The sequence below is a fragment of the Prunus mume genome, linkage group LG7, assembly GCF_029339155.1.
Source record: "Prunus mume cultivar Tortuosa linkage group LG7, ASM2933915v1, whole genome shotgun sequence".
Classification (NCBI taxonomy): domain Eukaryota; kingdom Viridiplantae; phylum Streptophyta; class Magnoliopsida; order Rosales; family Rosaceae; genus Prunus; species Prunus mume.
Genome location: NC_142704.1, coordinates 12,517,670 through 12,657,559, shown reverse-complemented (window position 1 = coordinate 12,657,559; position 139,890 = coordinate 12,517,670). Strand labels below are relative to the sequence as shown.

At 36.3% G+C, this 139,890-nt stretch overlaps 13 protein-coding genes, 2 long non-coding RNA genes, 1 other non-coding gene and 5 pseudogenes across 38 annotated transcripts; 13 read left to right on the top strand and 8 right to left on the bottom strand.

Moving 5' to 3' along the window:
* Positions 1 to 14,935: 14,935 nt before the first annotated feature.
* On the bottom strand, positions 14,936 to 15,006 carry TRNAG-CCC (transfer RNA glycine (anticodon CCC)). The gene has a single exon. It is a non-coding gene; the product is annotated as a tRNA-Gly (tRNA).
* A 46-nt stretch (positions 15,007 to 15,052) lies between these two features.
* On the top strand, positions 15,053 to 19,752 carry EMB3006 (embryo defective 3006). 2 transcript variants are annotated; one of them, XM_089041548.1, is made up of 10 exons: positions 15,053 to 15,240; positions 15,406 to 15,500; positions 15,674 to 15,742; positions 15,890 to 15,919; positions 16,132 to 16,164; positions 17,461 to 17,531; positions 18,110 to 18,191; positions 19,215 to 19,307; positions 19,401 to 19,486; positions 19,607 to 19,752. In XM_089041548.1, exons 2-9 carry the CDS (start codon positions 15,423 to 15,425, stop codon positions 19,458 to 19,460), a joined length of 516 nt encoding a protein of 171 aa, XP_088897674.1. In that variant the 5' UTR covers positions 15,053 to 15,240; positions 15,406 to 15,422; the 3' UTR covers positions 19,461 to 19,486; positions 19,607 to 19,752. The 2 variants fall into 2 exon arrangements, with proteins under 2 accessions (XP_088897674.1, XP_008245092.1); XM_008246870.2 differs by having other exon boundaries at positions 15,055 to 15,240; positions 19,401 to 19,752.
* Positions 19,753 to 21,179: 1,427 nt separating this feature from the next.
* LOC103343202 (uncharacterized) lies at positions 21,180 to 24,230 on the top strand (annotated as a pseudogene).
* An 8,738-nt stretch (positions 24,231 to 32,968) lies between these two features.
* Positions 32,969 to 36,170, bottom strand: LOC103343203 (abscisic acid 8'-hydroxylase CYP707A2). Its single transcript, XM_089055714.1, has 7 exons — positions 35,771 to 36,170; positions 35,319 to 35,637; positions 34,656 to 35,048; positions 34,373 to 34,562; positions 34,175 to 34,281; positions 33,747 to 33,865; positions 32,969 to 33,569 (listed from the first exon to the last, which is right to left on the bottom strand). Exons 1-7 carry the CDS (start codon positions 35,986 to 35,988, stop codon positions 33,476 to 33,478), a joined length of 1,440 nt encoding a protein of 479 aa, XP_088911840.1. The 5' UTR covers positions 35,989 to 36,170; the 3' UTR covers positions 32,969 to 33,475.
* A 10,824-nt stretch (positions 36,171 to 46,994) lies between these two features.
* On the bottom strand, positions 46,995 to 50,777 carry LOC103343209 (uncharacterized). Of its 8 annotated transcripts, XM_089042067.1 has the most exons (8): positions 50,284 to 50,777; positions 50,145 to 50,190; positions 48,971 to 49,827; positions 48,750 to 48,881; positions 48,470 to 48,670; positions 48,216 to 48,341; positions 48,064 to 48,126; positions 46,995 to 47,931 (listed from the first exon to the last, which is right to left on the bottom strand). In XM_089042067.1, the coding sequence occupies exons 3-8, from the start codon at positions 49,823 to 49,825 to the stop codon at positions 47,446 to 47,448; spliced, it is 1,863 nt and encodes a 620-aa protein (XP_088898193.1). In that variant the 5' UTR covers positions 49,826 to 49,827; positions 50,145 to 50,190; positions 50,284 to 50,777; the 3' UTR covers positions 46,995 to 47,445. The 8 variants fall into 8 exon arrangements, 7 of the variants coding, with proteins under 7 accessions (XP_088898193.1, XP_088898194.1, XP_088898197.1 ...); XR_016122356.1 differs by having other exon boundaries at positions 46,995 to 47,217; positions 47,395 to 47,931; positions 48,971 to 50,736; XM_089042068.1 differs by having other exon boundaries at positions 48,971 to 50,190.
* A 102-nt stretch (positions 50,778 to 50,879) lies between these two features.
* LOC103343206 (octanoyltransferase LIP2p, chloroplastic-like) lies at positions 50,880 to 56,240 on the bottom strand. 3 transcript variants are annotated; one of them, XM_089042075.1, is made up of 6 exons: positions 55,873 to 56,240; positions 54,555 to 54,622; positions 52,109 to 52,564; positions 51,766 to 52,030; positions 51,476 to 51,626; positions 50,880 to 51,263 (listed from the first exon to the last, which is right to left on the bottom strand). In XM_089042075.1, the coding sequence occupies exons 3-6, from the start codon at positions 52,276 to 52,278 to the stop codon at positions 50,908 to 50,910; spliced, it is 942 nt and encodes a 313-aa protein (XP_088898201.1). In that variant the 5' UTR covers positions 52,279 to 52,564; positions 54,555 to 54,622; positions 55,873 to 56,240; the 3' UTR covers positions 50,880 to 50,907. The 3 variants fall into 3 exon arrangements, with proteins under 3 accessions (XP_088898201.1, XP_008245095.2, XP_088898200.1); XM_008246873.3 differs by lacking the exon at positions 54,555 to 54,622; XM_089042074.1 differs by lacking the exons at positions 54,555 to 54,622; positions 55,873 to 56,240 and adding an exon at positions 53,550 to 53,865.
* Positions 56,241 to 56,315: 75 nt separating this feature from the next.
* On the top strand, positions 56,316 to 58,930 carry LOC148915514 (uncharacterized). Of its 3 annotated transcripts, none has more exons than XM_089042080.1 (3): positions 56,316 to 57,294; positions 57,662 to 57,692; positions 58,425 to 58,930. In XM_089042080.1, the coding sequence occupies exons 1-3, from the start codon at positions 56,816 to 56,818 to the stop codon at positions 58,740 to 58,742; spliced, it is 828 nt and encodes a 275-aa protein (XP_088898206.1). In that variant the 5' UTR covers positions 56,316 to 56,815; the 3' UTR covers positions 58,743 to 58,930. The 3 variants fall into 3 exon arrangements, with proteins under 3 accessions (XP_088898206.1, XP_088898205.1, XP_088898204.1); XM_089042079.1 differs by having other exon boundaries at positions 57,662 to 57,722; XM_089042078.1 differs by having other exon boundaries at positions 57,662 to 57,728.
* Positions 58,931 to 59,951: 1,021 nt separating this feature from the next.
* LOC148915513 (protein FAR1-RELATED SEQUENCE 5-like) lies at positions 59,952 to 61,317 on the bottom strand. The gene is made up of 2 exons (XM_089041932.1): positions 60,497 to 61,317; positions 59,952 to 60,303 (listed from the first exon to the last, which is right to left on the bottom strand). The coding sequence occupies exons 1-2, from the start codon at positions 61,315 to 61,317 to the stop codon at positions 59,952 to 59,954; spliced, it is 1,173 nt and encodes a 390-aa protein (XP_088898058.1).
* Positions 61,318 to 64,564: 3,247 nt separating this feature from the next.
* LOC148915512 (uncharacterized) lies at positions 64,565 to 67,151 on the top strand. The gene is made up of 2 exons (XM_089042081.1): positions 64,565 to 65,440; positions 65,847 to 67,151. Exons 1-2 carry the CDS (start codon positions 64,992 to 64,994, stop codon positions 65,938 to 65,940), a joined length of 543 nt encoding a protein of 180 aa, XP_088898207.1. The 5' UTR covers positions 64,565 to 64,991; the 3' UTR covers positions 65,941 to 67,151.
* Positions 67,152 to 72,393: 5,242 nt separating this feature from the next.
* On the top strand, positions 72,394 to 77,328 carry LOC103323472 (uncharacterized). The gene is made up of 6 exons (XM_089042073.1): positions 72,394 to 73,450; positions 73,623 to 73,699; positions 75,075 to 75,120; positions 75,227 to 75,380; positions 76,110 to 76,170; positions 76,908 to 77,328. Exons 1-6 carry the CDS (start codon positions 72,802 to 72,804, stop codon positions 77,190 to 77,192), a joined length of 1,272 nt encoding a protein of 423 aa, XP_088898199.1. The 5' UTR covers positions 72,394 to 72,801; the 3' UTR covers positions 77,193 to 77,328.
* Positions 77,329 to 82,712: 5,384 nt separating this feature from the next.
* On the bottom strand, positions 82,713 to 85,527 carry LOC148915511 (uncharacterized). Its single transcript, XM_089041931.1, has 3 exons — positions 85,438 to 85,527; positions 83,648 to 83,714; positions 82,713 to 83,590 (listed from the first exon to the last, which is right to left on the bottom strand). Exons 1-3 carry the CDS (start codon positions 85,525 to 85,527, stop codon positions 82,713 to 82,715), a joined length of 1,035 nt encoding a protein of 344 aa, XP_088898057.1.
* Positions 85,147 to 94,531, top strand: LOC103323468 (uncharacterized). 4 transcript variants are annotated; one of them, XM_089042077.1, is made up of 3 exons: positions 85,147 to 86,054; positions 93,616 to 93,691; positions 94,035 to 94,531. In XM_089042077.1, the coding sequence occupies exons 1-3, from the start codon at positions 85,576 to 85,578 to the stop codon at positions 94,362 to 94,364; spliced, it is 885 nt and encodes a 294-aa protein (XP_088898203.1). In that variant the 5' UTR covers positions 85,147 to 85,575; the 3' UTR covers positions 94,365 to 94,531. The 4 variants fall into 4 exon arrangements, with proteins under 4 accessions (XP_088898203.1, XP_088898202.1, XP_008223686.2 ...); XM_089042076.1 differs by having other exon boundaries at positions 85,149 to 86,054; positions 93,616 to 93,697; XM_008225464.3 differs by lacking the exon at positions 85,147 to 86,054 and adding an exon at positions 92,775 to 93,223.
* On the bottom strand, positions 86,190 to 87,276 carry LOC148915510 (uncharacterized). Its single transcript, XR_016122359.1, has 2 exons — positions 87,233 to 87,276; positions 86,190 to 86,862 (listed from the first exon to the last, which is right to left on the bottom strand). It is a non-coding gene; the product is annotated as an uncharacterized LOC148915510 (long non-coding RNA).
* On the top strand, positions 88,019 to 91,003 carry LOC103323470 (arabinosyltransferase XEG113-like; annotated as a pseudogene). The gene is made up of 6 exons (XR_016122357.1): positions 88,019 to 88,379; positions 89,271 to 89,567; positions 89,720 to 89,925; positions 90,041 to 90,146; positions 90,474 to 90,730; positions 90,926 to 91,003. The product of XR_016122357.1 is annotated as an arabinosyltransferase XEG113-like (transcript).
* LOC148915509 (uncharacterized) lies at positions 88,987 to 94,165 on the bottom strand. Its single transcript, XR_016122358.1, has 3 exons — positions 94,027 to 94,165; positions 91,980 to 93,659; positions 88,987 to 91,246 (listed from the first exon to the last, which is right to left on the bottom strand). It is a non-coding gene; the product is annotated as an uncharacterized LOC148915509 (long non-coding RNA).
* Positions 94,532 to 94,676: 145 nt separating the features above from the next.
* Positions 94,677 to 102,721, top strand: LOC103323467 (arabinosyltransferase XEG113-like). 5 transcript variants are annotated; one of them, XR_016122355.1, is made up of 13 exons: positions 94,677 to 95,202; positions 96,130 to 96,426; positions 96,578 to 96,783; positions 96,899 to 97,004; positions 97,332 to 97,588; positions 97,786 to 97,921; positions 98,490 to 98,584; positions 98,682 to 98,735; positions 99,664 to 99,777; positions 101,295 to 101,393; positions 101,505 to 101,647; positions 102,089 to 102,175; positions 102,279 to 102,334. XR_016122355.1 is itself a non-coding variant. In XM_089042063.1 (13 exons), the coding sequence occupies exons 1-13, from the start codon at positions 95,049 to 95,051 to the stop codon at positions 102,444 to 102,446; spliced, it is 1,896 nt and encodes a 631-aa protein (XP_088898189.1). In that variant the 5' UTR covers positions 94,758 to 95,048; the 3' UTR covers positions 102,447 to 102,721. The 5 variants fall into 5 exon arrangements, 3 of the variants coding, with proteins under 3 accessions (XP_088898190.1, XP_088898189.1, XP_016647893.2); XR_016122354.1 differs by having other exon boundaries at positions 97,329 to 97,588; XM_089042063.1 differs by having other exon boundaries at positions 94,758 to 95,202; positions 97,329 to 97,588; positions 101,505 to 101,624; positions 102,279 to 102,721.
* A 2,135-nt stretch (positions 102,722 to 104,856) lies between these two features.
* On the top strand, positions 104,857 to 106,403 carry LOC148915508 (uncharacterized; annotated as a pseudogene). Its single transcript, XR_016128424.1, has 3 exons — positions 104,857 to 105,569; positions 105,680 to 105,763; positions 105,892 to 106,403. The product of XR_016128424.1 is annotated as an uncharacterized LOC148915508 (transcript).
* Positions 106,404 to 109,347: 2,944 nt separating this feature from the next.
* LOC103336677 (catalase isozyme 1-like) lies at positions 109,348 to 114,478 on the top strand. Its single transcript, XM_008239767.2, has 8 exons — positions 109,348 to 109,569; positions 109,744 to 109,840; positions 111,729 to 112,006; positions 112,438 to 113,214; positions 113,369 to 113,458; positions 113,675 to 113,742; positions 113,825 to 113,918; positions 114,056 to 114,478. The coding sequence occupies exons 1-8, from the start codon at positions 109,555 to 109,557 to the stop codon at positions 114,113 to 114,115; spliced, it is 1,479 nt and encodes a 492-aa protein (XP_008237989.1). The 5' UTR covers positions 109,348 to 109,554; the 3' UTR covers positions 114,116 to 114,478.
* Positions 114,479 to 114,649: 171 nt separating this feature from the next.
* Positions 114,650 to 119,359, top strand: LOC148915506 (uncharacterized; annotated as a pseudogene). Its single transcript, XR_016122278.1, has 3 exons — positions 114,650 to 115,229; positions 115,341 to 115,424; positions 119,220 to 119,359. The product of XR_016122278.1 is annotated as an uncharacterized LOC148915506 (transcript).
* Positions 116,499 to 117,228, top strand: LOC148915507 (uncharacterized; annotated as a pseudogene).
* On the top strand, positions 119,199 to 123,146 carry LOC103336676 (catalase isozyme 1). The gene is made up of 8 exons (XM_008239765.3): positions 119,199 to 119,507; positions 119,683 to 119,779; positions 120,482 to 120,759; positions 121,181 to 121,957; positions 122,112 to 122,201; positions 122,436 to 122,503; positions 122,624 to 122,717; positions 122,857 to 123,146. The coding sequence occupies exons 1-8, from the start codon at positions 119,493 to 119,495 to the stop codon at positions 122,914 to 122,916; spliced, it is 1,479 nt and encodes a 492-aa protein (XP_008237987.1). The 5' UTR covers positions 119,199 to 119,492; the 3' UTR covers positions 122,917 to 123,146.
* The last annotated feature ends 16,744 nt before the right edge of the window (positions 123,147 to 139,890 follow it).

Below are 139,890 nucleotides of genomic sequence, written 5' to 3'. Positions count from 1 at the left end.
CAAAAACAAATGTAAAGAAACAAATTTTATATTTTTAAAGATAAAAAATAACAAAAGTATAGCCGTGCGGCTATACTATCTATATCCTTAAGAAGACGCTCCCAGGGCCCGTATGCCACGTTTCAAAAGAGAACAAATTTTTTTTTAAAGGAAAGGAGTACAGCCGTACGGCTATACCTTTTAAAATTCAAAAAACAGTATAGCCGGTTGGCTATACGACTATATATAAAGAACCGCCCATGGCCTAAGCCCACGTGTCAAAGAGGTAAAGCCGGCAGGCTATACGATTTAATGCAAAATAGTATAGCCGAACGGCCGTACTATTTTGGGAAAAATTCAGGAAAACGTAATACAGCCGTGCGGCTATACCTTTTTAAAAATGTATATCATTTTTTTCAGTAATACATGTATAATACGTGAAGTTTGTGCGTCTTACTGAAAATTTTGAAAAAAATACGTGTATTAAACATGAAAAACAAGTGCGACGTGTCTAGTACATTATTAAATGTGAAAGCGCTAAAATCTTTATAACGGTAGTAACTTTGAAACTGTAAAAAATTAAAAAGGACGATAGATACTGAATGGCATAATTGTAATGGATAGGGCTCTTGGGCTGTGGAGAAAATGACTCAAGACACCCAAACCATTTCACAAAAGACTTAATAAATAGAAATTAATTACTTTGTGTTCTTTTTCTTCAATCCTTTTATATTAAATAATAATTAAACTATAATTACTAAGCCAAGTGATTAAAAAAGGGTAGATATTACTTGATTACGTATGGTAAATAAAAAAGTAGGCCAAAAAACAAAAGTAAAGAAACAAATTTTATATTTTTTAAAGATAAAAAATAACAAAGAGTATAGCCGTGCGGCTATACTATCTATATCTTTTAAAAGACGCTCGCCGGGCCCATATGCCACGTTTCAAAAGAGGTAAAGCCGGCAGGCTATACGATTTTAATGCAAAATAGTATAGCCGAACGGCTGTACTATTTTTGGGAAAACAATTCAGAAAACGTAATACAGCCGTGCGGCTATACCTTCTTTAAAAAAAATGTATATCATTTTTTTCAGTAATACATGTATAATACGTGAAGTTTGTGCGTCTTACTGAAAATTTTGAAAAAATACGTGTATTAAACATGAAAAACAAGTGCGTACGTGTCTAGTACATTATTAAATGTGAAAGCGCTAAAATCTTTATACGGGTAGTAACTTTGAAAAAAAAATAAAAAGGACGATAGATACTCGATTAATGGCATAATTGTAATGGATAGGGCTCTTGGGCTGAGGAGAAAATGACTCAAGACACCCAAACCATTTCACAAAAGACTTAATAAATAGAAATTAATGACTTTGTGTTCTTTTTCTTCAATCCTTTTATATTAAATAATAATTAAACTATAATTACTAAGCAAAGTGATTGAAAAAGGGTAGATATTACTTATTAGGTATGGTAAATAAAAGAAGTAGGCCAAAAAACAAATGTAAAGAAACAAATTTTATATTTTTTAAAGATAAAAAATAACAAAGAGTATAGCCGTGCGGCTATACTATCTATATCCTTAAAAGAAGACGCTCCCAGGCCCGTATGCCATCAAAAGAGAACAGAATTTTTTTTTAAAGGGAAAAGGAGTACAGCCGTACGGCTATACCTTTTTTAAAATTCAAAAAACATATAGCCGGTTGGCTATACGACTATATATATAAAGAACCGCCCATGGCCTAAGCCCACGTGTCAAAGAGGTAAAGCCGGCAGGCTATGCGATTTTTTAATGCAAAATAGTATAGCCGAACGGCCTGTACTATTTTGGGAAAACAATTCAGAAAACGTAATACAGCCGTGCGGCTATACCTTTAAAAAAAATGTATATCATTTTTTCAGTAATACATGTATAATACGTGAAGTTTGTGCGTCTTACTGAAAATTTTGAAAAAATACGTGTATTAAACATGAAAACAAGTGCGTCGTGTCTAGTACATTATTAAATGTGAAAGCTAAAATCTTTATCGGGTAGTAACTTTGAAACTGTAAAAAATTAAAGGACGATAGATACTGATTAATGGCATAATTGTAATGGATAGGGCTCTTGGGCTGTGAGAAAATGACTCAAGACACCCAAACCATTTCACAAAAGACTTAATAAATAGAAATTAATTACTTTGTGTTCTTTTTCTTCAATCCTTTTATATTAAATAATAATTAAACTATAATTACTAAGCAAAGTGATTAAAAAAGGGTAGATATTACTTATTAGGTATGGTAAATAAAAGAAGTAGGCCAAAAACAAAAGTAAAGAAACAAATTTTATATTTTTTAAAGATAAAAAATAACAAAGAGTATAGCCGTGCGGCTATACTATCTATATCTTTTAAAAAAGACGCTCGCCGGGCCCATATGCCACGTTTCAAAAGAGGTAAAGCCGGCAGGCTATACGATTTTTTAATGCAAAAATAGTATAGCCGAACGGCTGTACTATTTTGGGAAAACAATTAAGGAAAACGTAATACAGCCGTGCGGCTATACCTCTTTAAAAAAATGTATATCATTTTTTCAGTAATACATGTATAATACGTGAAGTTTGTGCGTCTTACTGAAAATTTTGAAAAAAATACGTGTATTAAACATGAAAAACAAGTGCGTACGTGTCTAGTACATTATTAAATGTGAAAGCGCTAAAATCTTTATACGGGTAGTAACTTTGAAACTGTAAAAATAAAAAGGACGATAGATACTCGATTAATGGCATAATTGTAATGGATAGGGCTCTTGGGCTGAGGAGAAAATGACTCAAGACACCCAAACCATTTCACAAAAGACTTAATAAATAGAAATTAATGACTTTGTGTTCTTTTTCTTCAATCCTTTTATATTAAATAATAATTAAACTATAATTACTAAGCAAAGTGATTGAAAAAGGGTAGATATTACTTATTAGGTATGGTAAATAAAAGAAGTAGGCCAAAAAACAAAAGTAAAGAAACAAATTTTATATTTTTTAAAGATAAAAAATAACAAGAGTATAGCCGTGCGGCTATACTATCTATATCTTTTAAAAAGACATATGGCCTCGTTCAAAAGAGGTAAAGCCGGCAGGCTATATATTTTAATGCAAAATAGTATAGCCGAACGGCTGTACTATTTTTGGGAAAACAATTCAGGAAAACTTAATACAGCCGTGCGGCTATACCTTTTTAAAAAATGTATATCATTTTTTTCAGTAATACATGTATAATACGTGAAGTTTGTGCGTCTTACTGAAAATTTTGAAAATACGTGTATTAAACATGAAAACAAGTGCGTGTCTAGTACATTATTAAATGTGAAAGCGCTAAAATCTTTATACGGGTAGTAACTTTGAAACTGTAAAAATAAAAAAGGACGATAGATACTCGATTAATGGCATAATTGTAATGGATAGGGCTCTTGGGCTGAGGAGAAAATGACTCAAGACACCCAAACCATTTCACAAAAGACTTAATAAATAGAAATTAATGACTTTGTGTTCTTTTTCTTCAATCCTTTTATATTAAATAATAATTAAACTATAATTACTAAGCAAAGTGATTAAAAAGGGTAGATATTACTTATTAGGTATGGTAAATAAAAGAAGTAGGCCAAAAAACAAAAGTAAAGAAACAAATTTTATATTTTTTAAAGATAAAAAATAACAAAGAGTATAGCCGTGCGGCTATACTATCTATATCTTTTAAAAGACGCTCGCCGGGCCCATATGCCACGTTTCAAAAGAGGTAAAGCCGGCAGGCTATACGATTTTTTAATGCAAAAATAGTATAGCCGAACGGCTGTACTATTTTTGGGAAAAAATTCAGGAAAACGTAATACAGCCGTGCGGCTATACCTTTTTAAAAAAAATGTATATCATTTTTTTCAGTAATACATGTATAATACGTGAAGTTTGTGCGTCTTACTGAAAATTTTGAAAAAAATACGTGTATTAAACATGAAAAACAAGTGCGTACGTGTCTAGTACATTATTAAATGTGAAAGCGCTAAAATCTTTATACGGGTAGTAACTTTGAAACTGTAAAAAAATAAAAAAGGACGATAGATACTCGATTAATGGCATAATTGTAATGGATAGGGCTCTTGGGCTGAGGAGAAAATGACTCAAGACACCCAAACCATTTCACAAAAGACTTAATAAATAGAAATTAATGACTTTGTGTTCTTTTTCTTCAATCCTTTTATATTAAATAATAATTAAACTATAATTACTAAGCAAAGTGATTGAAAAAGGGTAGATATTACTTATTAGGTATGGTAAATAAAAGAAGTAGGCCAAAAAACAAAAGTAAAGAAACAAATTTTATATTTTTTAAAGATAAAAAATAACAAAGAGTATAGCCGTGCGGCTATACTATCTATATCTTTTAAAAAAGACGCTCGCCGGGCCCATATGCCCGTTTCAAAAGAGGTAAAGCCGGCAGGCTATGCGATTTTTTAATGCAAAAATAGTATAGCCGAACGGCTGTACTATTTTTGGGAAAACAATTCAGGAAAACTTAATACAGCCGTGCGGCTATACCTTTTTAAAAAAAATGTATATCATTTTTTTCAGTAATACATGTATAATACGTGAAGTTTGTGCGTCTTACTGAAAATTTTGAAAAAAATACGTGTATTAAACATGAAAAACAAGTGCGTACGTGTCTAGTACATTATTAAATGTGAAAGCGCTAAAATCTTTATACGGGTAGTAACTTTGAAACTGTAAAAAAATAAAAAAGGACGATAGATACTCGATTAATGGCATAATTGTAATGGATAGGGCTCTTGGGCTGAGGAGAAAATGACTCAAGACACCCAAACCATTTCACAAAAGACTTAATAAATAGAAATTAATGACTTTGTGTTCTTTTTCTTCAATCCTTTTATATTAAATAATAATTAAACTATAATTACTAAGCAAAGTGATTGAAAAAGGGTAGATATTACTTATTAGGTATGGTAAATAAAAGAAGTAGGCCAAAAAACAAAAGTAAAGAAACAAATTTTATATTTTTTAAAAATAAAAAATAACACAGAGGATAGCCGTGCGGCTATACTATCTATATCTTTTAAAAAGACGCTCGCCGGGCCCATATGCCACGTTTCAAAAGAGGTAAAGCCGGCAGGCTATACGATTTTTTAATGCAAAAATAGTATAGCCGAACGGCTGTACTATTTTTGGGAAAACAATTCAGGAAAACTTAATACAGCCGTGCGGCTATACCTTTTTAAAAAAAATGTGTATCATTTTTTTCAGTAATACATGTATAATACGTGAAGTTTGTGCGTCTTACTGAAAATTTTGAAAAAATACGTGTATTAAACATGAAAAACAAGTGCGTACGTGTCTAGTACATTATTAAATGTGAAAGCGCTAAAATCTTTATACGGGTAGTAACTTTGAAACTGTAAAAAATTAAAAAAGGACGATAGATACTCGATTAATGGCATAATTGTAATGGATAGGGCTCTTGGGCTGTGGAGAAAATGACTCAAGACACCCAAACCATTTCACAAAAGACTTAATAAATAGAAATTAATTACTTTGTGTTCTTTTTCTTCAATCCTTTTATATTAAATAATAATTAAACTATAATTACTAAGCCAAGTGATTAAAAAAGGGTAGATATTACTTGATTAGGTATGGTAAATAAAAGAAGTAGGCCAAAAAACAAAAGTAAAGAAACAAATTTTATATTTTTAAAAATAAAAAATAACAGAGTATAGCCGTGCGGCTATACTATCTATATCTTTAAAAAAACGCTCGCCGGGCCCATATGCCACGTTTCAAAAGAGGTAAAGCCGGCAGGCTATACGATTTTTTAATGCAAAAATAGTATAGCCGAACGGCTGTACTATTTTTGGGAAAACAATTCAGGAAAACTTAATACAGCCGTGCGGCTATACCTTTTTAAAAAAAATGTGTATTATTTTTTTCAGTAATACATGTATAATACGTGAAGTTTGTGCGTCTTACTGAAAATTTTGAAAAAAATACGTGTATTAAACATGAAAAACAAGTGCGTACTTTGTGTTCTTTTTCTTCAATCCTTTTATATTAAATAATAATTAAATACAAATTTATAAATAAACCCAATCCTAGACATGTATTTATAAAAAAACTCAAGCACTATTTAAACATAGAAACACACCCAAAATCAACTCCAAAGTCAACTTTTTGGATGTGTTTATAAATGAGTTTTGAGTGTGTGTAATGATGAGTTTTGGGTGTGTTTATAAAGTGTTTTGGGTGTTGGGTTTTTTTATAATTTCAACCTCCATTTTGGGTGTTTTAGTGAAACTCCCATAATTAAACTATAATTACTAAGCGAAGTGATTAAAAAAGGCTAGATATTACTTATTAGGTATGGTAAATAAAAGAAGTAGGCCAAAAAACAAATGTAAAGAAACAAATTTTATATTTTTAAAAAATAAAAAATAACGAAGCGTATAGCCTTCCGGCTATACTATATATATCTTTAAAAAAAGACGCTCCCAGGGCCCATGTCCCACATTTCAAAAGAGAACATAATTTTTTTTTTGAAAGGGAAAACGAGTACAGCCGGACGGCTATACCTTTTTTAAAATTCAAAAAAAGAGTATAGCCGGTTGGCTATACGACTATATATACAAAGACCTGCCCATGGCCTAAGCCCACGTGTCAAAGAGGTAAAGCCGGCAGGCTATACGATTTTTTAATGCAAAAATAGTATAGCCGAACGGCTGTACTATTTTTGGGAAAACAATTAAGGAAAACTCAGTACAGCCGTCCGGCTATACCTTTTTAAAAAAAAATGTATATTATTTTTTTCAGTTATCCATGTATAATACGTGAAGTTTGTGCGTCTTACGAAAATTTTTGAAAAAAATACGTGTATTAAACATGAAAAACAAGTGCTACGTGTATAGTACATTATTAAATGTGAAAACGCTAAAATCTTTATACGGATCGTAGCTTTGGAAAATTTAAAAATAAAAAGAGGACGATAGATACTCGAGTAATGGCATAATTGTAATGGATAGGGCTCTTGGGCTGAGGAGAAAATGACTTAAGACACCCAAACCATTTCACAAAAGACTTAATAAATAGAAATTAATTACTTTGTGTTCTTTTTCTTCAATCCTTTTATATTAAATAATAATTAAACTATAATCACTAAGCAAAGTGATTAAAAAAGGCTAGACATTACTTATTAGGTATGGTAAATAAAAGAAGTAAGCCAAAAAACAAATGTAAAGAAACAAATTTTATATTTTTAAAAATAAAAAATAACAAATAGTATAGCCGTCCGGCTATACTATATATATCTTTAAAAAAAGACGCTCCCAGGGCCCTTGTGCCACGTTTCAAAAGAGAACAGATTTTTTTTTTAAAGGAAAAACGAGTACAGCCGAACGGCTATACCTTTTTTAAAATTCAAAAAAAGTATAGCCGGTTGGCTATACGACTACATATGTAATGACCCGCCCATGGCCTAAGCCCACGTGTCAAAGAGGTAAAGCCGGCAGGCTATACGATTTTTTAATGCAAAAATAGTATAGCCGAACGGCTGTACTATTTTTGGGAAAACAATTCAGGAAAACTTAATACAGCCGTGCGGCTATACCTTTTTAAAAAAAATGTATATCATTTTTTTCAGTAATACATGTATAATACATCAAAACCATTTCACAAAAGACTTAATAAATAGAAATTAATTACTTTGTGTTCTTTTTCTTCAATCCTTTTATATTAAATAATAATTAAACTATAATTACTAAGCAAAGTGATTAAAAAAGGGTAGATATTACTTATTAGGTATGGTAAATAAAAGAAGTAGGCCAAAAAACAAATGTAAAGAAACAAATTTTATATTTTTTAAAGAGGTGCAGCCGGCCGGCTATACTATTTTTAAATGCAGAAAGAGTATAGCCGCACGGCAGTACCTTTAAAAAAAAAGTATATATCATTTTTATTCAATAATACATGTATAAGACATCAAGTTTTTGTGTCTTACTGAAATTTTTGCAAACAATACGTGTATTAAACATGAAAAATTCGTGCGTACGTGTATAGTACATTATTAAATGTGAAAGTACTAAAATCTTTATACGAGTAGTAACTTTGGAAAAGTAAAAAATCAAAAAATGACGATAGATACTCGAGTAATGACATAATTGTAATGGATAGGGCTCTTGGGCTATGAAGAAATTGAATTAAGACACCCAAACGATTTCACAAAAGACTTAATAAATAGAAATTAATTACTTTGTTTTCTTTTTCTTCAATCTTTTTATATTAAATAATAATTAAAATATAATTACTAAGCAAAGTGATTGTAAAAGGCTAAGATATTACTTGATTATGTATAGTAAAATAAAGAATTAGGCCAAAAAACAAAAGTAAAGAAACAAAATAGCCGTGCGGCTAGACTATATCTTAAAATCCCCAGCCCTAGGTGCCACGTGTCAAAAGAGAACAGAATATTATTTTTTTTAAATGGTAAAACACGTACAGCCACACGGCTAAACTGTTTTTAAAATTAAAAAAAGGGTATAGCCGATTTGGTATACTACTCTATATATATATATATATATATATACACATGGCCTTAGCCCACGCGTCAAAGAGGTGAATGGCTATACTATTTTTAAATGCAGAAAGAGTATAGCTGCACGGCAGTACCTTTAAAAAAAAGTATATATCATTTTTATTCAATAATACATGTATAAGACATCAAGTTTTTGTGTCTTACTGAAATTTTTGCAAACAATACGTGTATTAAACATGAGAAATACGTGCGTACGTGTATAGTACATTATTAAATGTGAAAGTGCTAAAATCTTTATACGAGTAGTAACTTTGGAAAAGTAAAAAATCAAAAAATGACGATAGATACTCGAGTAATGGCATAATTGTAATGGATAGGGCTCTTGGGCTGTGGAGAAATTGAATTAAGACACCCAAACGATTTCACAAAAGACTTAATCAATAGAAATTAATTACTTTGTGTTCTTTTTCTTCAATCTTTTTATATTAAATAATAATTAAAATATAATTACTAAGCAAAGTGATTGTAAAAGGCTAAGATATTACTTGATTACGTATAGTAAATTAAAGAAGTAGGCCAAAAAACAAAAGTAAAGAAACAAATTTTATATTTTAAAAAAAAAAATAACAAAGAGTATAGCCGTCGGCTGTACTATGTATATCTTAAAAAAGACGCTCCCAGGCCTTAGGTGCCACGCTTCAAAAGAGAACAGAATATTATTATTTTTTGAAAAAAGGAAAACGCAGTACAGCCGCACGGCTATACCTTTTTAAAATTCAAAAATAGTATAGTCGGTTGGCTATACGACTATATATATAAAGACCCGCCCATGGCCTAAGCCCACGTGTCAAAGAGGTAAAGCCGGCCGGCTATACGATTTTTTAATGCAAAAATAGTATAGCCGCGCGGCTGTACTTTGTTGGAAAACTAGAGGAAATTGAGTACAGCCGTGCGGCTATACCTTTTTTAAAAAATATATATTATTTTTATTCGGTAATACATGTATAATACGTTAAGTTTGTGTGTCTTACTGAAATTTTTGAAAAACATACGTGTATTAAACATGAGAAATACGTGCGTGCGTGCGTGTATTGCAACTGAGGCAATCATTCCTTCGCACATCATTGTCCCCTCCATGAGCATTGAGGTGGTTAATATTGGTAAGAACTTATAACAAGTGAAGCTCAACCTTGACTTGCTCGAGGGAGAACGCAAGAAAACCATTGTCCAAGTTACCTCTTACCAGCAGCAGTTGAAGTCTTACTATGACAAAAGGGCCAAGGTCAAACAGTTGCAACCTGACAACCTTGTAGTTAGAAAGAATTTCATTTCTTTACAAAAACAAGGATCAATGAAGATGAAACCCAATTGGGAAAGCCTTTATGTGATCAACCAATCTAGGGCAGAGGAAGTTATACACTTGACACCATGAAGGAGATTCCAAGACAACAGAATGCATGCCACCTTCAAAGATATTCCTCGTGAAGCTTTTGCCTGCCAGTTTGTTTCCTTATAGATGACTGAGCCCTGCCTACTTCTAAAAAAGAAAAGCAGCTATTGGAAATTCCAGGTTATTTATCCAATTATTTTCATTTCAAATAAAGCAATGTAATCATATAAACATCAATGCAAGTTCAGTTTCCAATTCAAAAAAAGGTGTCAAAGAGAAGCAACTATTTATAAGTGTCCTAAGGGAGATGCAGCCCACAAAACGTCCTTAGGGAGACCCAAGATGCGCCAGAGTATCCTAAAGGAGATCCAGGTTCCTGTCAGTTTCCTAAGGGAGGCATGACAATCATTTATAATTGTCCTAAGGGAGACGTAAGTCCATAAAACTTCTATAAGAAGATGGATGATACGCCAGGAGTATCCTAAGGGAGACCCAATTTCTTGTTAGTTTCCTAAGTTAGACATGACAGTCATTTATAAGTGTCCTAAAGGAGACGAAGTCCTCAAAGAGTCCTTAGGGGGAAGCAGGACGCTCCAGGAGTATCCTAAGGGAGACCCAGGTTTCATTTAGTTTTCTAAAGGAGGCATGACAATAATTTATAAGTGTCTTAAGGGAGACAGAGTCCACAAAGAGTCCTTTCCTGTTAGTTTCCTAAGAGAGGCATGTTAATAATTTATAAGCATCATATTCTCTTCAACAATCTTTACCAACTTCTCGTTTGCTTGGGCCATCTAAACAAGTTGTTCTTCAAGGGAAGTGACCTCTACCATCATGACTTGCAAAATCATGGAGCATGAAGAGCTAGAGGAGTTTGAGTACATCATCGAAGCCTTCCTCCGAAGCATTAAATTTGATCAGTAGTATTCGTCCATCCTTGAGTCAGCATCAGGAACATGTGAGAATGGCTACTCCATTGAATCCTTTAGTCTTGATGAGCACCTTTCCTTCTTCGAAAGACGTCCTTTTTTGCCCTCAATAAGGTAAGGGTGATGATTGACTTTTGTTTCTCATGGACTCCATTAGACTTAGACGGAGAGACATGGAAGCAGTGTGCTGGCCTGGAAGGTAGGTCTTCGTCTTTCTTCAACTTACAACGCTAGTAGAGTCTTTGCTTATGGTATAAGCGCTCGAGCTCTTCTTTTTACTCGCGGGAAAGACTTGAAGCCATCAACTTTAGTGGATTGATTGAGTTTGGAACTGGAGAAAGAGATGAGAGGCAGAGAGGTCCCACTGGGTGTGCCAAATTTATAAACACAAAAATCTTGCGACAAATGAGACAAGAACACATGTACAAAATAAATATTTATATTGATTTATCAAGTGTGTAGGTTACAATCTCTATGGGTATTCTTGTACAAAATAAAAGAATTTCCTCTGATTTGATCTCCCAGTGTGTACTGTTCAAGGGTGCCAAGCACTGGATCATGAAACAGAATTTGAGACTTCGAGGATGACCATCACAACTTGATCTCGAGCATGTCAAGACCACGAGTAGTGTCACGTGGTGGATAGTTTTCGGCTTTGGTGGTGAAGGAATGGACACGTGTTTGTTGTGCTTGGTGATTCTCTACAAGCTTGATGAAGAACTTGAGAGTCTAGGTGTTGCTTTGGGAATAGAGATTTGGAACCCCCAATCTGCATCCTTTAATTTAACTTTTAATTAAGTCAAAATCATGATTTGAGGAAATTAACTTATGATTTAGGAATATGATTTAATTTATTCCTTTTTGGCATATGATTTAATTTGATTGATGGATCTCTTAGATGTTGGCATGTGTGATCTCCAACGTCCATCTTCATCTTGATAAGTCATGTGCCACATGTATTTGTGTGGGACCCACGACTGTTCGAGCTAGCTTTGACTACTCAAATTTTGAATTTTGGCTGATGAAATTTTGGTTTCTACACCTACATTCTATTTAACAATGTGATATTATGGTTGTGGGAACACATATTTCAGATGGGTGACACATAGTGGCAGATCCAGGATTGTTACTCTACGGGGTCATAGTGTTAAAGTTCTGATTTTCTTTTTAAGATGAAACAATGCAAAAATAAAAAACACACCAAACTTATTCCAAACATCATTCAATAAATAAAGCTGATATATGTATTATGCAACCCAAATAACAAAATACCTTGAATATTACAAAAATAAGGGAACACAATGGGTGTTGAACCATTGACCTTAAAGTCCTTTTCAATTCACAGACCACTGTGGTATATGATATCTTTATGTTATTGATGTGTATTTTTAATATTTACAGGTGTAACCAATATAATTAAAAAATATTAAAAAAAACCCTAAAAAAATATCTTCCTTTTTATTAAAATTTGTGTCGGCTTCTTCCTACCCCTCTCTCTCTCTTTTCTTCTCCCTCTGGTTTTCTTCTTCCTTCCTCTCTCTCTCTCTCTTTCTCTCTCTTTCTTTCTTATTCCTCCCTAGCAACTTGCATCTTCTTCTCCATGGGGTCGTCTCCCATGGCTGTCAAGAGAAACCAAAGACCTCCAAGCCATTTCCAAGGCTGCCATGGGGTCGTCTGACCCCATTGACCCCATGGTGGATCCGCCATTGGTGACACGTGGAAAATGAATATTCCTTAGGTCAGTTGATGGGAAATCCTTGATTAATTACAATCTCCTATTTATGTGTAAGAATAATCCTAACCAAATATGGATTATTCTTCAAACCCTAGCCTACAAGGAGTCTATAAATACATGGCTACACAACACACAAAAGGTAATTCTAAAACCCTAGCCAAAGCTCTCTTTCTCTCACCCACTCTTGGCTCTCTCTCCCCCTCACGGCTCCTACCACCCGGCTCTCCCCGTGAGAGAAGACATCCATCATTTATGTTATCTCAGTATCTTTCTCAAGAACATTTAACTGACTTATGCATTAGAGGCCCTTTGGCCAACATCCCCTGTGTGTGGTCTATTAACTCCAACCTTTTTTTGCAAGGATCTAGGAAGAAGAAATAAAAGGAAGCTTAAAGGGCGAAGAATCTACACACGAATATTCCTCGTGCGGAAATTTGCTCAAACAATGGTGTATCATTTAAACATTATAATATTACATTGTGAATGGAGCTTAGTACTATTACGTTTTAATTTGGAAGTCCAAATCCAGTTAGTGAAACAACTTGGGGTCCAAATTGGGGCATGACATTCAATAAAATTCCTCAAAAGATACCAAAGATTAATTGTGTGTTTGGATGATGAAAAGTACTAAGGAATTTATAAATGACGGAATTTAATAAAAGGTAAATTTAGGTTTTAGCCAAAAAAAATTTTCACTTTTGGAAAAAGCCAAAGCTTTTTCCAAAAAAGATAGAAAAACCTCTCAACTTTCAAATCAAAGACATGCAAATGTAAAGGATTCCTTAGGAAATCCAAAAATAAATAAGGGCAATTTTGTCCATTTTGGCTTCTTTTACAAATTTTCTCTCTCCTTTGTGTTTTTCCAAATTCTCCCAATTTAAAATGATGTAAATTAATGTTCTAGAATTTATAAATTTTCTTATTTGGCTAATGGATTTAAACATGAAATTTAATATTTTAAAACTTTCACTCTCTTGGAATTTTGGGAATAACAATTTTTTAGATAGAATTTAATGTTGGAATTCATGATCTCCAAATTTCATGTTTTTTTCATGTGGAATTTCTAAATTTCAATTTGTTTTTTCATCCAAACACGGGAATTGTTGTATTTCAAATTTAGAAGTTTTGACTTTTGTCCAAATCCCAAGTTTATTTCCCCCATCCAAATGCACTGTAAAAGAAAAAGAATAATATGGAAAATAAATGAGAAGAAGATTATGAATCCAATACAAAAAACACAAGAAGAAGATAAACAAGAAAATTGAGATAATCTTTCCTTTGTATGAAGTCTCCTTTTAGCAATTACCAAGTGAAGATTTTAATTTTAGGATGTAATTTTATGGTCCGTTTAATAACCATTTCAATTTTAGCTTTTAGTTTTCATTTTTTGTGCTAGAGTATAGAGGAAAAAGAGGGAGAATGGAAGTGAGAATAAGAGTGGAGACGAGATTGAGAGTGAAGACGAGATGAGAGGATGAGAGGGAGGAGTAAAATCTCATCCTCCCTCTAATTCTCACTCTCATTTTCCTCTATACTCTAGTACCCAAAAAAACATAAAATAAATAAATTAAAATTGAAATGATTATCAAAAGTGCTCACGCTTTATATGGGATTTGATACCACCACAATTTTTACGTGGCAATATTGGTAGCTTGTCCTTTGTATGATTCAACCGACATCTTTTGGTTCATTGATATTCCATTCAATAAGAGCAACTCCACCCACCACCCATTTGCCCTTTGCCATGGCAAGGGGGGAACTAGGGCAGCTACTATTCATGTGAATAGTAGCTGCCCTTGTAAAAAGCAATGTGCGGTTCCACCCGTTGCCATGGCAAAGGGCAAATACTATTAATTTTTTGTTTTTGTTTTTTCACAAATTTGTTTATCTAAACAATTAATTTGGATAATATTTTCGAATAAGATTTTTAGGTTCGTACGTGTCAATATTTATTATAAAACTCATATCTCAATAAGATAAATTTTTTGGATAAGATGATAAATAAAAATACAATTTAAAAGTGAATAAAATATTGAGTAAAAAGTGAATAATAGTAGAAGTAGAAGAAAACGTATGAGGATTTGGTGTTGAAAGTGAAGAGTATTGGTAGGTATTTATAGAAAAAAATTCCAAAATTTTTGGCCATCCCCACCCCTTCGAGCTAGAGCGCCTTGGGCGGCCCGTCTTCGTGAGTCCCACTCCCCACCCGAGCTTGGACTCCTCGCTGGAACTTGAAATTTTTTTTTTTCTTCCCCCAGAGAGGCTGGGCTTCTCGCTGAAGTTGCTCTAAGGAGTGGGTGTTAAATCATAAAATTGAAAAATGGTAAAAGAGTTGAAATGCGCATCCAGGGAATCGAACCCTGGTCAGTACCGTGGGAGGGTACTATGATACCACTACACCAGATGCGCTTGTTCATTCAAGATTTACTTATTCCATTATATAATACTTATTCTTGACTTAGCCTCATATTTTTAGCATTTCTTATTGTTCATTCCAAACCCCCAAAAATAGCTAGCATTCAAATTTCCCTCTCTTTCTATTTTCCTTTTGTTTGTTCTCAAATTTCACTCACAATCTTTGGGAGTCTTCACGACATCTGCATCTACTAGAAGAAGATACCGTAGGCACTTCAATTTCTGCTGGTATACATTTCCCTCTTTATTTTCTTTAGATTTCACTTCAATTTCTGGAGTCTAGTAAACCCTAATTTCATGATGCACGGTTTACTTAATTTTGAATGTTGTGTTGAATCACTCTGGTCTTGTGTGGATCTTAAATCGTTCTGTACTATCTCTATAAAAAATCAGAATCTTTTGTGTCTGCGATGGGGACGAGGCATATGGAGATGAAGAAATCCTTCAAGTTCTGCATTCGTTCCCTGCTCACTCCCTGTTCTAAGCAGGTTTCTTTACTTACAATATCATCTTCTTTAGAAATGTGTTTGCTCAATTGCCATTTCAAAGTCGAAAGATACCCATTGCATTGTGTCTGGAAATTTTATTTTATTCTTTCGAATTTATGCATTTCTTCCCCCAGATTCAATTGATTGACTTTGTTTTATGATGAACACAAAAGGAATTTTGCCAAGCATTTCCGAATTTTACAACTGCGGAGCAAGAGCGTCTTCATAGGATGTTTATTCAGGTACAGATAATGTCATTTAATAATCGATGTAGACATTTTGTTTATTTCTCTGCACTTTGTAAGCAGAGATTTGGATAGAGGGTCTCTTTTTTGAGTTCAAATTCAGAACAAATGCTCATTTCATTGATATCGTCTACAAATTTTCAGGTCATCACTTCTTTGCATGGAAATGTAGAGGTAATTCATTTCATACCAATTGCCAATATTAACAATGCATTTCTTCACTTGATTTCTTAAGTGTTCTTATCAGAGGTTCTAATGATATCTTGAATGGTGGTGTGCATTTGGGGATCTCATCAGGAGTATTTATTTGTGTATTTATACGTGATAATGTATTTTATAATGCTTTTTGCTGAATTCTGAAGAATTTTTCCTTTTTAATTTTACAGGATGAGTTTCAGTCAGTATGCCTTGAAACACAGGTATACATATCAATATTTTGTGATGACATTAATGTACAGTTATTTCATTTAGCAACTTATGTAGATTCTTCTGTGTAATTAGCTTACAAGTTATTTCTGAAATTAGAGAGAGTGAGTTTTAAGTGAGGGAGGTCACTTTAATGCACCGAGCATATTTTCTTGTGTAAATAGCCTTCTGGTTGTTATAAAAGAGTTCTAGTTGGGTCTGATAGTTGCTTTATTTGAGTCTTAATTTATACCTTCGTAATGAATTTCTTTTACATGGAGTTTGTGTTAATGTAATTTCAGCTTTATTGTAGAGTTACTTAACAAGAAATGTTCATTCCACCGGCTGAATTACTGCCACCAATTAATGCTATTTTAGCAAAGAAAATATGGTTATGTGTTAGATGGTCGTTTAGTTAGACCTATTTTGGAAATGAATACATTAAGAAATGTTTAGACATCTAGCTGACCCGTGATATTCTTGATATATTTATACAAAACTATTATGGCTTAAAACAAAGGAAAAAGATGATGAACTGGTTTTAGAGCAAGTCATTAAAATTCAGACAAATTCTGATACCAGAAGGCACTGCAGGTGAAACTTTTAGTAAAAAGAGGAATACCGAGGACTGAAAGGATGGAAGTAGGATTTACCATGATTAGGAAAAACATGGGATAAGTTTTAGAATTTTATTAGTTTTCAAAGAAACATTTAGTAATTTGTGTCAACATGCATACACTGGGCCCTTGTGTTGTGTAATTTGAAGCCTCATGTATAAATAGGCTCATACCCATGTCCAGTGAAATGATGACATTTTTTTGAACATTTATGTTTCTAAGTAATTTCCGAAAATGGAGTAATAGTTGATTCAATGAGAGGTTCCATGACGAGAGGGAACTAGTGGTGGCTAATGATAATTCCTAAGACCCAACTCATTTATGTTTTATGCAGGCAACAAGAAGTATCTCTGATTCTTACTGATTTAGACATTATTACAATCCCAAAGGAATCACATGTCTAACAGATGGAATCTTCAGATGATTACCGTTGACTGAAAACAATCGCATTTATGGCTGTATGATGTGCCTTACATGCTTGTATACAATTTACAGATAGAATTAATAAGCAAACTAACCCTGCTCTGATGTTTTTTTTTTTTTTTTTGCCTTTTTAACCTAACTATTAGTTCAAGATCCTCTTGGTTCTAATTTCTAATTTCTAATATACGTTATATATTATACATCACAGTATTCTTTATTCTTAGCATCCAATATATTTTCTTGTTATGTATAGTCTCTCTCTGCTTGCAGGTGGGAACTGCTCTTGATACTGTTGAACAACTTGTGGAAGAACAAGCTCTGGATCGTTTGTTTTCAGATAAGTAAGTATTTTCTTGATTTCTTGACAAATTGAATATATGGCCTTTTAGTAACTACTTTCCCGGACCAAAAAAAAAGAAAAAAAAAGAAGAAGAAACTGTGTGTTGGTTGACTGTTAAAATTGCCAAGAATTGTATGTGTATTCGTGCTTTTTTCCATTTTGCTTTCTAAATTCATAACTCATCCTAAATGTAATGCAACACATGCCATCATGTTTCAATAGAATGGTAAGTACAAGATAAAGGAGGAAGACAAGAGTGTATAATAAAGGCCCTTTTGTTTAGGCTAGTGTTCATTTGCTTTGGTAACTAATGAAGCTTACAAGAGTATAATAAAGGCCCTTGTGTTTACTTCCATTGTTGAAGTTGTAGAGGTTCTGTATATACGTCCCCCCACCTCCCCAATTGCCCCCACTACTCTAACAGTGCATGAAAACTGTCCAAGAGGTGGTCTTATCCATTTTTCTTTTGGTACTATGGCAGACAGGGAGCCTTATCTTGATAGTATCCATCTTAATCTATATAGTTACATTTCATATTAGTGTAAACTAGATTGTATAAACATGTACTGATTCATGCAGGACTAATGTAATGGATGTTGCTCATGATCTGTCCACAATGAAGAAGGATCAAATCCAGTACTTGACAAAGATGCTGGAAACGGTAGATATATTCAAACTTAAACTCCAATTAAAAGCTGCTTGGTAGAGATGATATCATCTAGTTTTTAGGGAATTGTCCAACATTTATACACACACAGAATATATATATTGTGTTCTAGAATTCAAGAGTACTAGGTTCTCACATCTGTCTGGTTCATTGAGATCAATTGGAGTTCCACTGGGCCTATCAGCCTACACAAAGAGTAAAACCCCAAATCCTATAAAGGCGAGATTAAATCCCAAGTAATAGGATATGCCCTGTGGAACAGTTACCAAGCACTTTTACTAGTCAAGGGTTTTCACCCTATCATTTATGCATAAAACTGGTATGTAGCTGGGATACGGACTTATGGAAGGAATTCTTACTGGGAAAAAGTGTTCTGGTAAGTTGATAAACAATATGTACTGGGTACTCAAAGCTGTGGGCAGTCTGAAATTAAAAAGGAGCCAGCCAATACAAGGTCGACCCTTTTAAGCTATATTGTTTCAATGATATTAGCCTAAGATGTTAACTTGTTTACACGAGTGTATGCATGCATATCCTCAGATGATGTAGTACTTGGCCACTTAGGTCAAAGATGCTGTTACGTTGGTACCTGTGTTGTATTTCCCCTAACTTTCCGACATTGTTAACTTCTGTGGTTAGACCATCCTTAAAGGTCTGCCAATTAATGCATTTTTAATTGAAGAGCATTGATTCACTGATGTTTTCCCCTTAGCTTGTAGTATGGTAACTTTTCCTAGTTCTACTCGTTTGGCTGTCCAGAAACTTTTTATGGGGTTGATGGTTAATCAAATTTGAACCTCTCTCTCTCTCTCTCTCACAACTGCGCACACATCTGGTTTCTTGTTGATATGAAATCTTCTCCAGACAAATTCCTTCACTTCCAAAACATGCATGATCTAATTGAATTTATTCTCTCACATTTTAAAAGGAACGTCTATTTAATCGTAACATAATACAAGTGTTTGCTTCCTTTTTTTTATTTTTTATTTTTTATATTTTTTTCCTCCCCAAATATAGGCTGAAGAACAGAATCAGTGTCTTCGGGATCAAGTAGAGCTTTTAAAGAAAGAAAGGCTAGATGTGTCAGGCATGGCAAATGCTGTTGAGCGGGTACACTTTTTATTTCTTCATCATCTCTTTTTGCCAACCTCTACCCTCAATAACAATCCTGCAGCTGTTTGAATGGTATAAATTTTTTTGCAGTTGAGAAGTGGGAGTGTAATGTATGGAATGTACGACAGCAACAGCCTCCATAATCCGTGATCCATGACAGCTATTAGTGTATTGAGGTAAATTCCTCTGGTGGATTAAGCCTATTGATTCCATGTGTCTTTGGCTTGAGGATTGAATCTTCATTTGGCTTGTACTCATCGCGTAATCAGAATCATCAGGTGCTACTTGTAATGCAGGTCTCAAGTGTGTATATAGAAGCGAATGTAGCTCTCAAAGTTTTTGAAATTGGATAATTGTTTTCTGTGTTTTTTCTGCAAAATGAATTGCTGTTAAATATGCCCAATTGTTCTTTATGGTATTGTTATAGTAACTATTTTCACAAGATGGCTTTAAGATTTGGGTGATTGACATACCATCTGACCGTTTTTATTTTTTTATTTGTATAGTTATACTAGTTGTGGTCAATTGTACTCGATCTTGCCTAGTCCTAAAGAAAACATGCCTTTTGGGATGTCTGCAAGCATTCTGGGAACCTTAACCAAACCAAAGCCTTCTGCATCTCAAAGCAATGTTCATAAATAGAGCAAAATATTAAAAAATGAACAAGGAAAAAAATAGGTAATTAGAAACTATTGAATTAAATTCTAATATTTTCTGGAGGTTTTAAATGGTAGAGAGCATATATATGCCACCAGGCTCCCTTTCCCTTCCTACCTCATTAGTAACCAAAAGAAAAATAATAATAATAAACCCTAATATCCATTCTACATATTAGTAGATAGGCAATGGCAACTCTAATTTTTACTCTGTACTTTCGAATGTGGATTGGTTTTTAAATATACTATTTGCCCATAACTGACTTTGAGCTCAGAAAAAGAGGCCATACATTTGAAAATGAGTATGCCGAAGGAAAACTAGTTTATGTTTTATGTACATCTCAACCAAAAAGACTAAACAGAGTAAACCAATAGTTGACATCAATCATGATTGAGAGTAGGTCACCTTAGTTTATTTCCCTGTCCTTTAGGATCATCATATTTTAAATTTCTTAAAAAAATTAAAAATTGGAAGCAAGCATCCGATAAAATTAGAACGATACAAACAAATAATTTACATTAAAGATGCTGGTTGCAAAAGCAAAACTTGTCTGCTAGTACCTAGTTGATTGTCTAGATGAGATTTGATCCATTTGATGATGTACTTCAAGGTGGCTCTTCCTATGATCATCTTCTTGGGTACTCATATTATATGTATAAACTGTTTTAACTGTCATTGTGCACCCTATAGTGAAAATTAGACTCTATATAGTTGAAATCATATCTTTCAAATTAGTTGAGAAAACAAATGCAGCCTCAAGAGCTATGCTCATGTCTGGGTTAATGTACAAGTTTCACATTAGTTCAAATTTATTTTTAAAAATTACATATATATGTATTTCAAATTGACTAAAAGTACCACTTATTTGAATAAATAAACAAATAAATTCACATCCTAACTTGCTTATTCCGGGTCTCTTAATCACTTACAAGTGCAACGTATATTTTCCAATTAGGACGAGTCTTACAGACAAGTTGAGCATTAGGTACATCTATGCACCAACTTGAAGAGGGTGTTTGGCGTGAGTTGACCCTACTTCTCCAAATTGACTGTAATTTATCCATCTATTTTTAATTTCCTACTATAAATAGAATTAGAAATTATATTTCAACTTGGCCTAGGAGGAGTGTATTATATATATGGCCTCCGAATACATAGAAAATTCCCACATTTTACTATCCTATATTTCTATCATCCTCGTATGTATTCCCGATTATTCAACTTCATATGTCGATCTCTCAAGAGCTTTACCCATCCCAAGACGACCTTCTTTACGAAGAAGAGCTTCTCTGAAACCACTTTAGCCTGAAGGTATGGTGGCGTTACCTAATCGCTCAATCCGAATCTCCATTCAAGAAGCGTTTTATAATCTACGAGCGAGCACTCAAGGCCCTCTCTGGGAGCTACAAGCTTTGGTCCGCTTACCTTCACGAACGCCTCGAGCTCGTTCGCAATTTACCCATCACTCACTTCCAGTATGAAACCCTCAACAACACTTTTGAAAGAGCCCTGGTTACTATGCACAAAATGCCCAAAATTTGGATTCTGTACTTGCAAACTTTGACGGAGCAGAAGTTGGTCACTCGGACTCGCCGGACCTTAGACAGAGCGCTGTGTGCTCTTCCAGTGACGCAGCACGACGGCATTTGGGACCCGTAAGCCAAAAGGGTATCCCAATTGAGACCTCGCTTCGGCTTTATCGCAGGTATTTGAAATATGACCCTACCCATATTGAAAAATTCATTGAGTTCTTGATAAATTCTAGTCTTTGGCAAGAGGCCGCCGAGAGGCTGGCTTCAGTGTTGAATGATGACCAGTTCTATTCGATAAAGGGGAAAACGAAACATAGGCTGTGGTTGAAATTGTGTGATTTGCTTGCTAAGCACGCTAAGGAGGTGTCAGGCCTCAATGTAGATGCTATTATTAGAGGCGGGATTAGGAAATTTACAGACGAGGTGGGACGGTTGTGGACCTCACTTGCTGACTATTACATTAGGAGGAATTTGCACGAGGAAGCTAGGGATATATTTGAGGAGGGTATGACTACTGTGGTAACGGTAAGAGATTTTAGTGTAATTTTTGATTCGTATGTTGGGTTTGAAGATAGCATGCTTGTCCATAAGATGGAGACTGCGGATTTGAGTGATGAAGAGGAGGAAGAAGAAAATGGGGTAGAAGAGGATGGAAATGAGGAGGAAGTTGATCTTTGATTGGATGTTAACTTGTCTGTGACTGAGCTTGAGAAGCAAATGCTTAATGGTTTTTGGTTACATGATGATAAGGATGTAGATTTGAGGTTGGCTCGATTGGAGCATCTTATGGATAGAAGTCCTATACTGGCTAATAGTGTTCTTTTACGTCAAAATCCCCATAATGTAGAGCAGTGGCACCAAAGAGCGTTGAGGGCAATCCCACAAAGCAGATACTTACTTACACAGAGGCTGTGAGGACAGTTGATCCAATGAAAGCAGTGGGAAAGCCTCATACGTTGTGGGTTGCATTTGCTAAGTTGTACGAGAATCACGAAGATATTGCGAACGCAAGAGTGATTTTTGATAAAGCAGTTCAGGTGAACTACAAGACAGTGGATAATTTGGCTAGTCTTTGGTGTGAGTGGGCAGAAATGGAATTGAGGCATAAGAATTTCAAAGGAGCACTGGAACTAATGAGGCTGGCCACCGCAGAGCCATCCGTTGAGGTGAAATGCAGAGTGGCGGCTGATGGGAACCAACCAGTTCAGATGAAGCTGCACAAGTCCTTGAGAATGTGGACTTTTTACGTGGATTTAGAGGAGAGCCTTGGTAAATTGGAGTCCACCCGGGCTGTTTATGAGAGGATAATGGATTTGAAGATAGCCACGCCACAAATCATAATCAATTATGCATTGCTTCTGGAGAAGCATAAATACTTTGAAGATGCGTTCAAGGTGTATGAAAAAGGTACCAAAATATTTAAGTACCCGCATGTCAAAGACATATGGGTTACATATCTCTCTAAATTTGTAAAGAGATATGGGAAGAAAGAACTGGAACATGCAAGACAGCTATTTGAGGATGCTGTTCAAGCAGCGCCTGCTGATGCAAAGAAACCTTTGTATCTTCAATTTGCAAATCTGGAGGAGGATTATGGTCTAGCAAAGCGCGCTATGAAGATCTATGATGAAGCAACTAAGGCTGTTCCAAACCATGAGAAATTGAGTATGTATGAAATCTACATTGCCCGTGCTGCGGAGATATTTGGCATCCCCAAAACAAGGGAAATATATGAGCAAGCAATAAAATCCGGTCTTCCAGACAAAGATGTGAAGACAATGTGTTTGAAGTGTGCTGAGCTTGAGAAGAGCTTGGGAGAAATTGATTGTGCTCGGGGAGTATATGTATTTGCATCACAGTTTTCGGATCCACGATCTGATATTGATTTCTGGAACAAATGGCATGAGTTTGAGGTGCAACATGGAAATGAAGATACCTTCCAAGAGATGCTTCGAATTAAGCGAAGTGTTTCTGCAAGCTATAGCCAGACACACTTTATTCTACCCGAGTATATGATGCAAAAGGATCAGAGGTTGAACATTGACGAGGCAAAACACAAGTTGAAACAGGCTGGAGTCCCTGAAGATGAAATGGCTGCTTTAGAGAGGCAGTTAGCACCTGTGGCTAAAGACACTACCACCAAAGATAGTAACAGAAAAGTGGGCTTTGTGAGTGCTGGAGTAGAATCACAGATGGACGAAGAGATCAAAGTTACTGCAATTCATGAAGAAATTGAGCTACTGGAAGAAAGTGATTCAGAAGACGATGAAATGGTTGAAATTGCACTAAAGGAGGTCCCAGCTGCTGTTTTTGGAGAGTTGGCTGACAAGAGAAAGGAGGCTGAAAAAGATGAGGGTGGAGATGTTGCTGCTGCGACCAAGGACGGTGACAACCACCTTGGCGCCCTTGAGAGAATAAAGAGGCTAAAACGAGGCGGTTGATTTAAGAACATTTTGATGCATATGTCACTAACTCCAAGTTGCATAATATTTATATTAAAAGTGTTTAAAAAAAATTTCATTTCAACGATTTGCGCACAATTTCTACCAAAGATATCTTAGAAAATCTTAGATAAAAAGTCCTGCTTTCTGTAAGAAAATCTTAGAAACTTCAGAAGCACTCCTAGCTATAAGCAGCTGGTACAATGTTACTACAAAGTGTGAATGATACAACACTATTGTAAAGGTAAATATGAATATGAGTTACTAAATTTTTTGGTTTTGATAGCAAATTAGCAATGAATTTCCATGTAGTAAGCCATTTTACTATGTCCATAACTATGACCAATTATCCAGGTCTACAGTGAAGGTTAGATGTGTAGAACTTTTAAAGAAAGAAAGGCTAGATGTGTCAGGCGTTTTACAATGTCCATAACAATCTTGCAGCTGTTTAAATGGTATAAAATCTTTTGCAGTTGAGGAGTGTGAGTGTAAGGTATGGAATGTATAACAGCAATGGCCTCCATAATCCATGATCCATGACAGTGGTTAGTATATTGAGGTAAATTCCTCTGGTGGGTTAAGCCTATTGATTCCATGTGTTTTTGGCTTGAGGATTGAATCTTCATTTGGCTTGTACTCGTCGCGTAATCAGAATCCTCAGGTGCTACTTGTAATATAGGTCTCAAGTATGTGTATAGAAGCTATTGTAGCTCTCAAGGTTTTTGAAATTGGATCAATATTTTCTGTTCTTTTTCTGCAAAATGAATTGCTGTTAAATATGCCCTATTGTTTTTATGTTATTGTTAGTAATTATTTTGAAATATCTGCATAAGAGTGTTCAGGACATATTTACAAGACCAAGATGAAGCTCCTGTCAAACTGAACTCAAAAGTCTTGGCTACCTTGTCTGCTAAGCGAGAAACAAGTCTATCTGCATCCCTCACTAACTCATCTCTAACCACTGCGTTCCGGATCATCGGTCAACTGTGCCAGCTCATGACACACAACTTTCATTCCTTGAACTGACTGGAACACAGGCATATTTCCTCAGAGCATGTTCTTCAATGGAAAGAAATTACAAAGTAGAAAGAAAGATGCAAACACTGAACACCCCACAAACAGATCAAGTGAAAGTTGGCAACGATGAAATGTGCCCACAAGCAACCAAATTAAGATAGAACAACGTTGCCAACGGGGTCTAGCCCAGTGAAAAAAGGCCTTTGACTTACAGATCAGAGGTTGTGCGTGTGTGTGTGTGTGAAATCTTCATCTCTGTAGTTTAGACTATTGCTTGTACTTAAAAAAAAATGAAAACAAGATTGAACAACATTGACCACAGCATACGCCCCTTTGATTATAAGAAATAAATTGTTACCACATCCAAAAATAACAACTAAACAAGCTAAGTTCAACTAAAATAAGATGGCTTTAAGCTTTGGATGAATGACATACCATCCTACAATGTTTTTTTTGTTTGAGAGCTAATAATGGTGTACAATTTTACTCAATCTTACCTGGTCCTAAAGCAAATACCTGCAAGCATTCTCTAAACCTTAAAGCCCAAATATGTGCACAAATAGAGCAAAATATACAAGATGTCATTTGGCTATTTGATTAAATTCTGGAAAGCATATATAACAAGGCTATCTCCTTAGTAACCAAAGTCTATATCCTATACCTTACTAGAGGCCGAACCCAGGATCTTAATTGCCTTAAAGTCCCCTAAATATTTTGTGAACAATCTGGCCTAAGGCATTCATCATTAGGTAGCGTACTAAATGCCAACTGTATTATTTTTAGGTCTTTAACAAACCTCTTGCAGGTTTGCCATCAGAACAACATCTAGTATGTGCCCATAACTGACTTTGAGCTCAGAAAAAGAGGCCAAGTTCATGGTCTCAAACATTTAAAAATGAGTATGCCAAAGGAAAACCAGGGTCATCACCATTGGAACTATAAATCAATAGTTGGCATCAATCATGATTGAGAGTAGGTCACCTTTGTTTTCCCCCCTGTCCTTTACGATCATTATTTTGAATTTTTGTTTTTATAAAAAATTGAAGCATCTTTAAACATCCGATAAAATTAGAACGAAATAAATAAATAAGTCACTTTAAAGATGTTGGTAGCAGAACAAAAATTGTCTGCTAGTACCTCACTGTCGCTTGGTTGATTGTCTAAAGCTAAGTTTGGATGAGTTTCGATCCATTTTATGATGTACTTCAAGGTGGCTCTTCCTATGATCATCTTCTTAGGTACTGCATAAACTGTCTGCTAAAATATCTCACATTGAATAAATGACTACGCAATGTCAAATATTTGCATTCTAAAATAAACTTAATGACCCTATTCATTTAATTTCTCTGAAGTAGATTAGGAGGTTTCGTTCTCTCCTTGTCTCCATCCTATTCGTCGGATTCGGAATCACCTGTATTCAATGAATGCTCATTTCAACAATTCCCACTTTCCTCACTCCAAAATCTCTGTCTTCTTTTCTTAATATCTTCCCCTAAATTCAAACTCACCAAAAACCTAGCCTTCCAAAGTTGAACATTTCGCGGTCTGGTATTCATTTTTTTTTCTACTTCAGCGCTCTAGAGAGAAGGACAGAGAGCAAAAACAAATATTCATCAAGTCAAGTCACAACTCAACCAAGAATTTGAAGAGAGTGGGAAACGAAAAGCAAGAGGGTTCCCTTTCCTAGCTAGAATTTTCCAACATGCATGTATTTTCAATTTTGGAACAACAAATTTTCAGACGTCATTAGGAAACTAGACTACAACCGTATCCATAAAAACGGACGTATCATTTTCCCAGTTCCATCATCCACGACATCAGAAGCGACACGACGGACACACGTCCACTGGTTACTTATTCAAAGTCAACATTTTCGCAAAGTTTTGAACGTATTGAAAGTCAGAGATATTTATGACGTGAGATTTTTGAACTGTGGGAAAGTCAATAGAGGCTTATGGTTAGTTGTCAAATACATGTTATTGTAATGTACTTATGATGCGATGAGATAGGGAGATGGTGGACAGAGATGTTTCAAGTAATTCACCAACTCACACAATCAAGGTGGCAAGGCAACGTGTTCATTTCTCATTAATTTCTTGACTACTCTACTCTGAAAAATTCTTGCATATGAGGTGAGGTGTGCATGCAACACCTCTCTCCCATTCATCCTTTTATGTACTTGTCACAAGATTAATTATCACGAAAAAAATATTTGTATGATTCTATAAAGTTCAAGATCTTCGAGATCTTTTTAATTAATATTTGTATGATTCCATAAAGTTCAAGATCTTTTAAATTAATTAGATAATTTCGGAGAATTTAAATGTAAGGATAATACTTTGAATAGTTAGTATACGCCAGTTGTATGTAAGAATTTCATCATACTATAGTTTGAAAAATAAACTAATTAACCAAATTCTTTGGTGTGCCAAGTTATTAAAAGTTGTCTTCTTTTGACCTATTGACATGCATGACTCTGTTGTGTTGTGGTTTGAAATGAAGGGACAAAAGTTAATAAACTGGTTGGGAGGAAACTGGTTATTGATGAATTTGCATTTTTGTTCTTGCTGCCAGATTTTCAAAATGTGTTGTTCATTTCCTCTCGACCTCTTCAGATGAAGAAAGGTAGAGTCTAAAATAGCACAGCCATGCATGGTAAATGACAGGTGGGTTATAGGTGAGTGCATGGATGACAAAGAATTTAAAGCTCTTGTTTTAATATACACAGCACATTTAATTTTATCCATGGCGGGCATGCCGTGTGTGTTTGCGTGGCTTGAGAACCGCTTCCAGATCATGGTTGTCAAAACACGTAGCATACATACTCTAGATACATAATAAGCGGTTCTTTTCATCCTCAACAACCAAACCAAAAAGAAAAACAACTTGAATTTCTTTGCATCTTCAACGGCCAAAGCATAACATATAATCTCTACAATGCACAAACAAAAACCGTAATTCAAAGGGATTCTCGAAGCTACAAACAAGAATAGGCTTAGATGAGAAGAAGAATAAGAAAGATTTATTATAGAAAAAATCTAAACTTGGAGTGGAAGGTAGGAGTGGGCACAATTTTGGGTCAACTTGACCGAATCATTCAACCCAATTATAATGGATTGGGTAAACCATTCAACCCGAACAATTTGGTACACAAATTTAGTATCCCTAGTATTATTGGTCCAAGGCGAAGTGGTTGGGGAAGATGAAGGAGAATTGGCTGAAAAGATCATTGGTTATTCAACAATTGATGTTGGTACTAAAACATGCGGAACCGGCCGAGTGACACAAAATTTTCAAGGCGTGGTAACCGAAGTTTGTCCTATTATTTGATCAAATTGGAAACATTATGTTGATAAAGAAAGTAGGGAGTTTCACTAAAACACTCAAAATGGGGGCTGAAATTATAAAAAAAATCCAACACCCAAAACACTTTATAAACATACCTAAAACCCATCATTACACACACTCAAAACCCGTTTATAAACACACCCAAAAAATATACAAATTGTTGATTTTGGGTGTGTTTCTATGTTTAAATAGTGTTTGAATTTTTTTATAAATACATGTCTAGGATTGGGTTTATTTATAAATTTGTAAAGAAAGTTCGCAATATGATATTGATGTGATCATAGAGGGTGAGACAGCGTACATATAGTTTTATGAAGGGAGAAGTGAAAATCGTGTTGGGAAGAATGAAAAGAGAGAAAATCCAGCAAACTAGGAAAGTCAATGTTTCTAGTGAACAATAATGAAGAATTTTGGAATGGTAGGATAAGTGATCCATAGAATGTAAGATATCCAACGGAAAAAGCTTATGTTGTGTTACTAGCTCAAGTGGGTATTTCTTCTCCATTTATTGTAGAATATTTGTTTAAACTTTAAATATCATCCTCTAGGCTCTAGATGCCTTTGATATTTCTAGCAATCGGGGCTGATTTTTCTCAAACGTGGGATAATGATGCTGCACCATAATTAAGTATATTTTTATCTTATATGTATGATATTAAACCATCTTATTCAAACTATAATTATCGGTTTCGTTTGGTTTTGATCAAGAAAAAATTTAACGGTTTAAAAAACGATATTTCTCTTAGTTCACCCTATATTCTAAGTTCACCCCAACTTTTAATTTAAATTTTTATAATTTCTAAGAAAGTCCCACTATCTTCTCAAACTACCCTTAAATACACCCCAAGCTGATAAAAAAAAAAAAATAAAAAAAGAAATTTTCTATTTAAACCCTACAAGCTACCCTTAGAAGAGGAAGTACATTATGCCCATGAGAAATAGTAAGTAACTAAATTAGTTTTTTGTAAACACACATGGGATTAAGAGGTTGCAAAGGGAAGTTTCATATTTCATGAACTATGAAACATGCAATGGTTTAAGTAGCCGCTAAGTTTGATCAAGTCTCCTGACCAAATGGGTCAAATTGTTAAACGAATTTGACAAACACTTGATTTGTTGACAATGTTAATTTATAGATTGGAATTTTTTGTGTGCATAATATGTGATTCTTATTTGATTTCTACCTCCAAATGCCATCTAGAATTTTCAAACATTGAAACACTATGTACTGAAGCTTTAGGCACTTTGGGTTGATTCATTGTTTCACTTCCTCTAGCTCCATTGTACCTAAAAACCGGATATATATACCATAGGACATAAACATGGAAGAAGGTGTAACTTGATAAAACTTTATAAAAGTTTACAAAACCCAATAGGTCGGATGAAAATGTTAAGTATTAAGTTAGATGATCTTTTTTTGTCTTTTTACACAATAATAAAACTTGCAACTTAATGATTTAAGTATTGGGGTGAACAAAGAGAAGTGGGGGGTGTAAATAGAAAATCTCAAAAACAAAACGAATTATAAATGTTTTGGTTTTGAACTTTTACAAACCGGCCTAAACGGAACCCGACTGCCTCCTTGTATATTTATTTATTTTTATTTTATTATACATGGGCCATGTTTGGTACTCACCGAACTAAATTGAGTTAAATAATACTTGAAACCCATGTTTGATAAGGGAGGGAATTATCTTAAATGAGATTATATAATCCAATAATTAAAAAAAGCTCGTACTCGCACATCTAATATAGTGAGCCCGAAATTGGGTTTGCAAAATAGCACGCTCGCTATTTTGAACACGTGAGTCCGGCTAGATTTCCTTATAGCTTGAATCAAAACCACCACAGATCCAATCGACGGAACCCAGCGCCCAGCGCTCCACCTTGGATTTCTTTTCAGAACCATATCTCTTCGCACACTACTAGCGAACTTAGAACCATCTCTCTTTGCCATTTGAGTCCAATTTGTAACAGTTCCGAAGAAAAAAAAAAAAAAGCAGAAAATAATGAAACCAGAAACAGAGAGAAGAAAGAAGAAAAAATCTTGGTCGGTGTACTTATGATACTGCTCCTATTTGGGTAGTTCCTTACTTGCTGATGACATTTTAGGGGTGTCTAGAAACCGCTCGATCTGTGTTGAATCGGCTTAGTTTGTTTTCCTAGTGTTAACCCCATTTTCCACTGAAAAAATAAATAAATAAATAAAAGAAGAAAACCAGAACAGAAAGAAAAAGATAAAGAAGAGGAGAACAAATAAAAAGAGAGAGAAAGAAGTAAACAACAGAGAGAAAAATAAGGAAAATAAGAATAAAGTACTAGAAAAAAAAAATAGAGACAGAGAGAAAAAGAGATCTAGCAGGGTGATAGGGGTGGGGTGTTGGCTTGTATAAGTATTTATTTATTTTTAATTTTTAATTAAATTTAGATATTAAAATTTATTTTTTAGTTGACACATCACTAAAAATAGGTCTTCATTATTTTTATAATCCAGTTTCTTAGTCCAACGCAGCACCAAACATAGGTCAATACTTAGTCCAGCTTAATCGAATCTGAGATAATCGAAGACAGTCCTAGATGTAGTCATGTCCATAATAGTCTGCCGTACCAAACAACCCCGTGAAGTCCTCTAATTGGATAATATTTACATATGGATATTGAATTTGAAGTTATTAATTTTTTTCAGATAAAGACGATAGATTGCATTTATAATGAAGACACAAAGGCCAGCTATAAGAGCCAGTACAAATACAAATAACCACTTAAGGTTATTACAAATATGGAAGCTCAATAACCACAAAGGGTTAATTCAAATACGGAGGACTCCACCGGAAACATCATGCAGGCAAGTGTACCTCCACAAAGCGATAAAGGGCCAAAGAAATTCCGACATGAAAGTCCAAGCCTGCAAGAGTCGGGCATAGACCACAACGCACAAAACTACAACTACAAACTACAATCTTTAAACTCTCACAAGTAAAAAATTATAAGTAGAGACTACGAACACGCAACAAACTCAAAAAGAGTTGATGCACTTATTACAGATAAAAACTTAAAAAACACGAAGTAAATCAAGAGCTGGAACCCAAGATCTGCAAAACAACCCAACAAAATCAACAAAGGCAACCATGTCATCCCCAAGAAATTCAAAAGCTCGAACCCTAAATCTGCAAAATAAATAAATAAATAATAAAGAGAGAGAGAGAGAGAGAGAGAGAGAGAGAGAGAGAGAGAGAGAGAGAGAGAGAGAGAGAGGATAAGGAAGGTGAGGGGAGGGGCGAGTAAAAAGGCAAGGAGGTGAGGGGAGGAGGTTGGTAAGGAGATGAGAGGATAAGAGAGGGAAAAGCAGAGGAGGGGAGGGTGATTTGTGTGTCAAAGCAGAGAGGAGATGGGAGGAGGAGGATCAATGACCTCCTCCCCCCTCAAGGTCTATGCGGCTAGAGAGATTTTTTTTTTTTTTTTTTTCAGGAGGGGACAAGGGTTTCACATTGATTAGTTATTAAATGGTAGCTATATTAGTTATTGAACTTTGAAGTTTTATGAAATTTTCAATTTAGGATGGTTTGACACACTAGAAAATGAAAAAGAAACAGGTAGCAAGTTGCGAATTTTTTTTTAGGTACTAATTGGGGTAACACAATGTTGAAAAAATGTACAAGGAAAAAAATTGCGTATAGGCCAAAACCAACTGAGCCAAACCAAATCAAATGGTTTGGTTTGGTTCAGTTTGATTTATTCTATGATTTTTGTCAAAATCGACTCGAACCAAACTGTTATATTGTATTTGATTCGATCACAATTTTGAGGTGAAACTTATCCAATCCAAATTTCGCCTACTCATAATTTGACTACTTCTATCTAAAATAATGTGTTTGTCTCTATATTTAATTACCACTAAATGACTAATAAAGTACCTATTAGGATTTTATTTATTTATTTAATTTATATTTATTTTTTGTGGCACGGTATTTCCAACAAAAGCTCGGTTGTAAATGTAAGCTTTCTTCATGCTTTGTTTTGGTACATTCATTCGGAAGTTTCTTATATGATCCACCATGTAGGAGATGATGATACGCAAAACTTTTCCCTTATTTTATGTAGATCGTGTTTGCCGTGCCATTCCCTGGCTCCTGGCTGCTAACTGCTAGCCCTACTGGTAATAGTGGTGGAGCAAAGTTCTTGAGTTGTTTACAATTTGATTAATACTGTTGTTTACGCAACTATACAGCTGTCTAAATCTAGTGAGACATTTTAATGATTGATGGTTTCTGTCTTCATCTAATTGAGATATTTGCTCCAAGTCAAAAAATTGTGTTTGGGAAAATAAAATCATGTATAATAGATATGGAGAAAAACTTATCATATATTTCATACAATTTTTATTATTATTATCATATCATGTTATGAGAGAAAAAGAAAAAAAGGTGTGAAACATGTTACATGAAAGTTTTATTTGATAGCTATTTCATATTTCATCGCAGACTTTAAGAGTGCCGTAAACAGTAGGGCATTTCTGCGTCATCTCTCTCTATTTCTCTCTCTCTTGTTAGGATGATTCTTATTATAAAAGCAAGCATCACACCTACTATTATTTCAAACAAAAAAAGTAAACAAATATGCTGGGCGTTTGGAACGTGGTTGGAAATCACATAAAGACATCACGTTTGAACTCAGACAAAACCAAAATTCAGTTTCATTCATTGAATTGCATCTTCATTCTGCCTTGCGGCTCTTTACATTTATTTAAGAAAGAAGAAAAATATTTTAAAATTAGTTAAATACAATTAGTTCATCCTTCCTACCTGCTTAGATACAATTATCACATTCGGTGAGGAGTTTTCCTCTTCATGATCTCTTGCCAAAAAAGAACAAAAAAGGAGAAAACATGACATGGCTTGCATTTCATGTTTTGGTATGAAGCCTCTGTTCTCTGTACACTTTGGCTTCCTCTGTTGCAGCAGCATGTGTTCCTATCTTCAACTTTCTTAATACTTTTTCGGTATCATCTTTTCTCTTGGCCAAAAAGAAAAGGGACTTTGGGTAGCTTTCCTCATGCTAAAGGTTCGTGTCTGGCTCACATCAATATTTCTTCATTTCTTTAAGAAACTAGAAAGAAACCAATTCTCTAGCAAATTGCAATGGAAAAGGAAGTGTCTGGAGTGTTATGGGCTTATGTTTTAGGTGACAATCTGATGGGCAGACCATTTTGGGGAAGAGCAAAAGGGCCATACTGGATGCCATTTTGTGCACCAACCATAGACCACCTGCAGAATGCAACAAACAAGGCCATGTCAGCTCCAACGGATCATAAAATCATTGACATTCTATTTTAAGAAAGTATGGCCTTTTTATTACTGTGCTCTCTGTCTCTGATGCTCTGCCAGAGCCCACCCCCTCAAAACTCAAAAGGTTCAACAACTCAAGGGGAATCAAGTACCTACCTGTACTTTGTTGTCAGATGGTGTAAAAGGACCAAAATCTCCAGCTTGGCTAATTCATTCCCAGGACATGAGTGGGTCCCGCTGCCAAATGGCATGTATGTGTTGGGCTTTGGAGCAACCTGTCACACAACATGTTTAATTGATGAGTATCCACCGCATCCAATTCCAATTCCAATGAATAATGTGATCATGATGATGCTGTGGTGGTTCAGTTTTAGGAGAGACTTTCATGCAAGGGAAAATCACTTTAGTTATTCCTGAATAATAGCACAATAACACGTGGAATAACTTTTTCACTGGTCTTTGTATTATTGGCCGGAGATAGCAAAACAGTACTATTCTCGTTACAAGAAAGTTTTTCTGCAGTTTTAGAGGAACAGAACACAGATATATGAAATTATATGCACATAGTATCAAGCTATATTCACCTCAAATCTTGAGGGATCAAACGTTTCAGGTTCAGGAAAGATTTCTGGGCTGTGGTGAATGTTTCTGAAAAGTGGTAAAACTTTCCACCCTTTTGGTATAAGATAACCTGAAAAATAATTTTCAATTTTAATTAGGCTAGAACAGATTTTAACTTTCAAGTAAAAACTACATCATTGACTTCAATTTTTTTAACTGACCTTCATATTCAACATCTTCCACGGCTTCCCTGAAAGTAAAAGATAAGATTGAAGCAACTCTAAGTGTCTCCTGAATAACCCTTGAAGTCATTGGCATCTTCTTGGTATCTGCCCAACTCAGAGCCTTCTGGTTCCCTTCATCATCACCCTCCTCTTCTTCTTTTGTCCTCATTATAGCCTCTTGCTCTTCCTGTAAAATCACAGCCAGTAGGAATAAGAACCCACCAAGAACAAAAAAACAAAAAAATGACACAACATAATTGAATTGAATTAGTAAGCTTACAGTGACAGCTTGAAGAACACTTGGGTTTTCGCCAAGGTACTTGACAATCCAAGTCAAAACGCTGGCCGTTGTGTCACGAGCAGCGAAAATGACACCGATGACGTTGTCAGCAATCTGTTGGTCTGTGAGGCCTTCTTTGTCACCCATAAATGATCCAAGAAGGTCCTTATGGTCCTCCACCTGCTTCCTCTGCCTCCTTGTGGAGATAATTTTAGCTAAGATCTGAGCAAGCTCCTTCCTGGCTTTCATTGATTTGTGAAAGAGTGTGCCTGGAAGATTAATTGGCATTGAATTGTAACCCTTCTCAAGAATGTAGTAGCACCTCTTCAGATCCTCTCTGTACAGAATTTCATCCTTTCCAAAAATAGAAAGGAGTGCAACATTGAATGTGAACTGCAACAACAGCAACAATTGATTGATCAGCACAAATTAAATATAATATCATCCCAAAATAGCTGGTACCCATTTTAAATATTTGATTGCTAGTTGCATAAATATGAATATTATAGCAAGTAGAGGAAATGTTCTCTTGCCAGAAATATATTTATATACTTCTGTTTGCCCAGTTTTTTTAGTTTTATTTTATGTTCTCTGTTCTGCTCTGTTCTGCTCTGTTCTGTTCTGTTGAGAGAGAGTGGCTCTGGTCTGGTCTGGCTAACTCACCGTTTTCATTTCTTGGAAGGTGTTGACCAAGCGGCCTTCCCAGGACTGAAGAGAGTCTTTGGCTATGGATTCAATGTCAGGGACTATGCTCCTGATGGCTTCAGGCATGAAGGCACGGAGGACAAGCTTCCTCAATTTGGCATGGTAATCTCCTTGGTGGAAAAAGATGGCTTGTTTCCCCAACATCCTCTCTTTGCTTGCTGGGAAGGTTGGTTTGAACAGATGGGATCGAGTTACAAGCACAAATTTTGCAGCTTCTGGGCTTGAAATCATGACACAGGGACAACCCAAGATGTGGGTTTTGAAGATAGACCCAAACCTATATAATATATATCAACACAGCACGCATATTAATTCACATGGGCATAAAATCAAGTAGCAAGTAGGCAATTAAGCAAAACCCCAAGATGTGGTTTTCCATTTGGTAACCAGAACAATGGATGAATTGTTACCTCTTTTGTTTTGAGGCAAAGAAGACATTTGGGTTTTGAGAGTAGAGTTGGAAGGTCTCTCCAACATAGGGCCAACCTAAGGAACCAGGTGGAAGTGGGAGTTTGGGGCTACTGGGAGTGAAGAAGAGCTTGGAGATGAGGGAATGGATGAGAAAGAGGAAGAAAACAACAAAAGCAAGCATGCAAAGCATGGAGTATAAAATACTGCTGATTTCCATGTCTCTAGATATGAATATAGCTTGCGCTTCTGCTTCTTGTAATTTTGGGTTGGTTTAATGGCTGATAGTTTTGTGAGCTACTAAATTGATTGTCGCAGTAAAAAACAATAACTAGAGCAATCGAATGAAATGGGGTTGAACCAAAAGAAACAACGAAACTGCTTGTGTTGTGTTATGTGATGAAAACAAGCGAAATGGAGGACTATTTATAGGCTATGATGTGGGCTTTGAGACGAAGATGCGAGGAAAGAAAAGGTGCTTTCAATTACAGCTCGAATCCCACACACGGAATCTGCCTCCAGCTCATTCCTATGCTTTCCATTTCTCTATTTACTCGTTTCTGTGTGTGTGTGTGTGTGTGAGAGAGAGAGAGAGAGCACGTGTCGAAGAGAAGCAATGCATAAAGAACGTGTACTAGTGTGCGAGGGTCCTGGCAGGAGTTTGACCGTACAACAGTGTGACGGCCGTTAGTGAATCACGAAATAAGTATATTTTCTAGTAGCACGGTTTTTATTAGCAGAAAACAAACACCCATCAAACTTTAGAAGGATGCAAAAACACCTCTTGTCTCTTCAGCAATACAAAAAGGCAAACCTTTTATCTCATCATCCTCCATCCGTACTCTTTCCCCATTTCTCTTTTACATATTTTACTCTCTTGCAATTTCATTTCTACACTCACTCTACTTTACACCAACCCCACGTACGAATAATCTCTCTAATCTACTATGTATTTACTCAACTATCTTGCGATCTTTGTATGAAATTGCACAATAACTAAATATGATGTAGAATAGTTAACCAAATATCTTGTGATTATTGTTTTGAAGAGACAAGTGCAACTCATTATTGTACTGTGACATATGTGCTTTTCGGCCAAATAACGACATTTGTTAGGTCAAAACAATGATTAATTTGAGGGTAATTTTGGAATTTTTGTAGTATGTTTCCAATTAGGATTACTAGAGTTTCTAGAGCTCGAGGTAGTACTAATATCAATATTAGCTAAGGGACTAGTTGTTATACCTATTTTGTTATCAATAAAACTTTTTAATGGATATTCTAGGTTTTCTTGTGTGTTAGGCTATCATGTGATTGCAAATTACTATCACTGTCAAATCTCATGCAGAACTCCATCTTGAACATTGATTGGTTCCTTGACTATCCCAAGTTATTGTGTTATTGGATGGGGAGAGTAAAACAGTGATATCCCCTTTACAAGTAAGTTTTTCTGCTTTCGACAAGACCTGAAGAAGCAGTCATCCCCTTCCACATTGCAAAAGAGCTTATTGCGTAGTTGAAGAAGTTTGTTTTGTGATTGCGATGCATAACATGATCTAAGGACACCCAAACACACGCCGCATGTACAAGCATGCTTGTATGGCAAGCAACCAAAGGTTCTACCCTTCACCAAAGTGGACCTCCTTCATCCCAACTTTGGACCCACATGTTCATGGGCATGTACCGTCCCCACTAAGGGCGAAGCCAAGCTCGAGTGGGCTCCAGCCCAGTGCAATGTTTTTAAGAGCATAAATTTAGTTCTAAATTTGAAAAAGTTCATCTTATTCCCATTCCCAAAAAATATATATATATACATTTTACCCTAGTAGCTCTTTAAATAAATAACATATGTTAAATTCAGAAAGACGGGACAACGGCCCACTAATAACAACACCAATTTTGTCCTCAACTTAACTACCTACAAAGCCCAATAGGTGTGGAGTTTTATCACAAAAGGCCTCGGTATTATTAGTAGTAGAACCATTCATTATATTGTGTATTTTATTTAGTCAAGTTTCCGATGTGGAACTCATATTCTTCAACAACATAACCCTATGAAAGTTCTTGACTCCCCCTTTGGCACCACACCATATCTTCAGAGAGATTCTGGTAAAATTATGAGAGACTGATTTGTGGGAATTTTCTGTATATTCATCTCCTTGTAGGAGGCCATATTTATAATACAACGAAGCCTTCGAAGCAAAGTAAAGTAATAAATTCCTAATTCTATTTATAGTAGGAAATCAGGAATAAAGGGAAATAAATTACAATTAATATAGGAATCATTGGTGTGCAAGGGAAGTCAACGGGTCTACAAGTCACGCCAACACTCCTCATCAAGTTGCTGCATAGCTATCGCCGATGGCCAACTTGTCCAAATGGAAATTCAAATTATGTGGCCTCGAGCTTCTGCTTGATAAAATGTCGATACACTTCAACATGTTTAGTGTGATCATGTTAAACTGGATTATGTGCAATGGATATTGCAGTTTTGTTGTCACGAAACAGATTCATCACATATGTAAGTGCATATCCAAGCTCAGTAGGGAATTTTTTTAACCATAGGAGTTGGCAAATTCCTTTTGTCATACTTCTGAACTCAGCTTTTGCACTAGATAAGGCAATCACCTTATGTTTCTTGCTTCTTCAAGTAACCAAACTAACCCCCACAAATGTGAAGTAACCTGATAAAGGTAAAGGCACGACAAAGTTTGGGGTCAGAAGAGGGGGCCATGTGTCTTCAACATACAAGCCAGGCTACTCCTAATTCTCAACCCAACTCAACTAATGTGCCTAACTTATCCAATGCACCTAACTCATCCAATGCAACTAACTCAAGTTTTCAACCTCACCAAGCTTCTCAATGCACCTAACTTATTGTTTTGGTTTGACAAGGAACTTGTTTTGATTAAGCGGAACTTTGAACCTATGTTAATATGTGGAACTTTGAACCTATGTTGGTGGAACTTTTGATATCTGGTTTGTATTAGGTCTAGAGATCATAGGAATGTTAATCATTTTGGAACTTGTTGTTTTGATTAGGTGGAAGTTTGAACCTATAATGTGTATTTTGAATAAGAGGAAAGTTTGGATGTTGTGTCTTTTGATAGGTAGAAAGTTTATTTAGGTTGTTCATTTTGTATTTCCATGGATATTATAATGGATATGGTTAATTGGTAATGTATTTCCATGGTCTTGCTTATGATAGAGGCTTGATTTCTAATTGAAAATGTTTGCATACCTTCTCAGACTATCAATGAAGTATATCAATTGCTTCCTTTTTGCCAGTTACAAACACATTTGTCAAACACAAAAAGTTTTACATTCCAATTGAAAGTTTTACATTTCAAACATAGCTATTAAAAACTCATCTTCCAAAGTTCTACATTTCCACTCCCCTTCCTTTCTACACCACATTACAGGGGCAATTGCAAATACACATTACTGCCTTCGTGTTTGGCACACATCAACCACAATACAATCACAAACAGTAAAATACACAGCCCAAACTAGGTCTTTCCCACCTTCGATTTTTCCTTTGCATAACCAGGTCTTTCCCGCCTTCGATTTTTCCTTTGCATACTTTTTTTCATCTTCCAACCTGTTTATTTTCCTTAGCAGCCCAGGTATGATTTGCTTTAATCTCTCACACATTTCAGGGTCACCCTATTTCCATAATGTACATCTATTTTGCACAATTTTCATAGCCAATTCAAACAAATTTTAGGGTATAATTTCCCTAATCAAAGCAAACAAATCAAAACCCTAAATTTTGATTTGCAAACTTATGCTCCCATGGACATAAAACCTCCTCCTTGGATGTGAAGCAGTCCAAGATGTCTGCACTTTTGCAGTCTTCCTATAGTAGCAGACCATTGAAGCCAACATCCTTGCATTGCTCTCCTCAACGTGTGCATTCCACCTCTGCAAACCATGCCGTCCCTCAGGTAAGTTCCTCCTCATTTTCACTGATTAGGTTTTCAAAATACAGTATATCCCTTTTATTCAAGGGTTTAGGGTTCGACAATCGCGAGCATCTAGATTTGGTGGAGTTGAATGCGAAATGACTAAAGAATCCTCATAAAGCAAGCACGTGACAGAAGTTGACGAAAAACTGAATGGAAAGTGTCAAATTTTGTTGTCAGGGATACATTGGCGAAATAAAAAAAATTAATATTCTTAATTTTCTAAAAACAAAGGATAGAGGGTCGATTGAAAGTTAGGGACAAGTTCAGGGGGCATTTCACTAGTTTATCCTAAAATTAATCTCATGTGAATAGTAATTGCTCTTGGGTTGCCATGGCAATGGGTGTCAAAGTGAAAAAAATATTTCTAGGGCCACAATATTCACGTGAATAGTAACCCGGCTTTACTTACCCTTATCTTTTACCATGACAAATAGGTGAAAAACTCTTATAAATTGTAGCGGTGTAAATAATGAATAGTGAAGAACATCATACTACTATAGTTTATTCAGGATGGCTACTTCTCATGTTAATATTTTAATTTTGTACATTGATTCTTGTATGAGACTTACATCACTTCCATTGGAGCAAAGAATGGCATAGGGCGGCCGTCCGAAATCACTCACATCCACACAACTGATAACCAATTTAAAACTGAATGCCAGGTTTCTGTTTCTTGGTGAATCGAAGTCAAATGCCAAGTTGGGAGAATCGGGAACCTGCATGCATATATAAACAAATCATAAGAAAGAGTTAGTTGGTTAATATCAATCAGCCTTTTGACATCATCCCAAGGCAAGAGGGGCTTTTAATGCCCCAAAATTGAGTTCTGATCTATCTATCCGTTTGTGATATCAGTCAAGAACATTAAAACATGGACCTGCATGCGTAACGGTCAGTTAGTTGCACATAAATGATATGTGACACTGCAAATTAAAGTCTTAGACGATAGGGGAAGACCACTGGCCAGGTGTCCGTTGTATCCATCCATGATCCATACAGTAGCACAAATGTCCACAAACATGTGAGCTAAGGAAAGAAGAATTGGAAGAGAAAAGTCAAGGTGATGCCAACTTTGGACATTAACGAAGGGAAAAGTAGAAGAATGACCACGATATCCACTCCATGCATCCAAAAAGTTTGCAATGTTGAAACACAGAGAGAGGGGGAGAAAACTCATGCCTGCATATCTACTTCATGCATCCACGTGTCCCGAGCAAACTCATGCCACATGTACTACTTTTTGTTTTTATATATTTTGCTTTTTTGTTATTACATTGCCATTGGTGAGATCCAGATTCATTTGTGGTATTACTTTAGGCCTCTTTGGTGACATTTTTCCTTTTGGTATTTAGTTTTTATTTTTAGAGATTAATACAGAGAAGAAAGGGAGGGATGGAAAATGATGCATGAAGGGTGAATGGAGGAGGAAGAGATGAATTACATGAAATGAAAATTGAAAATTAAAAGACGTATCGAATTTTAGTTGTTTTTCATGTTCAAGTTTTTGTTTTATTCATTATTCTTCATCTTTTACTCATCTCTCTCACCACCTCTTAGATCTCTTTTTGTCTCCATTTATTTTCTCTGTATCTCTACTAAAAACATAAAAACTAAAACTCAATCATGAAAAGGGTACCAAACAGATACTCAATAGAAAATAGAGCAATTTACTTATGAGTATCTCGTATTATTTGTTACATCGAGCTCAAACGATCATCTTATGCATCTCAATCCATTTCTATTAAAGAGATTATATAGAAGATGATCAATTGAGATGGTACAAAATAGTTTTATTATTTTCTTCTCAATACAAAAACAAATCTTTTTCATTTTCACCCAGAAGGGACATTTAAAAGAATTAGGGCTTTGGTTTTGTTCTAAAACGAAAATAATCATCAGTAGATAATTATACGATTAAATAATAAATAAACTTAAGGCTAATTTTATAAGAAGCATTTCTGCTCATAAACACTCTTTGTTAGAAACAACAGGCTGGTACATAGCACAAAAGTTTTTACCTAATCCAAGGCAAAACAATATAGGAAGCGAAAAAGTAAGCTAGACTTATTAATCAAGAGACAATGAGATGAGATCATGATAGTGACCTTCTAAGGAAGATGAATCAAACCTAGGCAGCTGTAAACTAAATATTGTGGTTATATCAGATGAAAAGAAAAAAAGATCATATCTTGTGTTCGTTCTATTTATTTAACTCTCATATTTTTTTTTATGGTAAAGCATAGATTCCATAATTTCTTGGCAGCATATATAGTTTTAATTTTCTGACCTAGTCATGGAGTAGCACTATACTTAACCTATTTGATAAAATCCATACCTGTGGTATACCACATCATCACTTTCAAATCTTAAAGTTTTAAAATAAACTTAAGTTGGAAGAGGGAAGTCAATTTTGGATCATCTGAATTGGATTTTTTGGCTATTTTTCTTGTTCTTGAGAGTGCCTGGTTCCAGCTATCATTCTTATTATTTTCTATATGAGAGAGAGTGAGAGAGAGAGCCCACTAGGTCGACTAATGTGACACTTGAAGTGGACATTCACCTTTGATAATTGATAGTGTATATAGCTCCACTCCAAGTCCGAAATAAAAATAAAAAAATTTGTTGGATTTTACTCTTGAGGACGAGACACTACCATATTATTATATATATACATGCACGATATATATACTTTGTACAAATTGGGAATGTGTATAATGACAAGATTCTCCTCTCTCTCTCTCTCTCTCTCTCTCTCTCTCTCCCTTGAAAGAAGAGTTTGCGATCCACCACATACCAAAAAGGTCTCAAATCTTTTTGAAGAGATTGACATCAGCTTTCCTTTTTAGGTTTTTTAGGTTTTAGATATAAAAAAATTTTCACTTTTAAAAAGCCAAAGCTTTTTCAAAAAAGACAAAAAAACCACTCAACTTTCAAATCAAAGACATACAAATGTATTGGATTCCTTAAGAAATCTAAAAATAAATAAGGGCATTTTTGTCCATTTTTGCTTCTTTTAAAATTTTTCTCTCTCCTTTTGCTTTTTCCAAAATGTTCCTTCCTTTTTCTGTCAAACTAAATCACTCCCTAATCAATCTCTTGCTAACTAGCAGCCCTAGCAACCATACATATGCGCAAGTGAACCCCACAACCCCTCAACCAAAATTGCACAACCCATCAACTATCATCATATCCTTTTACTTTCGTGTCACCTAAAAAAAAATCAACAAAAAGACTATAACCAGATCAGATTGCGATCTTCAGCTTCCGAAAAAGTTATATCGTATCAATTCCCACCGCTATTATCATTTACTAGAATGTGCATATTGACCAGATGCCAAACTAGTTATAAGTGTTCGTAAGCAATTTGACTAGAATTAATCATTTTGTGCTATCATTCTCCCTCTTATTATTGGATGTGTATGGCCGTTGATTGAGAAAAACTTTCTTATCATTGATTGTATACAATTATATTATATCTTAAGATTTTTTCTTGTTGATAATTAATTTTAAAGATCCGAGCGTCACCCCACTCAAAACCAACGTCTCAAATTTTTTTACTGTTGTCATACAAGATTTGACAGACTTAGCTCAACAAGTTTACAACTTAAAAGAAAGCAGCTTTTAACAATCACGCACTCATTGTGTTCCCAACCTGGAGTGGGGTCATTACCCCTGCTTCAAGTTGATCTTGAACACTCTGATCATTGAACCTTGCTTGTTAATTGAACCTAGGAAAGAGCAGGGAGACCACAAGTTAAAAAATCATATTGATTTTTTGACTGATTTTTTATCTTGTGCTTTCTATATATGTAACTTGAATGTGAAACTTTCATGTATCCTAGAGAACATGTACAATATTTCTATATATATCAAGACAAGGAAGATGTTGCAGATTTAAGAACCAAACCCATGATCTATCATTAATGCATGTCAACGCATGACGTGTCTCAAAGATGAACGTCTGTACGTATATGTATGTATGTATGTTTGTATGTCAAAAGTCGTAAGTCTGTGGGCCCAAATCAAAACCAGACGACTCCTAGTTTGTGAGAAAACCACCTAGAAGGGCAGCCCCAGTTTGCTGCAATTTGCATGGACTTTAAATAACTTGTTTTTGTTTTGGATTCAGATAAGTTCAACTTTTTGAGGGGTGGGATGGGGTCATCGGTCATCCACTATATAGTATCATAACCCCCCCTTGCTCAAAACAAGTCAATTTTGCTGTATTATTATTATGCATTCCTGGATTCAAACTTAATTAATGATTATGATGTATCTCTCCTGTTTGTTGCATATTTGTTTATTCTTGAATGAGACAGAAGGGTATGGGATGAGATAGGATGAGAGACAAAAACAGTACCACTTGTTCCTCCCCCATGCATGTTTCATTTGGTATTTTGCACCTTTAGGGGTGGAAACCACTCCTAAATAATAACAACCTTCTCATGATGTTTTCAAATACAAACTATAAATTATATGGCTAATTACACAAAATCACTCAAATTTTAGGGTCCATTTTTAATTTGTGCCCGATTATTTGAAGATCCTACGAACTCCTATACTTTAACTCACGATCGAAAATCTACTTATGTGGGATATGAGTTTGGGTACATAATTTAGGGGTTTTATGAATGTGAGCTCATATGTAAGTTTTTCTTGAGTTTATGTATGAGTTGGTGAATCTTTACCCAACATTTCAAATTTTAGGGTCATCTATATTTCATGACTTTTCTCAAAGATCATCACTTGAAAAAATATTTATAAAAACCATATATAAAATTATTAGGTGATCTAAAGGGTGAAAATGAATACAATCTAGAAGATAAAAATAAAATTGTTAATGAATGTGCGATTTGGCTGATTTTTCACATGGATAATACTTGAAGGAAATTGTGATCATTGGAAGATAATTGTGCATAGTCCCCTTTGCACGAAATCTCATAAACAATTCTTTGTCATTTTATTTTTTATTTATTTATTTATAAAGTGATAATCTAAATTATGTTAAATTAAGTGAAAGGCATTTGAATATGGGGTAAACGCATTGCTCTACCCAACTGACCTAACTCATTTATACAATTTTTGAAATGTTTACGACTTCGATTTTAAGATTTTAGCTTTAGGTTTTGAGTTGTTGCCCTAAATCCTATTCTACACCCTAGACCTAGAGTAATTTTCCAGACCAAAAAAAGCACCCTAGAGAAAAGAGTACATGTACATAATCTAGAAAGTAAAAGGAAATCGATGTTCGAACAGCTGGAGACTCCGCCAAGCCGATTTCAGTCTAGGAAACTTTTGTACAAATATTCATATTATAATAATATAAATTCACATAATCGCTTTCTGTAGAAGTCGTTCTCTGCTTTACAGATAAGGTGCGGCTAGCTGTTTTCAAAGTGTTCTTTGTCACAATTCAATTAAACTAAGTATTAAAATTCATTAATCAGAATGGTAAACAGAGTAAAAGCATCAACTGTCAACTCTAATAATTTATTCTTAAATATTTATATAATTAAATCAAACTAATTTATATATATAAACATGTTTTGACCTATGATCTTTAATTGGCGTGCGGACCCATGCATGCCACTGTAGACACGTGGTTGCATTTTATTCGAAGTACACATGCACGTACGTAATATGTACATGCGTAGAATAAAACATTAAACTAAACAAATTTTTTGCATAAACCCATGATGGATTGTACAAAAATACAAGTGGCATTAATTCAAGGAAGCTTGGACAAAGCCAGTTGTAATTTTGGAGTTTTGATCGATTCTCCTATTAAAAAATTATATCTTGCAATAATTTATCATCTTGACATTCTATATATTTATAAGTAATTTACTTAACAATTATTAATTATGGACTAACCAGTTTATTTAATTATTTGGTAGCCGCAGTTGACTTAATAATAAAATGGACACGTGGGTCAGGCTTGGCCAGGGGTATAGACCACAACTTGTAAAATGTAAGCTTATATTCTAACATTTTAGTTAATTTATTGAGCTTCCAGTGATGTTTGCTTGTGATTTACAAAGTTGTTATAATTAAATTAAAAAAATATATTAATGGCATCAACGAGAGTCTAGTTCAATGAAGAAATGGTTTTCATTTGTAGGTTAGTAGTCCTAAGTTCGAATTCAAATTACGCTTTAATAATACGTATGAAAAAATACCCCTTCCCTTCCTAACATATGCTGACAAAAAATAGCCCAGAAGAAGGGTCCAACATGGATTCAAATACTACATATTATAAAAAATTATGTGGAAAATTTGGAATGTGAGCCTAGGATCGAGTGCACAATATTGGATCCCAGTAAATTGTCTTGAGTCTAAAAAATAGTATGCTAAATTAAGTTTAAAAAATTCAATGTCAAATTTTAATAAAAATGGTGGAAGTATAGTTTATGCTAGCATATGATTAAGCAACTAAGGACATGCACTTCCTGTATTTAGTAAAGACTTCGACTTTAGATATATAATATATACACACACAAACAATACAGAAAAGAGAGTAAGAGATCACTTGAATTTTGACTTTAATACTGTCAACTGATAAATATGTATCAAATGTTTTGACAGAATTGAATATCTATTGCTAGATCTCCAAGACTAAAATTTTCAAAACTCTTCAAGTTTTTTTTTTTCTCTTTACAATTTATAACAGTTGAACTTGGGTCTAACTTAGTCTTAACTCATTTTCGAACCTTTATTCTAATCTAATCCTAACTCAACCCCCGCTTTTTGTGACCAAAGTGACAAAAACTGGAGGTTCTGTTTGAAAAAAAATAAAAAAAATAAAGGTGTGATCCAAGTAATTTACTTCCGTTTATTAGACATTGTAATACTTTTGATTCCAATACAAATTCAGGCATATATATATAAGCAAGCACATTATCAAACTTCAACATATTCTTTTAATGACATTGGTTTAGTAAGCCTGTCACATTAGTTCTATTCACTATCAACCACTTGAAACTTAGGCCCCGTTTGTTTGACCGGAATAATATAGTTGGAATAGGAATGCACTTCATTTCCTCACTCTCTTGGAGTTATTTTCCTTTCTAATTTTAATACAGCCAATTAATGAAAGGGCATTTGCAGTGATTTTACATTCCAAGTAGTTCCATGGCATAGAAATACCACCCTCTGTATTTCCATTCCGGCTCTTAAGTGGAATTGACTCCGGTCAACTTAGGTAAATTCCTTAGTTATGTTTCATTCCAAATCATTCCAAAACTAGACAAACATCATATATGGATGGAATGGGACAAAATTGCTATTCTTGATCTAAAACTTTGAACTCCAAAGGATAGGATTGTTGGGTTCCATTAAAATCACCACATGCATTTTGATGTGTTACAGGGTTGGTCTTCCCCTCAACTTGAAGTAACTCTTTATAGGCATCTATTAGATATTGATGTATCCTATATCAACCCTTGTACAATGACTCTCTTTTTCCATTCCAAAATGCACTCCTGCAGTAGCAGTGTTGTCACATTACATGGTCAGTGTAATAACAGTTTTGTCATAGTATGATCAATGTAATAACAGTAATATTTTATATGTACCAATGTGCGAATTAGTGTACCATGTTGTTTCAGTTTATTAGTGTGCCTTGTTGTTTCAGTTTGAACATAATAAACATTTCTTACCCATCAAGTGAAAATCTCCAGTATGCTTCCAGTCTTTGCTTGCAGATGGCATCAAGAATGTTGTAAACCCCATAGTGCCAAAGATGCAATATCAAAGTCATTTTGTTTCATGGTCTCAATGCATAACATTTTCTCTCTTTCAAGCAGTTCATAGTTATTCTGCAGGTGCCTCCTCTTCAATTTCTCTTCCTCTAGTTGTGCTTGTAGCTTTTTGTTTTGTTCTTCTTGTTGTTCAAGCTTCTTCTTTAGTTTCTTTGTTCTTTTCTGTGCAGCTTCCTTTTCACTACAGATTTTTTCAATAAATGCATTTTTTTCCATGCAGGATTGAATTGCAACCTGCATCTTATACTTGAGATCATCTGCTTTGTCTATCCAATAATCAACTGCTTCTTTGAGCTCATGGATGCGTTCATAGGTAGGCTTCATTTCATCCTTGTAGTACTCTGGTATTGACCCCACCATCTCTGCAAAAATGTTTTGATACATTTTTTCTTGGCTGTCGGGTTGGGATTCAAGTTTTTGATGATGCTTCCCTAGCTGGACATTAACAGTGGTGTCAATTGTGGTCATCAATATTGTTTTAAAAGGAAAAAAAAATATATAGTTTTTTTATTTTCTTTCATAAAATAAGGGGAAAGTAGTTTGAATTTGTTTTTTGAGTTTTTATACCACTTGTTCATTCTGGTCAGTTGCAATGTCTTCATCCATGTTGTGTTCATTCATTTTTTCCTGCTGAAATAAGAAAGAAAGAATTATTGAATTAAGGTTGTTGTACTTGGATATTTGAATGTTTTATCTTGTCTAATTGCTGAAAAGTATACCTTTTGCGCATGGATTTGAGATACTGTTTCCTCTGCATCTTTTTTCGCAGTTTCACCACTGGTAAACAGTTGTTGCTGAGCAATATCATTTTCCCCTTTGCAAGTATTCTGTTTTTTACCCTTGCACTGTACAAGCATTAACAATAGAATCAAGTTAGTCAATAAGATACCTTATTCAGATTAGTAGTAATCCAGCTATAAAACTCAAATCTATGTATCAAATCTAAATATTTGTGGAGTCTAGGTTAGCGTACCCAATCATACGAAGTTAATTTGGATTCTTGATCGTGAGCCGCTTGTTTATACCTTTTATGCAGTTGTTTAAGCAATTGGTCTTGATTCTCTTCATTATCTTCGTCATCTCCACCATCATTATGCTCGATATCACTCTCTTTGTCTTCATTGTCGTCTTCATTTTCAGCAATGGTTATCTGTTTTTGTAATGGAGTCAGTAGCTACGATTGTGAATTAGTAGTGCCATAGTATATAAATATATATATATATATATATATATATATATTGGATGATGAGTACCTTAATGTGCTCATTTTTCAAATGAGTTAGCTTCACGTTCATCTCTGGAAGGCTCCATCTCACAGCTGCCGGAGTCATGTCTTCTCTTCCAACAATAGGACTTATCAAATTACCTCTTTGACACAACCAATACTACAAACATGGTTTTCAATGTGACATGTTAATACATAAGAAGAGAAAGCGATCATAGTATTAAGAACCAATGAGATGTAGTTTCTTACCAGTATTAGAACAAGGCATCCACTGACACTTGGCTGTTTTTTCTTGTCTTTCTTGTTCTTGATTGCTTGGTCCAAACCAAAGTGCATGTAGTCCAGCACTCCCTTTGCCCAATTATATTGCTTCATATCTTTCACGGTATTTATTGTTGTCACATATGTCCAAGCTAGTGTACATCCTGAGTTGCAGAATAAGTTGCTGATGAATAACTCTAGAATTATGAACCTTGTGACATCCATTGGCCCTTGAGGTGTCTCATCCTCCATTGCTTTGTCCAGAAACCTATCAATTTCAGTCTTGGTGATCTTTTCGACTTCCATGAAGTATTTGTTCACAAAATCCAGTTTCGGTCTAGTTGATGTTGTTGTGTTTGGAAGCTGCTTGCCATGGTTCGGCAACCCAAAGATGTCAGCCACATCTTGGCTTGTAATTGCGTACTCATTGCCAGCTCCAAAGTTGAATTTTTTGGTCTCAGGGTTGTAGGTATTGATTAGTCTAAGAATGTCATAGTTAGACTTTTTGCAGTTTGTGTTTGTTAGGTAGCCCTCTCTGTAAGCACTGATTAGGTTCCAAAATGGTGTCTTGGCTAGGTGTCTGAGGGCCTGTTTGTTTGCATTAAGTCTGTCTTTTATGTTGCTCAATGTGGTCTGAAAAGTGAGCATATTGCTTTTGATTTGAACATAGTTTGGATCGTCTAGTCTTTTTGATCTTGGCTTTGGTGTTTTGGATTTTGCTTTTGTGTTGGTTGTTTTCTTAGGTTTTATGCTGGCTTTGTTTGTGGTTTTGGTTGGTGATGATGCGGCTGTTTTTGTTTCCTTGGGCCTTTTTGCGGTTGTCAAAGGTTCTTTGTCTGACATATCTGTAATTCAATGACACACATTATTTTAAATAAACAAAGTTCTCTGCTATTGCAGTGCAACAGAAGTGCAATCTCATCCCAAAGCCTAATAAGCAAAATAGGCACATCTCATGTCATCATCTAATCTAACAGAGCAGTCTCGCAGTCTCAAACTCTCAGTCTGAGAGTGGCTTCGAGGCCTTGGAGGGAAGAAACTAACTAACTAACCAGAGAGAAGAGAGCTTCCTCCTCACTCTGGTTTTAGGCCTTTGAGCTTCAGATAATATAGTCATACTGATAAATAAATAAAAATATAAAAATATAGAAAGTGGACATACCTTGAATCCTGAGGCTGTGGTGAATCTTTCTTGCAGATTCGGGTTTCTTTTACAAAACCCAAGTGTTATTGCATGTTAATAACTTGAATGGAAAAGAAACTTCAGAAAATAAGTAAATGGGTTTGAGTTCTGCTTTTACCTTTGTTTTCGAACAAGATTGTAATCTTTTTTCAAGAAATGTTGTTTGTTTTTGTGATGCTTTTGCAGTTTCCTTTCGATTTTTTGGTGTTTATGTATGTAGGTTTTCGGGTGGTTATGGAGGATATCGATGGTTAAAGAGGTGAGAGACAGAGTCTGGCAGGGTGCCTTGGGTAGCGTGTTTTTATTTATTTTGGGTTTGTTTTTTTGTAAAAGTGGGCTGGGCTTTTTAGAGTCTTTGTTTGGATTTTTCTTCGTGAAAATTGGGTTTGGCTCTATGAATTCAGTGGCAGTGTTGTAATGTATAGGTGTTTTGAGTGTTCTTTTGTTTTTGAGAATGGGAATCGATGACTGCATCCTTGATGCACTTGCTAATACATCTGAGAATTCTTAATTGTATAGTTATAAATCGCCCCAGAACAAAGGATTATCCCAAGTTTCCATATAGGATTTAGGGGCCTGAATCTCAAGCTCCCTTTATAATACTTAGGTTATTATTAGCGCGTTTTTGGACCTCGTAGACTAGGCTTATTTAATGAATAAGCCCAACATATTTTTCTAATCCATGGGCTAATATGTGTTTCACATCAACAATGATTCAGAGATGTAAGGCTCAAGCCCTCAATTAATTAGTTTCCTCTTCCAAATGGTTTACAGGTTTCCTTTCTAATAGCTCCAACCTTGAGGTGGTTTCATGATTGATTCTAACCTGGAAAACTTCTGAAAACTCTTTGATCAAAGATTTACAAGTAATATCAAGTAGCTGGCCATCATCAGGATCAGGTAGACGTGCTCTTTCGCAGTCGGCAGATGACTGAAATTCCTTCAGCAAGCCTTTAACACTTCCAACCTGATAGTCTCGTAAACCACAGGGCACTATTGAACAAAAAGGGGTTAAGTCAGTGGTGACATTCAACGCTAAGCCATGATACGTTATCCACTGTGATACTCGTATTCCAATGGCTGCCAGTTTCTGGTTTCCTGAAGAAAAGTTTGATACAAACATCAAAGGAAAATCCCAGTTTTATTTCCTCTACCAATATTCTTTTATCTTTATAAGACAACAGAATTAGGGAAATAAGAAATCACTGCTTTTAATGGAAGGTACGAGAGCAACCAAATGGCATGGCTATGAAAATATGCTAAGCTATTATTTTCAAAGGCGAATATCATCTTTCATATAGGAAGCATACCATGCCAAACACCAGTGAGGCCCTCAAACCGTGATGCCTTGATACAAAATGTCTCTGAAAGAGCACGGATGATCACCTCCTCAAGTGACCTGAGGTACCAATGAAGATCCATCTTGTGATTTCGGAGATTCATAATGGGGTACATAACTATCTACAGTGCAACACACACACAAGTTAGAGAAATTGAGCCTCCAAACAATTAAGTAATATGTTCAAATTGTGATTCATTCTTCACCACCAAGGACAAACATAAAAAGTTCAAATGATGAATTCATCCATTGACATAGTACCTGACCAGGACCATGATACGTAACCTCACCGCCACGTTCGGTTCGATAAATGTCGAAAGGTGAGTCCTTGACGTCAAAATTAAGGAACTGCTCTGAACTAGCAGTCCCCAAGGTATACACAGGATGATGCTGAAGAACAAACAGCGAGTCCGAGCAATCCTCATTCCTCTGAATCAAAGTTTTTTTCTCGTTAACTATGCTCTTCTGCCAAGCCCACGCCTGACCATATGGAACCTGCTGCTCGTACAGATTGAAGCACTCACACCTGCACAATTCTAAGTTGATCCTGTAACGTTGCACGGGACAATATGTGCATGTAAAAATACTTGACTAGGAAACTTACTCGTTTCTTGGCTCGAAGGTTAAAGAGGTCGACTGCGGAATTTTAACATTTGAGACTCTATTTGATCTTGATAAGATCCGCTGGGAGATAGATCGAGGAGGTTTATGTTGATGCTTGCAGATTGGGTATGTTGGGATTGAGGCGACACAATGAGTTGCCGTGAGAGTCATATTTTATGATCCTTGTAATTTGGTGATAGCCCTTACTTCATGTTTGGTGAGCTGGCCTAGACTGGCATGGATTCGGCTTCGAGTATTGGACTGGGCTGGCTTGGACTGGCCTGGGTTTGAGTCTTCTCAGTTGTTTGGTACAGCACTGAGCTGGCCTGGACTTAAATCTTTTACCTTTTTATTAATGTTTAGTATATTTTATCACCAGCTTCAATGACTCAATGAGAAGATCAGCTCTTGATTTGCTTGCCTTTCAAATGACAGGTCTCACACCAGGAAGCTTAGGCTTCCATAAAGAAAGATATGTACATCAATGGAAAGTAACAAAAAAAAACCCAGAGATTATTCATTCATATGTTGCTGTATTGCATCCAAGAACACAAATTTTTCAAAAGTAATAAAAATAAAGAAACATGAATGTTTAAAATGGTGATCATGATTCATGACAACAAATTAACTTAAAGAGTGAAAGGTTCAATACCATTAACATATTGGGTAAAATTTTATCAGGTAACTCAGATGAAGCATGGACATTCACATTATTAAGGCTAGATAATAGAAATTAGCAATTATCTGACTGAACTCAATGGAGCTACTAGCACATTCCCAACAATCAGATGCATTCCTTCCCAAAATTAAATCTATACAGCACTGGTTTACTACAAGCCATTAAAAACAGTTTAATTGGTACACAGAAGGTGATATTGTCAAACACACTTGATGCACATTATATGAGCAAAAGACCCAATTGCACAAGACTTGGAAAGAGCCTCAAATGCACAAGACCAAGACTCAGCCTCAGCCTATACAATCATACTCTCCCAGAAGACACAAATGCCCAAAACCATGAAATTTCCCCAAAACCGTTCAACCTTCCAATGCATACCCAATAGAGAAAAAACTACCCAAAACAGAAACTACAACTTAACCCAATATTTTTGCCAATTATATTGACAAATTCCAAGTCAAAAAGGAAGAAAATTTCAGATCAGAGGAGGAAAAAGAACAGAGAACTGAAGAAGGCGATAATAAGAAAACACAGTTGTCTTGTGCTGTTTTTGAATTGTGAGAACTTAGTAGAATCAAACATGGAATTCTCAAAACTTAAATCAAACAGGCCCACAACAACCAACGAGTTAGATTCAGAAAAAAGTTTTAGAAAGTAAACTGAGAAGCAGCCAAATCAACGGGAGTTCAAATGTTAGAATTAAACATGGAAATCGAGAAAAAGCAAATTCGAATGGATAAGAAAATGGAGAAAAAGAAGCTACCTTGCAACAATGGCTAAAATCACAGCAGACACGGAGGGGCGTTGAAACCATGGTGGAGAAAGCAAATAAGACAGAGATTCAGACAAGAGAAGCTCGCTCAAACTAGAGACGAAAGCAAAGGAGGCTGAGGGAGAGAAAAGCCCACGTCGATGCCAGCCCACCAAACAGGCCTCAAGGGATTGAGAATGGGAGTAGGAAAGGCAATGAAATGGAATTAAACAAAGAATAGAATCGAGTACATAGTTTGGTTGGGAATTAGGATGGAATGGAATTAGTTCCATTGTTTGCTTTTGCATTTGTAATGGGATGTAATAAACTGCAAAATAAAAGTAAATAGGAAGAAGTACAAAACAAAATCATACAATTATAAAAAGAATTGAAAGAGTTTAAAAACAAGGAAAAATCAATAAGTTATAAGCAAGTAATTGTGGATGTGGATCATAGTTTAAAAATAAAAAAAGTAAATCCTATCAAATATGCTTGTTAAGTTAAGAGGGACGGATCCTTGGCCCACTACTAGCAGCATAGATATTGTCTCCAACTTAACCACCTGCTTAGCAGGCAGGTTTTATACTGAAGGCCTCGATGTTATTAGGAATCATTTATTATATGAGACTTTTTATTTTGTTAAGTTTCCGATGTGAGACTTGTGTATTCTTCAACAGCTTGTACAATTTATTACTGACTCCAACTTCCAACAAAGATGAAGAAACAATGTATGGGAAATTAAATAATGGCATAATATTCAACAAATTAAACGAGGTCAAATTTATAGCATAAACCACCAAACAGTATTTGAGCTTCCACTGCCTAGTCTTTTTGAGAATATTTAAGTTTCCACAACTGTTAAATTTTTGTTTTCTTCTAGAAACAGTTCCTGGGAAATATCTTCTGTTATGTACATTGTACTTCAAATAAATTGTCATCTAGAACTAATTTGCAAGAAAAACAAGAATCTAGTGAGGTTGAACCAACTACAATATAACCAAGAAACATAATACATACTCAATTGTAGGGACGGAGCCAGGATTTGAAAATACAATGGGCTGAATCTCTAAGCTTTTCTTTTTACCCTGAATGAAAAGATTTGTGTTTGTTTTTGTGGGCGGGGGATTGATATTTTCCAGATTTACAGAACATATTGAAAGCATACAAATGAACCAAATTCAGAGGATTCTAAGCAAATGGAAGCACTTAAAACTTGCAAGACACAAAATGAAATGAAAAAACAAAAAGAGAGAGAAGTAAAGCAAATCTTAGTGTCTCTGATTGAGCTACTCAGTAATAAACATGCCAAAGGAACATCATCTCAATTTAAATTCAAGTTCAAGACTCTCTTGTGCATTTCTAGATCGTTTTGTTTATCCTTTTAATTGTTGAAAATTTGCCAATTTGTTGCCTGTTTCTATGTACTTCTTGCTTTCAAATTAGGTTGCCATAGTACATGTAACGGTGAATCACAATCTTCTAATAGTTGTTTCTACCCAATTAGTGTTTTTATTCAGTTATTTTTAGGTGAGATACAGCCGCTTTAGAACATCAATTTTTTCTCACTAACCACCAATTCGTGTTTGTAAAGCAGCTCTAATTATCCCATAAGCTAAAATCTTAATTGCATAAATTCCATGTCCATAGAGGCATAAATTCCAATAAACCGCAATGAAAACTTGAGGAGCTGATGGACAAAATAATAATAATAATACTAATCAAACAACACCTTAAATTATACCCCAAAATAAAACCGGAGAAATAAAATGTTGATTTAAAAAATCTGCAACTAAAAGAAGATTAGACAATTACCCTCCTATGTTTTTGTGGGGTCAGTGAAGCTCTGAGGCTTATAAGAAGCATAATTGAAATTAGAAAATGAGAAGAACTAGGAGAGTGAACGGCACACGGGACAGAGAAGGTTGGCAGAGCTGAAAGGCTATAGGCTCTAGGCTATAGGCCACCCAGTCTTGTGATTTCCGTCCCAGACAGACAAGTCAGTGAACACTCAACAGGGAGATGAACCAAGAAAAACAAACCCTCCTATGTTTGCACATCAAAAGTAAATGCAAAATAGAAACTTAAACAAGCACACAAGTGAGCAATGGAGACACGAGAGAGCCTGAGACTGGTTTCTAAACCAACAAATATTAAGACGATAAATTTGGGTGCTTGAAAATTGATGGGGAGACTCAGAAAATGGAAGAATCAAATCAAATCAATAGACCCAGGACATAAAATGCAACCAAATCATTGCAATGTAAGAGTATCTATTCAATACCAAAACAAAGACCATATGCTGGAATAAACACAGAAACAAAATACATTTATTCACCTTTTCCGTTTGGAGTGATCGATGGTGGAGGATGTTGGGAATCGGGGAATCGGAGAATGGGAATGATGAGAGAGAGTTGGTCTCGATTTGTGCTCGCTCTGCGATTCTGCGAATGGGTTGGCGAAGAGAGCTGGAGGTCGTGGACTGTGGAGGCGTCGGCCGAGAGAAAGAGAGACCAAGCGAGCGACTGAGAGACGGGGGGAAATACGTATTTATCCTTGCTGGGGCAATTACTGTTTGTGAAAATTCCAAACACACTAACACGCACGTCGCTTTCAAAGAAAGTGATTTTCCCATAAATAATCAATGCCAAAATGGCACGAAAAGCCGGTCAGCCATGGCTGCACGGCACCACATATTGAACCAGTTCGTCAAAACACTCTCTTCTTCTGCTATTGTGTCTCTCTAAACTGGGCTCCACAAAGATGAATTGCAGCTCTCAGAATTTTAATATGGGACTACAAGCTTTGCTTTCTTCAAGTCTCCACCTTTACCTTCGCCATACGTTCTTTGATTCTTTTCCTTCAAGTCTCCACCTTTACTTTGCGGTATTTGACAGCTCATCGTTGTATTAATATTAATTACAAGTAGGTAGCTGGTGCGGGTTTGTGTTCCTAAGGCCTGGAACTTGTAGCTGCAGTCTCCACAAGTCAAGCTAATATTTCCGGCTTTTACACTTCCAACATTAATTGTTAACAGAGGATCCGTCTCAGAAAGTTCCTTTCTTTTTCTATATAAATTCCTTTCTCCACAAGGCTAACGTTCAGTAACCAAACAGAGGTATTTATGTCTCAAAGAAAAGCACTTGCTTATTAGCTATGGAAATTGAGAGAGCAACAACTGGATTACTGGTTTGCAAATACTCGTCGTGGAGATCAGTCTTCTTCTGAGCCATCTTTAGCACCTAGTAGTAATCTTTACAAACCCTCCTTGAGTTTCAGGGATGAGGGCTACTTCAGAATCAGCAGAGTGGATATTTTTAGCCACTAGCCTTGGCCTAGAGATCTTGTCAGCTGCTTGTGATCAGGCTTCCTCCCCAAGAACACCCCACTATGCCCTATCTGGGATGCTGTTATCTATTGCAGCTCTGCTCATTTCCATCTGGGAGCTAATTTACAGAGGTAAAAAGGAAAGAGTTGTGTTGAGGAGATGGGGAATGCTCTGGTGGTTTTATCATACACCACCTCCTCCACATACGCCTTTTGGTACTCTTCCTGACATTTATGGACTAGTTGCTGGCATCTCACAGTGCATTTGCTCTATAGTTCAGTATGTTTACTGCCTTCGACATGCTAATAGTCCTTTCAAAGCATCCCTTTTGCCTGCCATATTTCTTATGTGTTTAGGTGGTTCAAAACTATGTAATAACCGACTGAACGCGAATACCACTGATAACAAGAACTCGTGGGAAAATTCTTCAAGGTAAGCACGAATTAAACTGCTTATCGGCTGCTTAATTAATTTGCATAATCTTTTTGCAGCTTTTTAGTCTTATTTATTTAGTTTTGAAAGGAGACGAGATGGAAATTTTAAGAAATAATTCAGGGGAATTTTAATGGATGGGAATCATATCACATGAGAATTCTACTTTATTTCAATCAGCACAAAATGTAAAGACTAAAGTGTGAGGGGATGGAGAGAGAGAGAGTGGCTAATTAAGCTAGCTCTCTATCTCTAAAAAACAAGAGAGTCATAAAAGATTGCTTTCTTTTCTCTGTTTGCTTTTTCATCTATATGCATGGCTTCCATCCACTAATAGAAAATATTCTCTCAATCTGTTGGTTTGTAGCACGGAAGAAACTTCGTGGCATGCAATCAAGGTAGATCTACCATTTCTTTATGATCAGGAGGTAGAGGTACCAATTTAATTATGATTTAAAGTAAATTATTTCCAAAACATACATATATATATATATATATGCACATATATAACCTTGAAAGATTAATTCAAAAGTTGTCATTTGTATATATATCATTTGGGAATACACTGAACAAAATAAAGGAAATTATATTTCCATCTTTCTCTGGATAGTAAAGTGAAATTTATCCTTTTATTTATTTATCGTATTTGTATGTATTTCATATATATATATATATATATATCTCTCTCTCTCTTTTGTTTCGGGAGGACATGATGTATCCAAAAGGCTTAAGTTATGAAGTCCCATATGAAGATGATGAAGTCCCATATGTATCACAGAATGTCAATTTGGAGCTCACTTTGGGAGGCCACATTGGGATTGAATACAATAAAGAAAAATTAGGTATTAGACATAATGACTAATTAGGATTTGAGACATAATATTTTTTGTTTGGTTTTAATATCTATGAATGAAATTTTGTTTTGAATTAGGCTAAAGAGGAGGCCCATATATGAAATTTTTTATATATATATATATATATATAAAATCATTGACTGTTAATATATATATTGTGTAACTGACAAAATACACAAAAATAAGATTGGTGATGTGGTTTGTGAACAAGGCTTTCCTCCTTTGAGGGTCAAGGTTTAAGTCTTTTCATGCACACTAAATTTCTTACCTTTTTAGGTTGAAGGCAACATAGAGCAGCATCAGCTGCAAGAGCAGCGGAGGCAACCGCAGGAGCAGCAGCAGCTGCTGGAGATGTGGCTGCAGGAGCAGCATGAGCAGTATGAGCAGTATGAGCAGCAAAAGCAGCGGCGGCGGCGAGAGCTGCAGCAACTGCAGGAGCAGCAGGAGCGGCTGCAGGAGCTGCAACGGCGGCTGGAGCTGGAGCAGGAGCAGGAGCAGCAGAAGTTCCTGCAACATCGGCGAGTAGCAGAGCAGGAGCAGGGGCAGGAGCAGCATAAGTTCCTGCGACATCGGCAAGTAGTGAAGGCGGATTGAAGGAGGTGGACATGCCTCCAAGAAAAGCGAACTCAAACTTGTGTAGATTTTGTCTCTTACTAACTTACTATATTTCTAAAAATATAATGCTATGAATGCTATAAAAACTACTATTGGATGACAATTGGATGAATGAAATGTTATAGGATCTTCTCTATTTATAGGCAACAAGACCTCTGTTTAGAAAAGATGTGACTGAAAAATATCAACAAATGTGTCTTTTCATGTTGCAACCATAAGCTAAGAAGTGCAATGTTTCATTTATTATGAAACAATGCAACTTAAGCCAAGAAGTGTAATGTTTCAATTTCTATGAAATAATGCAACTTTTCATATATGAAACAATGCAACTCAAGCCAAGATGCAATGTTTTAATTTCTATGAAATGATACAACTTTTCATATATGAAACAATGCAACTTATCACATAAATTATTATTATTTTACAAACAAAATAAATAATACTTTATTTTTCCTCGGTTAAGAACATGACTATTCCCAATAGATACATACCAATTCATAAAAGTCATGTACTTAAAATCACAAGTCCCACAATTTAATTTTCATTCAATTATTAAAAAATTAAATATAAATATTATAATTTTCTAACAGCATGACTTCGAAGTAGTGGCATCTACTTCCTATTATTAATTGAATCTATTAATTACTTTTAATTCATTATTATATTATGTCTATGAATGGAATAAATTGAAATAAAAAATTCAACTTAGTTTCTTACTGAATAATGTGAGTTGTACAAGTTCTTCTGTCATGTCATGTTTGTCCACACCCATGGCGATGACATTTACTCCTATTCATTGCTTTCTCTTTTGCTCTCTTCAATCTTTTACCACAGCCCTTCGCCCTTACTTGAAGCGGGTCATTCAAATGTGGTGAAAGATAACTACTAGTTGCATTTTCATTATTGCCTCCACATATATTGTTACTACGACACACCACAAAATTTATCTTTTCTCGCATACCTTCAAAACTTTCTAGTAGAACTTTACTTGCCTCTTGAGATACCAAGGCACCATCAATAAGTTCAAAAGCAAGTTTAGACAATCTTGTTTGCCTCATTAATAATGAATTATCACCACTTTCAGTAGTAATTTGCCTTCCACCCTCTTCCACAACTATATCAAATTTTGGGCACTTGTCCACCTCTTTAATATATATTTATTTGACAAATACCCAATTTGTCTCATTTTCATGTATGCCAACACATGCCTGCATAAGATCCTTCAAATTCAAATTTCATACATATACATGAAGCATAGTTTGCAACTTTCTCAACCATGACTTCTCGCACCTTCAACTTGAAGCTACCATCTTTTTTCCTCTCCATTACCTTATAAAAGCATAAATTGTCATCCTCTCTTGCAAGTTGAAGTACACATGCCAAACATTTCCACAACTCTTTTTGAAACTTGTAGAAAATTTTACAAGTATAAATGACAGCCATTTGCTTCTCCATTATCAATGGAGATTTCAACATAGGCTGCTCATTGACATCAACATAATCAATAATTATCTCTTCATGACGTTGCTGGGCAAGCGCTCTATTAAACCGTAGTATGAAATCCATTAAAGAATTTCTTTTTTGAAATATAGAGCTTGAAAAATGTATGAACACCCTCTACTCGTTGGCTACTTGACATTCTTATTGAAAAAGAATATCTTTCACATATGTTGGCACCCATCTTGAACGTATTCTATAGATTGAAGATAGCCACTCATCATCATTTGGTTTACCTTGTGGACCACATCCATCCACTTTGACTCAAATTCTTCCTTCGTGTATGATTCCCACAACCAAAAAGAATAGTTTGACCATGGTTATTAACCCCTACCAATGGGGCAAATACCATACCATATCGATTAGTATTGTAAGTGGTATCAAATACAACCACATCACCATAAAACTTATAAGCTCCTCTAGATATTGGATCAGCCCAAAAACAATGTTTAAGCCTATCATCATCGTTAGCCTCTATCATGAAAAAGAATGATTCATTTTTTGCTTGCTCACCAATAAAATGCTCACTCAACATTTGTGCATCATGCCCCTTCATCTTTCTCTGCAATTGTCTTTTGTAGTTATATAAATCTTTCTTTGTATATCCAATGTTTTGCATCCCTCCTGCTTGCACTTCAAGAAGACTAAATTGTTGATGTGTTGGGATATTAACATCACCAAATTGTTGATTTGTTCCTTCTTTTACCTTCAAAAACGCAATCTTAGCCTTACACCCACTTCGTACTACACCTCGCCGCCTTTCACTTCCATTAGAAACTTCTTTGGAATATACTCCCTCTTTGTAGCACACATATTCTTTTCTCAAGATCTCATCAGAAGTTTTACTCCTTTGCTGACAATAACTTCGAACACTGAATCCCGCTTGTTTTGCATAGTTGTTATAGAAGTTATAGGCATCCTCAAGTGATTCAAACTCTTGACCAATTTTTGGTACATGCTGATCTTCTACTTGAGGATTGAAAAATAAATCTGAATTATTTTCATTAGTATCTTCCATAAATTCATATGTCCCGAGTCCTTCTTGTGGGCTTCCCATCTCTAAAGTTTCATCTATTAAAGCAAAAAATAACAAAAATATTGGTCAATGGGACATTGGTAAACAATAGCAAAGAATAATGTAGCAATGCTTAAACCAAAAGCCAAACTCATAAGTGCATATGAAACCTGAATTAGATAAACTTTCAACCAGAAAATGAAATAGAATAACTTAGCCAAAACCATACAAAAAACAAAGACCAATTAGTAGCCAAATCCATATAACCCATACATCAGTGCTTTCTGTTTTTCCAATTCCAACCTTCGTGATTTCCAACGAAACCCAAATCTTATTAGTAAACAATCCCATGCCATAAGAAAATCAGAAAACTTTGTATAAGCAAAATGGAAAATACCCATATATCATTAAGCAAAATAAATAAATAAATAAATAAATAAAAATATTCTAACCTGGAGGAGCATCTATGATATTGCCAGGGATGAGAGCACACTGAAGAGAAGGTGTTGAAAAGAAGAAATAAAAATATTATAACCCATAGGAGCAGCCGTGATATTGGCAGGGATGAAAGCACAGAGAAGAGAAGGTGTTGTGGTGGAAGAAGGAAACAGAGGTTAGTAGATTGGAGGTGTAAGCGCGGGAAATTTTGGCTATTGCCAAAAGACTGAAAAGCTCTGATAGAAATAGATGTTCTCAATGAAGTTTTAAATCTACAACGTACAAGGAATCTAATGGTCACAAATAGAAGTCCGCATCCACTCCGCACACTTGGACTTTGCAATAGAGAAAGTCATAGTATACAATATTATAATGTAAATATCATGGCAGGAATAGATTTATTCTCTCTTTAGCGGGCACATGGGTAAAGCTGAGTCCAGCTCCCCTCATAATAGTTTTAAAATGATACATATTCCAACTGTGGGGAGCCATATATATCTTGGATTTTATAACTGGCTTGGTGCGGTTCATGTTATTGACTCAGAGTATTTGTAGACCCAAACATGGTTTGCCAAATTATCACATGATGGATTTTATTAGATAATTTGATAACATCATAACATGGCAATGAGATACGATATTTTATTGTGAAATAACAAAAGTTGGAAAAAAGAGATTCTTATCTCTTTCGTTAGTCTGCGTCTCAGGAAGACGATGGGGGCGCACACAGCCCGTGTCCTTGCCGCCAGTGTATGAACCTGGCAGCGGCATGCGTCTTATGAGCCGATGTGGACTGCGAGAGCGTTGGAGCCCATGGAGTGACGCCCTCACTTCAAAATGGTGACAACAGCGAAGTGGTGCATGTATACATAGTGGCAAGTTCTCTGGCGTGCCAAAGTTTAAGCGGTGATGGAGGTACCTCGCTGACTTTACTGGCTCAAGTGACTTCGCCATGGAGATGTGGTAACGAAAGATGCAAGTCAACGAGCTCGGATGGCAGCCACCAGGAGTTTTTCAGGAGCAACTCTCCATAGCTCCATCCCTAGTGTGGCACGACCACTCCCCAGAGCCGATCTAATTTTCGCCTGCTGTTCTTAATTTTCAGAGGAGAGACACATAGGTGTCTTGAGCACACTTCGCCAAGGGGCTGGGCCAATGAATATAGCTCAGTATGATAAAGGAAAACGAGACCTTTTGTCTACTTTTCCTGTAGACGGCGCCAACTATTAACAGGTGATTTAGCACGGGCCCTAGAGGATATATGGAACAATCACACACATTATACAGATTTGGAGCGTGGTTCACCCATGAATCGGGCTACATCCACTGTAGAGCTTGGCATTTATATTTCACTACGAAGGACTATTACAATATACATGGAGAAGCCTGTAGGAGGTCTCTCATAAGCCCCTGTCAATGGGAGTTGGGCCTCTTACATTATACAGGAAGAAGAGGGGAGCCATGCGTGCCCCTTGTTTAATGGGCAGCTTGGGTTGGTCACCTGAGGCACAGGAAAGAGGCCAATCTTGGTACTTGCGGCATGTGGGTGACCAACTTAAGTGGTCCACTTGCTTAGGCATGTTAGGCCAGCTAGAAGGAGGCTTTAAGTGCATGGGTTTCTTGCCTTGTCAGATGATAGGGACTATGATACTTAACCCGCGTGGGAGGCCAGTATATTGGAGAAAGCACGCGAGGCCAATGATGGTATCAACAGAATTAATGCATGTTATAAAAGCAAAAGACCCAATTGCACAAGACTTGGAAAGAGCCTCGAATGCACAAGACAGCCTCAGCCTATACAATCAAACTCTCCCAGAATGCCCAATTGTCCAAAGCCATGAAATTTCCTCAAAACCATTTAACCTTCCAGTGCATACCCAATAAGAGAAGAAACAACCCAAAACAGAAACTTCAACGAAACCCAATATTTGTGACTAATTATATTGACAAATTCCACGTAAAAAAGGAAGAAAACTTCAGATCAGAGGATAAAAAAGAAGAACAGAGAACTGAAGAAAGCGAGAATAAGAAAACGCAGTCGTCTTGTGCGGTTTTTGAATTGTGAAAACTTAATAGAATCAAATATGGAAACCCCAAAAGTGAAATCAAACATGGAAATCGAGAAAAATCAAATTCGAATGGATAAGAAAATGGAGAAAAAGAAGCTACCTTGCAACAAGAGAGAGATTCAAGACGAAAGCGAAGGAGGCTGAGGGAGAGAAAAGCCCACCAAACAGGCCTTAAGGGATTGAGAATGGGAGTAGGAAAGGCAATGAAATGGAATTAAACAAAGAATAGAATCCAGCACATAGTTTGGTTGGGAATTAGGATGGAATGGAATTAGTTCCACTGTTTGCTTTTGCATTTGTAATCGGATGTAATAAACTGTAAAATAAAAGTAAATAGGAAAAAGCAGTTCTCTTTTAGAATATTTAAGTTTCCACAACTGTTAAATTTTTGTTTTCTTCTAAAAACAGTTTCTGGAAAATATATTCTGTTATGTAGATTGTACTTTAAAAAAATTGTCATCTAGAACTAATTTGCAAGATAGATGGACGCGTTCGCGGCTTCCGTTTGGCCCGGCGTCTTTCGCGAGTGGAAAGCGTAGTTTGAGTCAACAGTTCTCATATGAACATGGGGCGGGTCCCATATGGGGTTGCTGCTTGAAGGGGCCCACTCCAAGCGTTTGTTTGTTAGTTTGTTATACTAAATCGTTTGTTTCTTAGTCTTAGTTAACTCTCTATAACTTCTCTTATGCAGCTGTATTTGACAGCTCACCGTTGCATTTTATTTTAATATAAAGCTTGTACAAACCGTGTGGAAGATATCATTATAAAGTACATGAATATAAAAAAAATTGAGAGAGTGAAGACAACATATTGAAGTTCATAGCACCACACTGCGATTTTCCAAGAAACTCTCTCCTTTCCATTATTGCCTTTACTAGAACCTCTTCTGCAATAATCCCATAACACTATAGCAGCTTCTTCTCATTGTTTTGAGTTCAGGTGGGATGGAAATCAGATAATTGAAGAAAGAAAGCATAGGATCCATCTTGGAAAGTTCCTTTCTTTTTCTATGTAAATTCCTCCGTTTTCTCAGTAACCAGACAGAGGTATTTATGTCTCAAAGAAAAGCACTTGCTTATTAGCTGTGGAAATTGAGAGAGCAACAACTGGTTTCCTGGTTTGCAAATACTCGTCGTGGAGATCAGTCTTCTTCTGACCCATCTTTAACACCTAGTAGTAATCTTTACAGACCCTCCTTGAGTTCCAGGGATGACGGCTACTTCAAAATCAGCAGAGTGGATATTTTTAGCCACTAACCTTGGCCTAGAGATCTTGTCAGCTGCTTGTGATCAGGCTTCCTCCCCAAGAAGACCCCACTATGCACTATTTGGGATGCTGTTGGCTATTGCAGCTCTGCTCATTTCCATTGGGGAGCTAATTTACAGAGGTAAAAAGGAAAGAGTTGTGTTCAGGAGCCGGGGAATGCTCATGTGGTTTTATCATCCACCAATTCCTCCATATACGCCTTTTGGTACTCTTCCTGACATTTATGGACTCGTTGCTGGCATGTCACAGTGCATTTGCTCTATAGTTCAGTATGTTTACTGCCTTCGGCATGCTGATAGTCCTTTCAAAGCATCCCTTTTGCCTGCCATATTTCTTATCTGTTTAGTTGGTTCAAGACTAAGTAATAACCGTATGAACGCCAATACTTCAAGGTAAACACGAATTACACTGCTCATCTGCTGCTTAATTAATTTGCATATTAAATCGTTTTGCAGCTTTTTAGTATGAGATAAGACAAAAGGAAAGCTTCTTCTTATTTATTTATTTATTTATTTATTTATTTTTGGAAGGAGACAAGATGGAAATTTTAAGAAATAATTAAGGGAGATTTTATTGGATATCATATCACATGGGAATTCTACTTTATTTCTTTAAGCACAAAATGTAAAGACTAAAGTGCGAGTGGACAGACAAAGAGTCACTAATTAAGGTAGCTCTCTATCTTTAAGAAACAAGAGAGTCGTAAAAGATTGCTTTCTTTTCTCTGCTTGCTTTTTCATATGTATGTGGCTTCCATTCCACTGATAGAAAATATTCTCTCAATCTGTTGGTTTGTAGCATGGAAGAAACTTCGTTGCATCCAATCCCAGAGCATTATGCACCTGCAAATATACCATTTCTCGATAATCAGGAGGTAAAAGTACTAATTTAATTACGATTTAAAGTAAATTATTTCCAAAACATTCATACATACATATATATATATATATAAACACATATATAATCTTGAAATATTAATTTAAAAGTTGTCATTTGTATATATATCATGGGAATAACTGAACAAAATAAAGGAAATTATGCTTCCATCTTTCTTTGGATAGTAAAGTGAAATTTACCCTTTTATTTATTCATCGTATTTGTATGCATATCATACATATATATATATATGTGTGTGTGTGTGTGTGTGTGTGTGTGTTTGTCTGTGTGTATGTGTACATATCTTTTGTTTCGGGAGGACATGATGTATCCAAAAGGCTTAAGTTATGAAGTCCCATATGAAGCCCTACGTGATGAAGATGATGAAGTCTCATATGTATCACATAATGTCAATTTGGAGCTCACTTTGGGAAGGCCACATTTGAATTGAATACAATAAAGAAAATTTAGGTATTAGACATAACAACTAATTAAGATTTGAGATAGAGTATATACTGTTTGGATTTTAATATCTAGGAATGAAATTTTGTTTTGAATTAGGCCGAAGAGGAGGCCCATATGTGAAATAATTTCTTTAAATAAAAAAAACCGTTGACTGTTAATATAAATATTGTGTAACTGACAAATTACCACGAAGAGAAGGTTGGTGAAGTCGTTTGTGAACGAGGTTTTCCTCCTTTGAGGGTCAAGGTTTGAGGCTCTTCATGCACACTAAATTTCTTATGCAGCGGACGGGAGCGAGAGCGGGAACAGCAGCAGCGGGAGCGGGGGATGGAGCTGGACCAGCTACCAGAGCTGCTGCTGTGGGAGCAGATACCAGAGCACCGAGCTGCAGCCGAAGCAGCTGCAGCTATCGAAGGCGCCCTAAGGCTCCAGCGGCTTTCGCGGGTAGTGACGGCGGATTGATGGAGGTGAACATGTGGCGTGTGGCATGACTTCGAAGTAGTTACATTGTGTGTAATTTTGATATTTTTCAATGGGTAATGATTTCCCCACTCCTATTTTATCCACTTACACTCCTTTTTTAGTTATAAAAAAGGAGTGTAAGTGGATAAAATAGAAGAAATAGGAGTGGGGAAATCACCACTCTTTTCAATTACATTAATTTTATGTACTAGAATCTACTTGACTTTCACTCCTCAAAAGGAAAACTCAAATTTTTCCATAATTAAAAAACAAAATAGATTTCCTAGTTAAAACATCAAATTTGTGTAAATATTGTCAGAGATAAGAACTACATTTGTCACATAGTGGCATGTAACGAAGAAATTGACGTGGAATGTAACAAATTTAATATTTCCAGAAGGGTTAAAAAATGGAAACTTTTAAAAGATTGAGACAAAGCTAAAATAGAATAATTTATGGGTTTTATGATCCATAATCTATCATAAATGATTTTTCATCAGTTGATTTTATTATCTTCTTACCAATCAGACAAAAGAAGGGTTAAATTTTTGAAAGTTCTTTAATGCCCCTGAGAAATAAATGTACTAAAACAGATGATTCTTTAATATACGAGGGCAAAATGGTAAATACAAAATAATGAAATAAAATTTGAAGGAAATTTTTTGTATTTTCATTGCCCCTTATTCTTGTGGAGCCGCAAAGCCATGAAATTTCCTCAAAACCATTTAACGTTCCAGTGCGTAACCAATACGAGAAAAAACAACCCAAAGCAAACGAGGCGGAAGCAACCAAATCAACGGAGTTCAAATGTTAGAATTAAACATGGAAATCGAGAAAAATCAAACTCGAATGGATAAGAAAATGGAGAAAAAGAAGCTACCTCGCAACAGCAGACAGAGGGGCGTTGAAACCATGGTGGAGAAAGCAAATAAGAGAGAGATTTAGAAAAGAGAAGCTCGCTCAAACTGGAGACGAAAGCAAAGGAGGCGGAGGGAGAGATATTAAATTTGGGTACTTGAAAATTGATGCGGGAGAAATCAGAAACATGCAAGAATCAAATCAAAATGTAATACTTTTGATTTCCAAATCGCGAGAACGGATTCTCCAGAGGTTGAGCTTTCAAAGCGGGATCGTTTCCAACGCGTTCCGCGCAAAGTCCTTCTTCTTCTATTAAGCGAATGAACAATCTATCAAACTTCAACAATTTTTTTTGCGCGACAATGATTTCCCCACGTCCGTATTGTCTTTATTCGTATAAACGGATTGTGCGCGACACTCCTTTTTTAGTTATAAAAAAGGAGTGTAAGTATAAAATAGGAGAAAAAAAAGTGGGGAAATCACCACTCTTTTTTTTATATATATTTTTTTAACGACATTGCTTTGGTAAACCTGTCACATTAGTCCTATTCACTATCAACCACTTGAAACTTAGGCCCTGTTTGTTTGACCGGAATAAAACAGTTGGAATAGGAATGTACTCCATTTCCTCACTATCTTGGAGTTATTTTCTTTTCTAATTTTAGTACGGCCAATTAATGAAAGGGCATTTGCAGTGATTTTACATTCCAAGTAGTTCCATGGCATAGAAATACCACCCTCTCTGTATTTCCAGTCCGGCTCTTAAGTGGAATTGACTCCAGTCAACTTAGGTAAATTCTTCCTTAGTTAGGTTTCATTCCAAAACTAGACAAACATCATATATGGATGGAATGGAGATGCTGGTTTTAATGAATTAAATTACAATATTAACCTGATCATCGAGAATTAATTTAATAGGCATGCATGTTCCCCTCTCAATTTTATTTTGATGCTCATAGAGCTAGAGTCAGTCAAAGGCAGGCATGGTTTTTGTATGATTGATTGCTTCTATAGTAAGACCAATAAAACTCTAAGGACTACCTTTCTAGTCTTATTGATTGGCTCCTCAACGTTTTACCTCTTTAAAAGAGAAGAGTAATTTGGCAATAAGATGTAGAGGAGTTTGTGTTTTTCTAAAATCTAATATGAAGAGTGGTGGTTGTGTGTATAGATGTATTAGGGTTAAATATTAAGTTGGATGACTTTTTTTGTCTTTTTCACAATAATAAAACTTAACAACTTAAAGATTTAAGTATTAGATGAACAAAGAAAAGTGCAGAGTTTAAATAGAAAAACTATTCTACCTTTTCGTATGCACGACGACTGTAAACAAGAACTCAAAATATTTCAACTATTGAATCTTAGACATTTCCAATTGAAGGGGAAGGAAGGAACATCGGAAAAAAAAAAAACAAGTGGAGTGAGACCTTGGTCAAACTAAATGAGGAACGTATAATTGTAGATGGCATGTATAGATCCAAACATTTAGAAAGGCAGAGTGGGTTCACTGGGAATAATCTATTGTAGTCAAGGAAGAAATTGATTATTGTGAAGGATACACCGTATTGGTATTGCTCTGTTTCTCATGTGTTTTTCTGGATTTGTAAATATTTGTGGGTTTATAGGGAGAGATAAGAACTACTTCAGACGAAAACTTACATGTAATCCAACTAATAACACAATAACATGTGGAAAAGTTATTCTACGTGTCATTGCGTTATTGATCGAGAATAGCAAAAAATGATATCCTTGTTACATGAGTTTCACATGGTTTTCAAAGTGAACTTCTCAGATAAAGGGTGTTCTCAGAGTCAGAGGGTGGAGTGAGAACTTGACTCATACCTTGGAATGCGTTTTACTTGGGAAAACTTCATGGACAAATTTTTAAAATGGGTAATTGCAACCCGGTTTTAGTATAAATTGAAAGTTGATGTAAACCATTCGATTAGCTATTAAAGGAGCCCCCACACTTGAAAAAAAAAAAAAAAAAGTTTAGGAGGAGAGTGGCTACTCTCACCACCAATGCTAGGGCTGACCTGTAACTTGAGCCGGAAGGACTTACGCGTGGCACTCAACTACCAACTGCCACTAGCATGAATTTATATAGGAAATTACCTATCGAGCACCAATGAGGACTGCTGGCCTGGCAATGTGACCCGAACACTAATGGGGCTACAGGCAACTGGTTTCTATCTTACTTTCTAAAAAACAAAGGCCACAAATCAATATAAACATCCAATTTGGAGATTTTTTTTATCCCTCATTTCTCATTCTCAATATATACATCCAATTTGGAGCTAGCCCAGATACATGTGTATTCATGTTTTGATTGTAGGTTTGCAGGTTTTGGATAGGGATATGAATTCATCTTCTTCTTCTTCTTCTCTTCCTTTTGCTGCCTCCTTCAAGAAAGGTATGATGTGTTTCTTAGTTTCAGAGGTGAGGACACACTAAATACTTTTAGCCTATATACCGTTTTGCTTATTGGTTTGGTCATAAGGATAAGGCTCTAGAATCTGTCCGCTAAAATAATCAGTCCGTTTGGCCCGGCGTCTTTCGCTTGTGGAAAGCGTAGTCTGAGTCAACAGTTCTCATATGAACCTGGGGCGGGTCCCATATAGGGGTTGCTGCTTGGAGAGGCCCACTCGGTCTTAGGACACGTACAACCATATGGTTCTCTTCGGACCGGGGCTGACCGGTTGACCCCGTCCACTGGAATGGACCAAATCTTGTGTTTTTTATATATTATATAGATACTAGATCCAAGAATAAAATGCTACGCAAGAAAACAAAAATTATAATTAATATAAATACTAAAATTGAAATAATGGTCCATGCATCAGTCTTGCCCCTTGACTTTGCTTTGTTCCTTTTGTCATTTTTCCCTTATTAAAAGAGACAGTGTTATAATGGTTTTATGTGGTGAAAATCATGGGCATCGCTTTAGAATTTGAAAATCAAATGAGTGAAGATTATTGCAAAAGATTTCTTTCATGTAAAATAGGCAAGTGTATGTTTGGCTTCTTTTATAGCGTGTAAACTGCTAAAATCGACGTCTAGAAAAATACCAACAATAAAGAAAAACTTTTAAGACGACAATTTATCACACTCGCGTGCTTAAAATATAAAACTGTTGAAATAAATACAATTGTGAAAAAATATTTACAACACTTTGTAAGTCACGCATACGCGCGTGATTAAAAAAAGGGCTTCTTAGATATAGGTCCATTTTCATTTAGATACAATGCATGCAGGACACTAATTGGACTCTCTTCAATTGCAGTCCTCCCAATCAATTGTATGGCCACATAAGCAAACCTTGTAGCCACCATATTCGAGACATTTACAATAATGACATTGGTCGAAAATGGCAAGTACATGCAAATACCACTTTTAAATATCAGTTTTCTCCTACAATCAAGCTTATGACATTCAATTTAAATGATGATTTCATGGCTCACAAATTAAAAACCTATTTAATTCAAATTTCAGCTATATACATATGGAAACTATATTTTTTAGAATTCTATATTCGTAGGTTTATTAAATTGGTAGCATATACCTACTTTTTAGCTATAAATTTATATATTGAGTTTTTCAAAATTCTTGGATGGAATTTTTTTGTCAAAATGTTAATTTTTTAATATACCTAATATGGAGGTATAACTTTTTATTATTTTATTTTTTTTAAACATATGTGTTTTACCTGGCATTGAGGTGCATCCAATATGTGTTTTACCTAGTACTGAGGTGCATCAAATATGTACCATACCTATTAGATAGGTATATCAAGTTCAATGGTTAGTAGGGTATTGTACCTGTAGCATAGGAATTTGCACAAATCAAGCACAAGAAAAAAGTGATGGTTTGACATTTACATTCAAAATGTAATTATTCCTTTAATTTCATGATCAAATCTAATCATTAATGGCCTATAAATCCTCATCTTACCTGTTAGACAATAGGGATATAATAGGAACAAAAAATTTAAATACAAATCATAGAGTTAGATGTCAAAAATAGAATGTAATCTACATGGCAAACTAGTCAAATGACTTGTACCAACAAACAATAATTCGAGGACTAGACCCAACTATTGGTTGGATTTTTGCACCTCTACCAACTTTTCTATTAAAAAAATAATGATCATAATATTAACTTGGTAATCCTCGCTATAGGCTCCATTAGAAATTTAGCCAGTCAAGTAAACCTTTTCCCTTCTCTACTAATTAGATCTAATGGAGTCTGTTGACCAGTGTTTGTGCTGATTATTTAGATGTCACTACCTGATTGAAAACCTATAAGGATTACTAGAAATGTCATTTAAATTTTCTGAAAATGGGTGCTGAATTAGATGATATGACCCTTATTTCTTTCATTCTTAATCTCAGGTGCAACCAAACCGTGTGTAAACTTTATGTTCCATTTTAGGAAACTTCCTTGATGGGTCACAGATCCTTTTTCTTTTGTTTTGAAAATGGTAGTGATAGACAAAGATTATATTAAAAGCAGTAAATAATTAGTTTGTCACACTAAATCGTTTGTTTGTCAGTCTTAGTTAACTCTCTGTAACTAATCTTATGCAGCTTTATTTGACAGCTTATCGTTGCATTTTTAATATAAAGCTTGTATAAACCGTGTGGAAGATATCATTATAAAGTAAATGAAAATAAACCGTGTGGGCCACCTGGGAAGAGCTTTTCCACCACACTGCGATTTTCCAAGAAGCTCTCTCCTTTCCATTAATTGCCTTTACTAGAACCTCTTCTCCACTAATCCCATAACACTATAGCATCTTCTTCTCATTGTTTTCAGTTTAGGAGGGATGGAAATCAGATAATTAAAGAAAGAAAGCAGAGGATCCATCTTGGAAAGTTCCTTTCTTTTTCTATTGAAATTCCTCTGTTTTCTCAGTAACCACAGAGAGGTATTTATGTCTCTCAAAGACAAGCACTTGCTTATTAGCTGTGGAAATTGAGAGAGCAACAACTGGTTTCCTGGTTTGCAAATACTCGTCGTGGAGATCAGTCTTCTTTTGAGCCATCTTTAACACCTAGTAGTAATCTTTACAGACCCTCCTTGAGTTTCAGGGATGAGGACTACTTCAGAATCAGCAGAGTGGATATTTTTAGCTACCATCCTTGGCCTAGAGATGTTGTCAGCTGCTTGTGATCAGGCTTCCTCCCCGAGAAAACCCCACTATGCCCTATCTGGTATGCTGTTGGCTATTGCAGCTGTGCTCATTTCCATCTGGGAGCTAATTTACAAAGGTAAAAGGGAAGGAGTTGTGTTGAGGAGATGGGGAATGCTCTGGTGGTTTTATCATCCACCACCTCCTCGACATACGCCTTTTGGTACTCTTCCTGACATTTATGGACTAGTTGCTGGCATCTCACAGTGCATTTGCTCTATAATTCAGTATGTTTACTGCCTTCGGCATGCTGATAATCCTATCAAAGCATCCATTTTGCCTGCCATATTTCTCATATGTTTAGGTGGTTCAAAACTAGGTAAGAACCAAAGGAACGCCAATACCACTGATAACAACATCTTGAGAAAGCCTTCGGATAGTAATTCCTCTACCCCTACCTCTACCATTACTAGCACTTCAAGTTCAAGCCCGCTATTTCAGGCTCAAGGGGGTCTTCTTCGATCCAGGTTGAGAGCCCCTCGGATGCGCTGGACTACCTCTCTACACAATCGCTTTGTTCATGCTGTTGAGCTTTTGGGTGGCCATGAAAGTGAGAACTAGTCCTTGCTTTCATCTTTAATTATCCTTTGTGTATACGTTGTGTTCAACAACTTACAGTTAAAAACAAGAAGAAAATGGTAAAGTACTTGTTATGATTTTTTATCCTGTTAAATCCTTTTCTTTTTCTGTTAAATTAATAATGTTATGGGTTTATACATTAGGGGCTACACCAAAGTCAGTTCTTGAGCTTATGGATGTCAAAGATCTCACCTTGGCCCATGTCAGATCTCATTTACAGGTGATCTAATCAATCAATTAACACTAACTAGTTTTCCTAACCACATCATCATTTCTTTAATTAAATGTGTGTTCTTCTTGTACCTTTGACTATTATACGCTTGTTTGGCTTTTCATCTTAATGCGGCTGTTGAAGTTGAAACACTAATATTACGTACTAATGAAGCTTAAGTACAGATGCAGTGTACAAAATTTGCAATTTTTACAGCCTACATTAGTTAACATTGTATAGGTGTTTAAATGGTATAGCGTTTGACTGGCTCCTGTCCTTTGTCCCAAACCACCATCCTCCCCAGCGCAACCACACCCCGCCCTTCTCTCTCTCTCTCTCTCTCTCGGTCAAAAGGACATTGCTTCGGGTTAAAATAAGATAAAATTCTTATGCAGTTAAAGTTAATTGACGGAAGGGTGTGACTGTCTGTTACAAATGAAACCTGTTCAGTTTGACTAGAATTCTCCCTAGAATATTGCACATCATTCATACTAGCCCCTTGGCACATGCTTGCCAATTGGTTTTCTTTTTTATTATTTTATTTTATTTTTAGAATTAAGAAAAAATAACATGGGTAGTTATGTTCTATAAAAGTATGACATATTATTTGATTTTGTTTTTAATTTTAATTTTTTTAAATATAAAAATGTGAATTTACCATATTATCCACATTTAATTAATAATTTCAATTATTAATGTTTGAATTAATCAAGGGCATTTTTTGGTATTTTGAATGTTTTCACCATTTTCTGTCTTTTGCTTTATATATAGATAAAGGTTTGAACTATTTATTTATATACCAACTCTTAGCATTCCTATATAATTTAATCTTTATAAACAAACCCATAAAATGACAATTGACACTATTGAACTTAGTTTTGATTATTAAATTACTTTAATGTCCTGTTGAGTGTTTTGAGGTTAGACTTATTTTAAAAAATCGATGGTAGTTTTATAATTTATAGGAAGTTCAAAGCCTCTTTATTATGTTGTAAATGAGCTTTGTGTGTGTTTCTAAAGTCCATTTAATGTAGATTTTTTATATATATAATTTAGGCCCATATATTGGGTATAATAGTGAATCTTCCAAAATATTTATGTACTTGCACTGTATTTTGACAAGTCTAGAACCAAAAGAAATCATAAATTTTTTGTAATCTCTCGCTCTCTCGCTCTCTCACTCTATTTTTTTTATTTTTTATTTAATTTAATTTTTTATTTTTATGAACTGGGGGAGAGGGTGTAAAACCCCAAGAAACAACTGGTCAAATTATGATTGTAATGCCAATGCTCTATTATCCATTCTAATATGCATAAATTATGATTGTAATGCCAATGCTCTATTATCCATTCTAATATGCATCAAAATTATTAATGTGTGCAGATGTATCGGACGGTGAAAACCGCCGATAGAGCAGCGGCCTTTTCAGGTTAATAATGCCCTCTACTTTTTCCAGTTTTTTATTTCTTAATTTATTTCAAAAACAATTTTGAAACATGTGCAATACGACACAACTTTATGATTTTATTGTACAGGACAATCTGATGTCCATGAAAATGCATCATCTGTGGATGCCACTGAAGACATAATTTTTTATCTTCAGAACCCAAGAAGGTCTGGTGATCAGCTCTTATCAGCGCAGACTATTCATGTTCAAGATAACAAGGACTCGTGGGAAAATTCTTCAAGGTAAACACGAATTAAACTGTGTTGAAAAACAACAATTAGTGACTAATTAAAACAATTATATAAATAGAATTTATATACAGTAATGTCCTAATGCAATGTCCTAAATACAGTAAGGATTCAATTATCTGTATTCTAAGCCCTAGCACTCGGACTTAGAATCTGGCGAAAATAATTTTAAATCTTAAAGTGCCCAAGTGCCCAAGGCCCATCTTTTTTACCATTAAATATTATATAATTTTATATAATATTCAAAGCCCAAGTAGATTTTGAAGCCCAAATTGCTTCTACTTGGCTCACTTCCATTACTAAGCGTGAGACTTCCACACTTATAAAGACCTCATTCTTTCTACTTTCTACCAATGTGGGACTAAGGTTCTTGAATTTCATTTAAACTTCCAACAAACTGCTCATTTGTTGCTTAATTAATTTGCATATTAAATCTTTTTGCAGCTTTTTAGTCTTAGATAATACGAAAGGAAGGCTTTAAACTTCTTTATTTATTTAGTTTTGGAAGTAGACGAGATGGAAATTCTAAGAAATAATTAAGGGGGATTTTAATGGAATTCTACTTTTTTTTCAATCAGCACAAAATGTAAAGACTAAAGTGCGAGCAGATGGAGAGAGAGTGGCTAATTAAGCTAGCTTTATTTTCTCTGATTGCTTTTTCATCTGTATGCATTGCTTCCATTCCACTAATAGAAAATATTCTCTCAAAATCTTGGTTTGTAGCACGGGAGAAACTTCGCTGCATGCAATCGGGGCAAATATACAATCTCTTGATGATCAGGAGGTAGTGGTACCAATTTAATTACGATTTAAAGTAAATTATTTCGAAAACATACACACACACACACACACATATATATATATATATATAAACACATATATAATCTTGAAATATTAATTAAAAAGTTGTCATTCGTATATATATCATGGGAATAAGTGAACAAAATAAAGGAAATCATGTTTCCATCTTTCTCTAGATAGTATGGTGAAATTTACCCTTTTATTTATTCATCATATTTGTGTGTGTATATATATATATATATATAGAGGGTATACATAGGGTATGCATATCTTTTGTTTTGGGAGGACATGATGTATCCAAAAGGCTAAAGTTACCCATATGAAGGCCTACGTGATGAAGATGATGAAGTCCCATATATATCACGGAATGTCAATTTGGAGCTCACTTTGGGAAGGCCACATTGGGATTGAATACAATAAAGAAAAATTAAAAATTAGGTATTAGACATAACAACTAATTAAGATTTGACACACAGAGTATTTCTGTTTGAGTTTTAATATCTATGAATGAAATTTTGTTTTGAAATAGGCCAAAGAGGAGGCCTAGATGTGAAATATTTTTCTTCTTAAAAACCATTGACTGTTAATATAAATATTGAGTAACTGACAAAATACCACAAAAACAAAGTTGATGAAGTAGTTTATGAATGAGGCTCCCTCCTTTGAGGGTCAAGGTTTGAGTCTCTTCATGCACACTAAATTTCTTAAATTTTTTTTAAGGCTGAGGGCAACATAGGGCAGTGGGAGCAGCAGCGACTGCAGCAAGCAGGAGCCAGAGCAACAGAGGGTGCAGCAACTGCAGAAGCAGGAGCGGGTGTAGAAGCTACAGAAGTAGGAGTGAGAGCAGTAGCGGCAGCAGCAGCTGCAAAAGCAGGAGCGGGAGCTGCAGCGGCTGCAGCAGCTGTTGCTGTTGAGGAAGCAGGTGCAGGAGCTACCGCAGCTGCAGAAGTGGCAGCCAGAGCAGCAACGGCTGCAGAAGCAGAAATGAAATCTTCCTACTATTAATTGAATCTATTAATCACTTTTAATTCATTATTATATTATGTCTCTGAATGGATGGGTGCTCCCATGGGGATGAGAATCAGGTACTGACTGAAGAAATCAAAAGAAAAATAGAATTCGGATCTTCTGCTTTGATTTTCTCTGATAGGATCTACTTGACTTCCACTCCCCACATGCCACATCATTTAAATTTCAATCCAAAGGATTTAAAGTTGACGCATCACCTTTAAAACAAAAACTCAAAATTTTCCATAATTAAAAAAAAAAAAAAAAAGATTTCCAAATTAAAACATCAAATTTGTTTAAATATGTCAGAGAACTACATTTGTCACATAGTGGCATGTAACGAAGAATTGACATTGAACATAACAAATTTAATATTTCCATCACATAATGGCATTTTTCATCAATTGCTTTTATTATCTTCTTACCAATCAGACAAAAGAAGGGTTAAATTTTTGAAAGTTCCTTAATGCTCTTGAGAAATAAGTGTACTAAAAGATATGATTCTTCAATATACGAGGGCAAAATAGTAAACGCCAAACATTGAAATAAAATTTGAAGGACGAGTATATTCACCTACCAAATACAAGATAGAATAATCAACGTTTTAATTAGTCAATTATTTCATAATCAACTGTTCAATCAATTATGTTAGAATCTTCCCTTCTCATAAGGAAATAGCTTTGTCTCCTCCTTTATTTCTCTCATTCTTTACTCTCTTCTTTGCCTTAGAGAAAGTTTGGTTCGGTTTAATGTGAATCTGTTATCCGTGGCAAAAAAGCAAAATAGAGGAACCAAATCTAATCATTTCCAAAACCCAATAAACCGCGATGAAAACTTGAGGAGCTGATGCATAAAATAATAATAATAATAATACTAATCAAACAACACGTTAAATTATACCCCAAAATTAATATTAACTTGGTCATCCTTGCTATGGTCTAAATTAGAAATTTAGCCTTCCTCCCCTATTTAAATTTCTGATGCAGTCTGTTGACCAGTGTTTGTGCTGATTATTTAGATGTCACTACCCTGGTTGAAAACCTATAAGGATTACTAGAAATGTCAGTTAAATTTTCTGATTGAAATTGATTATGATCTTCTATTCGCCATTCTTGAGCATGATTAGTTGCAAAGGGGGTTGTCCTAGAGGGTATGGATTCTGGAAGTGCCTTTCCTTGTCATTTATAATTTCAGCCCCTATTTTGGGTGTTTTAGTGAAACTCCCAAAAATCAGTGTGCTGCATGCAAATGCTTCATCTTCTCTAATTCATGTGTTTTTGTTACTGAGGAAACCACATAAAAGAAAGAACAAGTGTCATGAAGCAAACCCCAAGGACAATACGAATTTTACAATCTAACCACAAGGATTGTGTGCATAATTTTATTTTTATTTTCTTTCTCTATCCTATCTGTGGACCCTTTGTTATAATCATTTAAAAGGTTTTCATTTTAGATAAAGCTGAAATGCAAAATATACTGGAAAAAGGTTTGCCGAGAGAAAAAGAGGCAGTAAGAAGAGGATGTCAGTTATATTGTTTTCCCTACAGCTACCTCAGAACAGTCGATTTTCTCTTTTTTGCTTTTGTTTTACGTCTTTTTCTTTCATCCATACCCTCCTTAGGTTATGTAGGTTTATGTGGGTTTTAAATTTGAGGGCATATGTGTCTATTTAGGTAAGTTTTTTGCTATATTTGAAATTTTTTACAAAAACTGACATTTTTGAAATTAAGGGTCAAGTTTTGGCTATTTTTTTAAATTCTCACAATAAGATGCACACAATTCCTTCCCAAAATTAAATCTATACAGCACTGGTTCGCTATAGGCAATTAAAAAAACAGCTTAATTGGTACACAGAAGGTGATATACAAACACAATTGATACATGTATAAAAACAAAAAACCTAATTGCACAAGACTTGGAAAGAGCCTCAAATGCACAAGACTCAGCCTCAGCCTTTACAATGAAACTCTCCCAGAAGGCCCAATTGCCCAAAGCCATGAAATTTCCTCAAAACCATTTTAACCTTCCAGTGCATACCCAACAAGAGAAAAAACAACCCAAAACAAAACTTCAACGAAACCCAATATTTGTGACTAATTATATTGACATATTCTGTTAGAACCTAGTGCAACGACAAAGAACTTTACAGAAACAAAACACGATAACTCACAAATGCAGGGAGAACTTCTTTTAATTAATAAAGGAACCAACACAGCTATATATAATTGCCTTACATCAAACAGGAAGGGAAATAACAACCCACGACTTTACAGCCCTAGAGTCGTGGTACATGACTAAGTCTAAACAGAAAATAACTTGTCCCTTAAGAGTAGGGATTATTATGCATGACTTCAAACCACTACAATCCTAGAAGCAAGGAAACCCAAACTCTATCAGCTAGAGAATCCTAACAATTTAACATCCTCCCTTCAACCGAATGCTATCAACATTCAGTTTATCCCTGGATATTCGCAGACACCCATAAGACCACGCATCTTCACGAACACCTCGAGCTTTAGTGGCTTTGTCAGAATATCTGCAATTTGCTCATGTGTAGAACACTGCACCAATTCAACAACTTCATCTTTGATGAGATTTCGAAGAAAGTGAAAACGCACATCAATATGTTTGCTACGACCATGCATGACTGGATTCTTTGACAGTTTAATGGCTGAGATGTTATCACAGTGAACCATCGTTGGTTTGCATTGACCATGATTAAGCTGCTCCAAGATCCTCCTTAGCCACACAACTTGGCAAGCACTAAACGCAGCAGCGATGAACTCTGCTTCAGTAGTTGAAAGGGTGACTACTTGGTCATTTCTTTGAAGACCAAGAAACCTGCACTTGAGCTCAGAATAAAAGCATAACCAGAGGTGCTCTTCCTGTCGTTTTGATCACCAGCGTAGTCTCTATCTGTGTAGCCAACAAGTTCCTTAGTTCCTCCCTTCTTGTAAAACAATCCAAAACTGACTGTACCCTTCACATACCTTAACACTCTCTTTGCTGCTTGCAAATGAGTTTCAGTGGGTCGTTCCATGTATCTACTAATTAAACTTACTACAAACATCAAATCGGGCCGAGTCGCAGTCAAATACCTCCCACAATCTGTTTGTAAAATGTCCCATCAATCCTTACTCCATTTTCATCCCTAGTAAGTTTAATGCCAGGAACTATTGGATTGAGCACTGGATTGCACTGGTACATATTGAATCTCTCCAAAACCTCTTGAGCATACTTCCGTTGACTGATGAATATACCATCCACCTTTTGCGAAACTTCAATTTCAAGAAAATATCTCATCTTACCAAGATCAGTCATGTCAAATTCAACCATCATGGATTTCTTAAAGTGTTCAAACATAGTCTCATCATTACCAGTGAATATAAGATCATCAATATAAAGGCACACAATCAAAAGTTTACCTCCATCTGCCGTTTTTATGAACAAAGTGTGCTCATAAGGGCACTTCTCAAAGCCTTCTCGATCAAAATAGGTCTCTATTCGACTGTACCAAGCTCGGGGAGCTTGTTTAAGTCCGTACAAAGCCTTCTTCAGTCGATATACCTTATATTCCTCTCCCTTTTGTTCATAACCTGGTGGTTGATCCACGAACACTTCTTCATCTATCTTTCCATGGAGAAACGCAGATTTGACGTCTAGCTGGTAGATAATCCAGCTGTTCTGGGCAGCAAGAAAGATGACCATTCGAATAGTATCCAAACGAGCTACTGGTGCAAACACCTTGGCATAATCCACTCCATACCGTTGGCTGTACCCTTTCGCGACGATGAGCCTTGTATTTGTCCACTTCCCCATGTTCATTGAGTTTTGTTTTAAAAACCCATTTTACTCCAATTGTCTTCACTCCAGATGGCAACTCGGTGAGTTCCCATGTATCATTCTTCACAATAGCTTCGATTTCAGCGTCCATGGCATGTCTCAATTTGCTACTCTTCACTGCATCCTCGTATGTCAAAGGGTCACGATCAGAGAATAAGGCTAGATGAGCCATATCGACATTTTCTTCATCAGAGAGGCCCTGCCCACTTTCATAATCTTGCATCCACCCTGGTGGTCTTCGAACTCGTTCTCCATGAAGAGGACTGCCATCACTTGAAGACTCTCCCCCTTCGAGACTTTGAACAGACCCTATGTTTTCAAGTTCATTTTCAGGAGTGATGTTTGTTGTAGTTTCCTCCCCAAAGCTTGCATTGGTACCTGTATTTTCATTTTCCTCCCATTCCAAATCAGCCAAAATAGTTTCCTTGTGACTGTCATCCCAGTTCCACCTTTGGTCTTCTTCAAAGACCACATCTCGACTCACAATTATTTTTTGAGAAATAGGATCAAATAATCTGTAAGCCTTGGATTCTTCACTTACCCCAAGTAATATGCATTTCAGACTTTTGGCATCAAGCTTTACTCTCTTGCTATCAGGTACATGAACATGGGAGACGATCCAAAAACCCTAAAGTGATTGATCAAGGCTTGAACCCACCTGTGCTTCTTCGTGTCTTGCTTCTCACAGCAAGTGTCGGGCTTCTATTCAAGACATGCACTGTCCAATTCACTGTGCCAAAAATTCTTTGGGATTTGTTTCTCGACAAAGATGCGCACCATATTCATGATAGTGCGATTCTTTCTCTCTTTTCGTTGAGGTGTGTATGCAAATTGCCTTTGAATGCCATTCTCATCACAGTATGGGTGAACTCTTGTGATGTGAACTCTCCCCTACGATCAGTTCGAAGTCTCTTTATGAATGCACCGGTTTCTTTCTCAACTTTAGTTTTGTAGGATTTAAAGGTAGCAAACGCTTCTGATTTTTCAACCAAAAAATAAGCCCAAGTTTTTCTGCTAAAATCATCAATAAAGGTAATGAAATACCTTTTTTTGCTATTCGAGATTGGATTTATTGGCCCACATATGTCTGCATGCACTAACTGAAGAACTCCAGATGCCCTCCATGTGCTTTCCCTTGGAAAAGGATCGCGATGTTGTTTTCCTATCAAGCAGTCTTCGCAGATCTTTAACGGAGCTTTCAACTGAGGCAATCCATCCACCATATTCTTTTGTTGGATCACCTTGAAACCATTCCAACTGAGATGACCATAACGGCAATGCCAGAGTTGAGTTTGATCTATGGTCATAGAGGAGAAACAGTTTTCCTCCTTTGGTGGACAGCGACCAAGCACAGTGAACATTCTATTGCATGCCATCTCGGTTTCCATGATTAAACCTTTTTCAGGATGATAAATCTTGCACTTTCTGTGTTGCATGAGCACTGTAAGACCCTTCTCTTGCAATTGACCAATGCTTAGTAAATTGTTAGTCAACGCTGGCACAAAGAAAACTTCAGTAATCACCTGCATGATCCCATTTATCTCTATTCGAATGTTGCCCTTCCCTTGCACAGTGAGACTCATATCATTGCCCAGCTTCATTTTTTCTCTGAAATTATTATCAAATTGTGAAAATAACTCTCTTTTCCCACACATGTGATTACTACACCCAGAATCAAGAAACCACAAGTGTACACCCAGAATCAAGAAACCACAAGTGATCTCTTCCAGCCTGGATGCCATCCACATACGCCATTAAAAGCATCTCTTCACCGGTCTCGGCAAAGTTCACCTTTGTATCTCTTGCTCTTTTGGGACATTCCCATTGAAAATGACCCAACTCATGACAGTTATAACACTCTAGGGTAGATTTATCAAACCTACCCCTACCTCTTCCTCTTCCTCGAAAAGAACCACCACATCTTCCTCCTGGTTGTCCGTGAGTGATCTGAAGGGCTTGTTCATCCACAGTGTGACGGCTGATCCGTTGTTCATGCACCAAAAGACTGCTTTGAAGCTCATCTATGGATAAAATATCCAAATCATTTGATTCCTCGATCGAGCATACAACATAGTCATACTTAGGAGTCATGGATCTCAAGATCTTCTCGATGATCACCACATCCTCCATCCTTTCACCGTGAATTCTCATCTTATTGGCTATGATGAGAGTTCTTCCAAAGTAGTCATTCACCGATTCCCCAGCTTTCATGTGCAGCACTTCAAACTCCTTGCGAAGAGCTTGGAGTTGTGCACATTTAACTCGTCCCTTGGTACTTCGCTTCAAAGAATCCCAGATATCCTTTGCTGTGTCTTTTTTTAATATCGTCTCCAAAATGGATCGATCAATGGCTTGGAACAGATAGTTCTTAGTCTTCAGGTCCTTCAACTTTTGATCCTCAATCACCTTCTTCTGTCCATCAGAAGATCTGCCCCTTCCGCTGCTGCAGAGATCCCAGTTTCTACCAAACTCCAATACTCCTTTGAACGCAGAAAATTCTCCATAAGCATGCTCCAATGATCGTAGTGTCCATCGAACCGTGGGATAGCAGGCTGCACAAAGTTGCTCTCGCTTGTCATGTTATTTCTTCACGTTGATGTCTGTGGTACAGCGGTTGGTCGTGCCCGTGATGGAGCTCTGATACCAGATGTTAGAACCAAGTGCAACGACAAAGAACTTTACAGAAACAAAACACGATAACTCACAAATGCAGGGAGAACTTCTTTTAATTAATAAAGGAACCAACACAGCTATATATAATAGCCTTACATCAAACAGGAAGGGAAATAACAACCCACGACTTTACAGTCCTAGAGTCGTGGTACATGACTAAGTCTAAACAGAAAATAACTTGTCCCTTAAGAGTAGGGATTATTATGCATGACTTCAAACCACTACAATCCTAGAAGCAAGGAAACCCAAACTCTATCAGCTAGAGAATCCTAACAATTTAACGTATTCCACGTCAAAAAGGAAGAAAATTTCAGATCAGAAGAGAAAAAAAAAAGAAACAGAGAACTGAAGAAAGCGAGAATAAGAAAACACAGGTCGTCTTGTGCGGTTTTTGAATTGTGAAAACTTAATAGAAATGCCCACATCAACCAATGAGTTAGATTCAGAAAAAAGTTTTAGAAAGTAAACCGTGAAGCAGCCAAATCAACGGAGTTCAAATGTTGGAATCAAACATGGAAATCGAGAAAAATAAAACTCGAATGGATAAGAAAATGGAGAAGAAAAAAAAAAGCTACCTAGCAACTAGGAGAGAGATTCAGAAAAGAGTAGAGACGAAAAGCAAAGGAGGCTGGGAGAGAAAAGCCCACGTCGAAGCCAGCCCACCAAACAGGCCTTAAGGGATTGAGAATGGGAGTAGGAAAGGCAATGAAATGGAATTAAACAAAGAATAGAATCGAGTACATAGTTTGGTTGGGAATTAGGATGGAATGGAATTAGTTCCACTGTTTGCTTTTGCATTTGTAATCGGATGTAATAAACTGTAAAATAAAAGTAAATAGGAAAAAGTAGTTCTCTTTTTGAGAATATTTAAGTTTCCCCAACTGTTAAATTTTTGTTTTCTTCTAAAAACAGTTTCTGGGAAATATCTTCTGTTATGTAGATTGTACTTTAAAAAAATGGTCATCTAGAACTAATTTGCAAGAAAAACAAGACTCTAGTGGAACCAACTACAATATGACCAAGATAGATGGACGCATTCGCGGCTCCCGTTTGGCCCGGCATCTTTCGCTCGTGGAAAGCGTAGTTTGAGTCAACAGTTCTCATATGAACTTGGGGAGGGGCCCACTCGGTCTTAGGACACATACCACCGTATGGTTCTATTCGGACCAGGGCTGACCGGTTGACCCCGTCCATTGGAATGGACCCAATCTTGTGTTTTTTTATTATATAGATACCAGATCCAAGAATAAAATGCTAAGCAAGAAAACAAAAATTATAATTAATATAAATACTAAAATAAAATAATGGTAGTGATAGACAAAGATGATATTAAAAGCAGTAAATAATTAGTTTGTTACACTAAATCGTTTGTTTGTTAGTCTCTATAACTAATCTTATACAGCTGTATTTGAGAGCTCATCGTTGCATTTTAATGTAAAGTAAATGAATATAAAAAAATTGAGAGAGTGAAGTTCATAGCACCACACTGCGATTTTCCAAGAAGCTCTCTCCTTTCCATTATTGCCTTTACTAGAACCTCTTCTCCACTAATCCCATAACACTATAGCATCTTCTTCTCATTGTTTTCAGTTTAGGCGGGTGGAAATCAGATAATTAAAGAAAGAAAGCAGAGGATCCATCTTGGAAAGTTCCTTTCTTTTTCTATTGAAATTCCTCTGTTTTCTCAGTAACCAACCAGAGGTATTTATGTCTCAAAGAAAAGCACTGGCTTATTAGCTGTGGAAATTGAGAGAGCAACAACTGGTTTCCTGGTTTGCAAATACTCGTCGTGGAGATCAGTCTTCTTCTGACCCATCTTTAACACCTAGTAGTAATCTTTACATACCCTCCTTGAGTTCCAGGGATGAAGGCTACTTCAGAATCAGCAGAGTGGATATTTTTAGCCACTAACCTTGGCCTAGAGATCTTGTCAGCTGCTTGTGATCAGGCTTCCTCCCCAAGAAGACCCCACTATGCACTATTTGGGATGCTGTTGGCTATTGCAGCTGTGCTCATTTCCATTGGGGAGCTAATTTACAGAGGTAAAAGGGAAAGAGTTGTGTTGAGGAGATGGGGAATGCTCTGTTGGTTTTATCATCCACCACCTCATCGACATATGCCTTTTGGTACTCTTCCTGACATTTTTGGACTAGTTTCTGGCATCTTACAGTGCATATGCTCTTTGGTTCAGTATGTTTACTGCCTTCGGCATGATGATAGTCCTTTCAAAGTATCCCTTTTGCCTGCCATATATCTTATATGTTTAGGTGGTTCAAGACTAAGTAATAAGCGAATGAACGCCAATACCACTGATAACATGGACTCGTGTGAAAATTCTTCAAGGTAAACCCGAATTTCACTGCTCACCTTAATTAATTTGCATATTAAATCTTTTTGCAGCTTTTTAGTCTGAGATAATACAAAGGGAAGGCTTCTTCTTCTTTATTTATTTATTTTTAGAAGGAGACGAAATGGAAATTTTAAGAAATAATTAAGGGAGATTTTATTGGATATCATATCACATGGGAATTCTACTTTATTTCAATAAGCACAAAATGTAAAGACTAAAGTGCGAGTGGATAGAGAGAGAGTGGCTAATTAAGCTAGCTCGCTATCTTTAATAAACAAGACAGTCGTAAAAGATTGCTTTCTTTTCTCTGTTTGCTTTTTTTATCTGTATGAATGGCTTTCATTCCACTGATAGCAAAATATTATTCTCTCAATGTGTTGGTTTGTAGCACGGAAGAAACTTCGTTGCGTCCAATCCCAGTGTATTATGTGTTTACACCACTTAGAAGACGGACTTCTTCTCTCCACTTGGAGGAGGATCCGGGTCTCAGAGCTAGACCCTAGGGCCGGGGACTCTCTCCTAGATCCCTGTCCTGGGCATCTCACTTGTCATCTTTATATTCGGGTCCAACCCCATGTACAAATGTAATCATACACCATTATAATGAGAGAATACTTCTCCGTGGACGTAGTCCATTCATTAAGGGTGAACCACGTATATCTTGTCTTCTTTACATTTATCGCTTGCCCAAGTCTTTACACACATGCTTAAGGTCCTCACCTTCATTCATCATCCATCATACCTCATCACTAAGTTGGACTCAATCTGGGCCTAACCAATTTGAGCAACAACATTATGCACCTACAAATATACCATTTCTCGATAATCAGGAGGAAGAGGTACTAATTTAATTACGATTTAAAGTAAATTATTTCCAAAACATTCAAACATACATACATATATATATATACACACACGCACATATATTACCTTGAAATATTAATTTAAAAGTTGTCATTTCTATATATATATATATAAATATAATGGGAATAATTGAACAAAATAAAGGAAATAATTTTATTTAAAAAAAACAAACCATTAACTGTTAATATAAATATTGTGTAACTGATAAAATACCACAAAAACAAGGTTGGTGAAGTGGTTTGTAAACGAGGCTTTCCTCCTTTGAGGGTTAAGGTTTGAGTCTCTTCATGCATACTAAATTTCTTACCTTTTTAGGTTGAGGGCAACATAGAGCAGCACTTGCTGGAGAAGGCAATGAGTTGGACCGGTTGCAGCAGCAGCAGCAGTGGGAGCGAGAGCGGGAGTTAGAGCGGGAGCAAGAGCAAGACCGGGAGTGGGAGCAAGCTGCGGCAGGTGGGAGCAGAGGAGTGAGAGCGGAGCGGGAGCTGGAGCGGGAGCGGAGCGGCGGAGCGGCTCCGGCCGCCCTACAACTACACCGGAGCAAATGAGCCTGGACCGTTGCATCAGCGGGAGCGGGAGCGGCGGAGCGAAAGCCTTAGCGGCAGCGAGAGCAGCTGGAGACTAAGCTAAAATAGGATCCATAATTTATGGGTTTTATGATCCATAATCTATCATAAATGTTTTTTCATCGTTTGCTTTTATTATCTTCTTACCAATTAGACAAAAGAAGGGTTAAATGTTTGAAAGTTCCTTAATGCCCTTGAGAAATAAATGTACTAAAAGATAGGATTCTTCACACGAGGGCAAAATAATAAACGTCAAATATTGAAATAAAATTTGAAGGACGAGTACATTCACCAACCAAATACAAGATAGAATAATCAACATTTTAATTAGTCAATTATTTCATAATCAACTGTTCCATCAATTATGTCAGAATCTTCCCTTCGCATATGGAAAATTTTAAATTAAAAAAAATAATAACTTTTTTGCCACGGATAACAGATTCACATTAAACCAAACCTTCTCTTATTACTGGTAAAAAATTAGGCAAATAGAGTAAAGAATGAGAGAAATAAAGGAGACAAACATAGAGACTCAGTCAGGAGTTGACCTTTACCAATTGGGAGCCTGAGAGCTGAGAGAGAAACAAGTGGAATAAACCTCTCAGATTCAGATTGGTTCCATTTGGATTTAGGGTTTTCTTTCTTCTTCTTCCCCAGAAGAAAGAAGAAAGAAGATGATGTTAATGGCTTGGGTAGGAAAATCAAACAAGCAAACAAATCCCAAAAGCGAAACAATGGGGTGGAGGAATGCGTTTGACAATGCGAAGCCAGTGTTCGTGACTATATACGCCACTGTAATAATTGGGATCATCTTCTCGTCTTTGTATGTGATATCGGCCATTTACTCTGGCAAGTCTGCTGCAGATTCCACCACCTCCTGGCTTTCCCGTCAGTTTCTCTCTCTCTCTCTCTCTGCTTTTTCCTTTTGGGTTTCCTAGCCCATTGATTTGGTTATTATTTCTTACGCTTATCCTTCAATTTCTATCACTTTCATCACATATTGGAAATGGGTTTTTGAGATTTTAGTTGCCCCGTTGAATAATTCAACGCTTATGTGCTTAGCACTGGAAATTGTATTTTCATTGTCTTTTATTCTTGTGGAGTCGCAGACTCGCAATGGTGCTCTTGTTTATACAGGATCCATTTCACTCTTCCCGCCACATCTTTAACTAATGACAACTACTAACTTATATCGCTAAGTGATTTAACTGATTCGACTGTGACAGCATAAGCTCATTTAGAAACTAAACTCAACTTTGCTCTTGTCCTGTGATCAAACGTCTGACTTTTGGTGCTTTAGTTTAGTTTTTTTGTATTTTTTCTTGGGTTGAAAAAAGTGGATCAACTTTGTGGTTCTCGTTTGTTGTTACACACCAAAAGTTTCAAGCTTTAAACGTTGTGGCACCTTTGTATATCATTTCTTCATATTTTCATTTCCTCATATTAGCATTCTGGAGTTTGCATAAGAGTTGATTGAGCTATTGGCAGACCCTAATATGAAATGGGATTTGGGTATCTGCCCCAAATTTTGTATATATATATATAATATTTTCACTTTATTAATGATTACACTGCATGCGGTTCCTACATAGTAAAGTAGTCAATTTAATTTTCCATGGTGCCATCGGTAATATTGTAGAACTCAAGCCATTTGCATCTTGTCAATGCACCCTTTCTTGCAATATTTGGTGTTCATTCAGTAAGCTTTCTGTCTATGATTTCAGTCGTCTCCCTCTCCCTTCATGTCTTTAATTTTTGTGAATTCACAAATTGCTACAGATGTAGGTTCTCCTCCTGTAGAGCAAGCACCCAATGTTTCTCAACCAGCAATAGTTCAAGCAGTTCCCACACCTTCCCTAGAGCCTTGAAGCATGTCAACAAGACCCATTTGGGAAGCTCCTCTACACACAAAGAAAATGCCAGCCTTGAAGAAATTTAGACTGAGCAAAGAACTGGTTCAGGAAAGAGTAAAGGATAATGTCATTATTGTGACCTTTGGGAACTATGCATTCATGGATTTTATCCTGACTTGGGTTAAACACTTGACTGATCTGGGGCTTTCTAACCTTCTCATTGGTAAGCTACCCTGCATTTCTGGGTTGTGCACATTTATGTCTTTTTGGCCTTTCCAATTTCTTTACATATCTATTCCATTTCCTTGTAAGGAAACATATGTTTTTGTATTTCTATTTATGTCTGCACTTATGAGTTTGAAATTGATGGCTTAGGTGCAATGGACACCAAACTGTTGGAGGCTTTGTACTGGAAAGGTGTTCCAGTATTTGATATGGGCAGCCATATGAGCACAATAGATGTTGGATGGGGATCACCAACATTCCACAAGATGGGGAGAGGAAAAGTTATACTGATAGACTCAATCCTCCCTTATGGCTATGAGCTCTTGATGTGCGATACCGACATGGTTTGGTTAAAGGTAGTTTTTCAGCTAGAACTTTAATTCTTAATATTTTTTGGTCAAGAATGCTAACTTGTTTAGTTTGTTTCGTCTGACGATTATGAGTTATCATATTTCTTTTTTCGTGGAACAGGACCCACTTCCATATCTTGCTCGCTATCCTGAAGCAGATGTCTTGACTTCCAGTGATCAAGTTGTACCAACAGTCACTGATGACAGGTTGGACATTTGGCAACAAGGTGAAGATTTTGTGTAAAAATACTTCTTTTTTCATCTCCAATATCCTATACGTGCATAAAATGTTTGCAGCTATTCCATGTGCTGGATCTCTGTATCTGGTGACATGAATTTGTGTCCAGCCACAAATTATAACTATGCTAATACTTTGGAAGGGGTCTACCCCTTGGGGATACTATTATAGGATCCGTAACTTTCCCTGTTTCTGTGGATACCTTCATTACTTTTCTTCAATTTTGACTCCAGCGTAGTCTCTGTTGTTACCCTTGTTGATTGTTTATGTTAAAGTTATTGCTTTGGTTATTTTGCTGATTTCTTCCCTCTAACAGTTGGTGCTGCCTACAATATTGGAATTTTCCACCGGCGGCCAACAGATGCTGCTAAAAGATTGGCTAAGGAATGGAAAGATATGCTTCTAGCTGATGAAAATATATGGGATCAGAATGGGTTTAATGATCTCGTAAGGAAGCAGTTAGGACCACCTGTTGATGGAGAGAGTGGACTTGTGTATGCTTTTGATGGAAATCTGAAGCTGGGAGTTTTGCCTGCAAGCATATTTTGTAGCGGGCATGCATATTTTGTCCAGGTAGGGTTGTATAGTTTTTCTTTGGTAGTTTGGACATTGTATCTTCATAGTTAATCTCGGCATGGATCTATAGTTTTCTTCCATCTTTTCCTCAATTGCACCCTCAAACTTAGGTTTCTTGCATGAACTTAGTCCATATAAGCTATAAAAGGTTGTGTATCGCACGTCCTAAGCTTTTTAATGGTTTAATGGCAGGCCATGTATCAGCAATTGAGAAACTAAACTAAACTTTATTCTTGTCCTGTGATCAAACGTATGACTTTTGGTGCTTTAGTTTTTTTGTATTTTTTCTTGGGTTGAAAAAAGTGGATCAACTTTGTGGTTCTTGTTTGTTGTTACACACCAAAAGTTTCAAGCTTCAAACATGGTGGCACCTTTGTATATCATTTCTTCATATTTTCATTTCCTCATATTAGCATTCTGGAGTTTGCATAAGAGTTGATTGAGTTATTGGCAGACCCCAATATGAAAGTAAAAAAAAAAAGGCCAGAGATTATCCATTCATATGTTGTTGTACTGCATCAAAGAACACAACTTATCCAAAAATAATAGAAATAAAGAAGCATGAATGTTTAAAGATGGTGATCATGATTCATGACAACAAATTAAGTTAAGAGTAAAAGGTTTAATACCAACTGCATCAAACTCATATATGGTTACTGCAAAATTAGTGACTCAGCAGACCAATAAAGTAAACCAAGGCTAGATAATGAAAATTAGCAAGTCTATTAACATGTTGGATAGAATTTTATCAGGTAACTCAGATGAAGCATGGACATTCATATCATTAAGGCTAGATAATAGGAATTAGCAATGATCTGAATGAACTCAATGGAGCTACCAGCACATTCCCAACAATCAGATGCATACAATTCCTTCCCAAAATTAAATCTATACGGCACTGATTCACTATAGGCAATTAAAAAACAGCTTAATTGGTACACAGAAGGTGATATACAAACACAATTGATGCATATATAAAAGCAAAAGACCCAAATGCACAAGACTTGGAAAACCAACAAACCCCGTCATAATCCACAGCCAAATCAGACGTGCATTTGAGAAAATAGAGGAACCAAATCTAATCATTTCCAAAACCAATAAACCGCGATGAAAAACTTGAGGAGTTGATGCACAAAATAATAATAATACTAATCAAACAACACCTTAAATTATACCCCAAAATTAAACCTGAGAAATAAAATGTTGATTTAAAAAATCTGCAACTAAAAGAAGATTAGACGATTACCTGGGGTCAGTGAAGCTCTGAGGCTTATAAGAAGCAGAATTGAAATTAGAAAATGAGAAGAACTAGGAGAGTGAACGGCACCACGGGACAGAGAAGGGTGGAGAACAGAAAATTATACACGCACCCATTGATATATTCAGTGCACCCATAAAATTCTGAAAAACCCAACTTTACAGTGGACTGAAAAGCCGGCCAGCCATGGCGGCACCACAAATCGAAACCTGTTGGTCAAAACACTCTTCTTCTGTTCCTGTGTCTCTCTAAATTGGGCTCCACAAAGATGAATTACAGCTCTCTGAATTTTCATATGGGACCACAAGCTTTGCTTTCTTCTGTGGAAAAGGAGGGGACCGTGTGGACCACCTGGGAAAGTGAAAGATAAACCGTGTGGGCCACCTGGGAAGAGCTTTTACACCACACTGCGATTTTCCAAGAAGCTCTCTCCTTTCCGTTATTGCCTTTTCTAAAACCTCCTCCACTAATCCCATAACACTATAGCATCTTCTTCTCATTGTTTTCAGTTTGGGCGGGATGGAAATCAGATAATTAAAGAAAAAAAGCAGAGGATCCGTCTTGGAAAGTTCCTTTCTTTTTCTATGTAAATTCCTCCGTTTTCTCAGTAACCAAACAGAGGTATTTATGTCTTAAAGAAAGCACTTGCTTATTAGCTGTGGAAATTGAGAGAGCAACAACTGGTTTCCTGGTTTGCAAATACTCGTCGTGGAGATCAGTCTTCTTCTGACCCATCTTTAACACCTAGTAGTAATCTTAACAGACCCTCCTTGAGTTCTAGGGATGAGGGCTACTTCAGAATCAGCAGAGTGGATATTTTTAGCCACTAACGTTGGCTTAGAGATGTTGTCAGCTGCTTGTGATCAGGCTTCCTCCCCAAGAAGACCCCACTTTGCACTATTTGGTATGCTGTTGGCTATTGCAGCTGTGTTCATTTCCATCGGGGAGCTAATTTACAGAGGTAAAAGGGAAAGAGTTGTGTTGAGGAGATGCGGAATGCTCTGGTGGTTTTATCATCCACCACCTTCTCAACATACGCCTTTTGGTACGCTTCCTGACATTTATGGACTAGTTGCTGGCATCTCACAGTGCATTTGCTCTATAGTTCAGTATGGTTACTGCCTTCGGCATGCTGATAGTCCTTTCAAAGCATCCCTTTTGCCTGCCATATTTCTTATCTGTTTAGTTGGTTCAAGACTAAGTAATAACCGGATGAACGCCAATACTTCAAGGTAAACACGAATTAAACTGCTCATCTGCTGCTTAATTAATTTGCATATTAAATCTTTTTGCAGCTTTTTAGTCTGAGATAATACAAAAAGAAGGCCTCTTCTTCTTTATTTATTTATTTATTTATTTTTGGAAGGAGTTGGAAATTTTAAGAAATAATTAAGGGAGATTTTATTGGATATCATACCACTTTATTTCAATAAGCACAAAATGTAAAGACTAAAGTGCGAGCGGATAGAGAGAGAGAGAGAGTGGCTAATTAAGCTAGCTCTCTATCTTTAATAATCAAGATAGTCGTAAAAGATTGCTTTCTTTTCTCTGTTTACTTTTTCATCTGTATGCATGGCTTCCATTCCATTGATAGAAAATATTCTCTCAATCTGTTGGTTTGTAGCACGGAAGAAACTTCGTTGCATCCAATCCCGGAGTATTATGCACCTACAAATATACCATTTCTCGATAATCAGGAGGTAGAGGTACTAATTTAATTACGATTTAAAGTAAATTATTTCCAAAATATTCATACATACATACGTACATACATATATATATATACACGCACATATATAACCTTGAAATATTAATTTAAAAGTTGTCATTTGTATATATATCATGAGAATAACTGAACAAAATAAAGGAAATAATTTTCTTTAAAAACAAACAAACAAACCATTGATTGTTAATATAAATATTGCGTAACTGATAAAATACCACAAAAACAAGGTTGCTGAAGTTGTTTGTGAATGAAGCTTTCGTCCTTTGAGGGTCAAGGTTTGAGTTTCTTCATGCACACTAAATTTCTTACCTTTTTAGGTTGAGGGCAACATAGAGCAGCAGGAGCAGGAGCAGGAGCGGGAGCAGGAGCTAGAGCGCCTGTTGCAGTCGTTGGAGCAGTTGCGGCGGGAGCGGGAGCGGCTGCTGCAGCGGGAGCTGGACCCGCAGGAGCTGCATTTGCGGCAGCAGCGGGTGCAGGAGTGGGAGCAGGAGCGGGTGCTGCGTGGGGAGCGTCAGCGGGAGCAGCTACGGCAGTGGTGGGAGCAGCAGAAGCTGCGGCTACAATCGAAGCTGGACCCGCTGGAGCGAGAGCAGCTGCGGCGGGTGCTGCAGCGACTGCAGGAGCAGCTGGAGACTAAGCTAAAATAGGATCCATAATTTATGGGTTTTATGATCCATAATCTATCATAAATGCTTTTTCATCAGTTGCTTTTATTATCTTCTTACCTCTTACCAATCAGACAAAAGGAGGGTTTAAATGTTTGAAAGTTCCTTAATGCCCTGAGAAATAAATGTACTAAAAGATAGATTCTTCACACGAGGGCAAAATAGTAAACGTCAAATATTGAAATAAAATTTGAAGGACGAGTACATTCACCAACCAAATACAAGATAGAATAATCAACATTTTAATGAGTCAATTATTTCATAATCAACTGTTCAATCAATTATGTCAGAATCTTTCCTTAGCATATGGAAAATTTTAAATTTTAAAAAAAAATTAACTTTTTTGCCACGTATAACAGATTCACATTAAACCAAACCAAACCTTCTCTTATTACTGGTAAAAAATTAGGCCAAGAGAGTGAAGAATGAGAGAAATAAAGGAGACAAACATGGAGGCTCAGCCTGGAGTTGACCTTTACCAGTTGGGAGCCTGAGAGCTGAGAGAGAAACAAGTGAAATAAACCTCTCAGATTCAGATTGGTTCCATTTGGATTTAGGGTTTTCTTTCTTCTTCTTCCCCAGAAGAAAGAAGAAAGAAGAAAGAAGATGATGTTAATGGTGTGGGAAGGATAATCAGACAAGCAAACGAATCCCAAAACCGAAACAATGGGGTGGAGGAATGCGTTTGACAATGCGAAGCCAGTGTTCGTGACTATATATGCCACTGTAATAATTGGGATCATCTTCTCGTCTTTGTATGTGATATCGGCCATTTACTCTGGCAAGTCTGCTGCAGATTCCACCACCTCCTGGCTTTCCCGTCAGTCTCTCTCTCTCTCTCTCTCTCTGCTTTTTCCTTTTGGGTTTCCTAGCCCATTGATTTTGTTATTTTTCTTACGCTTATCCTTCAATTTCTATCACTTTCATCACATATTGGAAATGGGTTTTTGAGATTTTAGTTGCCCGTTGAATAATTCAACGCTTATGTGCTTAGCACTGGAAATTGTATTATCATTGTCTTTTATTCTTGTGGAGTCGCAATGGTGCTCTTGTTTATACAGGATCCATTTCACTCTTCCCGCCACATCTCTAACTAATGACAACTACTATCTTATATCGCTAAGTGATTTAACTGATTCGACTGTGACAGCATAAGCTCATTTAGAAACTAAACTCAACTTTGTTCTTGTCCTGTGATCAAACGTCTGAGTTTTGGTGCTTTAGTCTAGTTTTTTTGTGTTTTTTCTTGGGTTGAAAAAAGTGGATCAACTTTGTGGTTCTTGTTTGTTGTTACACACCAAAAGTTTCAAGCTTTAAACATTGTGGCACTTTTGTATATCATTTCTTCATATTTTCATTTCCTCATATTAGCATTCTGGAGTTTACATAAGAGTTGATTGAGCTATTGGCAGACCCCAATATGAAATGAGATTTGGGTATCTGCCCCAAATTTTGTATTTATGTATATATGGATGTATATATATATATATATATATATATATATATATATATAATATTTTCACTTTATTAATGATTACACTGCGTGCGGTTCCTACATAGTCAAGTAGTAAATTTAATTTTCCATGGTGCCATCAGTAATATTGTAGAACTCAAGCCATTTGCTTCTTGTCAATCCACCCTTTCTTGCAATATTTGGTGTTTATTCAGTAAGCTTTCTGTCTATGATTTCAGTCGTCTCCCTCTCCCTGCATGTCTTTAATTTTTGTGAATTCACAAATTGCTACAGATGTAGGTTCTCCTCCTGTAGAGCAAGCACCCAATGTTTCTCAACCAGCAATAGTTCAAGCAGTTCCCACACCTTCCCTAGAGCCTCGAAGCATGTCAACAAGGCCCATTTGGGAAGCTCCTCTACACACGAAGAAAATGCCAGCCTTGAAGAAATTTAGACTGAGCAAAGAACTGGTTCAGGAAAGAGTAAAGGATAACGTCATTATTGTGACCTTTGGGAACTATGCATTCATGGATTTTATCCTGACTTGGGTTAAACACTTGACTGATCTGGGGCTTTCTAACCTTCTCATTGGTAAGCTACCCCGCATTCTGGGTTGTGCACTTTTATGTCTTTTTGGCCTTTCCAATTTCTTTACATATCTATTCCATTTCCTTGTAAGGGAACATATGTTTTTGTATTTCTATTTATGTCTGCACTTATGAGTTTAAAATTGATGGCTTAGGTGCAATGGACACCAAACTGTTGGAGGCTTTGTACTGGAAAGGTGTTCCAGTATTTGATATGGGCAGCCATATGAGCACAATAGATGTTGGATGGGGATCACCAACATTCCACAAGATGGGGAGAGAAAAAGTTATACTGATAGACTCAATCCTCCCTTATGGCTATGAGCTCTTGATGTGCGATACTGACATGGTTTGGTTAAAGGTAGTTTTTCAGCTAGTCCTTTAATTCTTAATATTTTTTTGTCAAGAATGCTTACTTGTTTAGTTTGTTTCGTCTGACGATTATGAGTTATCATATATATTTTTTCGTGGAACAGGACCCACTTCCATATCTTGCTCGCTATCCTGAAGCAGATGTCTTGACTTCCAGTGATCAAGTTGTACCAACAGTCACTGATGACAGGTTGGACATTTGGCAACAAGGTGAAGATTTTGTGTTAAAATACTTCTTTTTTCATCTCCACTATCCTATACGTGCATAAAATGTTTGCAGCTATTCCATGTGCTGGATCTCTGTATCTGGTGACATGAATTTGTGTCCAGCCACAAATTATAACTATGCTAATACTTTGGGAGGGGTCTACCCCTTGGGGATACTAGTATAGGATCCGTAACTTTCCCTGTTTCTGTGGATACCTTCATTACTGTTCTTCAGTTTTGACTCCAGCGTAGTCTCTGTTGTTACCCTTGTTGATTGTTTATGTTAAAGTTATTGCTTTGGTTATTTTGCTGATTTCTTCCCTCTAGCAGTTGGTGCTGCCTACAATATTGGAATTTTCCACTGGCGGCCAACAGATGCTGCTAAAAGATTGGCTAAGGAATGGAAAGATATGCTTCTAGCTGATGAAAAGATATGGGATCAGAATGGGTTTAATGATCTCGTAAGGAAGCAGTTAGGACCACCTGTTGATGGAGAGAGTGGACTTGTGTATGCTTTTGATGGAAATCTGAAGCTGGGAGTTTTGCCTGCAAGCATATTTTGTAGCGGGCATACATATTTTGTCCAGGTAGGGTTCTATAGTTTTTCTTTGGTAGTTTGGACATTGGATCTTCATAGTTAATCTCGGCATGGGTTTATAGTTTTCTTCCATCTTTTCCTCAATTGCACCCTCAAACTTAGGTTTCTTGCATGAACGTAGTCCATATAAGCTATAAAAGGTTGTGTATCGCACAAGTCCTAAGCTTTTTAATGGTTTAATTGCAGGCCATGTATCAGCAATTGAGGTTGGAGCCATACGCAGTGCATACCACATTCCAGTATGCAGGTACTGAAGGAAAGCGCCACCGACTACGTGAAGGCATGGTTTTCTATGACCCACCAGAATACTATGATGCACCAGGTACTAACATAAAATATCGCCAATACTTGTGCCATGCATTGCACATCTTCTCGATCTTCTTAGGATGCATTTTTCTAGCAACTGCTTGCTTCTGTGAAAGTGAATGTGTATCATTTTCTTTGCATCTTCTCAGTTAAGTTTCCTCCCATCTCATGGAGCTTGATCTTTCATGCTCATTTACATCTCTGAAATTTGCTCTTGTACTAAAGAAACTAAGGTACTCTTTGATTGGTAGATTTAACCATTAGAACCTAATGGAATTAGAATTAGAATAGAATGCTGAGAGCTGGAGAGGAAAGTAGGAAGAATTGAAAATTGGTATCATTTTGGGGAAATGGACATTTTATAGGAATGCCAGTCCGTTCCTCTGTTCATTCCAATAACCAAACCACTGCCTAAGTCTGAATTTTCTTCAAAACTTGCCACCTCATCAGCAATAAAAAAGTTTGCATAGAACTGAAAATTTGACCACTTGAATATCTGGATTCGCTACTCTGGCATTTGTTCATATTGTACTGATGACTGTTCTCATGCTAATGCCGCTTGACATCTTTGGAAATTTATGCAGGAGGGTTTTTGTCATTTAAGCCATCTATTCCGAAGAGCTTGTTACTAGATGGGGAGCATAATGTTAAATCACATTTTTCTCTTATTAATTACCAAGTATGTATGTACTAACGTGCTTCCATTAACTTTTAGCAATGATCTGGATATTACAGTGTTGCATCATATGATTTATATCCGAAATGGCTTTGTTCAGATAAAGCAGATAAGGATGGCACTTGCTATTGCTTCCTTGTTGAATCGCACCTTGGTGAGAAAATATCTGTCATTTTGTTTTATTTCACTGCACATTTTTGTTGGACTGGAATGTTTCAGTGATAAATGAGTGAATGAATTTTAGTGTGGGATTATTGAAGGAATTTGTGTTTGTTTTATTTATACATATCTGGGTGATATTGCAAATTTTGATTCACAGTTGTCACAATCAATTGTTACTATTTTAGTGTATTTAGCTTCTCTTCACCTGAAAATGCTTCGCATGACACTGATAGCTGTTAATAGAATTATAAAGGGATGGAAATTTTGGACTTATTCAACAGGTTCTATCGTGCATGTCTCATTTACCATCACATACAAGGTTTAGTGTAAATTTTGTGGGGTCCTGCAAGTTTGACATGTAGCAAGATCCTAACTATCATAATCATAAGTAAATAGTTATTTCTTCTATGAGAATATAGAAATTGTGCATGAGGCACTCTATGCCTTGCATCTCGATACACAATATAATGTGCTTCTCCACTATAGCCCACTTTGGTTGGATGCTCCAACTTCAACGTTGTATCAGAATGGGCAATTTATCCATGTTTTAGGCCCAATTGGCCTCACATGCTCCTTGTCATCCTACATAATTAATCTATCAGTTTGGCTTAGTCCATCCACACATGAGCAGGGTGTTATACAAATTCTTAGGCCTCTCCACTAGTAGTGTCTTAGGTTGGATGCATCAACTTTAACAAAGTGCAATCAAATTGGTCACTTACATCAAATTGGTCTTAGCCTATATACCGTGCTGTTTTGCTTATTGGTTTGGTTATAAGGATAAGGCTCTAGAATCTGTCCGCTAAAATAATCAATCAACATTATGCCAATATTACGTACCTGGTTTGAAATCCATAATTGTTGCTGGACTAATGCATATGGAGTTCATATTCTTCATATTTTGTATTTGTGATTTTCAGGTCATGCCTCCACTGTGGTGCAGGTTGGATAGGCTGTGGTTTCCCCACCCTGGTGTCCTTGAGGGATCTATCACTCGACAACCTTTTATTTGCCCTCTTGACCATGTATTTGAGGTATGTCCTGTTTGTCGGAGCTAATTTTATGTACTTTTGTTTTCTTTGCTTCCTCAATAGACAAGATTGCTCAGAAATTTTTCGTTGTTAGAGGTTGACATCCATTGGGACAAGTTCCTATTAAAGCAGCCGTTGTACTTAAACAGCAGGATATCAGTTACATTCTCGACGTCAAGACAGCTGACAAACAAATTCATGGCTTTTGCCACTAGAGTTTAGTTTTTGAAGTAGTGAGTGAATTATAATGTCCTTGGAGAAAAATAATGATCATAATATTAACTTGGTCATCCTTGCTATGGTCTAAATTAGAAATTTAGCCTTCCTCCCCTATTTAAATTTCTGATGCAGTCTATTGACCAGTGTTTGTGCTGATTATTTAGATGTCACTACCCTGGTTGAAAACCCATAAGGATTACTAGTAATGCCAGTTAAATTTTCTGATTGAAATTGATTATGATCTTCTATTCGCCATTCTTGAGCATGATTAGTTGCAAAGGGGGTTTTCCTAGAGGGTATGGATTCTGGAAGTGCCTTTTCCTTGTCATTTGTGTCTTGTTGGATGTAGTCCGGTACCCTCATGATGGTTTAGGGGTTATGCTTCCCTTGGATTTTCCTCAATTACACAAAATTTGACTTCGATAGGAAACTAAGCATGGCCACTTGATTTTGGTATGATTCCCTGAAAATGTGTGCTGAATAGATGATGTGACCCGTGTTTCTTTCATTCGTAATCTCCACTTTTTATGGAGGAAACCACAATATGAGGGATGTATGGTATTTTTCACAAATTATTTTTCATGGAAACCTAAAAAATCATCGTGCTGCATGCAAATGCTTCATTTTCTCTAAAAATTAATGAGTTTTTGTTACTGAGGAAACCACATAAAAGAAAGAATAAGTGTCATGAAGCAAACCCCAAGGACAATATGAATTTTACAATCTAACCACAAGGATTGTGTGCATAATTTTATTTTTCTTTTCTTTCTCTATCCTATCTGTGGACCCTTTGTTATAATCATTTAAAAGGTTTTCACTGTAGATAAAGGTGAAATACAAAATATACTGGAAAAAGGTTTGCCAAGAGAAAAAGAGGCAGTAAGAAGAGGATGTCAGTTATATTGTTTTCCTACAGCTACCTCAGAACAGTTGATTTTCTCTTTTTTGCTTTTGTTTTACCTCTTTTTTTTTTAATCCATACCAAGCTCTCTCTGAAATTAGTCTGGACCAGCTTCTTCCTGCCCAACTTTTATTTATCTGGAGTAGTTCTTAATATTTATTTCTAAAAATTGTTGTTTACTTTATAGCTATTTTCCATCATTTGTCAAAGCTTACATTTCGTTTAAACCGAATTGAAATCCGTTGTTCATAATAATGGGTCTGTTTGTACTGAGTGAAGCTTCCTACGAGTTGAATAAATAAATCATAGGAATATTAAGGGATCTCAAAGTCACATTTTACTCTGGTTTTCCTATTCTGAGTCCCCTCTGGAAGCTAATGAAAGACTACTGTGAACACAGGTAAATGTCATGCTCAAGGAATTGCCAGAGGAGATATTTGGGCCCCAGATCAATATAAGAGAATACTCATTTTTTGACAATCCATTGATGCCAAAACAGGTAAATGAGTATCAGTGAAACTTAACTCAAAAGTAGCACTTTTCTTCTCTACCCCCACCCCACCCCCCTCTCTTAGAGTACAACTTATACATTTATGAATCTTTTTTTCAGGTGAAAGAATCATGGCTTGAGGTCCAGCTTTGTCAAGAAGGAACCCGAGACTGTGTTGCTTCAAATACTACCAGCCCATCAGGAGTGCTGAGATTTCCAAAGAGAAGCAATGAAGAAACGGTATTCTGAATGTGTTCGTGTGTGTACGCACCTATTTTCTTGAAAAGACTCTATACATCTATTAATATATACGTATACAGTTTAGTGAATGGCTATCTGTCATTTTTGGCACTCTATATACAGAGCTTCAGTTGAGGGATCCCTCAAATAACTTATTTGAGGGACACCCTTGTAGGGCCGGCATCTATAATGATCTCTAATTTATTATGAAACTGAAACTGGGCCAATTTGTTCAAACATTATCAGTTAATCAAACTATATTCATCATTGGCTCATGAAATGGTCAGAGTTTGAGTGGCCTTTAAAGGGGATAAGTACTGTGACAAGATATAGGTGGTCAGGACTCAGACCGACTTTTGAGACATAATATTCTAGAATGTTTTTTCCTTTCCTCTAACTCTGTCTAGCAATGTTTCTATTAACTCTAATGTTCTTACCATATTGTATTTCACTTGTATATGCAGTTCAAGACAATATTCTCCTCATTCAAGGATGTAAAAGTAATTCAGTTTTCTTCTATGCAAGATGCCTTCCCAGGTTTCACTGACAAGGCAAGTCTTTTCGATATTCTTTTTCTTTGGTCTCATATTAATGGTTGAACCGTTAGTACATGCTTATTTAGCATGTTCTGATGATATATGAATTTATGCTCAGGCAAGGGAAGAGAAATTCAGGAACCGCGTGAAGCGGTATGTTGGTATATGGTGTTGTGTGGCGGAACACACTCCTGGTCACATATACTATGACATGTACTGGGATGAGAAACCAGGTTGGAAACCTATCCCACCTCAAACACCAGAGGATGATCACCCGCCACCATAAAACTCTAGCTACACGTGTGTATGTTTGTCAACACACAAGCAGAGCATGGGAGAAATACGGAAAGAAATATATCACACAAATTAGTTCCTAACTTATAATTATATCCAACGGAGAGGACTGCATTCACATTTGTACATGGAGAGGCTGTGTCCATCTTAAGAATGTAATTTGATGCTGAAATGCCGTCATCTTGTGTATCAGTAAAGAATTCTTTTTTGACGTGTATCAATATCTCCATAGCTCAAAATAAAAGAAAAACGGAAACTTTTTATTTACACGTTTCTTATTTATTTTGTAAGATTTTGAAATGGAATCCTTTATTTTTTTTTTTGGAAATATAGGGTTTTCTGTTATCAATAAACTAATTAGAATTAATTTTTTTCTTTTTCCATGTGACAACAGTATATTTATTTTGCTGGAAAAAAAAAAAGTAGGATCACCCCATAACATGATCTACTACAGTAGTGTCTTTCTACACACTATGTTGGGCATGTTACTTCCATTCTAGATGATTGTAACGTTCACTTGCATTTTGGGATCCAAAGGGTGGGGATAGATGGGGGTCGGTATTATGATTCATAGTACATAATGGTTCATGAGAAATTGAGCATGTGGATGGGTTCGTTGGTTTGGTTCTCTCTGTCTTTTTGTTGGGGACTTATGCTTATGGTTATGGTCCTTGATTTTATTTTATTTTTGTCAAAGTTAGGGAGGGGAGGGAAGGGGAGGAGAGGTGACGTTGGATTTCGAATATGAAACTAAAGATTTGCAGATAAATGCTGAGTTAAGGACTCGGCTGGCTGCTTATGTTCTCTGATTAATGAGTGGTTTTGTTGGTGTAAAATATATACGTAACTTGGTTGGCCAATTAGTCTATTAATTTACCTGTACAATGTAAGTAAATCGTTGAAAGGTAAAATATAGTCGACATTTTTATACCTGTTTACAATGAACTACTCGCTCAGGTAACTTACTGGCGGGTAGTAGATAGAATTTTTTACATTGACACCTTATAAAGATTGTTAGTATTTTTACTAAACTCCCGAGATTTCAAAAATTACACTAATATCCTTCGAAATTTCAAATTGTTTTTACAAAATTCATTCGATTAAAAACCTCATAAGTTTTGTGAAAATATGAAGAAAAAAATTTTCTATGAGTATCAATGTAAATAAATTGAAAACAAAGAGGTGGTTAATTTAATGCAATTTTAAAAACTTCACGAGTTTTTGTGAAAATACAAAAAATTCAGTAAACGCACAACATGGAATGGAAGTTGTTGGATCCAAAAAGCACCTTCCTGCATAGGCCGCCGATGGGCCCAATCTACGTAGCGTGGGGCCCGCCTATATTTTAAACCCAGTTTAAACCTCTCCGCCTCCTTTGGAGCCAAATTTCCTTTTTTGAACAGTCTCCCTCCCTCACCCTCAGATCCATTCCAAACACTTGCAGATCCCCCCAACTCCAACTCCAACTCCAAACTCCAAACGGTAATTCTTTCTCCACTCTATGAATCTCTGCTGTTTATCTATCACAAATTTGAGCATCGTACCCTCTCTATCTCTCTCTCTCTCTTACACGCACGCACGCACGCACGCACGCACAAATATTTATTATATAATTGAATCTTGTTCAATTTAATTTCCTTTGGCTCTTGAACTTCTTCTTCATAGGGTTTATGAATAGTGGCAGCTCCATTTGGACTGCAACTTTTGTATGCAAAACAGTTGATGAGTACCCACCATAGATTTGTACTGATACTCTCAGTTTAGAGCAGAGTTGATTAAGTTTCTTCTTTTTCTAATTATTTTTTGCAAATGGGTTTTGAAAAAGGCGGGCGATGCTTATATGTTGTTGAAATTGGACTCACGGGCTCGTCAAATTTGTTTTTCTTGTTACCAATTGTTGAGATTGGATGGTTGAAATATTTCCCCACTATGTGATTTGATAAAGTGACCAGCTTTAAACACTCTCTAGGTGGGTCTTTTAAATTTGAGATTGCTTTCAGGATGGAGGGCATTTTCAGAAACTGGCAAAGTGCTCCTATTTTCTTGAGTAATTGAACTTTATCTCCCTATGATAACATGCCATTTATGGTGACTCCATGTTATAATGACTACATTTTCGACATAGATTGTGGCTTCCCTCCTATAAAAAGTTAAATCCCTCAAGTTGTGTAGCAGGAGGAGTTAAATTTTTGGTTTTTTTGTGTGATTCTTTTCATTCAAGTAGGGCAGCAGGAAGAAAATGTTTGTTGTATCCGCTATTTGTTTAAGCTAAATGTGTTTTAGCATGATGGTTAAATTGGGGCTGTTGTTTTCACTCAAGGATATCTTTATTGATTTTATCTTTCTTTTTCTGCTAATGCCTCTGCAGCCAGGACCTTAGGATCCTCTTAGCCAAATTAGATGTTCTGATCCCTCAAATGGTGAGCTCTAACCTCAACAACAATGCACTGGGAAAGTGTGGTTGGTTCATCTGTGTGCCATAAGCAATCAACACTACCGATGAAAAAGGTAGCATTGAGAGATGTACAGAATGATAATAGGAGCTTTATGCCAAATTATCCTGAGAATTTGTTTCTAGGACGACCAGTCGCGGATCCCATTAAGGTTTTGGGAACTAAGATACTCAACCCTGAGTTGCCACGGAGCCCACCTTGTCACCAATTCACGAGCATCAGCAGTGCAAGTGATCAGCTCATGCATGGCGGTGGTGCGAGGAAGTTAGAGTCAGCACTAGGCAAGCGAAGAGTTCAAGGTGCGACAGAACAAAATACTTACTCTCTCAATTTCAAACGATATTGTTCGCAAAAGCAGCAAGATCTACCTAGAGACAGAACCAAGAAGCAGGAACATGAGACATCTGCGTTTGCACCAATGCCTTCGGCTTCTCCGGTTAAATTTTCACCTGGTAAACCACCAGTTCCAATTTTTCTTGGAAAGCCCAGTAATGGTTTGCCAGCTGCTCATTCCAGGCACCTTAGATTCACTCCTGAATCTCTGGTTCCTCACTTGGTTGGTTCTGAGAAGAACCATGATGAGAAAAGGACAGAAGGGTTTCTACATTTGCAGAACCTCTTGAAGCAATTTGATGATTCTGATCAGAGAGATTACATCCAGAGTAGGTCATTGTATTATGGCATTGCTGTTTCAATTTAAAAATTTCATACCAACTTTTCTGCCTTTAATTTTGCCAGCACTGAAAATGCTCTTTGTTCATAATGTTATCAGCGCTTCGTTATTTATCGCCATCTGAGCTTAGCAGACATGCCGTTGAGCTAGAGAAAAGATCAATGCAGCTATCAGTTGAGGAAGGTAAGCTTTATGCAAAAATCTAACTACTCAAAGAATAAATATTTATTAATATAGTCATTGAAAATATCACCTTTTTCACAAACCCTGTGTTCATTTTATGGCTCTGTCATTGATTTATTTAACTCTAGTGATCAATGCATCATGCAGCAAAAGAGATCCAAAGGATGATGGCTCTAAATATATTGGGGAAGTCTTCAATGACAAGCAATTTTTTATAGGCAATTTGAGCGTGTTCAGTCCAACAAGTGGAAAGCGATTAAAGATTCAAAATACATTGATATGCTGGTTTTGGTGATGGCCAGCAGAATGAACTCTCCCAAATACCTTGAGCTTACTTTACAGCTCGGGAATTGTTAGCTGTGAAGTTGATGCTGACTCTTCTTCTACTGTAATATGCCCCTCATTGCTTTTTCCCCTCCAACAAGAGCAACAGGAGGTAGTCCTACTCTTACCAGATAATTTGTTATCTCTCTCTTTTTTTATTTTTCTTTTATGTTTTATGTGTTTTTTCCACGGCAGAAGATGTTGTAATGTAATTGCTCCAACAAGAGCAACAAGAGCAACCATTTTTATCCATTATAACGGATGTTAGAATTTTCTAGCAAGCCTATATAATTTGCAACCCTTCAAATTGTTGTTACACCAACATTATTATGCTAACTTGTTTACTTCCAAATGTTTGTACTCGTTCCTACGCTTCCACATTAAATTTACAATTGAAATTATTTGCTACTTTTCCTACATACATGAAGCTAATGTTACAATTGAAGAGTTCAAGGGTCATATGAGTATAACTCGAAGCTTCCTTGAACTCATAGTTCCCCTGGACATGGATGTTCTCTAACATCAAGTAATTACCATGACAATCACCTTCAAAATTTGTTCTTTGTGGAGCTCCGTTAAAAATAAAAAATAAAATAAAAAAAGATTGTTAGTTGTTGCAAAATGAACGGGATATGCTGGAATATTGAGCTGCGTGTAAAGTAAATGAGACACAATATTTAACGAGGTTCGGTCTTGCCTACATCCTCGGCGAGCAGCAGCAGTAACTTTTCCACTATGTAAAAAAAAAAAAAGCTACAATTTTAGTGTTTATAATATATGTATCTTCTCTCTTGGAGAATATCTCTCAGATCTCATTTTCTCTCCACTCATTCACCCTCTTTCTTTCCTTCCTTTCTTTATTCTATACATGGGCTCTCATTTCTTCTCAGATGGTATGTAGGGGGAAGCCTTATGTGTAGGAAGAATTCGGTGGCTGCTTACTCATATTTCTTTGGCTTCACGTGAGTGTTAGCAGACAAGCTTTACCATTATTCATGTTCAATCAATTAGGTTCTATTATTTTTGGCTCCACATTCTTGACTTTACAACATCAGCATTGACAAGTAACAAAGAAGAAGTCCTGTAGAAAAAAGACACTGAGCGAGCCCAGAGTTCAGTCATTTTTCTTTATCGTTTTTTAAGTATCCAATTTTGAAGTGGGCCCAGAGAATCGCACTCATTGTGGCCTAATCTGAGGTCGGGCCCATTCTAACCTTATCAGCATATTTCCTGTTTTGGCAGCTTTCGCACAAACGACACCTAAAAATAGCCTGTTCCAGTTTTTTATTTATATTTATTTATTTTGTCTGTGTTTTTATAAACTTCAAGCATATCCCCTGCCATAAGTGATTGCGCCCAAGTGTTAGCAAAGCTCCAAGATCTGGATAAGGAATGATGAATGCATGACGTTCTCAATTATTTTCAATTTTGGTCCCACCACGATTATGATAATAATAATTTTCCAGGCCTCCTTTTTTGTTTATTATTATTTTTTTGGTGGTTGAAGTTTTTGCCATTAAAAATAAGAAAAATATTATGAAGGTCAATTTTAGATACTAACTTGTATACCATCTTTTTAATAGATTGTATTGGTGGGCTCCACTTATTAGATAGATCACAGTTGATATCTAAAGTTAGCCTCTCTAACATGACTCTAAAAATAATTCTTTATTGGTCTCATCGTTTAGCCTTCCTACATGAATATGGAGGTTTTCAATATATCGAATATATTGTTCACGATATATTGTGCTTGTTCAATGTACGGATGAACATCATTTTATCCTCATGTTTAGATGCAATTTTTGTGAAGAAATATAATTTTAGTTTAGTATTCTGGATTTTCAATCATAAAGTGATATTTATGCCATATGAATATCGAATTTCTACATTTAGAATCCGTGCATTTATCCGCGAAATTTAAACTAAATATCTAACCACTTGTATGACACATGATCAATCTTTAAGTTAAAGTCCTTTTTTTTTCTTTCCAAAAATTGATGCTAACATTAAAGTAAACGTGCTTGAGGGTTTTTTTTTGGGTTCATCTTAATATCTGTTATTTCTTAATTACATGATTTACTCGATTTTTGTGACTAGAAAATCAAAGTTCTGAAGTTCACTTTGTGCTTTAGGGTTCGATCTATAAACTGGAGGTAAATAGCAATAAATTAATTTTATTTACAGTTTTTTCAAGGAGGAAGCATGATAAAAAATATCTCTTTCAAGCATGTTACCTTTAAAGTTAGCTTCAATGTTGAAAAAAAAAAAAAAATCTTAGATTAAAGATTGATGATGTGTCATATATTAAATGGTTATATTATTTGAGTGGCTTAAATTTCACAAAATGCGGTTAAATGCACATATCCTAAATATAGAGGTTCGGAATTTGTTGTTAAATTGGTTGTCTTGAAACCAATTCAATGATAATGTGAGATATACGAATGACTTTATTTTTCTTAAGTAAAATAAAATATTAACAAAAATTAATAATTCAATTAAGAACAATAATCAGATTAACAATTTGCATTTTGCCTTGCCATTGTTGTTCGTCGTGAAATGTTTTTAATTGTTTCAATCAAATCTCTATAGTTAGAGCATCCACAATGATGCTCTCTATTTTTTAGCTAAAATTTAGGTAAAAATACAAAAAAGCTATTTTATGAGCTCTTTAAAAAATATTTAACTCCAACCATACTCTCTAATTTAGAGAGTCATAAATGCTTTAGTTTTTTTAAAAAAAAAATTGGTCCATTTATATTAAAAAATAATATAAAAAATAGTTAGCATTAATTACAAGTTTGAAACTCATTAAATAAAACTTCATTAAATTATAGGAAGCCAGAAGTCTTTTATTTCTCCTCAGATTTAGGAGTTCCTAGAGGTCTCCCTATTTTAGGAGGTGGATATGAAGGACATGTTTGAAGCTGTACTTTTCAAATTCTTTCCTAAAATTTGTCTAATGAGGTGGTTTAGGGAGTCCATTGTGAATGCTCTTAGCTATTAATTGCAATCAACACCAACAGTATATTTAAATCAATTTTTGTGTTCATTATTTAGCGATAATATGTTCACAAATTTTGAAAAATAAAAAGACGATTCCATATATTTTATAATTACACATTCAATTATGGTGTTTCTACTCCTTTTTACTCATTTTAATCTCTTTTACTTTTCAATTGAAAGGTTTGGCGGGAATCGTTCTGACTCGCGACGCTAAATTGGCAAAGATATGTTTTCTCTTCTCTTGACCTTCCACTGTGTGTTTGGATAAACATAACCTGCTGAGATTGGTAATCTGCACAGAAGCTCGAGGGACCTTCCACGACCCACAAGTGTTTATAAATTCCCCTATTTCACATGTCACTCTTCAATTCTCATTTGCCACAGGACCCTCCCTTTGAGTGGCTTATCTCTGCTATCTCACCTTCTTATCAAACTCCCTTCTTCTTCTCCCCATCTCTCTCTCCATGGATCCTTACAAGGTACTCATTTCCCTGTCCTAATCTCAATATTTCTTGATTTGTTTAAGTTTGATTTCTTGGTGAATTAATCGTCTTGATCAATCAGATTGGTCATTAAGCGTAGCTCGAAATTTTGTGTTTGTTGTTCTTTTAGCTCATCATGGTCTTGTTTCGTTTTCGTTGTGTATGTTGCAGCACCGCCCTTCAAGTGCTTTTGATTCCCCATACTGGACCACAAACGCCGGTGCTCCAGTTTGGAACAACGACTCTTCTTTGACTGTTGGACCTAGAGGTAATTCATCACAACTCTTCGTTGATTGATCCTGGGCTTTCAGTTGCAACCCGGTTGTTTTTTTTTTTTTAAGTTGCGCTTCATCATCTATCTATCTTATGATGCTGTTCACTATTTGTGTGCATATATTTATCTTTGTTATCATAGGTTCTTGGATTACCAGGGTTTTGAATTTTTGTGATGGTTTTCTCAACTTTTCTGAACAAGATTTTGAAATTCATGTGATTATGGGATGTAAACTGCTTTTTGGATGTTATTCCCGCCCACTACCAGGTTGAGGATGATTAATCTTTGGAAACGCCTTTGGGATTTAAGATATGTATATATATACGTACTTATATATCTTGTATTGGAAGCTGATCCTTTTTCTATTGACATTTATTTTAAGGTATATTGGTGATTTGTCTCATGAACTTGTACTTAATTTTCGATTAACCCCTATCTTTTTTTTATTATAGAAAACTAAGAATATAAACTTCTTCTTTTTTGGCTAATTTCCCCTTGCCGTCTACATCTCAACATTTCATCTAATTTTCTATTAAATCATTAAAAAAATATTTGGAAAACAAGAAGAAAAAGATAACACAAAATAAAACCTTATCTCCTCAGTTTTTTTTCTTCCCCCTCCCCTCTGGTTTTTTTCTCCCCCTCCTCCTCTGCCTGATGCTTCTCCCGAGGTCAACCAGCGCCCCTCCCCCCCCAACTCACCTCCTCCTGCCTCCCTCTCTCTCTCTCTCGCATCGCCCTATTCCCTTAGGCTTTAGGGTTTTGATCTTCTTTTTTGTTTTTCTTCCTTTTGTTCTCTACAAAGTGTGTGTGTCTCTCTCTCCTCTCTCTTCCCCATTCTCTCTCTTCACAGACATCATCACCGCCCACCCTTCAGCCTCCCCCTCCTCCTTCTGTCTCCCTCTTTCTTCGACATCCACAACCCACCTCCCAGAAAACTCAAACAGCCACCCAAAAAAATATATATATTCAAGATCAAAACCCTAAATAGCCACCCAAAAAATTTCAAGATCTTTATTATTAACCTCACCTTACCCCCCAGGAAACCCAAACAGCTACCAAAGAAAAAAAAATTCAAGATCAAAATCCTAAACAGCCACCCAAAACATATCAAGATGTTTATTATTAAATTTTGTTTTCCTCTCTGTAACCATGGCAGGGGAGAGAGAGACGCAAAAAGAGAGAGTGGGAGGGAAAAGGAGGAGGGCGTGGGCATATGGGGGGAGAAGAGACAGAGGGTGGAGGATGGTGACGTTGGTGGATGTTGAAGAGAAGGAGGGGGAAAGAGATCGAAGAGAGGGTGTGATGTTGGTGGCTGTCAAATATATCATTATTATTTCAATGTTTAATTTTTTTAATTTTTTTAATTTTTATTTCTATATTTATTATTTTTAATGTTTGAAATGACCAATATGCCCTTATATTTAACATCAAATTGGGTGAAATGTTGAGAATTTAGACGGTAGGGGGGAAATTGGCGGAAAAAAAAGTTATTATCCTTAATTTTCTTAAAAAAGAGGATAGGAGGCTAATTGAAAGTGAGCTACAAGTTCAAGGAGTATTTCGGTAGTAAACCCTTTATTTTAAAATTTTCTGCTTACTTTAGTTGAAAAGTGATTGTCCCGCTCTGTTGGTTCTCGTTTAATTCCTCCAGCCTCCTTTTGGGTTGTCAAGATAATCTGGTTGTCTGAAACCCTACCTTCTAAATTTAAATAAAAATTACAAATATTTGCAACCGAACAACGGTCATCTTTATTTTATGTTCTGGAATGCATAACAATTAATTTCATTTTTATGCTATTTTTGCATGTAATCTAGATGATTAAATATGATGAGTTGAGTCGGTGCAGTTCCGAATTAAATTTCTGTTTCTATTTTTCAGGTCCAGTTCTCCTTGAGGACTATCATCTGGTGGAGAAACTTGCCACCTTTGATAGAGAACGAATCCCAGAGCGTGTTGTCCATGCTAGGGGAGCCAGTGCAAAGGGATTCTTTGAGGTCACTCATGATATTTCTCAGCTTACTTGTGCTGACTTCCTTCGAGCCCCTGGTGTTCAGACACCTGTCATTGTGCGTTTCTCCACTGTTATCCATGAGCGTGGCAGCCCTGAAACCCTGAGGGATCCTCGTGGTTTTGCAGTGAAGTTTTACACCAGAGAGGTGAGGTTTTTACCTATATATTATCAATGTTTTATTTATTTTCTCAATAGCATAGGCATATGGTGTATCACTCTCGATCATCTCCCACATAGATGTATAAGAGGGTATAAATTATTTACCTTATTTAATGGATTTGTATTGGTGTGTCTGTAGTGGCAGCTGAGGTTGCTGTGGTGACAAAATCTGAAGTACTCCAGTCATATTTGACTAATTATAGTTATTGGAAATCTTGCAGTCTCGTGACTTTAATGAAAGATTGCATTCGTTCCTTTCTTAGCTTTGCCTTTTCATTTTCCTTTAAGCTATGGGGGGTAGTCGTCTGGCTGTAATAGATTGCTCATGTAGCATTATTCACCATATACGAATTTATTCGGGTTTATTTTGCTGTGTAGTAATTACTCATGTGGAGACTTTATTCTTCTTAAACGCAGGGTAATTTTGACCTGGTTGGAAACAATTTCCCCGTCTTTTTTGTCCGTGATGCAATGAAATTCCCGGACGCCATCCGTGCTTTCAAACCGAACCCCAAGTCGCACATCCAAGAGACTTGGAGGATCCTTGACTTCTTCTCCCACCTTCCAGAAAGCCTGCACACGTTCGCCTTCTTTTATGATGATCTGGGAGTTCCACAAGATTACAGGCACATGGAAGGCTCTAGTGTTCACGCCTATACCCTCATCAGTAAGGCAGGGAAAGTACACTATGTGAAATTTCATTGGAAACCTACTTGTGGAGTCAAGTGTTTGTTGGAGGATGAAGCTATTAAGGTTGGAGGAGCTAATCACAGCCATGCTACCAAGGACCTCTATGATTCCATTGCAGCTGGCAACTACCCTGAGTGGAAACTTTATATTCAGACAATGGATCCTGATCACGAGGACAGATTTGACTTTGACCCTCTTGACTTAACTAAGACCTGGCCTGAAGATATTCTTCCCCTGCAGCCAGTTGGCCGTTTGGTTCTGAATAAAAACATCGATAACTTCTTTGCAGAGAATGAACAACTTGCGTTTAACCCTGCCCATGTTGTCCCTGGTGTCTACTATTCAGATGATAAGATGCTCCAAACTCGAATCTTCGCATATTCTGATACTCAGAGGCACCGTCTTGGCCCGAACTATCTGCAGCTCCCAGTGAATGCTCCCAAGTGTCCTCATCATAACAATCACCATGAGGGATTCATGAATTTCATGCACAGGGATGAGGAGGTATTATTATTTTACTCAATTGTTATGTCTCATATGGAATCCCTTTGGCCCTTGTATACTTAGATTGCTCAATATTCTGGGAGGACAACTCCAATTGTATGCTTGTTTATTCATTTGAGTTTTCTCTGATGAGTTGCTATACTGATATCTTCAGGTTAATTACTTCCCTTCAAGGTATGATCCTGTTCGTCATGCTGAGCGCTACCCCATTCCTTCTAATATCCTTTATGGAAAGCGTGAGAAGGTCAGTTTCTATCAATTGAGGAATATTGCTTTAAATAATATACCTTAGTTTCCCCGTCTCGTCTGTACATCATCTTTTCTTCCAGCTGTGTCCCTTTTTCTGTCACCTGGGCACATACACTAGTGTAGGTGTGTATACATATGTACCGATTGCATTTCTGGATTTCCCTTGTTTTCTGCACATAATTCATATGGGAACTTTGTTTTGGTTATTCAGTGTGTCATTGAGAAGGAGAACAACTTTAAGCAACCTGGAGAGAGATACAGATCTTGGGCGCCAGACAGGTACCTGGCGGCAACCCTATGATGTCTCTGTATGAAAATAATTGTATTTAAACATTGTTCTTAATCTTGCATCTTCATGCAGGCAAGAGCGATTCATCCGCCGATGGGTGGATGCCCTATCAGACCCGCGTGTCACCCATGAGATTCGCAGCATTTGGATCTCATACTGGTCTCAGGTGAGTCTATTTATAAATTATTGCATTTGTGAATTTGTACAGTTAAGCAACTTGATGATGTGATACTGGAATATGAAGGGTTAGTTTTAGAATAAGCCATGTTGTTCTGATGTTATGTGCTTGTATTGGCAATGCAGGCAGATAAGTCTCTGGGTCAAAAGCTCGCATCCCGTCTCAATGTGAGGCCAAGCATTTGAGGGTTATGCCAAGTCAAATGTTTGAATTCCTAGCAGTGTTATACTAAATTTGGTATGTAATGTGAACTGTAGTTCCAATGTAATAAGCGCCGGTTGTATGTGCCGATTTTCTCTTGTTTCTATACAAGATATTATGCAGTCGTTCTTGTAGTTCACATGCATATTAGTGTCCTGTCTTAGTGTGTATGCTTGTGTTTGTGGACTTGGATTGTCATGTTAGATGAGTCATGTGGCAAAAGCTCGTACAGTATGTTTGGTACCTGGTATTAGACTCTGGATATGAGTAAATAGTCAATGTCAATTGTTTGATGTCAACTTGTATTATTTAATTACTGGAATATAATAAACAGATTAAGTTTTTAATACTCTCATTACCCGACTAACTAATACAACTTATATATCCCGATTTAGATAACACATGCTTAATTATAAGATTAGGAAAAAAAACACACTCTACATTTCTTCTTTGCTATCCTCTCTCTCTCTCTCTCTCTCTCTCTCTCCGGGTTGATTAGCAGCTAATGACTACTCTGACGGACCTCTAACCCTAACAAGAATGTTTTTCTAGGACGACCAGTCGCGGATCCCACTAAGGTTTTGGGAACTAAGATACTCAACCCTGAGTTGCCACGGAGCTCCCCTTGTCACCAATTCACGAGCATTAGAGGTGCAAGTGATCAGCTCATGCATGGTGGTGGTGCGAGGAAGTTAGATTCAGCACTAGGCAAGCGAAGAGTTCAAGATGTGACAGAACAAAATACTTACTCTCTCAATTTCAAACGATTTGTTTGCAAAAGCAGCAAGACCTACCTAGAGACAGAACCAAGAAGCAGGAACATGAGACATCTGCGTTCGCACCAATGCCCTTGGCTTCTCCGGTAGATTTTTCACCTGGTAAACCACCTGTTCCAATGTTTCTTGGAAAGGCCAGTAATGGATTGCCAACTGCTCATTCCAGGCAACTTAGATTCACTTAGATTCACTCCTGAATCTCTGGTTCCTCACTTGGTTGGTTCTGAGAAGAACCATGATGAGCAAAGGACAGAAGGGTTTCTACATATGTAGAACCTCTTGAAGCAATTTGATGATTCTGATCAGAGAGAATACATCCAGAGTAGGTCATTGCATTATGGCACTGCTGTTTCAATTTAAAAAATTTCATACCAATTTTTCTGCCTTTAGTTTTGCCAGCACTGAAAATGCTCTTTGTTCATCATGTTATCAGCGCTTGGTCAATTATCGCCATCTGAGCTTAGTAGACATGCCGTTGAGCTAGAGAAAAGATCAATGCAGCTATCAGTTGAGGAAGGTAAGCTTTATGCAAAAATCTAACTACTCAAAGAATAAAGATTTATTAATATAATCATTGAAAATATCACCTTTTTCACAAACCCTGTGTTCATTTTATGCTGTCATTGATTTATTTAACCCAACCCATTTAACAAGCGTGTCAAGAATGCTCAACCCGAATCCAACCCATTTAATAAACAAGTCTTGTCGGGTTTGAGTCATCTTTTTTCCATGCGGATTTCGAGTCGTGTAATGGAGTCATAAATAAAATAACATGCATGTTACAAAACTTACAATTGAAAAAATTTAAATAAAAAAACAGAGATGAGAGAAAATATAAGGAAAAGAAAGAAAAGAGGGAGAGAGAGAGAGAGGGGTAGGAGCGGGCACAGTCCGGTTTGGACCGGTTTTCTTAAAAAATGGAACCTTGAACCGAAAGAAGTCCCATGGATGTATTTATAAATAAATAAATAAAACAGAAACTTAAACATTTTATAATCTAACAAAACAAAACAAAACACATTATATAATCCAATTAAACATTATCATGTTGATTTTTTAAATATAGTCCCATGGATGTTTTTAAATGTTTTATGTCATATGGGATAGATACTTGGTCACTGTTTCTAGGGCTGCCATTTTATTTTAATTAACCCTAAATCAATTTGAACCACAAATCCAATGCCCGCCCCCTAGAGAGAGAGACACGTGTCGACGTGCAGAGTATGACAAATCCACAAGCGGAAATTATGGGCGCCATGGAAAGTAGGCGACTTTGCACAAGTCGCGACAAAGTTGTAGACGGTGGAAAGCGAGAAGGCTGTGGAGCTCGAGGAATGCGGAAAAATTAGACGGTGCAATGGTGCTAGGGTTCATCTATTAAAGGAAATGAAGGAAAAAGAAGAATTACAACCACGCAGAAGAGAGAAAAGAAAGAAAAAAAAGAGAAAGAAAAGAAGAAAGAAAAAAGAGAAAGCAGAAAGAAAATGTCATATCCCTTCCCATCTTCTTTGGATCTTAAACTAGCTCCGCCAACACAGACATGGGGCAAGGAGTTGCATCGATCTGGATGCCCTACTTTGCTTCTTCATAAGGACCAGTGACAGAAAGCAACTCGTTACTCCTTGACAACGAGGCTACCATTGGAGTTGCGAGGAGTTTGGTGACTCTCGGGGATGTACGCATACTGGGAACGAAGGATGACAACTGGTTAGTGAGCGATGTCGTGGCATTGGCGTGCAAAATGCGACAACTATCGCAGGTGTGGGACATCGCCTCATTACAAAATCTTATGAGGTGCAAGTACTGAGAGCTCAGTTGGTGGCATAGCAGAATTTGGTTGATGAATATCAACATGACATCAAAAGATTGAAAAAGAATAGGGCAAAGACAACATAGGAGAATCAATTCCAGCTTCAAATATTGTGGCAGAAAATGAAAAGTTATCAAAGATGGTAACTTCTTATTCTAAAGAGATGCAAAAACAGCTGGAGGCTTTGGAGATCGGGAAGCATAGCGAGATCACGACGGAAGTTTTGCTGAAGCTAAGAGAGTGATCTTTGGGAGCTCAAGTGATGAGCCCCAAGAAGCGGTGCATAAAGACCACAAAAGAGGACATCCAGAGGGCCAAACTAAAATCTCCTATGGTGGATTCAAGAAGCGCGACAAGATGATGATGATGATGATGATGATGAATTTTTTTAGGTTTGCCTCAATGCACTCTTAAAGGGTGAAGTTCTTAGAGGGTGCTCTGATTTTCTTCGATGATTTTAAGTTTTAACCAATAAGGGAATAATTACAGTAAATCAAGAATTAGCTTACAACTACTACAATTTTAGCTTTTACTGACAGACTAATAATGGTGAAAGAGAAATTCAGCCGATATTGGGACTCACTACTGGCGAAGTAAAGTGATTTGTAACTACTAAATGATATTAGGGAAGTCTTAAGCTATTACAAATTTTACTAGTGAACCACTGCGCCAATCCCTTCAAGTGCAGGAAGCGAAAATGTTAAGCGCCCGCAATGAGATAGGCTAGTTGGTGCCCCAAATTTGGACTTGGGAGCTTGAACTTTAATCAAAAGATAGTCTTGCACCTCTTGGAGGCTAGCAAGCCTATCTAATTGCAACCCTTCTAAATTGTTGTTTTTTTGTTTTTGTTTTTTTTTGTTTTTTTGTTTTTGGGTAAAGATGAACTTTCATTAAAAAGACCAAAGAGAGGTCAAAGAACCACTGAGACTACACAACCAGTCAAACGGCATTAACAAGAAAAAGAAACCAAAGCAACCCTTCTAATTGTTGTTACACCAACATTATTACACTAACATGTGTTTACTTCGAAATGCTTGTACTCATCCCTACACTTCCACATTAATTTTACAATTGAAATTATTTGCTACTTTTCCTACATACATGAAGCTAATGCTTAAGTTCTTATTGCATCAAGGCCTAGCTACATAGTTTTTTTTGGTTTTTTTTTTGGTTTTATTATTTATTATAGATGATCAGTATAATGATTAGATGCCAAGTCTTGAACATGGAACTTGAATATGTTTATGCATAAAGAACAAGAAGTAGGGTCACATGAGCATACCTCAAAGCTTCCTTCAACTCATAGTTCCCCTAGACTAGACATAGAGGTTCTCTAACTAACATCAAGTACCTTCAAAATTTGTTCATTGTGGAGCTTCATAAAAAAAATTGTTTAAATATTGATAAATAAAAAAGAAAATCCCGTAGAAAAAGACATTGGGCCCAGAGAGAAACAGTCTTTGTGGCTAATCTGAGTTCACGGCCCATCTAACCTTATCAGCATATTTGCTGTTTTGGCAGCTTTCACACAAACAAAACAACACCAAAAAACAGCCTCTTCCAGTCTTTTTTCTTGGTTCATAAATTTCAAGCATATCCCCTGTGAGAGAATCTCTGTGCTATTTTCTAAGAGCACACATTTCAAGGTACACTTTGGTAGTCGTGGCGTCTTGTGAGTGGACCACGTCACCCATACCCGCCACTGCCATGAGTGGTTGCGCCGAAGTGTTAGCAAAGCTCCAAGACCTGGATAAGGAACGATGAATGCATGACGTTCTCAATTATTTTCAATTTTGCCTCCTCTTTTTTTTCTCTTTTTGTTTGTTTGTTTGTTCGTTGTTGTTGTTGAATTTTTTGCCATAAAAATAATCTTTGTTGCTCCCATCGTTTAGCCTTCCTACATGAATATCGGCGAGGTTTTCAATATATCGAATATCTTCACGATATATTGTGCTTGTTCAATGTACGGATGAACATCAATTTATCCTCATGTTTTGATGCAATTTTTGCTAAGAAATATAATTTTAGTTTAGTATTCTAGATTTTCACTCATAAGGTGACATTGATGGCAGACGAATACCGAGTTTCTACATTTAGAATATATACATTTACCCCTCATTTATGAAATCTAAACTAAATAATCTAACAACTCACTTATATGACAAATCAACAATCTTTAAGTTGAGGTCTTTTTTTTTTCTTTCCAAAAACTGATGCTAATGTTAAATTTAACGTGTTTGAGGGAATTTTCTAGTTCATCGTGAAACTTGTTATTTCTTAATCATATACGGATGATGAATTCAGCGTGACAGTGAATAATCTTTTGAAAATGATAAATAGCAATACATTAGTATAAAATTAGTATGAGGACAATAATCTCATAAAATTGTATATATTGGTTGAAAAAAAACCCTCCTCATAAAATTGGTTGTAAAAGATTTGAAGTGAGTGAAGCACGTTTTGCCACAATTGTGCATACAAACAAGAATGTTTCGTTGACAGGTTTGGCGAGAATCGTTCTGACTCGCGACGCTAAATTGGCAAAGATATGTCTTCTCTTCTCTTGACCTTCCACTCTGTCTGGATAAAGATAACCGGCTGAGGTTGGTAATTTGCGCAGAAGCGCGAGCCACGCCCACGACCCACAATTGTTTATAAATTCCCCAATTTGACATTACGCTCTTGGATTCTCATTTGCCACACGACCTTCCCTTTGGGTGGCTTTGCTCTGCTTTCTCACCTTCTTATCAAACTCCTTCTCCCCCCTCTCTCTCCATGGATCCTTACAAGGTACTCATTTCCCTGTCCAAATCTCAATATTTCTTGATTTGTTTAAGTTTGATTTCTTGATGAATTAATCTTCTTGATCAATCAGATTGGTCATTTAAGCGTAGCTCGAAATTTTGTGTTTGTTGTTCTTTTAGCTCATCATGGTCTTGTTTCGTTTTCGTTGTGTATGTTGCAGTACCGCCCTTCAAGTGCTTTTGATTCCCCTTTCTGGACCACAAACTCCGGTGCTCCAGTTTGGAACAACAACTCTTCTTTGACTGTTGGATCTAGAGGTAATTCATCACAACTCTTCGTTGATTGATGCTGGGTTTTCAATTGCAACACAGTTTATTTTTTATTTTTTTTATTGTTTTTTTAGTTGCGCTTCCTCACCAATCTATCTTATGATGCTATTCACTATTTGTGTGTATATATTCATCTTTGTTATCATTGGTTCTTCGCTTACCTGGGTTTGAATTTTTGTGATGGTTTTCTCAACTTTTCTGAACAAGATTTTGATATTCATGTGATTATGAGCTGTAAACTGCTTTTTGGATGTTATTCCCACCCACTACCATGTTGAGGATGATTAATCTTTGGAAACGCTTGTGGGATTTAAGATATGTATATATATACTTATATATCTTGTATTTGAAGCTGATCCTTTTCCTATTGACATTTATTTTAAAATTTTATGCTTACTTTAGTTGAAAAATGATTCTCCCGCACTGTTGGTTCTCTTTTAATTCCTCCAGCCTCCTTTTAGGTTGTCAAGATGGATTTTTTGATCATCTGGTTGTCTGAAAACCTCCCTTCTAAATTTAAATAAAAATTACGAATATTTGCAACCAAGCAGCAATCATCTTTATTTGATTTCCTGGAATGTATAACAACAAATTTCATTTTTAACCTATTTTTGCATGTAATCTAGATGCTTAAATATGGTGAGTTGAGTCGGTGCAGTTCCTAATTAAATTTCTGTGTCTATTTGTCAGGCCCAATTCTCCTTGAGGACTATCATCTGGTGGAGAAAATTGCCAACTTTGATAGAGAACGAATCCCAGAGCGTGTTGTCCATGCTAGGGGAGCCAGTGCGAAGGGATTCTTTGAGGTCACTCATGATATTTCTCAGCTTACATGTGCCGACTTCCTTCGAGCCCCTGGTGTTCAGACACCTGTCATTGTGCGTTTCTCCACTGTTATCCATGAGCGTGGCAGCCCTGAAACCCTGAGGGATCCTCGTGGTTTTGCAGTGAAGTTTTACACCAGAGAGGTGAGGTTTTTACCTTTATATTATCAATGTGTTATTTATTTATTTTTTCAATAGCATAGGCATATTTAGTGGATATGTATTGGTGTCTGTAGTGGCAGCTGAGGTGGCTGTGGTGACAAAATATGAAGTACTCAATTCATATTTGACTAATTATAGTTGTTGGAAATTATGCAATCTTGTGACTTTGATGAAAGATTGCAACCATTCCTTTCTTTTCTTTGCCTTTTCATTTTCCTTTAATAATGGGGGTAGTCACCTGGCTGTAAAAGATTGCTCATGTAGCATACCATCTGTAATCTAGATGCTTATACAGATGGTTGATTTCTTGGTAACATTATTATTCACTATATACGACTTTATTCAGGTTTATTTTGCTGTGTAGTGAATACTCATGTGGTGACTTTGTTCTTCTTAAACACAGGGTAATTTTGACCTGGTTGGAAACAATTTCCCTGTCTTTTTTGTTCGTGATGGAATGAAATTCCCGGACATGGTCCATGCTCTCAAACCGAACCCCAAGTCGCACATTCAAGAGCCTTGGAGGATCCTTGACTTCTTCTCCCACCACCCAGAAAGCCTGCACATGTTCACCTTCCTATTTGATGATCTGGGAGTTCCACAAGATTACAGGCACATGGAAGGCTCTGGTGTTAACACCTATACCCTTATCAATAAGGCAGGGAAAGCACAGTATGTGAAATTTCATTGGAAACCTACTTGTGGAGTCAAGTGTTTGTTGGAGGATGAAGCTATTAAGGTTGGAGGAGCTAATCACAGCCATGCTACCAAGGATCTCTATGATTCCATTGCAGCTGGCAACTACCCTGAGTGGAAACTTTATATTCAGACAATTGATCCTGATCATGAGGACAGATTTGACTTTGACCCACTTGATGTAACTAAGACCTGGCCTGAAGATATTCTTCCTCTGCAGCCAGTTGGCCGTCTGGTTCTGAATAAAAACATTGATAACTTCTTTGCAGAGAATGAACAACTTGCATTTTGCCCTGCCATTGTTGTCCCTGGTGTTTACTATTCAGATGATAAGTTGCTCCAAACTCGAATCTTCTCCTATTCTGATACTCAGAGGCACCGTCTTGGCCCGAACTATCTGCAGCTCCCAGTGAATGCTCCCAAGTGTTCTCATCATAACAATCATCATGAGGGATTCATGAATTTCATGCACAGGGATGAGGAGGTATTATTATTTTACTCAATTGTTATGTCTCATATGGAATCCCTTTGGCCCTTGTATACTTGGATTGCTCAATATTCTGGGAGGACAACTCCAATTGTATGCTTGTTTATTCATTTGAGTTCTCTCTGATGAGTTGCTATACTGTTATCTTCAGGTTAATTACTTCCCTTCAAGGTATGATCCTGTTCGTAATGCTGAGCGCTTCCCCATTCCTCCTAATATCCTTTCTGGAAAGCGTGAGAAGGTCAGTATCTATCAATTGAGGAATATTGCTTTGAATATACCTTAGTTTCCCCATCTCTTCTGTACATTATCTTTTCTTCCAGCTCTCCCTTTTTTTAGTCACCCGGGCACATACACTAGTGTAGGTATACATATGTACCGATTGCATTTCTGGATTTTCCTAGGTTGCTGCACATAATAATTCCTATGGCAACTTTTTGTATATTTGAGTATGTTGGTTTTTTTGGTTATTCAGTGCATCATTGAGAAGGAGAACAACTTTAAGCAACCTGGAGAGAGATACAGATCTTGGGCGCCAGACAGGTACCTGGCAACCCTATGATGTCTCTATATGAAAATAATTGTATTTAAACATCATAGTTGTCTGCCCCATAAAAAAAAAAAAAACATCATACTTGTTTTTAATCGTGTATCTTCATGCAGGCAAGAGCGATTCATCTGCCGATGGGTGGATGCCTTATCAGACCCACGTGTCACCCATGAGATTCGCAGCATTTGGATCTCATACTGGTCTCAGGTGAGTCTATTTATAATTTATTGCATTTCTGAATTTGTACAGTTAAGTAACTTTATAATGTTATACTGGAATATGAAGGGTTAGTATTAGAATAAAGCAGCCATGTTCTGATGTCTTATGCTTTGTATTGGCAATGCAGGCAGATAAATCTCTGGGTCAAAAGCTCGCATCCCGTCTCAATGTGAGGCCAAGCATTTGAGGGTTATGCCAAGTCAGATGTTTGAGTTTCCAGCAGCGGGCAAGAAGACATAGTAAAAGGACAATATGGGAGGATGAATCAGTTAAATTGTTTATCCTTTGAAAGTGTTATACTAAATTTCATATGTAATGTGACCTGTAGCTCCAATGTAATAAGTGCCGGTTGTACGTGCCGATTTTCTTTTGTTTCTATACAAGATATTATGCAATTGTACTTGTACTTCACTTGCACATTAGTGTCCTGTTAATTCCTGGTCGGATTGTCATTTGAGATTATGGTTTAAGTATTAATATAAGTATTAATATTAGATTCTTATCCAACTCAGGTGAGTCATGTGGCAAAAGCTTGACGTCTCAACGTTTTCTATTGCCTTCATACAACCTTTAAACGCCTAGATCAGTCAGCTCTATAGGCATCTACACATCCATGGAGCTACGGAGATAAGTTTTGCATATTTTCAAGTTTTGAGGGGTTCAATGAGGGTATTAAATCAAAATAAAAGGTTGCCAACAGGGTCTTAGCCCAGTACATGTTTTGAAGTTTTGAGGGGGTTCAATAAGGGTATTAAATCAAAATAAAGGTTGCCAATAGGTCTTAGTTCATAGAAAAAGTACTTGATTTGACATACTCGGACTCAAATAAGGAGGCTAGTGATTTTAGGCTCGAATTCGAATAAGGAGGTTAAGTTCTATAATGCATTTCATTGAATACATAACATAATCATATATTGTGAATAATTTCACCATTTTTCGAAAGGAAAAGGGAGATTGCTCGCAAATATTTTTAAGAAAGAAACTTGATCCCAAGGAGAAGTTGGCATTGCGTCCTCTATTGAAATCCAAAGAGTCGTAAGTGGCTGAAGAAGTGACAAATCCACATGGAATAACGACTCATGCACTCTAGACCTATTTCACGATTTTCCTAAAAGTTTTCCTTGTTTATACTATATCTGACCAGCCAATCATTTCGCGACACGTGAAACATGGGACCTATGAAAAGAGCCCACAGAGCCTAGTAAAAACATTGAGTCCCATAAACAACCATCGGAAGTAGGTGAGCCTTCGATAACCTATCTTGTCAATCTGGTTACAAAAGGCGCCTCACATGCTCTCTCTTACATAACACGTGGCAGCCTCTCAGACAATGTTCACAATCCCACATCGAAACACAACTCGAAGTGCTCACCCTCAAAGGTCTACAAATAAGGGCACAAGTCCCTAAAAGGGAGGTAACAATAGCATTCCACTACTTAGCCCTTACTCTGTCTAAATTACTATTCACTCTATCCTTAAGCTAAGCATCGTAGAGTCTTTAGCGGTACTACACTAGCACGCAAGGTTTTACCGTTGCTCTTTGCCTTGCATATCATCCACGTCTGCGGAAGGGCCCACAAGGCCAAAGGCATCACATCTATAAGTTGGGTCCATAAGTGGTCATCTAGTTTTGGACATCAACAGTTTGACGCCATATGTGGGAAACAGAAATATGCATTCAACAAACACAAACACACACACACACACACACACACACACACACACACACACACACACATACACCACCAGCACAACTCCCACACTATCGAACGACAACTAGCACCTACTGACTGTTTGGAAGGTTGTGGGGATGTGAAAAAACCGGCCTATTAGGTTCAGACTCCCAAATGGAGCACGCGATTCCTCCATGACTTTTGGGAGGTCGGTACTCCCATCACAAAATGTCCCGGCCTTCGCTATACCGACAATTGGCCTGCACCCAGCCTCATGGTCGTTTCTCTTCGCCCTTATCACATTGTAAAGGTGCAAAAACTCCTCATAGGTGGGCTCCCCTTTTTCACATGGGCAAGGCAATTATGGTTCCAAAAGAGCAATCCAAAAATTCAGATTAAACTGCTCCAAAATCCTTTGAATATAAGGCTTCAACGGCAATTGAGCCATGCTTGAAGACATTGGTAAAAAATACAACCTCACTGTTTGATGGATTGCTCAGCGATTCCTTTTCCTAGGAATCCGCATAATCACCGAATCGGAACCCGATAGTCTGCACGAATTTTTGTCAATTCCGTGTCGTTATCTTGCTCGGATCCAAATAGTCATACCGAACAAAGGCCTTTGAGGTATTCTCCGTTACAACTTGCAACCTCAATCGACTCTTAATCGGCACCAATGATGATTCGTAAGCCACGTCATCATGACCGAAAGTAGAAGCCTCGATTGGTAACTCGCATGTATAAACTCACAATACTGGCGGCGTTGGTGTCCCCACCAGAGAAAGGGTTAATTTCCAAGAGCCCAAATCCTTCGATATATAAAGAGTTTGTCCTACCCTCTTCAGCAGGTTTCTAGGATGATCCTAATCCATAATCTTAAGATCGGCACCTTCATTATCATTTTTATCATAATCGATATCCTCATTCTCGGTAGTCTGCTCATCGTCCGATGATTCCCCATCGAACGTTGGAGGACTTCTCATATTCTGATTCTCTCTCTGACATCTGCAAACAAAAATAAAGGGAAACTAAATTCCATGCTTGAATCAAACTAAGGTTTCCTACGGCTTCTGACGCATATCCTCTTATCCCACCTCGTTTTCCTAAGGTTCATACATGTTTATACTTAAAATTCGAACAATACAAGGCATTTAATCCGAGAAGGCAAGGAAAAAAGATGCATACCATGTTTCACATGGCTCGGAGATCACTGGACATTGCATTGCCCTATACTCCACCGTAAATCGCTTTCACAAAAAGAATTGCTCGTTGGAAATCGCCTAACACAAATCTCAAATTTTTCTTTCTTAATGCTAAGTGATTTCCCAAACGCGAACCATTCCCTTTTATATGGAAAGCTTATGAGGACCGCCTAGGTTAACCAATATGCGCCATCATTATTGCACCCAAGTGTGCCTAGGCTCTGATATATGGCCCACCATTCGCATTTAAAGGTTCACCCATGCGGGCACAGAAGACAAAGCCTTATGTTATGCCATTCTCTCAGAGCAACTCTCCCTTAAAAAGACAAGTACGTCACGATTGACATGTATACAACTATATCAAACGACAATGGGCATTTCACGAGCCAACATAATGCATACTCATGTGATCATCGAATGGTACCCCCGCTTTACCTGTTCGGCAAGGTTCTACCCATTGTTCCTTGATACATTAATAGACACCCTACCATTTGTGCTCCAAGCACCCTTTCTCTAAGAAATTCCTTGATCAGAGACTTGGGGGGACTAGGGAATTGCCATTGACAAGAAAGCAAAGGACATGCTCATCATCTTTGTGAAATCATGCCTAGTCAGAATGCCGAAGACAAATGCAAGTCCCCAACCAAGAAGTCTCTTCTTAATTGAGAACTTAGGAGACTCTGATTTATACCATATCTGACTAGCCAATCATTCTACAACACATGCAACATAGGATACACGAAGGGAACCCACAGAGCCTAGTAAAAACAATGAAGCCTATAAATAACCATCGTCAGTAGGTGAGCCTTCGGCAACCTATCATGCTGATTTGGCTAAAGAATGCACCTCACATGCAACCTTTTACATATACATGTGGTAGCCTATCAAGCAATGTCCACAGTCTCACATCAAAACACATTTCGAAGTGGTCACCCCTAAGGGTCTATAAATAGGGGCAAAAGTCCCGAAAAGTGAGGTAACAGTAACATTCTTAGGCGTACTTAGCCCTTACTTTGTTTTGCAGATCATCCACATCTGTCGAAGGACCCACAAGATCAAAGGCATTGCATCTATAAGTTGGGTCCATAAGTGGTCACCCATTTTTGGGCATCAACATTCCTAAAAGAGAAAAATCACATAAAATGACTTAGGTATTAATCTTCGAAAAATCACATTGCTTTCTTATTGATAACCTTGATCCTAAAAATTCTTCAATGGAAGAATGACTATGTGCTGGAATTAAGTTCCTATGACGTTGAGTGCATAATGGGAGTTCCAAACCAAGGACAACATGTTGAACTCATTGGTCAAAGAAAAGAAAATCAAATGAAGGCATTGTGGAATGGAAAAAAATTTGATCAGTGGAGTTATTGAGAACCTCGAATAGTCCTAAACTAATCAACTAGCATTTGGTCTAGTAGTATTTGTTTCCACTTGGTTAGAAGAAGTCTTAGATTTAACTCACATGGATGACGATGATAATATGTGTGTGTGTGTGTGTGTGTGTGTGTGTGTGATGAGTTTGATATCTATTTGTGTTTAGCGTTGTTTTGGTGGTGTAACCTAATTGTGAGTTTGTTGGCGTGTTGTAAATATAGTTTCGAAATATCCTAATGTTTGTCACACAAAAAAAAAAAAAAAAAAAAAGGTCCAAAACTTAGACATGGACTTAGCCATGTTGGTTAGAGCAGATGTGCTCCCCACTCTGCACCCAAGTTCGAATCTCTTCCCGTAGTTTAGATTAATTTAAAATAAATTATTGCTTGTATTAAAATATATATATATACACACACACACACACAAGAAAGAGGTCCAAAACAATAGACAATAAATTCAGGTTTCTTAAGTTGTTGCCTAGGTACCATCTTTTGCCCAACTTCTGCACCAACCATGAGTGCAAAGTTCTTGGTTGCACTAAGGAGGCGGATACGTATAAATCACACAAATATGTCAATAATGTCATAAACCTTGAGCGAGAGATCGAAACAAATCCTGAAAAAATTCAATCTTTGCTAGAATTGAAACCACGACAAATTATGAAGAAAATGTAGAGATTAACAGGCGAGTACATGCATTGAATAGGTTCATTGCATGAGCAATAAACAAGTGCCTCCTTTTCCTTAAGGATTAGAAAGGAAGGAAGACAAATATCGTGTAGACGAATGAGTGTGAAGAACTATTTGTGAACCTAAAAGCCTATATGGGGAAACCACCTCTACCTTCCAAACCTAATAATGGAGCCCTTATTCAAGTTTATTAACCTAAATTTCAAGTTTATTACACTAGTCGAGCCCTTATTCAAGAAGTAGTTGGTTAGCTTCCAACTTATTTCTCCCATTTGAAATAACACCAATATTAGCACATGCATGTCCACTTTTAACTTACTTAATCAATCTCCTTGCCTTCCTCTCATTCCCTCATGTGACTATATGGTGCAACTAATCTATACGCACTCAAAAAGTATGGGAAACTCACTCTCCCAACTTTTATTTATTTCTCAACCCTCCTACTCTATTTATAGAGGTATTGTGGATAACATCCCTATATGTTAGACACTTTTTTTCTCACATTCATTTGACAACCCCAACTGCTAGGCTTACTTGACACATTTTGGAAGTGCCACCTTATTGTAACCACTTCTTATTTTATCCCACTACTTCCTAATTACAAGTAACCACCAACTCACCCATTAACTTGGAAAGTTATGTGTCCTTATATATTCTGGTAATCGCCCACTACCTCGGGTAGTTATCTCTCACAACCTTGAGTAATAACCATCCACTCTCAAGGTAATTATTCTCCATTATCTCTTGTGGTAACTGTCCACATTCTTTTATGAAATAGAAATTAAAAAGAACATAAAAATAAGTTAACTTAAAATGGATAAGAATAAAGACATGGGAACAATGCACATTATCACCTATATGGATATGTGTGTTTTTATTAGTCAAAATAAATTTTGTATTTCATTAGAATATCCTCCTTCTACATGCCTTATATATATATATATATATATCAAAATATCATTCTTTACATTTGGATTTGAGAGCCCATAATGAACTACCCTACGCCTACACAACCTACGAACTACCCTTTCTCTCGTGTTTTCCTCTTTTCCTTCTCTTTTTTCTTCATCCTCCCCATTTGCGTACTTACTAGCATCAACTTGCTCTATCTTGAGCTTCACTTTTTTTACTTCTTGTTGGATCTCTTTGTTCTCAATAACCCATCACCATCTTGTTCTCTTCAGTCAAAAGAAATGGTGTGCGTAACAAAACCTTTCTCCCACTTCTTTTTGATCTCCCACTTGCCTTTTTGAGCAAGTTGGAAGATGCAGGTGAGATCATCTTCAAAGGAAATGAAGAACTTCTTGCATGATAGCTATGCATGTGTGGCCTCATTGAGGTTCTCCTTAACAATCAGTTGTTCAATTTTTGCCTCTCTGTAATTTGAGAGGGCGATTTGGAAGGAAAATCTTTTTTATTTCTAGGTAAAGGGGTGGTGAAAGGGCTAGCTAAGGCTTCGAGGTTGGGGTGGGTTTGCTTGTTGCGCACTTTGCTTTAGTCTTTGATATTTGTGTTTTATGGCATTCATATGCTTGTGTTTTCAAGAAAGACAAAGAATTGTTCAAAAATTCGTATTTAAAAAACTAAAATGTTAAAAAAAAATTGTGGTCAATTTCAAAATGTTCCCAATGCCATAGAAATGAATAATAAACAATTCAAACAAGATGGAAGCAGAACCAACTAACCCAAAACTAATTTCCTACAAAGGATATTGTTCAAATACTATTTTTTACAATAGAAACCTTTCACCACCCACTAAGCAACCATAAATAAAGAATAGTTTGATTATGATATACCAAACTTGGAAATCCCTATTCTATAAATATACTCTTAATTTATAGCACTCAATCTACCATCTATAAATCAAAGTAATTGTGAAATTGACTATCATGAAATCGTTGAGTGGCTATGAGTGCCAAATCCTTGTTGGATTCGTCACGCACTATTGAATCGACCTCTTTGTCACTCACTACTGAATCAACCTCTGAGAAGGAAGAAGCCGCCAAATTCTTGTTGGATTCATCACTCACTCATAAATCGGTCTCTGGGAGTGAAGAAGTTTTTCTTGACAGAACTGTTCAACTCGCTCAGATCGCCAAATCTTGGAGGTTCCGAAAGAAGAGAGAGAAGAGTGATACTTTTATTTTATTTTTTATTTTTATTTTTTATGCAAGAGCGATATATGTGTTTCGACACTTACGAGAGATAGCGCACGAGGTTTACACTTGAGAAATTTTTTTAGAGAAATTGTGAATTTTTTTTGGGAGAGTTGACCTGGGTAAAGTGCATCGTTCTTTAAAACTTTTATTATTTAAAAAAAATGAAAGATATATGACATCAGTTTTAATATCGCCCATTACCTTGGGTTGTTATCTCGCATAAACTTGACTAATAATCATCCATTCTCGATGTAGTTATTCTACATTATCTTTTGTGGTAACCGCCCAAATTTTCTTATAAACTAGAAATTAAAAAGCATAAAAAAAGTTCAAGTTAAAATGGATAAGAATTAGGGGTGGGCGAAGTCTGATAGATGAACACATCAGCTCAAGTTAGTTTAGTATTGTTAGAATACCCACGTGCTATTCACGTGTTAATCTGTTAAGCATGGTTGTTAGTTACTTAAGCCTTCAGTGAATAACCATATAGAAAATGTCAATGCATTCTCTCTATTTTTAGTCTTCTTCTTCCTTTGGTTTTCCAGATACCTTTTTTGTTATCATGGGTTTGGACCTTACACCGAAATTGGTACTATTCAATCGATTCGGTCCGATCTAATTTTGAGAAAAATAGGAGGAAACCCGCACCAAGCCGAACTACCTATTCCCGATGAGGTTTTCTGTTTAGACTGTTCCATTTTTTTTTTTTTTTTTTCTTTTTCTTTTTAAGTTCTCTTTGTTTTTGTTGGACTTTAGTAGCATATAAGGCCCTGTTTCACATTTGTATAACAATTGGCCCTAAACTTTAATAATTTCAACATGCCATGCAATCTAATTCAATCTAATTTTACATTTCAATCAGACCTAAACTTTAATTAAAGCCTATCTTTCACATTTAATACAATCCAACAGAGCAAACAACATATACATGATACATGCATATGCATTTTAACTTCCAAACACAAAACACGCATGCTGCCATGTGTCATCCAATCTAAACATACAATCTTAAGAATTACAACCTAATGTAAAAATTGATAATTAAATTACAAATCAAGTTAGAAATTCTAAACATAAGCCAAAAATTAAAACATAACACCACCAATGGAAGCTTCACATATTAAGTGATCACTGGAAAGTAGCAGGACTTGAGTTGTTAGGTGCGGATAAACTCGTAAGATCTACAAATAGAAACATAAACACATTAAAACATTAGGCAAACATGCAAAAATATATATATATATATATATATATAGTATACATCATTAAATCACATAAAACTAGAAACAAATACCTGACTCAATGGATTGATAAAACTCCATCTCTTGAATGGTTGGCTCATATTGTATAGAGGAGATGTTATCGAACCTTAACTAATTTTGAGAACAAATTAAGGCCTCCACAATCTTAGGAGTTAAAGAAGCACAAAATGAATTAACCACCCGACCACCCATGCTAAAACATGATTATGAAGCCACAGTTGATACGGGAATAGCAAGCATATCCTTTGCAATATAGACAAACCCGGATAATTAACTCCATTTAATTTCCACCACTTCAAAATATCAAAGTTGGGAATCACTTTTTCAATTGGGTTGGTTCAGTACCTATCAATTTCATGCTCCAGTACCACAGTGTTACTTGCTTAAGATTCTTTTATCTAACTTTTCTCCATTTTCTAAAGGTGCTACTCTCCTCTTTTTTAGTTAGAACTTGTCATAGTGGTACTAATAGTAGAACTAGTATCACTATTAGCTCTAGTACCTTGAGTAGTAGAAGGTGATGGGATAACATACTCCTCATAAAGCTTCATTAAAAGCTTTTTCACTTCATTCTTCTTCTTAGTAGGATCTTGCGAGTTTTCAAACCTCCTCTTTAATACAAACCCCAAGTTCCCTAACTTGTACCGATGATCAAGAACAAATGCTATCATCAAAAGTTGGTTCACTTTATCAAGGTCACCCCAATATTTCTCAAATTTCATCTTCATGCTACATGTCATATCATTCAAAACTGTGGAGGTGTGAGTTTGACTTGGTAATTGCTCTCCAAAAAATAAATCACCAATTTTATCCCCCATTGCAATCAAATTATGAAAGGTGGTGTGGGAGCGGGATGCAAAGAAACACTTATCTTCATTGTCACATCATAAAAGACCTTTAAAAAATTGAAAAAAGTAAGAACATTGCTCCAATCTTCCTTGGTGGCCCTATCTTCTTTTTAGGCCTAGATGCAACCACCCCTTCATCTTCCCTATCTTCACCAAACCAAGATGCAAATGGGACATCATCATCTTCTCACATTCTCACAAAGGCTTTTTCAAACCTCAAAGTAGCATCCAACATCATATATGTTGAATTCTACCTAGATGGAACATCCAACACCATAAATCCTTTGCATTCAATTCGCTCATTCAAAACACAAGTTTTAAATTCCTCTAATCTTTGTGGAGAGGATCTTACATACCTAACCGCATTCCTCATTGACAATATGTTTTTCCCTAGTTTTTTCAAGCCATATCGAACTATCAAATTGACAATATGAGCTCAACACCTCACATGCATGGACTTTCCTTCCAACACAAGACTACCATTATTCCAATGACCCATCTTCGACTTCAAGTAATCTATTTTCTTCGTGTTTGAAGAAGCATTATCGGCTGTGATTGCAGGTATCTTCTTCGAATCCTAATGAAGCAAACAAGTCTCAAGGAGTTTACAAATTGAGTTCCCTTTGTGGTTAGCAAAATAACACAAAAGTTCAAAACTCTTTTGTGCAAATTCCATTCACCATCTATAAAGTGTTCCATGATCACCATGTAAATTATGTTTTGAACACTTGTCCAAGTGTGCGTTGTGAGGCACACTTTATGTGATGCTAATTCTCCTTTCAACTTTTATTTCATCTCATCATACATAACCATAAAATGCCTTACAAGTGTCCTACGAGATGACACTTAAAATTAGGGTTCAATGATTCACAAAATCTCCTAAACCCTTTACTTTCAACCACGCTAAAAGACAACTCATCCATCACTACCATTTCTACACAATACCTTAACCAATCTTCATTAGTATGTCCGGTTGTTGAAAGACCATCAAGTGCTTGATCAAAAGATAAGGTCTTTTGTCTTTTATCATTGCCAACCCTCCTGGAGTATTTCTTACATAGAGACTCAATATGTTTCCTCAAACTTGACGTCCTATTTAAATTGGGGTCCGCGACATAAGTAATAAAGCAATACTTGTATATAGCTCTATTTTTACATATCGAAGATTTGCTCCCATCCTTTTTCACACTCTCAACCACATCATCATATTTTTCAAAGTGATCTGATACCTTCGATTTTTCTCTTGATGATTTTCTAGTCTCGGAACGAAGTAATGGTGAAAGACCACTCAGTTGAGGAGGTGTTTAGGCTTGAGATTGGGTTACTGGTAGGCTAGGTGATGGTGATGATGCGAATGCGGAAGAAGAGCATACTTCGTTACTATTACTAGACAATTGTTCAAACTGGTTCATCCCTCCTTTAATAAGAACCTAATATCAAAACAAAACCAACATAGTAGCAACATACCCTAATTAATAATTATGCAAGACTTGTAGAACCTAAAAAGCAATTAAACAAAAATTATAACCTAATTTAATAATCCAAAAAACCAAAAATTAGATGTAGAACACAAAAATATACTAATTTACACAACCTACTTTTTAAAAAACAAATTTCATAAGAACAAAAACCAAACTAACACAAACAAATTTCAATTCCAATTCAGCAAAAACAAAAACAAAAATAAAATTTAGTATCAAACAAATTCAAATCATCATCAATTAATCAACATCATTATATAAAGAAATCTGTTAAAACAAATTTCATTATCAAAAAAATTCAAATCATCAAGGTTCTCATCAATTCATCATCAATTCATTCGTCAATTCTCATCCATTCAAATAATCAATTCTCAATTTATCAATTCATCATCATGATCATCATTTCTTGCCATCTTATTTCATCATGATAAAACAAATTTGATTATAGATTTAATCTAAATCATCATGAATTCATGAATTCTCAATTCAAATCATCACATTATGATATCAATCCATCAAACCATCATCAGATGAAGATATCAACATTAGCAACACAAACATGCTAATCAATTGCAAAAAAGATATATAAAAAAATGAAATCAAATGAAATTAAAGGGATAAGAATATATATACCTTTGGGAACAACAACACAAACAATGGCAAGCCTAATTCCAAGCAACATCAACAACAATTCGAAGCCCTTGTCACAAATGAAACATATATTAGAATCAACATGCCCGAATTGAAATCATAAAGAACAAATCCCTAAATTGATACCCTAACCCAAAACCCATAACTGAAAGCCCAAATTGAAACCTGTCATTCAATTCAAACCCATGATTGTAAACCCTAATTGAAACCCATAATCTGAAATAATTAAAACAAACTAAAAATCTAATAATATTATCTCATCCAGACCAACGAAGATGAAGGCGATGCTTACAAGAGAGAAACTAGAGAAGTCGTACAGAGGAGTTTCGAAGGAGAAATCACAATTCAACGGCAAATAGTAGAAATTGGGATTAAAGAAATATTCAGTTCAAAAAATGGAGAAAAATGAGAGAAAGAAGTTCTTACTTCAACTATGTCGTGTGCCGATGGCAAATGAGCAACGATGGGTGAGGAGTCTCGCCGACATCACATCTGTCTCGTCTGTGTGTTTACTGTGTTGCGTTTCATATCAAAGAGGAAGATGAACATAAGAGGCAGAGAGAAATGAAAAAAAAAAACCTAAGTCTACTTAGGCTTAGCCCGAGCTTAGGGAAACGTTACATGTGGCAGTTTTATTGTGGCCGAAATAATATATATAATAAAATAAATATATATATTAAATATAGTAACCGGTCCAGTTTGCTTTAGTGCTATGAGTTGTGAAACCGGGACCAAGATCGATTGAAATTTGTCTGGTTCGGTTTGGTTGCAATTTGTTAACTTTTTAGTCAATTCAGTTTTTAACGATTTCCCCATTCGGTTCATATGATTGTGTTTACAAGAAAGACAAATTGTTCAATTTTCGTATTTAAAAACTCAAAATGTTTAAAGAATTTGTGGCCGATTTCAAAATTTTCCCAAACAAAGAAAATAATGGTCATAAATACAAAAGTTGAGATGTACAATTTTTGTTGGTATTGTCTAATGCAATCATCAAACTTGGAATTCTCCAATTGCAAAGTGTTGACATCATCCCATCCTTCTAGGTCCTTGTCTGATTGTCAATCGTCATTGACCTCCTCCATAACACTAGGATCATCTTCACTCAAACACATAAATGTCATACTGGGCCCTTGGCTTCTCTAACTAAGACCTCCACTTTACTCGTTGTTACCGAGCCTACTTTATGATTCGCAACAACATATTTCTCCACTACTTCATACCTCCAATTAGTTACTGTCTTTGTATTGAAGCACACTCATACAAACTCTATGCACTACCATTAGAGCTATGCAGTTGGACTGCAAATACTAGAAATCGCCAGTTTCCGACCGATATTTTCGATTAGCAAACCGTTGACTTTTTTGGTCAACCACCAATTGCTGTTGGACGACCGAGCCGAAATGCTGTGATTGAGGATGTGGTTGTAGGATACCAAATCGTCGGCAACAACAACTGACTGAGATAGAGACAAAGAGATGATGAGAGAGTGACAAAGAGATGAGAGACAGAGGAGGAGAGCGAGAGAGATAGGGAGATGAGAGACCGAGGAAGAGACAAAGAGATGAGATAGAAAAGCTTGTGCGGTGCTTACGAGAGGAAGAAGAAGAAGAAGTTGGGCTTCTCTTCTTTTAAACACCCAAGGCAAAACGACGCTGCTGCCTAAGGGAAAGTTTTAAATGACTTGGCCAAAACAACGTTGTTCTGGTCAGATCTTTAAAAAAAAACAAAAAAATATCTCAGTTTCTTCTTCCTCGCTTAGGCGCCGTTGCTAGAAAGATGAGAGATGGCCACAAACTCTTTTTTTTTTCTTCTTTTTCTTCCTTCCTTCTCTTTTCCTGGCCACAAACTCTCTCTCTCTCTCTCTCTCTCATATATATATATATATATATGTATATATATTTCTCTCACTAATTCTCTCTCCTTTGTTTGTGCTTAACCAAATCAACCGATCACCAAATAGAACAATCAAAATAGCCGATAACCTGTTATCGGTGGTGTGGTGGTGGTTCCCATTTTCGCCATACCGCAGCCTCTCGAATGGTTGTCTGTTTCATTATTTTGTTGTTGTCACCGGATCAAAAATAGCCCTAACTACCGTTGCACAGTAGTGTGTTTTGCCTCTTAAACACTCATGCAGTACAAGCACTCATCAAGTACAAGAATCTCAATTTCCCAACCTTTATATTTCTCTCTTAACCAATGAATACATAAAGTGATTGGAAAGCCACACTCGTCCCTATGTTTGTGGTCCAAGATGTTTGTGCATGTGGATTTTACCACTTGTTTACCATTTTTTGATAGCTCTGAATGTTATGATGTAATTATTGGTCAATATGTGGCTTTGTAGGTATAATTAGAATGAACGATTGGGGTACTATGTGTGACAACATATATGTAAATGAGATTGTAGACTTCATTGACTATTGTAATAAAGATATGAGGTCTATGTTTTAAGTTGGGAGCATGGTTAAAGAGTTAGGATATGATGGCATAATATTACATCACTATGCTAGCGGACGATGATGTGATGAAAATGTGTGCCAACAGTGATGAAAATTGATATTTATATGACACACTTATCTAATGAACCTTATACGGTAAGGCCATTTACATGAGCTGCTATAACAACCTCATCATGTCTATTTATGGACCACAATTATGGGAGAAAACAAACCAGTTGATAGTGAAGCCATAACATACACTAGACAACTTGGCAAGCTTAGAAAGATAAGAATGAAAGGACCTGAAGAGAAAACTAATAAGAATAGCCAAAAAATGGATTGGGAAACAAGGAATTCCATATTAGGTGTACTAATTGTTGCTCATAAGGTCATAGCAAAACCACTCACCATATGCATCTGCCTGAAAGGGAAAACCCACTATCAAGGTGTATATAAAGTCCAAGAAATATTGCAAATCAATAGGGTGATGCTAGTGTGAATTTTAATTTTCTCTCAATTCTCTATTATTAGTTTGCTGATTTTAAATGTTTCTTATTACCAATTGGTTTGTTGAATGTAGGTTGAACGAGCTTCATCATCTGCACAATGTTCCAAAAGAAAAGTTGATGGTACAAAGAGAAAGGCTTCCTAGCCAAGCAAAGCTTCAACAATTTCTACTCCACAAGTGAAATAAGTATTAGCAAATGAAGTGAGAGCAGCAATGACAAAGAGAACGTAGAGCTTAAGTTTTAGTTTATACCTTTTTGTACACTATTTTGAAATCCATTGCAAATTTGGTAGTATTTTTTGTTGTTTTTTGGGACATTTTTTGGAATGTGTATTACGTAATGATAGTATTTGTTCATCATGTCTTTTGGTGCTTGTTGTTAAACAACGAAATCATGACTTGACTATGTTTATTTTGGAAATGGAATTATGTTGCCTTTTGAGACAATTTTAGTTTATGACTTTTGGCACACTTTGCATATTTATTTCAGCTCCAAATGCAAATAACAAAATGCTCCCCATTTTCATTATTGACTAGTTTTCAGAGTACATAAATCAATCATAAAATGCAATTCTCCAGTAGCATAATGATAATACTCTAGGTACCAAGTAGAGAAGCTCGCAGACTCCTCTTAGCTTTCAAAGAAACTCTAACCTCTATTTTCATTTTTTTTCCATCTTCCTCCTTCCATAATCTTTTCAAAGCAACTCTAACCTTCATTTCCATATTCCTAAATTTTGGTACAGATATCTCATGACACTTACCCCATAATAGGTGCGGCCACAAAATCTTCTCTTAGGGTTATTGTTGGTCCACAACATCCTCAAACAAGAGTCATTGCCGCATCAACATTTGGGTGCATCCAATTCCATTATCTAACTTGCAGACATCGTGTTAGGTTGTGGATGTTGGGACTTAGGTAAGGATGGTAATGGGGCGAATCAGGGGTGGGTATGTCATTCTCATTCCCATCCCCATTAAGCATTTTCTCCCCATCTCTTTCTTCATATCTAGAATATTCAATTCGGGGATTTCCCATCCCCCTGCCCCACCCCATTACAAAAATAAAAATAAAAATAATAAAAAGGCTACTTTTTGAACTGGAAAGATGCACTATGTATACACCATATTTACATTTATAGTACTAGTAAGGTTGGAGACATTCGGGGGACATACAAAAACCACAAATTTATACACATTTTCAACCATTCAATCATTCACCATCTAATGACTCAAAATGCATTTGTCATTAGTGTGTGTTCTTTTAAAGAATTAATACTCTTTTATTACTCTTTGGAAACATAACAACAATTATTATTTTCAAAATTTACACTTAAATATCTCATCCAATAAAATATTGATAGCTGACATTCAATTTGACTTCCAAATTAATTATTTTCAATCCGTACAAAATATGCAACTTTGTTCTTCTTCATCTATTTCCGACGGCACTCTCTCTTCTCCATTCTTCTTTCTCTCTCAGTCAAATCTTCATCACTCATACACCATGTATTGATTGATTTATTTATTTTCCTAATAAATTCAAGCTGAAGATGGAACAAGGATAATACTTTGTGATAATAGAATGATCAAATGAGGAGAGTGATTTTTCAGAGTTGGAGATGAGAGAGTGGTGCTCAAATTTTTTCTCCCTCTCACCGAACCTTCACTATTTTCTGAATAGAAACGAAGCTAACCCAATCTCTCTATGCTACAATGATTCCAAATTTTTCAAAATTCCCCAATAAATAACTGAGTAAAATTTGAAAGGAAAAAGGAAAGAGATTCCCCAAACATGGAGGAGTGATTGCAGAGTAGGTGACGGTTGTGTTTTCTGATGATGGAGGTGTTTGTAAAAAGTTACAAAGTTTCTTTTACACGATATCACAATTTAATAGTCTTTAACTACCAAAAGAAAAATAAAAATCAAAGTCTAATAGCTAGCTTCAAGTACCATTATCTATGAGTCATAATCATAAGATCAATTCAAAATAACAAAGAGGCAAGTTTGTCAATAGTTTTGAAGCCCATTTGAAACCCATCTTAAGTTTGGTAAAACAAGTTTGTTAATAGTTGTGAAATCTATTTGAAAATTTCAGAAGAGTTTTTTAAATTTTGATATTTTTCTAATGAAGTTTTTGAGGAAGGGAATGAGGTAGGAGGGGAAATGGTGAGAGATAGAGAGAGATAAAGGAGAAGAAGACGGAGTTAGTGATCGAATGAATAAGAGAGCTGGGATGGGAGAGAAATGAATAGGTAGTAGTATTGAGGAATTGAGGAAGAGAAAACCTCGTATACCGTGTGGAGTTATGTTTCCCAAAATCAATAAATGAATACTTTATTTCCATTTTGATTATAAAAATAAAAAAATATAAAAAAATTTATTTCCATTTTAAAAAAATTCATATCAGATGCATTTCTAACCCTTAGATGACTCATCATCTAGTGGTTGGGAAAGTGTGTCAAAATATGTGGTTTTATGTGTGTCCCTCGATCCGACTTTATAGATAGCAGTTGAAGATTCTCAAATATCTTTATTTGAGGATATCCTTCTCAGGCCCATATAAGGATTTAAACCAATGATATGTATCTTCCATGTTCCTTTAGATTTGAGAAAATGAAAATATGATATGGGTTTTGTTTCGGAAAGGATTCCACATTATATTTTCATAATCTGAAGCGTCTATTTCTTAGGTATTCATTCAAAGATCATCCTTCCAAAAAATCACTTGAATCTGAAATCATTTTACAACTCAATTGATAGTTGTATTTTAGTGTTTTCTTGAAGTACCAGGATCGTCGATTTTGTTGATCACAATCGAATGTCTTAATGGTTTCCAATTTTGCTAATTTTTTTGTAAGGATAG

Bases quoted from the DNA above. Each gene is read 5' to 3' on its own strand.
- EMB3006 (XM_089041548.1), top strand. From the start codon at position 15,423: ATGGGGACGAGGCATATGGAGATGAAGAAATCCTTCAAGTTCTGCATT. The intron at 15,501-15,673 runs GTTTCTTTACTT...TGAACACAAAAG, and splicing joins TCACTCCCTGTTCTAAGCAG to GAATTTTGCCAAGCATTTCC. The intron at 17,532-18,109 runs GTAAGTATTTTC...TGATTCATGCAG, and splicing joins GATCGTTTGTTTTCAGATAA to GACTAATGTAATGGATGTTG.
- LOC103343203 (XM_089055714.1), bottom strand. From the start codon at position 35,988: ATGGAAATCAGCAGTATTTTATACTCCATGCTTTGCATGCTTGCTTTT. The intron at 35,049-35,318 runs GTGAGTTAGCCA...CTGTTGTTGCAG, and splicing joins CCTTCCAAGAAATGAAAACG to TTCACATTCAATGTTGCACT. The intron at 34,282-34,372 runs GTCAGTTAAAAA...ATTATTTTTCAG, and splicing joins GGAAGATGTTGAATATGAAG to GTTATCTTATACCAAAAGGG.
- LOC103343209 (XM_089042068.1), bottom strand. From the start codon at position 49,825: ATGTCAGACAAAGAACCTTTGACAACCGCAAAAAGGCCCAAGGAAACA. The intron at 48,342-48,469 runs GTACGCTAACCT...ATGCTTGTACAG, and splicing joins AATTAACTTCGTATGATTGG to TGCAAGGGTAAAAAACAGAA. The intron at 48,127-48,215 runs GTATACTTTTCA...TTCTTATTTCAG, and splicing joins CTCAAATCCATGCGCAAAAG to CAGGAAAAAATGAATGAACA.
- LOC103343206 (XM_089042075.1), bottom strand. From the start codon at position 52,278: ATGACTCTCACGGCAACTCATTGTGTCGCCTCAATCCCAACATACCCA. The intron at 52,031-52,108 runs GTAAGTTTCCTA...AGAATTGTGCAG, and splicing joins ACCTTCGAGCCAAGAAACGA to GTGTGAGTGCTTCAATCTGT. The intron at 51,627-51,765 runs GTACTATGTCAA...GTTGCACTGTAG, and splicing joins CGTATCATGGTCCTGGTCAG to ATAGTTATGTACCCCATTAT.
- LOC148915514 (XM_089042078.1), top strand. From the start codon at position 56,816: ATGAGGGCTACTTCAGAATCAGCAGAGTGGATATTTTTAGCCACTAGC. The intron at 57,295-57,661 runs GTAAGCACGAAT...GTTGGTTTGTAG, and splicing joins TCGTGGGAAAATTCTTCAAG to CACGGAAGAAACTTCGTGGC. The intron at 57,729-58,424 runs GTACCAATTTAA...TTACCTTTTTAG, and splicing joins TTTATGATCAGGAGGTAGAG to GTTGAAGGCAACATAGAGCA.
- LOC148915513 (XM_089041932.1), bottom strand. From the start codon at position 61,317: ATGGGAAGCCCACAAGAAGGACTCGGGACATATGAATTTATGGAAGAT. The intron at 60,304-60,496 runs GTAAACCAAATG...ACGGTTTAATAG, and splicing joins GGATGGATGTGGTCCACAAG to AGCGCTTGCCCAGCAACGTC.
- LOC148915512 (XM_089042081.1), top strand. From the start codon at position 64,992: ATGACGGCTACTTCAAAATCAGCAGAGTGGATATTTTTAGCCACTAAC. The intron at 65,441-65,846 runs GTAAACACGAAT...GTTGGTTTGTAG, and splicing joins ATGAACGCCAATACTTCAAG to CATGGAAGAAACTTCGTTGC.
- LOC103323472 (XM_089042073.1), top strand. From the start codon at position 72,802: ATGAGGACTACTTCAGAATCAGCAGAGTGGATATTTTTAGCTACCATC. The intron at 75,121-75,226 runs GTTAATAATGCC...TTTATTGTACAG, and splicing joins TAGAGCAGCGGCCTTTTCAG to GACAATCTGATGTCCATGAA. The intron at 75,381-76,109 runs GTAAACACGAAT...CTTGGTTTGTAG, and splicing joins TCGTGGGAAAATTCTTCAAG to CACGGGAGAAACTTCGCTGC.
- LOC148915511 (XM_089041931.1), bottom strand. From the start codon at position 85,527: ATGGGTCAGAAGAAGACTGATCTCCACGACGAGTATTTGCAAACCAGG. The intron at 83,715-85,437 runs GTGCTTTTCTTT...GTTTCTGTAAAG, and splicing joins TTTCCACAGCTAATAAGCCA to TTCTTTGTCGTTGCACTTGG. The intron at 83,591-83,647 runs GTACCACAGACA...AACTTTGTGCAG, and splicing joins CACGGGCACGACCAACCGCT to CCTGCTATCCCACGGTTCGA.
- LOC103323468 (XM_089042076.1), top strand. From the start codon at position 85,576: ATGAAGGCTACTTCAGAATCAGCAGAGTGGATATTTTTAGCCACTAAC. The intron at 86,055-93,615 runs GTAAACCCGAAT...GTTGGTTTGTAG, and splicing joins TCGTGTGAAAATTCTTCAAG to CACGGAAGAAACTTCGTTGC. The intron at 93,698-94,034 runs GTACTAATTTAA...TTACCTTTTTAG, and splicing joins TCGATAATCAGGAGGTAGAG to GTTGAGGGCAACATAGAGCA.
- LOC103323467 (XM_089042063.1), top strand. From the start codon at position 95,049: ATGGGGTGGAGGAATGCGTTTGACAATGCGAAGCCAGTGTTCGTGACT. The intron at 97,005-97,328 runs GTGAAGATTTTG...TCTTCCCTCTAG, and splicing joins GTTGGACATTTGGCAACAAG to CAGTTGGTGCTGCCTACAAT. The intron at 102,176-102,278 runs GCAAGTCTTTTC...ATTTATGCTCAG, and splicing joins TCCCAGGTTTCACTGACAAG to GCAAGGGAAGAGAAATTCAG.
- LOC103336677 (XM_008239767.2), top strand. The intron at 109,841-111,728 runs GTAATTCATCAC...TCTATTTTTCAG, and splicing joins TTTGACTGTTGGACCTAGAG to GTCCAGTTCTCCTTGAGGAC. The intron at 113,919-114,055 runs GTGAGTCTATTT...TTGGCAATGCAG, and splicing joins GGATCTCATACTGGTCTCAG to GCAGATAAGTCTCTGGGTCA.
- LOC103336676 (XM_008239765.3), top strand. The intron at 119,780-120,481 runs GTAATTCATCAC...TCTATTTGTCAG, and splicing joins TTTGACTGTTGGATCTAGAG to GCCCAATTCTCCTTGAGGAC. The intron at 122,504-122,623 runs GTACCTGGCAAC...ATCTTCATGCAG, and splicing joins AGATCTTGGGCGCCAGACAG to GCAAGAGCGATTCATCTGCC.